Source organism: Garra rufa, chromosome 15 (genome assembly GCF_049309525.1).
Source record: "Garra rufa chromosome 15, GarRuf1.0, whole genome shotgun sequence".
Lineage (NCBI taxonomy): Eukaryota > Metazoa > Chordata > Actinopteri > Cypriniformes > Cyprinidae > Garra > Garra rufa.
In genome coordinates this window covers 29263363-29407541 of record NC_133375.1, presented here as the reverse complement: position 1 = coordinate 29407541, position 144179 = coordinate 29263363, and the positions used below count along the sequence as shown (strand labels likewise).

Below are 144179 nucleotides of genomic sequence, written 5' to 3'. Positions count from 1 at the left end.
AAAGTCACTACCGAAACTTCAACAAATGTTTCAATAGTGAGTGTTTTGGTAGTGACAATTTTATGGGATAACACCAAAAAAACAAAATGCAGTAGTGACTTTTGATGCTAATCAGATGTTAATCAGCACATGGTTAGTTAGCACAGTTCTGAACAGTGGTACACATATAAAAACTAAATGTTATGGAATAAGTGTGCCTAATTTAAGTAAAAAGGCTTGCTAGTGACATTCCTTAAAGTTGCACACTGATTTTTCAGACACTTGAACATATTTACCTCAAAACAATGGGCCGATCTATTCACACCTTGTAGCTATGAAAAAGAGGGACGCAGGAATATTTCATCGTAAATGTAGGGGTGTAGTTAAAATCAGTCTTAGCCAATTGACTAAAACATACAGTGTTTCAGTAAAAAAAAAATTTTTATTTTATTTTATTTATTTATTTATTTATTTTTATAAAAAGCTTCCTAATTCACGAAGAAAATAAAAAACGTTTTTTTTTTTTACTTCAATTTTTAAATGAATCAAAAAGATACTTTTAAAAACAATGGAAAAATAGTTCAGGTCAGCCACCTCCAAACTGAAAGTACCCAATAAATGATGATTTTAATTATATTAAGCATACTAAAATTTTAAATATTATTGTGGGTTTCAATATATAAGGATCTTAGTAAACATCTAAGATTTGAATAGAGCAGTTTGCACCAGTTGTGTAGAATGGCCCATATATAGAAAGAAGATATTATTGGCAGACTCAGGATGGAGAACTGTAGTGTCAAAGTGTCAAAGTGATGAGCTGTCTGCGCTGCCTCACCATCTGTGCATATGTGTGCGTGTGAACCGAAGAACTCCCAACACAGGCAGAAGGCTCGAGTGTGACAAGGAATACAGCGAGACGCATTATGGTGTCCATCATTGATCGCTTCCTCCCAGGAGTCTTGGCGCCTGCTACCAGGAAACAAAAGGTTAAAATATGATACTCCCCTGTTCTCTCCCCCTCAGTGTCCCAGCAGCACCTCTGTTTACAAATTCACATCGCATTCTCTTTCACTCAGAGTATCCCGCAACCACATCCCCACAACAGAATGCAAACAATATGGTCTTAAAATCTGACATCACTGAGTGTTTTCTAAACAAGAAATGCAACTGTTCATTTTCTTTCCACGCTGAAATAATTTCCCAAGCATAGGGGTTTCTAAAACGGACAAGGACATGCAGCAAATCCTCATGTCTTTTTGGTCAAGTCCGGGCGCTCAGAGCTTAGGGGGCTGAACAGGAGTGTATGGGCTGTGAAGTGAGTAACAGTGAAAGGCAATGACAGGCTGAGACCCCCAAACCCACTGCCTCCTCCTCCCCGCCTCCCTCTGTAAGCTCTGTCTCTCCTCGCCACAGGGCTGACATTGACATGACACTCCCAAAATAATGATCAACAAACACTCCTTGCCCGAGCACAAACGGTCTTCTCCCATGCTCACAGTGTCAGCAGTGATTAACAAAGACCCCTGCGTCACTACAGACGGAAACACCTAACGATGGTCTGAGGTTGCACTGAACAAACACAACGTGACCAACTTATACTGGGCTACGGTGTTCATACTGTTACCGGAAGCGAAAATACAGACTGTATATTGCTTTATAACACAAACGTGTGGGAAAAGTCATTATCCTCACCCGTATTCATGTCTTCAGAAACCCTACAGACATAGCAGGCCACACTTCTGTTCTCTGACGTGTTACCTTTAGGACACAGAGAAGGAGAAAGAACGATATTACGTCCCTCCACAATTACCAAGCTAAGCGAATATTAAAATGTCTGGCTCCATCAGTCGAGGCTATCGTGATTGGTATTTTAACCTTTGACTACAGTACAAAGGAACCAGCTCTTGGAACCAATATTGGAAGGACGGAATCTAATTCTGGAATGATCCTTAGTAATGAGGGGGCTGCCGTGGGGGCTGGATAATGCATGTATGAGATATTATTTTGGGGCTGAAAGTGTTGGGGCAGAGGGGGCTCTCTGAGAGTTGAATAATCACAGGCAATGAGGTGTAGCTTGTGTGATAGAAACACCTTACTGTCTTGCCCGAGGACAGCACTCTTAAATCAAATACAAATGATTTTTATCACATGCAAATGCCCCTTAGGTTTTTTGTGCATGTGTCGTGGGGCTTTATGTTCAGATTTTCAGGGCTGTGTAAATTTCTGTCTGACTTGAATGGACAGTTTGTCATTGAAGAGCTAAAAAAAAAATTAAAGCTTAAAAGGTGATGTAATATTTTCAATGTTAAATACCTGGTAACAAAACATACACTGTTTGAGCATTCTGATCAGTCTAACATACAGTATAGCAACATTGGTTCAACCAACAGAGTGAGTTTGGAGAGACTTCATGTTTGTCAGACCAATGGAAGACAGGGAAAACTTGTTTGAAAACACATTATTTTTGCAATTGCATTCTGTGTCGATACTGTTAACTAAAACTATTAAAATGTGTTTTTGTTAACTGAAAGAAAGCAGAAATAAAACATAAACATTAGATAAATCAAATCAAATCAAATCAAATCAAATAAAACTCCCATTAGAAGCAAATGAAATGTAATTAGCTGAATTACTAAAATTAGGGGGAAAAAAAACTCTAAAACTGAAATTAAAAAAAATAAAGCAAAATTTAAAAACATAAAATAATAAAAATGACATTAAATTATTATTTGGAAAATTATTTGGAAATTACTTGGGGGAAAAAACTCTAAAATGGAAATAAAAAAAAATAAAGCAAAATTAAAAACAAAAACCCCCCACAAAAACTGATAAAAGTACATAAAACTACAAAAATGACTTGAAAATTACTTTTATATATTTTTACAAAGAAAGAATGATGTATGGAGTCAAAATATGCCTAAAAAGCAAATGCACATCAGATTTGAAGAAATAAATCATTAAAAAATTTAAAAAGTAAAATAAAATTCTCAAACTGAAATAAAAATAAGTTAAAGCAAAATAAAATTTGAAAAATTAAAACCACAATAACTGATAAAAAATACAAAAGTACATAATTACTTACTGCAAAAAGTGAAAGATTATTTTCACATTTAATGTTTTGACAAAGAAAAAATGATGGTTGGAGTCAAAATATGCAAATCAGGTTTAAAGAAATAAATTATAAAAAAATTAAATTAAATGAAATTAAACTGAAAAAAACAAACAAAATTAAAGCAAAATCAAAAAATTTAAAAACAAAATCAAATAAAAATAAGAAAAGTACATAACAAAAATTACACACTAATTCACTTTTAACTTTTTAACGTTAAGAATGATGTAATGGAGTCAAAATAGGCCTGATAAACAAATGCACATCAGATGTAAAGAAATAAATAATTAAAAAAATAATAAAATAAAAAATAATAAAATGCTTCCATGGCAAGCTAATGAAATAAGCTGAAGTACTAAAAGTAGAAGAAAAAAAACTCTAAAAGTGAAATAAAAATAAATTAAAGTAAAATTTAAAAACACGAAAACTAATAAAAATGACAAAAGTACATAACAAAGCTACAAAAAATGACTTTGAGATTACTTTTAACATTTTGACAAAGTAAGTATGATGCATGGAATCGAAATATGCCTGATAAGCAAATGCACATCAGATTTAAATAAATAAGTAAAAATAAAAATATACTGATATCATTTACTTACCCTCATGTCATGTAAACTTGAATAACTTGTCTTCTGTGGAACACAAAAGAGGATATTTTCAAGATAGTTGTTTTTAAGCATATTTTCTTATTTGACTTGACTAATAGCCAGTATTGTAAGTGACATGGTCATTTTGTGTGATGAAAAGACTGAAATGTACCTCTTTATTCACGCTCAGTCGAGTCAAATCAATTCAAATAATTGATTACCTCACGTATATGAATCAAATCTGGCAGCACAATCAAATTCGCTAACACAACACAAGCACCATCGGAAAGCCAAACAAATTTAGCACGACATAAGGATATGCGAACAATGACAGAATTTTCATTTTTAAGTGAACTATCTCTTTAAAACTCAAATTCGCTCTCTCTACTCTCCCACGCCCGCTGTCCCAATTAAACAATTCCGGCTGTGTGAGTGACTGGCGGGGGCAGCGGAGACAGGTCTGGCTCTGTTAAAGCCACACTCGGCTAGTCTACCGTCGCCCAGGACCTCCGCCGGCTCTATTCCCGGCCCCTAATCAGTGTGTGAGCGTAATATCAGGCTGGGTTAGGTGTCACCATGTTAGAGGCGTTAATGGAAGAGCTCCATCCACTCAGCCGGGGGGACGGCATTACCGCGGGCTGTCACAGTCGGCTGAGGATTGGGACAGTATTACTGCTGGCTTTCATACAACGTTGGTCACTAAACTAATGGGGGCCTCGGCAGAGGAGCCGGAGCTGGGAGAGATGGAGATGAGATGGAGAGGCGTGGGGGAGGGAGGAGGAGAGGAAATGAGAAGGGGAGTGGTAAAAGAGAGGGAGATGGAAAGGAGGAGAGGGTCGTCTAGCACCTTCTCCTAATTTGCAGCCTCTAATGTATAGGAGAGTGGGAAAGCTCCAGCTGCTGAGAGATTCAATCTGATGTGATTTAAGAGGGTGAATGAATAACTTTCTTGAGGGAGTCGAATCCCCGAAATGATAAATGCTAGGCCGAAGACAGTCCAGAACATCCAGCACTTGCCCTAACGCTTCGCACGCCACAATTCGGCAGCATCGTCCTCTGTGAAAGATATCTCTATGCGGGGTGCAGATATGCCAATTCATTTTGTGTCCAAAGATTTGACAAGCTAGACTGAGTCTGAACAGCGTCGGTCAAACGCTCCGCTGCTGCCAATCTCTCTCTCTTCTCCTCCTCCTCTTCCAGCCTGACTCCTCAATCTTCTTTTCTCCAGAGATCCTTAAGCCGTGCGCCGAGAAATCGAAAAGTCGAGGCGGCAACAAAGACCGTAATATCGGGAAAAAAGAGCTAATACCATTTTAAGTGTCAGGAATGAAATGAAAGCCTATATATGCAGCTTCGGAGCGAGAGATAACACCTTGAGAATGGGTGACATCAAGTGAAAAAGAACTAAGGTGGCGGGGGGATCAGTGGCCTAGGCTCAGAGTTGAGGAACTGACACTGTCTCTAATACAAGTGTTTAAATATTTGATGCACTGGGATAAAGAGGGCTCCCCTTTGAATGAAATTGAGTGTCTGCTGGAGAATCTATTACCAAGAGTCTGATGCAATTTGACAGTGGCAAAGCAGCCTGGGTGTTATTCTTCAATGGCTCCCCAATCTCCTTTCATTACTCCTCTTAAATGTTTCTCTGTCGTGCTTGACTTACTTCTGATTACAGCCTCTTTCAAGGATGGGAAAGAGAGGGGGGGGGGGGGCAGAAGGAGAAAAAGCAAGGGGGTGTTTGTGATCCCGTATACTGATTCAATCATACAGAAGGGCAGACATTTGTAGTGGTATTCTATTTTTCAGGGCAACAGATCTGCTCTGTAGTGTACTGGTGACTGTATCTATTGGACAACAGGAAAAAGAATTAAACATGAAAAGTCAGATTTTATTATACGAAACTTGAAAATCACACACTAGCATTCAAAAGTTTGAGGTCTTTTTTAAAGGAAGCAATATTTTTATTCAGTAAAGGTACATTAGATTGAACAAAAGTGGCAATAAAAACATGACAAAGGATTTTTATATTTTTTTAAAAAAATGCTGTTTTCCATCAAAGGAATAAAACATTAGAATAATATATTATAAAATACAGTTGAGGTCAAAAGTTTACACCCCCTTTCAGAATCTGCAAAATGTTATTTTACCAAAATAATAGAGATCATACAAAATACATGTTATTGTTTATTTAGTACTGACCTGAATAAGATATTTCATATTAAACGATGTTTACATACAGTCCACAAGAGAATAAATTGCCCCGTTCAAAAGTTAGCAACCCCCATGATTCTTAATACTGTGTTCTTACCTGAAGGATTTACAGCTTTGTTTTTGTTTGTTTAGTGATAGTTGTTCATGAGTCACTTGTTTGTCCTGTACAGTTAAACTGCCTGCTGTTCCTCAGATTCTCAGAAACCACAAATTCTTTGGGTTTTCAGCACTTTTGTGTATTTGAACCCTTTCCAACGAATGAGGGACTCATATGCAACTATTACAAAAGGGTTCAACGCTCAGGTTAATGCTCCAGAAGGAAAAACCGTGTATTAAAAGCTTTGAAGATCAGAGTAAATTTAACTTATTTTGTATCCTGGGAAACATGTAAGTATCTTCTATAGTACTAAATGAAAAAAAAAAAAAAAAAGTTTTCACCCCCCAGCTCTTAATGCATTGTTTTTCCCTCTGAAGAATCAGTGAGCGTTTGAACCGTCTGTAATAGTTGCATATGAGTCCCTCAGTTGTCCTCAGTGTGAAAAGATGAATCTCAAAATCATACAGACATTACTGGAAAGGGTTCAAATACACAAAAATGCTAGAAAACCAAATAATTTCTGGGTCCTGAAAGATTTTTTTGAAGGACAGCATTTTATATTATAAAATCTTATTCTACTAAAATAATAATATATAATATATTATAATATAAAATAATATATACATATAAAAAACGGTTGGGTTATATGTTTAACCTAACCTTCTGAGTAGTTTTACTCAACTATTGTTTAAAAATTGCTATATGACTGGTTTAGAATGTACCCAAAATAGGTTGTAAATTAAAAATCAGACACATAATTACTAGAGGCATCAGCAATAATCGAAAGTAGGACATTTATTAATAAGCTATTTAAAAATGTTTGTTATTTAATTTTATTTATTCAACTTATTAATAAATGTTTATTTATTGAACATACAAATACATGTTAATTTACAACCTATTTTGAGTTCATTTTAAGTCAGTCATATAGCAATTTTTAAACAATAGTTACTGGATTACTGTATTACTGAACTTTTGATCAAATAAATGCAGCCTGGGTGAACACTTAATTTATTATTATTATTATTATTTTTTGTAATTACATAATTAGTCTTATGGCTTATACCTCACCTGAAAAATATCAACACCACAGACAGAAGCTGCTTGGTGTATTTGATTTATAATACTCTTAATGGTACAGTATCTTCATACTGTGAATCTCTGGTGCTGTGAGCTGTTGTGCAGTATAACAAGCTGCTGCAATAAACATCATTTTGAATTTCTCTCTATCACCCAGCAGCACCTGCTGTGGCAGTTGGCGTGCAGTCAAGCAGTCTACCAGGTGTGCATAAAAAGACAACAGCATCCTCCAGGACTGACACTGATGTATGGCTTGTTAACACCGCCGCTTTCTTGTATCCTTCCTGATACCCATTATGGCAGGCTTCACCCAGTACTGGCGTGTGAGTTGCCTTTTCTTCAGCAGATCAATAGTTAATGGCACTTTGTTCCACAAACCAGGAAAAGCAATTAAAAGCCATTGATCATGTGCCACATGACTGTCATTAATATGCATGTCTCCTTAATCTTCCATATGGAGTTTAATCTGCCTCCTCCTCCACTTACCTTGGGGGTGCGAAGACACCCAAAAAAGATGATCCCCTTGCAAGAAACCCCTGCCTAAATATACATTTTCACATATACATACTTTACTGTTTATCAGCTTGATTTCTGTTTTGCACAGATGTGTGTCACATAAAAATGCACATCTGGGGCCAGTGCAATAAAGCAAGAATTGTACATGTGTGCACAAAAATACAATCCAATCTCACACACACACACATTCGTGAGTGCACATTAAAGAGATCATCGGATCATCACTTTATAGATTGCATCTAGTCATATGTAATCTAAACAGCACAACGGCCTGTGTTAAATTACATTCCTCTCTGCTCTGAGGAGAGAGAGTCAAAGTGGAAAAGGCCTCTGAACTGCAGCTTGCTACCTCTCAGCTTTGATTTCCTGCCTGGTGTCGCATCTGTTTTTACTGACGACACCGTTACAGGCGAGAGGTGGCAGGTAATCAGCGAATCAAGGCGAGAGGAGAGTCAATGGTGGCCGGCAGTATTGCAGGAGGCAGGAAGATCAGATGGGTCCGGCAAGGAGGAGGTGATCTAAAAGATCTGAATCCAACAGACGCTAAATATTTGAATTACATGAAAACAGACAAGGCGAATTATACGGTTCATTCAGCCATGCACAAAACAATGCGGTGTGCATTATCTCCTCAGTGTGCAAATAGCCTTGGCAGCCCACTCTGATAAGCGAATCCTTAGAATGTTTAATTCATGTATAGAAAGCTTGATGGTGCGATGCAGCGCAGCCATTTTTAACCTTTGTGTGTGACTAATGTAGCAGACATCAGTCTGCTGCTCTTTTTCAGGCTTGTGTAAAATGTTAAGTGGGAGCAGCACCACCTAAGGGGAAGCTATTCCTGCCTAATTACCGCAGTACTAAGGACATCTGCATGTTAGCACATACAAGCTGCTGTGGCGCATCACTTCACTGTCACGATGAGGCCCTCGGCCTTTGCCAAGGCCTGGCAAGGGCGGACTCATCCCACGTCACCACGAATTAGTGGAGGCAAACTCCAAGCCTTAAGGCAAAGTCACAGATGGGAGGGGGTTAAAAATGAGAACTGTCAGGAACCTTGTGGTGCACGCCTTACTGACCTGTTATACTGCTGTTCTTAAGGGAAATCATGAAAAACCTCAGTTTTGAAGTAGGTATCAAGACAACCAGGGGTTGAAAAGCACATATCCATCCATCCGTTTTCCAAACTGCTTGTCCTCTGCAAACATTAAGAAGCCAAAAATAGTAATCAAACATAGTTCTGACATGTAAATCTTTATTAATTTGGACCACAAAACCATTAATAAGGGTCTATTTTTTTATTGAGATTTATACATCATTTGAAAGCTTCATAAATAAGCTTTCCATTGACGTTGGTTAGGATAGGACAATATTTGGACAAGATACAACTATTTGAAAATCTGGAATCTGAGGGTGCAAAAAATTCTATATATTGAGAAAATCTTTGAAGTTGTCCAAATGAAGTTCTTAGCAGTGCATATTACTAATCAAAGTTTATATATATTTACAGTAGTACAATTTACAAAATATTTTTTTACTTAATTCTTTACTTAATATCCTACTGATTTTCGGCATAAAAGAAAAATGGATAATTTTGACTCATACAATGTATTTTTGGCTATTACTACAAATATACCCGTGATATTTAAGACTTTTGTGGTCCAGGGTCACATATTAGATATTAAAAAGTTAAAGAAATCTCTCTTACCAATTTTTTGTCATCTTTTTCTGCGCTATTAAAACTATGTTGTGTTTAGCTGGACCAGAGGTACTGTAATAGCTATACGGCATAGTAGTATTTAAAAATTAAAGTATATAAGTAGTATTTAAAAATTAAAGAAATAAGTAGTATATAATAATAATGTAAAATTAGATGACTTTCCTTTTTATGTGAAGACACAAAACTAATTTGACAGAATTATTTTTTTCTTTTTTTACTGTATAAAAGAGAATGGGGGATTTTTTTTATTTTAGTACAGAATTTAATTTTACTTTATTTTAATCATAGCTTATTTTAAAAGTATCTTAATATTTAAGACAAGATACGACAGCTAAATAGGTACATGTGAAAAAATTACCTCATAAATAGTATCATACTTCCCTAGTTCCCCTTTATTACATTCTTTTTGTTTCAAAAGATTGTCAACAGTGGAAAAAAATCACCATGGTTTTAGGAACAAAATCTAATATACAGTTGTGGTCAAAATTTTACATGCACTGCAAAATATTAATTATTTTACCAAAATAAAAGGGAACATATAAAATGCATGTTTTTTTAAAATTTAGTACAGACCTGAATAAGATATTTCACATAAAAGACGTTTACATATAGTCCACAAGAGAAAATAATAGCTGCATTTATTAAAATGACCCGCTTCAAAAGTTTACATACACTCATTTTTCCTTTTGGAGCATCAGTGAGCATTTGAACCTTTTGTAATAGTTGCGTATGAGTCCCTCAGTTGTCAGTGTGAAAAGATGGACCTCAAAATCATACAGTCACTGTTAGAAATGGTTCAGATACACAAAAGCTGCTGGAAAACCAAATGATTTGTGGGACCTGAAAGATTTTTCTAAAAAACAGCAGGCAGTTTAATTGTTCATGACAAACAAGGGATTCATGAACAACTATCACAAAAAAAACAACAAAAAAAAATCAGTTGTGTATCATTCAGGTAACAGCATAGTATTAAATATAAAGTGTATGTAAACTTTTGAACGAGGTCATTTTTATAAATTCAACTATTATTTTCTATTGTGGACTATATGTAAGCATCTCTATGTGAAATATCTTATTCAGGTCAGTATGATCCCTCTCATTTTAAAATAATTTACATTTTGCAGATACTAAAATTTGAACCAAATCTGTAAATCAAGTGAATGATACATGTACAAAACCCTCTGTAAAAACCTTAAAGATGGTAAAACTAAAGTTTAGTGCATATAAATGCTAGTGAAGTGGAGATCTCTGGCACAGCTCATGAGAAAACGGCCTTAAAAAATATATGTAGGCAAAAAATCTCTAAATCTCTATTGCTTTTCCTTAAAAATTTTTCAAACTAAACTAAGTAACAAATTCAGAATAAATGTGAAGTATTTAATTTAAATTAAATATGAACTTTTAGAACTTATACTTTTAAACAAAACTGTTAAATTGCAAAGCAACTGCTTTGGATGTGGCATTAATAAAACGAATGTAATACCCAATAAAGTTTAGCATATTTAAATAAATCTAATTTAAACCATTTGTTTAAATATTACATTTGACAGAAATTGTATTTAAAGCCCTCTGCACCTTTTTCCCCACTATTGTTGAAAAAGCAAAAAGAAATGACTCCTCTGCCCTGTGGGTGTAATGCAAGTCATAACGGGCAGCGAGAAATCCAGAACAGAGAGAACCACAGTACCTCCTGTTATCCTGTGTCCAAGATAGGCGGTGAGTGAGGGGGAGGTCTGTGAGAGGTAGCGAGGCATCACATCTCCTCCATTTAATTGGCAAGGGAAATGAGTAGGGATATGGTTAGTATGAATCCAGTCAGTCAGTCACATAGTCTATTACAGGCACACTGGCATTCCGAACTGGCTCTTACTGTCCTGATGGAGGTGTCAGGTCAGTGCCGAGCATGGCCCCCCTCTGGCTCTAACGCCTCTGTCCCGCTCTGTGCTGTCCAGGTGACGGTGATTGTCTCCAGGATTCTCGTGGCGGGACGACTCACCTGTCACTAACTGGTCACAAAGCATTTACCTAGTGACAGAATTCCAATTAGACTGTGATAGAGGTGACACCGGAGAAAGAAGGGCGGAGGTGAGATGCAAAGACGAGTGCAGGCACAGAATGAGGGGTGAAGAAGGAAGAGAGAGAGCTTATGTTTACAGACTGAAAATGAATATTACACATTACCCGTTTCACCAACATAAACTATCAAAGGACTACTGCAATATCATGAGCTGTATTGTAGTAATCCTGTGTCTCTCAAAACCACTGTTGACAGCGATTAAATAATCCGTCGGGACTAAAAGAGACAATGGAGACAATCCCTGAAGAATGTTACCTTCATCTTTAATAGGCCTCCAGTGGCAGATGATGTTGATCCTCACCTCTACAATGTTAAGCCATGTGTTGAGGTCTGTCAGGAAATCTCATGGCAGTGAAGTGTCAGAGGTGAGCGTGCTTCTGTCTTGCGGACAACTGCACGTTTACTCATGACACAGTTCTAATTATTGTAGACAGGATGTCATCACCTCACACAGATAGGGTCACTGGGGTGGATCATGTGTTGATATAACTGCAACACATCTACATTAGCTTGACAAGACTCTGTTGGCCCATATTCTGGAAAATGCCAAGCATGAACAAACAAGGACTAAACCAAAAGATTCTGTAATCAATTATTCACCCTCATGTCATCCCAAACCTGCAAATCTTCATTAATCTTTGAAACACAAATAAAGAGAGTTTTGATTAAATTTGAGAGCTTTCTGATCCTGCATAGAAATGGCCCAGAAAGGTAGTAAGGACATTGTTAAAATAGTCCATGTGATTTCAGAGGTTCAACCTTAATTTTATGACTCACGACTCTCATGAACGCACATCGAAGACTGACATGGAAGACAAGAAATTGTTCAATAAAGTCATTATTTTTGATTTCTTTGCACACAAAAAGTATTCTTGTAGCTTTATAAAATTGAGGTTTAACGACTGATGTCACATGGACTATTTTAATGATGTCCTTACTACCTTTTTGGGCCTTGAAAGTGTCAGTTGCAGGGTCAGAAAGCTCTTGGATTTCATCAAAAATATCTTAATTTGTGCTAAATATCAGAAAATCCAGCTATTTCAACATAGTGTAAATATAATCGATATAATCTATTTGCACTTAGAGTAAATAGAACCCATTGTTATTTGCACTTAGTGTAAATAGCATCTATCGTTAAGAAAATATGCAATTTTCATTTAGCCTCTATCTCTATTTACACTTAGTGCAAATAGCTACTGCCTTAAAAAAAATGGTTCACACAAAAAAATGTTTAATTTTGTCATTTACTCACCCTCAAGTCATTCCAAACCTGTTTTACTGTCTTTCTTCTGTGGAACATAAAAAGTGCTTTACACTACAGCAGGGAAATTTCTACACTTGAAAGAGATATTTTGAATTTAGACTGCAGTAACATTACCCATTTAAACCACTATAAACTGCTAACATTTTAAACATATCACTTAGAAGACCTATATCGTTTCATATCGTCATGTGACCACAATAATATTGAGTTTTGCTATCGCGATACCACGATCAATGTTGAGAACAGTTTTGCTGCTTAAAATCTTTGAGGAAACCATTGTATGTGATTTTTAAGATTTTTGATGAACTGCAATATATATAAAAAAAGCCTTTATTTGAAATTTCCATTTTTTAAACATTATCCCCCAGTTTCACAAACAAGGCTTAAAGGGATAGTTCACCCAAAAATTAAAATTTGATGTTTATCTGCTTACCCTCAAGGCATCCAAGATGTAGGTGTGGCGAGGGGGGGCGTGGTTTCGCGAGGTCTGCAACGGGAGAGAGAGACAGGTGAACGAGTGGTAAGTGGGTCAAGTGCAAATGACAAACACCTGTGTCTCGTTTCAGTAATCGGCGGGGAGAGACGGATAAAAGGAGCGTGCGCCAAGACAACGACGAGAGACTGACTGGGAACTTGTGCCGCAAGCCTGAAGCAGAGTGACAAAGATTTACGACCTATTATGAGTTATTGTGTGCTATAATTGTGAGCGCAGCCAGCGCTATCTACAAGTTTGTTTTGTTTAAACCAAGTTTACAAATAAAAGCACGAGTCCCAGTCTCTCTGACGCTTTCTTTTTCCTTCTGAAAAACAACGAACGTTACAGTAGGTGACTTTGTTTGTTCAGTAGAACACAAGCAAAAACCGTTGCAGTCTGTTAGGCATAAAATGGCAGTGGATGGTCACCAAACCTTTAAAAGTAAAAAAAAAAAAAAAAACATGCACAGACAAATCCAAATTACACCCTGCAGCTTGTGACGATACATTGATGTCCTAAGGCACGAAACTAATGTTTTTTTTTTTACTTTCAAAGGTTTGGTGCCCATTCACTGCCATTATATGCCTAACAGACTGCAACATTTTGAGTTAAAAATATTCGTTTGTGTTCTACTTTAGAAACAAAGTCACCTACATCTTGGATGCCCTGGGGGTAAGCAGATAAACATCAAATTTTCATTTTTGGGTGAACTATTCCTTTAAGCCTAGTCCCAGACTAAAATGCAAGTCTGAGCTGTTTGAACTGAAAAAAAAAAAAACTTGCACTGATTGATCCTAAAATATATCAATGTCTTTATTTCGTCTCAAGATGGACACATCACTTAAATGTCCTAATTGAACTATGGTCTAATCCTGTCTGTGAAACCGGGTCTATAAATGTCATTACTGTCACTTTTAATCTATTTAATGCATCCTTTCTGAATAAAACTATTAAGTTCTTTCAACAAAATGAAAAAAAAAGAACTAACCCTGAACATTTGAACGCTACTGTACATATAACTACAAGCTCAGGTGTGAACCGGAGGGTTGATTACAAAAGACACTTTGAGAGCAGGAGCTACATTGTGGAATACGACATATCTCTTTTTTCTGCCCTGGTTTGATAACTGAACCATAACGGATACTCCATAACAACTGAAGAGAGAGAAGTATCGCTCCATGTCCAGATCGATAGTGAATTAGCCAGTTCGCTCATCTCTTCAGTGGACTGTTTTGGTGGATCGATTTCTGGCTGCGTAGGGCAGCCGAGGTGACGCTGACCAAGAGCATTGTAAAACTTTTTTGAACATCCCACTGGATGCAGCCTGACCTCACAAGTGAGGGGAGTACGTTTACATCCCATTTCAGTTTGAGGAGAACGAGTTATAACGATTGCATCCGTCTCACCACACATGAATGAGAGCGTGAAAGTGAGCGAGTGTGACATTAAGCAATCCCCGCTGTTCTTCATCGGTTCCTGTGGTCTAGAACAAGCCAGGTGTGTGTGTGTTTGTGGTCGCAAGTTGGTGGTTTTTGATGGATGAGCAGGAAGGGAACTGATGGATGAGTCAGTTCTCTGTTGGGACAATATGATGAAGACTATGAGCCAACATACCCCAAGAAAGAAGTCTCATCTCTGGCCCTTCCCACAGTCCATTACACACAGGCATGCACTCTTTCTGCACACTGGTGATGGAATAATGATTCACTGAGATGTATTGACAGTATGCTGGTCGCAACTGGTAAAGAAAAAGACCCGCAACTGGAGTCTTGTATTAACAAAAACCCAAACAATAATTTGAATTAATATTAATTAGTCAGGTCATCAATAGTATAGGGTTAGGTATCCATACATATGTTTAACCCTTTATAGGGCGAGGAACCATATTTGATCACTTAATCGAACATTTTCAATAGCGTCTGCCTCCTTTGTATGAAATCATGTAAGCACATGGATTTGTCCCAGCCAATCAACGGATGTTAGTCTACGTCACGGATAGCGACACAATGGCATCTGACCAATCGGAAGTTGTCTGGGGCGTTTCAAACTTCAGTGTGCTTCCGGAATGAGAAAATGCTGATTTACACTCCTACCTTGTCCCACAAAAACGGAGAAAGCATCGAAATGCACAATGGTAAGTCAATGAAATTCACACATTATATAGCTGAATAGTTGTGTTATATGGTGATATAGACATTGTTTGTGTTGGATTTCTAGAAATTAGTGAACGATGTGGTATAAAAACGGTGTGATCATATTTGATCATACGCCCGTTTGTGGTAACACAACAGAATGTCCATTTTTAGACATACGCCCGGTTCAGGCAAAAGTAAGGCAAGTGATAGTTTGGCTGTTTTTATGCCTGTTTTTTGTCCACTGAATATTGCACAGGCTTGTATGACATGATACAGCAATCCAGTGTCAAACTTAAACCATTTATTGAAATGATCAAGAAATAAACAGTGAAAAATTATGTAATTTTGGTTTTAATACCAATAGATTGGTGTTTATAATTTCTGCTAAAATAGGTGGTACCACTAGTACTTAATGCTATTTGTTTCAGTTCTTCTTATAAATGTACTATTTATGTGAATATTATATGATTTCAGTAGATCTGCACTTTTCTTTCACAAACAAATCAACATGGGCTTGATACTGACTCAGAAACCTTTTCTTTCGCAGCTGTCTACTCAACAATTCTATGGAAAGAAGTCAGTTTTGTTGTGCCAGCTGACCCCATCGACGGTTCTGACGAGGAAGACAGCAAGATTTTTAATTTCCTAAATAAATATTCTGTCAAGTTTCTGTGTATATATATATATATGTTCTTTCTATATATATATATATATATGAACACAGAAACTTACCATAGACCGGCAAGTGACCATATATGATCACTTAATTTAACCTAATTTTCAACATAAAAACATAAAAATAAAAAAAAAGTCACAAAAGTTTAAAGGTCTTGTAATAACCTCCAATAACACTCTGGGGTTGAATTTTAGAATTTCCAAGTATTTCAATGAGTGCCCTATAAAGGGTTAAAAAAAAAAATTCTCTCTATGCAAACCCAGTTTTTGAAAAGTTCATTAAAAGAACTGACTCATTCATAACAGTCATTCTTTTTGGGAATCAGACTACATTGTTTGTTTTGTAAGTTTTTGTTTCACTACAAAGAACTAGTTCATAAGAATCAATTGTTTGCAAATCAGACTACATTGGTTGTGTTGTATATTTTTGACCTAAAGAATCAGTTATAGAATATTTTTTTTTGAAAATCAGACTACATTGTTTGTGTTCTGTTTTTGACCTCATTTTATCTCATTAGAATCATTTGTTTGCAAATTTGACTACATCGGTTGTTGTATGCTTCTGACTTAAAGAATCAGTTGATTAGAATAATTTGTTTGCGAATCTGACTACATTGATTGTGTTGTATGTTTTTGACTTACTATTAAGAATAAAAAAGTTAATTCAAATAATTAGTTTGCGAATAATACTACATTGGTCGCATTGTATGTTTTTGACTCACTACAAAGAACCAGTTCATTAGAATCATTTGTTTACAGATCTGACTACATTGATCGTGTTTTTGACTCACTACAAAGAACCAGTTCATTAGAATCATTTGTTTGTGAATCAGACTACATTGATTGTGTTGTATGTTTTTGACTCACTACAAAGAACCAGTTCATTAGAATCATTTGTTTGTGAATCAGACTACATTGATTGTGTTGTATGTTTTTGACTCACTACAAAGAACCAGTTTATTAGAATCATTTCTTTGCGAATCTGACTACACTGTAAAAAGTGTAATCACTGAATCTACTAAGAAAAGCATGTAAATATAACTCATTTTGACAAATTTGTTGATTTTACTTGAGTACACTGAGTTATTAGAACTTTTAGGTGGATGCAGTAAGGAAACTAAACAACTGTAGTAAACAGTACTTAAGAGCATCTAGTGTGTTGTACTAAAGGTCTGTTCACACTGTTGTAGTCTCGCGTAGCCAGACCTTCAGACTGACGACTGAAGGTCTGGAATTCATGGCAGCTTTAATTGACCAAGGCCCGCCCATAAGGCCGTTTGATCGACATGTCAAACAACCAATCACAGTTCGTTTCGTTCAGCGTCACGTTTCGGGGTGTAGAAATGCCCCCACAACAACAGACTGGCATGCAACAAGTCAGTCATTGAAATAACCAGCATTGAAAGTTAACGAAGAAGAGGGAGAACAAGCAGTAAGTCAGTAATTTGTACGCGAACGTCGCAAATGTGTATAACAACAACGGCGTCTGCATAAGCACCTTTTAGCAAAACGCGAGTAAATCAGTCTGCGCTTTGTTTACCGGCGGACCGAAAATAAACGCGACACTCGCGTGTTCCGGATATCCGATCAAATTCAACTAATCAGATCACGACTTCGACATTCCTGAAGTGTTTCCAGTTAAGTGTACCATATGCATCAGACGTTTAGCCAACGTTCCGTGGGCGTGACGCCTGAGGCTGAGACTAACACTGTTGTAATAACCAGACCAGCAGGGGGCGAAAGTGCACCTTAGGGTGGTTTGCCAAACCGCAAAAAAAAAAATATCACCAGAAGACGACGACTGACTGAACTTCACAGTCAGATGGTGTTTGAAATATGGCAGAAAGATTAGGTAAGTTTTTGGTGATTTAGTTAGAAACAGTATTCTTCTCACAGTGTGTGCTATTGTTTTTGAGGAACAAAAAACGAAATTTGAATGAGTTTTACTGACGAGCATAACTGTAACCTTCAGTTAGCTTACTAGCTAGCCAGTTACTTCTAACCTTAGTAATAATGTTAAATAAATGTGAGTGGACATCAGCAAGTATGTTAAGAGATACAGTACAACTTATTAAAATGTATCATGTCTCATGTAATCCATTTTCCAGTATTTAATGTTTGACCAAATGTCATGAAACATAATTATTTATTTATTTATTTTTTATGTGCATTAATGCCCAGCATTAATTATTACCATTTTATTTTCATATTGTATGTGCTCCTAAACTCATGCAGTGGAAGTGGAAGTTCTGCTTGTTTATTGAGTGAAAAACAGGTCAACTCTTGAAAAACTGATTCAACTATGTAATATGTAAGTACTCAATTTTTATGTTTTCACATATAATATGCTTATTACTATAGGGTGCACTTTGTAAAATCACACTATGTAAAATCGCACAGAATGATGCGATTATATTTTATGCCTAATGTTTGTGATATGAGTGCTATTAAATATGACTTTTTTTCATAATTGTACAGACATCAAACAATAATGGGAGATGACCAGCAGTTCTCCATGGCCTTCCACTCTTCCTTGAAGAGGATCTTGCAGATTTTTTACAAGACATGGGACAATCAGTTTGCACAGGTTTTCTAAGTAAATACAACTTATTACTTTTAACAGTGTACATTGATCGTGTTGTATGTTTTTGACTCACAAAGAACCAGTTCAATAGAATCATTTGTTTACGAATCTGACTACATCGATCGTGTTTTTGACTCACTACAAAGAACCAGTTCATTAGAATAATTTGTTTGGGAATCTGACTATTCGTCGCACTGTATGTTTTTTACTCAAAAAAACAGTTGATTAGAATAATTTGTTTGCGAATCAGACTACATTGATTGTGTTGTATGTTTTTGATTCACTACAAAGAAGTTCATTAGAATAATTTGTTTACAATTAATCAAAGATATACGTATATTTTTACCCAGACCTATTAATACTGCCTGAAATGTCAGCTCTGATGTTTTTGCTCTGAATATGTGAATTTGAATTGCTTTGACTAGTAAAACAAATCTATTTTACAGATACACGCACAGTGCAAATGGTCAGATAAGCATTTTTATCTGTAGTGGTGATAATGGCTTTTACGAAATCCTCTGCTGTCCTAGATTAAAAACCTAGACTGAGGACGTGTTTGCTATCTTCCCTTTATCTCAGTCACCTCACTGTGTCTCATGCCATCAGATTCTTCAGTGTCTTGGTGGCATCAGATTCCTCAGCCAATCTATTATGGCCTCACAAGGGGAAGTGCGGGCCATTGTCCCATGTCGTTCTATCACCGATTACTCTTTGCGGTATTGATCGAAATGCTGTCAGGTTGCTTGTCACCTTAGTGATAAATTATAAGCGTGTGTGTATTTGTGCTATGTGTGTATGTGCCCTTTATCTCTCTGAGAATTTGATTAAAAGTGATTAATCTCTCTTGAGGCTGCCAGAAGCTAAAGAGGCCCAAGGTGCAATTGTTTTATCATCTTACAATCAGATGATTCCCAAAAAGCAAATCAGGGAATCTTTTATCACTCCAGCAGAAAACTAGATTAGTTAGGAAGAACAAGAGAGGAAAACCATAGATTCAGCTATTGGTTCTCAACTCGAGGAACCAGAAAACTTCCAAGGGGGGCAAATTATGGCTTTAAGGATTAGTTCACCACCAGAATAAAGATCTCCTGATAATTTACTCACCCCTATGTCATCTAAGATGTTCATGCCTTCCTTACTTCAATCAAAAAGAAATTACGTTTTTTGAGGAAAGCATTCCAGGATTTTTCTCCATAGTGGACTTCAAAGGGAGCCAATGGGTTGAAGGTACGAACTGCAGCTCCAATCCAGCTTCAAAGGGCTCTACACGATCCCAGATGAGGAAAAGGGGTCTTATCTAGTGAAATGATTAGTTAAAAAAAAAAAAAAAAAATCTACATACTTTTCAACCACAAATGCTCATCTTGCAGTAGCTCGACTTCACGCATTACGTAGTCACATTGAAAAGGTCACACATGACGTAGGCAGAAGTACAAACCCAGTGTCTACAAAAAAAGGTACAACAACAAAGTCGGACAATTTTGAAGTTGGAGGAAAATTTAGATGGAGCTTTTTGCCCTACTCCTACCTTTTTGAACCGGAGTACACAGACGAAGAAGTAACGGTGCGTGACCTTTTCAGTGAGATTACGTAATGCGTGAAGACGTATTTTTAAATGACCGATCATTTCGCCAGATAAGACACTTATTTTTCATCTGGGATTGTGTAGAGCACTTTAAAGCTGCATTGAAACTGCAGTTTGGATCTTCAACCTGTTGGCCCCCATTGAAGTCCTCTGTGGAGAAAAATCCTGGAACCTTAATTTCTTTTTGACTGAAGAAAGAAAGACAAGAACATCTTGGATAACATGGGGGTGAGTAAATTATCAGGAAATTTGTATTCTGGAAGTGAACTAAACCTTAAGAAAAGAACAAAAATAAGACTTAGATTTAAAATAATTTAGAACAGGTACGAATCAAAATATAAACTAACAACATATTTTATTTTAATCTGTTCTCTCAACAACTGTCATTTTGATTTAAGAACCAGGATTCGTATATGCATTTTTCAAGTTATGTCAAGCTAAAATATTTTATATAGTAGAAATTGCTATTTGATATTAATATAATTTGAAAAAATGTAAAACAACGCAAATGACTGTCTTTTTTTTTAAGTCAGCTGATTTGTTATTACAGCAGAAGTACCAAAAATACAATGAGGTGATTTGGAATAAAAAACAATGAGCTGAATCTAAACTAGCTACAATTAATACTCAGTAATACTGCAGACTAGGTTGCCATAATGCAACTGTAAACCAGTCAACTTAAACAGATTCAGAGTGGCTCGGCAAAGCTAGAAAACTTCACCAAATCACAAGTCGAGAAAAACTACATAAGTTTGAGGAGATGTCCTGAGCAGAAAACATTTTGTGATGCTTCTTAGACCACTGACTACCAAAAATAAAAATAGAGCCAATTACTGCAACATCCTCTCTGAGGGATGCCATGATAGGTTGTCAATAGGCAGGCTAAGTGAATGAGTTTGCATTGTCAGTGCAATGCATTCTAATTGACTCCATCTCCTCCTAGTGGCAGTCCGATACTGAAGTGGGCAGACTCGAGTTTCTCATTATAGCGCAAGTAATTGTGGTCTGAGTGGGTCTGTGGATTCAGTCCTACAGCAGTCTGACAACCTCTGTGCACGAGAATGAGTGTGTGCGTGTTTTGTGGGACAGATTGGCTCTTCTGCGACTGATTGTGGAAGTAAATGAGTCTTCATCTACTCGAGAATGTCTGTCCCTCAGCCAGAGTGACAGAGAAACAAGAGTGGTTAACTTTCCTTTCTCTGTCTGTTAAGTTTTAGGGCTCTGCAATGCAAATCGAAGTTAAAAATAAGCCATAGGAGATGTGCAGAAACGTGTAAAAAGTTAACTTTTTCTATATTTTGTCATACTTTGCATGTTTCAGGGTATAAGCATGCATCCGTGTGACAAACAAGCACTGAAAATGTTTATAAATGAAACAGACTTTAACCTAAAATGGCCATACTGCAATATCCCCCTCCTGAGAAGACAGAGACATTTTTTAACAGTCCTAAATCATAAAAATCCAGCTCAAATCCAGCTATATTTCAATAAAGCACAAGCCGGTTTCACAGAAACACAGGGAAAAGCCCTCCCATAAACTCACGGGATATAACAATGAAGAAATAAATCAAGTTCTCTCAAAAAGCGTGCAAATGGCATCACACCGCGGCATAACAATAAAGCCCGGGCATAGATGTTGTTCAGATGGGAGATGCTTATGGGGAGCGTCTCGCTGCTGCCTTACGGCCGTGACTGTCATTTGGCTATTATTATGAAGAGTGAGTGTAATGCCTGGCTGTATGAATAGGATTGTCGCGCTGATTGTGATGTATAGTTTTTCATTACCATTCCCTGGCCTTTGCCATCCGGCATGTAGGAAATCCTATTTATCCCCTAATTTGTAAGCCCCCCAACCTTGGCTGATAGCAATCAGAGCCTGTAATTGTGTGCGCCGCCGACGGACAACGTAAAGGGTGACAGCGCGAGAAGGCAGGGGAGGGGCGGTGAGAAAGAAATAGAAAAAGTGACAAAGAATGAGAAAAGATCTGACCTGAAAGCTCTTTTAAAGCACACAAAAACACATCACACTCTTCAAAACAGAAATACGGGTCTATTTGTAGCTCCTGTTGCCCACCAGAGAACTGTTAGAATAAATATGAGAAAAATATAACATCACTTCTGCAATATATAGAGTTTATAAATGTATTAAAAAGATAGTTTACTCAAAAATGAAAATTCTGTCATTATTTACTTACACTGGTGTCGTTCCAAAATTGAAAGTATTTTTACTGTGGAGCACAAAAGAGCATATTTTATTTCAGAAGTTTTTCAAAAACCTTTATTTATGTTCTGCTAAAGTCATACAGGGTGAATTAATTTAATTTTTAGGTGAACTATCCCTTTTAGTTTGTGCATTTAGGCAGTTTAAACCGTTTTTATTAGTAGCTTTTTAAACAGTGCAAACACTTCATGCAATTCACGCTGCACTTACAGTCTGTCTGCGCCTCTAATGAATAAGTAATTGACTCATTTCTATGCACTGTGCCAAAAGGGATCTTTGCATTAAATGTGTGATTGCGCCCTCTATTAGACATCATTAAACCGATTTCAGATCTGTCTTAATAAGACTTTATGAGCCTTTCTTAAAGCCTCTAATTCTCCTCTCTGCCCTCATTCAATGCAAGTCAAATATTCAAAAATATGAAAATTGCAAATTATATCCTTATTTTGTGATCATTTTGTAATAGCTTAATAATGGACTGTGAATGCTAAAGTAAAAAGACAGACTTGCTAATGAGGTTTCTATGGAAGGCCATTTATGCCACATAAGAAAAATTATGACATACTAAGTCAAAATATTAAGATTGGCCATTATAAAATTAAACATAATTACGACATACTGTATAAAGGCAACAATTAAGACACTAAAACAAAATCTGAATGGTGAGACATAATTAGATGTCATCCAAGAATTTTTTTATTGTCGTAATTTAGACATTTTATCTCATTATTATGACGTAGCATGTCATCATTTTGATGTTTTATCTCATAGTTATGACCTAATATGCTAAAATTGGTCATGATTTTTTTCTTATGTGGCACAAATGGCCTTCCATAGTTTTTAGATGTTATATGACAAGAATCCATCTAATACATGTATGGTTTGCCTTGTTGAAGGAGCAGTTCACTTCCAGAACAAACATTTACAGATAAACTCACACCCTTGTCATCCAAGATGTTCATGTCTTTCTTTCTTCAGTCGTAAAGAAATTGTGTTTTTTGAGGAAAACATTTCAGGATTACTCTCCATATAATGGACTTCTATGGTGCCCCCGAGTTTGAACTTCCAAAATGCAGTTTAAATGCAGCTTCAAAGGGCTATAAACGATCCCAGCCAAGGAAGAAGGGTCTTATCTAACAAAACAAAAAATGAACAATTTATATACTTTTTAACCTCAAACACTCCTCTTGTCTAGCTCTGTGTGAACTTTGTGTTTTCCGTTTCATGACAGTTAGGGTAGGTCGAAAAATTCCCATCTCCAAAATCATCCTAATTGCATCTTTACATGTTCACTTTGTAAACACTGGGTCAGTACTTCTGCAGCGATGTAGGATTATTTTAAAGTTCGAAAAGAAAATGAGACAGGAGTTTTTCAACATATCCTAACTGACATTAGCTCTGCGTGAACTCTGTGTATTCTGGTTAGACAAGGTGAGCGCTTGAGGTTAAAAAGTATATAAACTGTAATTCTTTTCAGAAAATAACTCATCATTTCTCTAGATAAGTTCAAATCTAGAGTTTGGAAGTTCAAACTCAGTGGTACCATAAAAGTCCGCTATATCAAGAGAAATCCTAAAATGTTTTCCTCAAAAAAAAAAAAAAAAAAAAAGTACATTATCTGTGAGTTTTTGTTCTGGAAGTGAACTACTCCTGTTATAAGATGCTTTAAACACAATCTTATCCTAAACATTCACACATTGAATGAATTCAACCAATCTGACATGCATTCCCAATGCATTTTGTAATTTTGTCTTTCTACAAGCACCCTGAGCTGTAATTAACCCCTCTGCTCGGGATTCCAGCTGAACGTATTGATTTTCTCACATTGGGAAGGACTGAAGATTACACTTTAGTGCCTTTAGTGAATTGATAAGTCAGGCTCACTCACCCGAGGCCACGTCAACAACAATCTGTTTGTAGTTAGAAAAGCAATTAATATTACTCAACTCAGAAGTGAAATTTAAATGACGGTTCAGAGATATGGCAAAGTCTTGACAAGAGGTACCGAAGTCTTGCATATTTTATAGTCCAAGCTTTATTCTTGGGTTTAATCTCTTGCTGAAATTGACAGCAGAGGAAGAGGCCTGTCATCCGTGATAGCTCAACAGCATGTTGGGCTTGAATCCTTTAAATCTGCCACTTTCCCTGGGCTTAGCCCTGCGATAACCTCTCTCAGAGTACACACGCAAAGCCTGTTTCAACCGCCAACTAAATTTCCTCAGGCTTTGATAGCAAGCGCAACCCAGGCTCAGGCAGTTTTGGGATTTAATATAATGGCTCCTAAAATTAGCAGCCCAGGTTAGCAACTAGCATGAGTCGTTTTTACCTTCACTTCTTCTCACCACACTTCACTGCTCCTCCACTGTGGCATCAGCTGCTGGAGCTAATGAAACGTCAGTCTGATAATTGAGGCAGTGCTGGTCAAAGGGACGGAGCAGAATAACTACTCTCTGTCTTGCTCACAGCCATCTGGTTCATTGGCTTGGCTGCTAGATGGGACAGAAACAGCTTTCTCTCAATGAACTAAACAATGTTTTACTTAACAGCGTGAGTAAAAGCTTGTCAATGTCACTTCAAAAGCATTTCCTTTATACTGTTAATACTTTCTAAATGGTAAGGATCTTGTTACATATATGTAACCCTGGACCACAAAACCAGTCTTAAGTCGCTGGGGTATATTTGTAACAATAGCCAAAAATACATTGTATGGGTCAAAATTATTGATTTTTCTTTTATGCCAAAAATCATTGGGAAATTAAGTAAAGATCATGTTCCATGAAGATTTTTAGTAAAATTCCTACTATAAATATATTCAAATGTAATTTTTGATTAGTAATATGCATTATTAAGAACTTAATTTGGAGAACTTTAAAGGTGATTTTCTCAGTATTTTGATTTTTTTGCACCCTCAGATTCCAGATATTCAAATAGATGTATCTCGGCCAAATACTGTCCTATCCTAACAAACCATATATCAATAGAAAGCTTATTTATTGAGCTTTCATGTGATGTATACATCTCTGTTTTGTAAAATTTAACCTTATGACTGGTTTTGTGGTCCTGGGTCACATATTCATTAGATGTGCCAATAATTATTTTCATGTGTAAATATTAAAAATAATAACCTAAATAAGTTTTCAATGCTATGAGTGAATTAAGGCACGACATTATAATGTAAAATAAATAAAAAATTAGGTAGAGATGTCGTGAGTGTTTTCAATCATTAGCAGTTGGCCATATCGGCAGCACTGAATGTAAACAATGCCACTGAATCGAATGAAACTAGCATATTTTGCTGATTATTGCTGCTGAAAATGGTCAATTATTGTCATGTTTGGAGCTGTATTAATCAGTCGGGCCGGAAAAAAACATTTTGAGTACTATAGACCGCCAAAAGTTATAACAAATCAAGAAGAAGAGTGTAAAAAACTGAGGAACAAAAGGCGTTTGTGGTTGGCCAAACTAAACCAGGATTTCCAGGGCAAGAATCTTGACAACATTTGTGTTTGTTCTTATTTCTGGTCAGGTAGGTGAAATATTAGGCTAATTAATACTGCTCATATGTATCTTTACCACCTATTAACTTTAGTTTGTCAAATACTGCGCCCTCTCCTGCTTACTACGTCCTTCGCTATATGATTTAGCAGCTTCCTCATTTTCCATGGTTTAGACAGCATAAATTAGCAGAACAACGTATTCAGCACACTTACTGTGCAATCCATGCTATTGTTTACATCTGAGTATCACCAATGTGGCCGCACATCTGGGTAGCTGACCAAATTGTGACATAAGTGGAAACTTTCTATACTGGTATTGACGATAATCCTTATATTTAAATAATGAAACATCATCGTGTTAATTAGGGGTGTCGCAACATACCAGTATTGGTGATATTTAAAAATAAATAGTAGGCCTACACATAGGACAGTAAAGGGCTGTTCACACCAAGCACGATAACTGTAATTATAAAGATAACATTCTAAAAATCGTTTCAAATTTAAAGGAATAGCAGTGTTCACACCACAACTATAATGATAACGATACAGAGCAATGATATCGTTGGGATCACTTTGAGAACGATTTTTTTCCAGCTGATGAACGATAAAACACTGACAGCTAATCAGACTTAATTCAAATTTAAAGGGCTTGTGCATTTGAAATAGCAGGCAACAATGTTGGGGAGCAAACAGACATTGTACAGCAAACAGAGTAACATAAAACATAAGGCCCCGATCACACCGAACGCGTTTTTGCAGTTGGAGGCGCCTCTTTTGAAAGGTTTTCTGTTGCCAGTGAGCGTTCTGCGTGCTGCTTATACACCCGGGCGCCTCGCGTTTTTGCAGGAGCGCTCCTCTGAGCGCCTGAAGTTGGAAAAAAAATCAACTCTGAGCGGAAAAACTCCCAACGTCGTTCACGTTCTTTTCCATTGTCCAATCGAATGAAGGGAGAGGCAGGACTTCTGTTGTGGTGACGAAAGTTTACCGTTACCGTTCTTGCTGTCCGGAGACTGCAAGAAATGGAGGAGAAACCTTTGGTGTCTGTCGTGGGTAACCTGGAGCTGTATTTGTTAGGGTTTCTGCTAATATGACAGTTTACTTAACAGCAAAAAACTAAGATTTTAGAGCGCTCGCGCTATAATCCTTTGATTTGACTGACAGGACATCTGTTTTGGTCGTTGCTTAGCAACATAAAAAAAACGCAGCACACTGCTCTTTTATTAAAAGTAACCAAAAAAAGGCAGTGCTGTGCGTCTCGCGTTTTTAGAACTAAAAGACGCATTCGGTGTGATCGGGCCCTAAAATTGCCTCAGGAATTCAGCTCTAGTTTGGACAACATTGTCTTGCCTCCTTTGAAGGTGCAGTAGAAAAGAGTCCGTATTGTTTTTATTCCACTACACTGACTGCGTTAGAGATCAGATAGTTATTTTATATAGAGATCAGTATTGTTTTTATTCCACTACACTGACTGCGTTAGAGATCAGATAGTTATTTTATATAGAGATCAGTATTGTTTTTATTCCACTACACTGACTGCGTTAGAGATCAGATAGTTATTTTATATAGAGATCAGATACGCTAAATTCACTGTTTAGATGCTCTCGAAACGTGCGTGCTGAGGACACCTACTGGTTTAAATTGTGTAAATGCAACACAAACAGACAGTTATCGTTCACTGATGTGGACGCAAATATAGTTATCGTTATTGTTATTGTTATCGTGCTTGGTGTGAAAGGGCCTTTAGACACGTAATAATCAACCGCTGGGGCCATTACTGAGCGTTAAAATCTCACTTATTCCATGGAATGTCTGGATACTGGATTCTGATTGGCTGGCAGGTATGCAGTAAAACGGTAATGTTTAATTCATATTCGACGGCAGAGGGCGCTCTCGCACAAAACATCTACAAGCAAAACTCATAGGAGTAATAGAATTTATGACGTTCCAGGAAATCGCTGTAGATGAGTAAAAAACACAGAAAAACAATGCTGACTAAACCAATGAAAAAAATGTGTGGAAGTGGAAAGGGCACAATATTTTGACAAACTAAAGTTATTAGGTTGTAAAGATATATACAAGCAGTAATGATTAGGCTGAGATATTACCTGACCGGAAATGATAAGAACAAACACAAATGTTGTCAAGATTTTTGCCCTGGAAATTCTGGTTTAGTTTGTTCAACTACAAATGCTTTTTGTTCCTCAGACAATTTTTTTTTGTATTCTTCTCCTTGATTTATTATAACTTTGGCAAGTCTATAGTACTCCAAATGTTTTTCCCGGTCCAAAAGATTAGTACAGCTCAAAACATGACAATAATTGACCATTTTTAGCAGCAATAATCAGCAAAATTTGCGAATTCCGTCAGCTACAGTGGCATATTGTTTACATTCAGTGCTGATATATCATGATATATCGTGATCATGATTGTCTGTGGCTACAATAATCATGTAGTGTAAAATCTGATATAGTGAAGGCTCTAAAGTGAGCCCAACTACATAACCATTAAATATTTTATATAAATATCCAAATAAATATATCTGATAAAGTTTGCATCCTTGATATATATTATACAACATTAAGACCATATATAGACTGAAAGATTTGTGTGTGTTTTTTGAAAGAGGTCTCTTATATTCACCTAGGTTGCATTTATTTGATCAAGAACACAGTAAATCCATAATATTGTGACATATTACAATTTAAAGTAACTGTTTTCTATTTCAGTATACTTTCAAATGTAATATATTCTTGTGATGGCAAAGCAAAAATAATTTTTAGGAGCCATTATCATTATTCATCTGTGAAATCATTTTAATATATTGATTAGGAATCTTTTATAACATTATAAAGGTCATGCTGTAACTTTTGACCAATTTAACACATCCTTGCTAACTTTAAGTATTAATTTCTTTCAAAAACAAAAACAAAAAACACCACACACTTGCTACAACTTGGTGTATAATTCAATTAAAAAGTTAATTTAATCAGTTGCATTCAGTAAATCAGAAATGTCAATGTTTCTGCACTATTCTAGAAAAGTGCATTATGTCTGTCCCCAGTTATGTCCCTCCCTCTTACCAAGGTGTCCTACTGAGTGAACAAGTTTTCTCCAGGGAGACAGAACGTCCCCATTTAATAACCTTCTTTTCTAACTGTATTAGGGGCATGGATATCGAAACATTGTCCGAAGCACACTGGAGTGGTTAAAACTGGCCGTGAGCATAACTACTAACAGGTGACTGGGACAGTAACCTCATCTAATAGGTAAAAGGAAGCTGAAATGAGCTACACTGACCTTTCCCTGCAGACGTCCACTTTTGATTCTCAAATCTGAAGTCAGCAAAGTCCACTGTAACTAGAATAAAGAATTTCATCGTCTTTCTCTGAGATGAATTCACCTATGTTGATATTCAAAAAAAGAAAAGAAAAAAAAGTCATCAGACAATCATCTTTTCTAGATTTTTAAATGAGTTTCACCCTTTCAGAACATTTGCCGTGGAGTTCAATGAAAGCTCATTATCATCATCTGACTGTGATGGAGATCTATGCATTTTGATAAAGTGATGAAAAGTGTATGAAGCCTCGCTCCCTCGATGACAGACCTCAAGTCGTCTTTTTCTTGACTAACTCTTCTCCATCATATCCTTACCGCATCTGCTTCTAGGCGTGCTCTCAGACAATGACGTACAGCCACAATTAGCCCTGGAAAGACTTCAATTATGATAAAAACCCTTCACCCCTCTTAGGCCATGATTAAAAAGCTCTCCTCCACTCCAGTGCCTCTGATAAAGAGCTCTCGTTTCACACCATCACTTCTTCGTCGGGATAATAAACCACTCCGCCAGGGTTCTGCCCGATGCCTTTTACCTCTCCATCCCCTTACGTCTGGTGTCCCACTGAGGAGGAATGCTCAGCCATTTACATTTTCACATGGGTAGCAATGCAATGACCCTGTTTGGGCTCCCAAAGACACATCAAGCCATTCACCCTGCCTTCAAGACAAAAATAAACACATAAGAGAAAAGACACAAGACTGCTTATATGACCTTCATCCTCATCTGAGAATGACACAAATGGCCATTCAAAATTTTAGAATGAGATTTGCTTAGTAACACGTTTGATAAATGGATTTGCTGTAATGAGAAAGAGCCATCACAAAGTCATGAAAAGAAACATAGAGGAAGAGAGAGGGGAAAAGAAGGATCGTCTTTCGGCTGTGTTCTGTCAAGGGAGAAATTACACACTTACTGATTTTTTTTTTTCCCAAGGATGGCCACCATAGATCATACGCAGGGATTTACGAGCCAATTTCCAACATGAAATATAGACACCAAGAATCAATTTTACCACTGTTTTTCACTTTCTCTCCTCTCAACAGATCACAGCTGCTAGCTTTCCTCAGGTACCACAGAAGCCGCTTTATTATCTACAGTCAAACAAGAAAGATAAAGAGGATTAATTCTTTTCCAGTGGACACTACTTACCTCATATTTAAAACAATGTCAGGGGAGCTTGTAAAATAATTAAAAACATGCTGAATTTAATTACTGTGCATAGCTTGGTAACTCGCAAAGCCTAATGCTTTGGTTTCTTTAGAAGCTGAGAAAATATCCTGACTTTTGATTGAAATGTAAGTCCATTATGACTTATGTACAATTTATGTGTTAAAAATATCACATTGCCAGTGTTGGAACGGTAACTTTGGAAATGTAATAGGTTACAGATTACAAGTTACCCCATTTAAAATGTAAGTAGTAGTGTAACTATTTCAATTACTTCATGAAAGTAATGTAACTGATTACATTTGATTTCTTTTTGATTACTGATAATCATTTTCAAACCTTTAAAGCAGACAAGGTTAACCTTACAGTAGTACTCAACACTAATTACTGTCAGATTTTCAAAATCCTTCTTCACCTGAATTGAGATCATAATTTCATTTTAAAGCACAGCCACCACAAAATCAGACTATAGCACATCTCTGAGAACATTCTGATAAAAACAGATTTAAAATCATAAGATATAGTTTAAAAGCTATGATACCGTTTTTGAAATCAAATCTTTGCATAGCTATGAAGAAAATGCATCTAACTTGTTAAAAAATAAAGCATATACATAAACTCAAATAGGAAATAAAACAGTTATCAAATAAGCATGTGTCCTATTCTGTCTTAAACTCCCAAAACATTGGTGTGTCATATTAAGGACCAGTCAATGCAATTTTTGAAATAAAACATTTAGATGTAACCCTCTTTGTAATTGTTAACATTTTAACAATTACAAGTAACTAATTTAATTACACATTTCCCTCAGTAACTGTAACAGATTACAGTTACATTTATTTTGTCATTAAATTACATAATTCCGTTAACTAGTTACTCCCCAACACTGCACATTGCTAATATTAAGTAACAGACATTATAGTTTGTGTAATATTGTGTAAATTACATTAATATGCCGCTCATGAGACATATAGACACACGGGAAAGATAAAATTGGAATCACATTCAGTACACTTTTTCCAGGTGATGACAGCCAATCAGAATGCAGACTTGCAAGAGCTTGAACATTTAAAGCAGCAAACGAAAGAATTGTAGCACACACTCACAATAAACAAAATGTCGTCATCAGTTGGTGTGGACGCTAATATCAAAGAGAACCATCCACCATGTTTTTCAACGTGGGAGCAAGCCGTTTTCTGTGAATGTGCGAGACATCCGTTTCATCCTCTGTAGGGAAATAACGAGAATAACAACGTTTACAAGTGCGGTAAACGGTAAAACTGTTAGCACTGCAAACCAGTGTATTCATAATTACGATAATACATTAAAATAATATGGTAAGACACAATTTTGCAATATCAAGCAGTAAAACAAGCTGTTTTGCACCACAAAAAATAGCTGGAAACGGATGAGACCACAGACCCATTATATTTACAAACAGCTGCTCCCACGTTTACAGAAAAATAAGGTGGATAACAATAACATTAAGGACCCTTATAGTTATATTTATAGGCTACTTACCATTGTTGGTGAGAACGGGCCTTCTGAAAGCCAAAATCATTCTCCAAGTGATTCCAACCACATCTTTCTGTGGCATAAACAGTAAAGCTGGTGTGGACTTCCATGTTCTCATAGAATTGTAACTATTATTAAAGCTTTTTAGTTAATTATCGTTATAAGCTGTGGTGGGGACTTTTTTATTTTCCTAATTAAAACAAATATTCAAACTTTATAGGTATCACTGGATATTATTGTCATTGGACTAAATGGCCGTTAAGTTATACACATACCATAAGACATTTTAATAAAATAAAAATATCAACTATCGATAATTAAACAAATTTTTACCTTCAAAATTAAAATAGATTAGTCATATACAATACATTTTAATAGCAAACCTTTCAGTTGGTCTTCTGTTGTGATTTTGCCTCAGTTGAGAGGCTCACTGCCGCTCTTTACGCTCTCGAATAAATTTATCACGGGTTACGCAGAGTTGACATGTAAATTATAAATGTTTCCTGTCATGTTCAATACTGTAATGAATTTACTGGAGATGTCTTTATCGCGGCGAATTCATGAAGTGGCGATGACGAGCGGCAGAGCTCGCGCCGTGTACGTTATTGATGCGCGTTCTTGACAGCTAATTTAAAACGTGCCGAGTGCCTCACAAACGCGGAGCGAAATACACGGAACAAATCAACGGATGGGTGTGTTCAGCTAACGCTTTCAGGTTCACTGTCAAATGAGGTTGAGAATTTTACCTTGGCTTTAAGTGTTTTACAACTACATTTTTTTGATCTAAAACAGACCCTAACCTAAATAGCAATCACATTCCAAACACTGAATCATGGACATGATATCCATGAACATTAATATTCTGCCTCCTAGATGACAACCAGTGAGAGAATACAACATCTTTCAGTTTTTTCCTTTCATTACACTTTAACAAATTTAAAGGGATCTACTTAGACAAAAAAAAAAAAAAACATTTATTAAACACAAGGACATGTAATGAGCTCAATATACAAGAGCTCTGTTTGCAGCTCTACTGTGAAAATGGGCAAATCAAAATGGCAGATGTAAAGATGCCAGTTAGACAGGGACACCTCCAAAAACTGAGACATTTTTCCAGAGCCTGCTGTTTAAGGATGCAGCCAAAAAGCAAACACTCTTGCAATAAATTCCCCGACAGGATCCAGACTCACTCATACCATCTGTCCAGCATACGTTCACATTTCAGACAGACAAGCAGACTTTTCTTTTTCTTTTTTTCTGTCTACTTGCTTCTGTCTTGTCATGTGCCGATTAGCTCTCTCTGCCAATTTACAGTTCATCTGGGTTTGGGCTGCCTGGTTAGACAGAAGAGGTGGTATAATGGAATAGGTTGTCAAGGGTGGTCTGTGTCATGGTACAGGTTCGCACTGGCGAATGGAGAGAGGAGGGAAGCAGGTGGGGATTGAGGGGCGGCGGACAGAGAGGGCAGTCATTGTGTTGAATACATTAACAGAGAGAGCCAGAGAGCGGTCATCAAAAGAGCAGATAACAGATGACCTACAACCACAACCACAACCACAACCTCACCCTCTGACCCTCAAGCAGGCAATCACTTAGGAGAGCTCCACAAACCTCCCTATCCTCTTACAAAAAATGTCCAATCGAGTTTACAAAGTCATTTATGTCACGGTTTCTTCACCTTCTTGATAGATGAAGAACTCGAGGCAGATTCTCTGCGTTTGCGCTGTGCAAATAGAAGAAACCATGTTGAAATATTAATGCCAGAGGAATTAAAATCAGATTTATGAAATCATTAAAAAAATGACATGCTTTTATAATTGTGTAAACTAAAATGTATACTTTAAATCAATACATCAGTAGACAATGTATGATTAATAATGTTTAAAAGGAGATAAAATTGCATGATGATGCTTCACTAAAGTAGTTATATTATATAAACTACCAAGTCTATAATTTATTTAGTCATGGCAATTGACAGACAGGTACTTGTACGAACTTCCCTCTAAAAACTCACCGAGTTTGGAGTGAGTGGAGCTCCAACCACATCAATAATCTGCTCTTTGGCTTCGATTTTGATGTCATCAGCGCCGGGCCAGGATTGACTGTCAGGTGCTCCACCGCTCTCGCTCTGCGGTGTGACGGCGCCCCCTGCTTTCAGCAGAGCATCATAGCGGTGCCGCAACATCTGCTGTTCGTACTCACAGTTACTGTAGGCCTGCTTCAACTCGTACACCAGGACCAGGTCGCTGCGGAGTTCATTAAACATCTGTACAATCTCCTCTGTGGGCATTGGGTTAAGGTCTATTGAAGGAAGAAATAAAGAGATTGTTCAATGCAAATTCTGTGTAGTTATCATTTTGTTTGGATAAATAAAGAACACTATTGCTGGGTAAAATGTTCTTAAATTCTTAAAATTCCATGACTGATCATTTATTTTATTTCCACACCATGGCAAAAGAAGTCATATTTTACCAGAGTAAAAGTCTGAACTGAATGGTATGAGATAAAAAGGCAATGCATTGTGAAACAATATAATAAAAATATAAGTAAAAACACAAATATATTTTATATATAAATGTACAGTGCCATTCAAAAGTTTAGGATCAGTAAGTAAAAAAAAAAAAAAAAAAAGTATTTTCTGCTCACCAAGGCCACATTTATTTGATTAAAAATACAGAAAAAAAACTGTAATATTGTAAAATATTATTGCTTTTTAAAATAGCAGTTTTCCATTTTAATATACTTTAAAATAGAATTCATTCCTGTGATGCAAAGCTGAATTTTCAGTATCATTACACCAGTCTTCAGTGTCACATGATCCTTCAGAAATCATTTTAATATGCTGTATTATTATCAGTGTTCGAAACAGTTTGAACCTGTGATACTTTTTTCAGGATTCTTTGATGAATAAAATCTTAAAAAGAACAGCATTTATTTGAAAGAAATCTAAATTAATAAAAAGAGCAAATATAATAAAAACTAATATAAACTTATATTAGTTAAATGCAGTTCTTTGTGACTTTTTATTCAAAGAATCTTGAAAGTATCAAAGGTTCCATAAAAATATTAAGCAGCAAAACTCAATGTTTCCAACATTGACGATGTGACATGTGACACTAAAGACTAGCTGATGAAAATTCTGATTTGCCTCAAATAAATAAATTATATTTTAAAGTATATTAAAATAAAAAACTGTTATTTTAAATTGCAAAAATATTTCATATTACTTATGTTTTTCTAATCAAATAAATGTAACTTTAATGAGCATCCCACACTTTTAAACTCAATAGGCTTCATGCAATAGCATACAGCATAATCATGAGTCACAAATTATTCTTTTAAAAGTTATTTTTAGTGGAACAAAGCTCAAACATTCTAACCGATTCAACAAATAAATAAGTGCTTTAAGCCTGTCCATATAATGCTCATCATTCATTAAAAAAAAAAAAAAAACATTAATAAGCCCCATTCATAAGTCTCAAAATCTATACTATTTAATGGGATTTACAGTAATTCATCATTAAAAAAAAATTTAATACAAGGTTATATTATTTTTATAAAAGAAATGGAAGTGCAAGAATCAAATCTTTCATCATATGCAATTAATCAACTTAATCAAGAGCTTGTGAATTGAAATAAATACCATTTTTAGATTGAACCTGTTTATTACCGTTTAGTAGAAATGGTTATACAATCATATGGTGAGCAGAACTCAGAAGACAGACGCAACACTTCTAAAAACGCTACTTACCCACTCCTTGCTCCGTCAGGATCTGTTCAATCGCTTTTATTTTCTTCTGTCCAACTGAGCTGGGCAGCTTCATCTAAGCACAGAAATTCATTGGTTAACCAAATCTATAATATTAAATAAACTTTCAGTAAACTCAAGTTGCGCTTGTGTGCTCATGTTTTAATCCATGAGGTGTTGGAACTAGCTGGAACATTAACACCTTTAATCTGTGGGAGCAATGGAATAAAAATGGGGTCATCTTTCATTCATAATACCCCTGAAATGCACTTCAGAGAGGGCAGATCAAAACATGTTTATGCACCCAAGTCTGACTAACAGATGACCAGCCACATCTGAGTCATACACTACCCCAGTACCATCCTTAATGCGTTTTATATAGAGCGACCTCCCTTCATTACTCTTTAAGAGGGATGCCTTCCTGGGGGTAGATTACTCTACCTATGACTGTGTGAATCAATCAACTCCTGGCTAATGAGAGAGAAGTTAAATGCCACAGGCTCCTGAGTCCTGCAGCGTAGAGGGATGTATCATAATATTCTGCATAGATCGTATATTAAGAAATGGATCAGGGGTCAGTTTTGTTGAAGCGTGTAAGTTGATCTTACTCTCTGACTCCGTAGTGAAACACCAGCAGATTTGAAGTCTGGGAATTTGATGCCTGCGGTTTCAGGAACAGCCTGCCATTGGACAAATGAGAGGGCATTAGAGAAGCAAGTGCTAGGAAGCATTAAACTTTACAGATTTTTTGTTGTTGTTGTTGTTGTTAATTTTGCAAAGAAAGCACAAAATAGATTTTTCCCCATCCAGATTGAATTTAGATAGTTTGACGGGTAAATAAAGAGATAATTACAGGTTTTTCTGTTTCTCGTTTCTGCGGCAGCTTCTTCTTGGTGGCTTTGCGTTCAGCTCTGCGCATCTCTGTCGTCGTGTCAGCGGCTGTAATGAGCTTCTGGAGGTCCTGGGCCTTCTTTTCACGCTCCTTCTTACGCGTCTCAATCTTCCTCAGCTCCTGGACCAGGTATTCCTCTTCTGCCACCTACAGGAAGGAAAAGGAAGCACATCATCTAAATGAGATCAAGCTTGTTCCCATCACTTATTACGAACTTACACCATTATCTCCAGCTTGTCCCGTTAATTAACAACACTCTGGCAGCCGCCACAGTCTCAATTTCATAATGAATGGAAAATATTTTTACATGTCTCACAATAATAAAAGGTCTTTAAAGCTAACTGTTCATCACGACTTCGAAATACAAGTTTAAACCCTCGCTATGAATTTTGCTTTAGTTTTTGTTCAAAAAATGACAGTAGCTGTAGCATTTCTATCTTAAAGAAGTGGCCAAATATTAACGATTAAGTGAACATTTGAATTAAATGTAGTTTAGGCAATATTAAACAAGAAATTGATCGCACACCAATTATGATTGCCTCAATGATATTATATATGAAAATGTATAAAGTCTGTTGCTTAGGTCTATTTTTATTCCCACAAAAAAATGATCAACATTAGTAATCATTATTGAAAGCCCTAATAACAACAGTATATTCTAATTGTTTGGCTTTCTAAAAATATTATGAATGTAATGAATACTGAGACACTCACAACTCAATTATGTTCAATGTTCAATTAGACACTCAAAGTAAACCTGACTGATATGTTTAACTTTAAAATGCACAAATACACTGCAATATATTGCATCACTGTTGCAATAATTGTTATGCAGACTGTATGGCTGTCACCAACGATTATTTTGGAAATTGAGTAATTTGTAGATTATTCTGACGATTAATCGAGTAATCGGATTATTATAAGGCCCTATGATTTAGGCGATGCGGAAAATGCAGACGAAATTGCAGAATCCAGTCATAAAAATGAAACTTACTGTATATTTTTTGATAGATAAATCAAAAGTAGGCAAGTACACTTAAATCAAAATGTGACATGGACTAGTGTGTGTGAACATTAAGCTACAAAAAAAAAAAAACTATTTAAATATGATTCCTGCATGTTCTGTGCACCTCTGTATGAATGAATGGACAGAAATGCGATTTTATTTACTACACACATACTGAAATGTGTGACGCTTGCTGTGTTTTCAGCCTCTGACGCCTCTATATATATGTACATGAAAACGGGACGTGCTTGATTTATTAATGTTTCTTTGATGTTGTGTTTTTAAAAGCGAGAAAGAGAACTTGCACTGTTGTGTGTATGCGCTCAGAGATGGAGCAGAACACAGACATGTAAAGTTATCTTTTAGCTAAAGGTGCACCCCTAAACTGTCAAATACACACAATATTTCAAAATGAGGCGCTTGGTGATTACTCATGTAAACCCTTGTCAGTTATGTCTTAAATGATCATAAAAGAGAAAAAATCATTTTCTTTCTGCCGTCTCTGTGCTTAATATTAATAAAACGTAAAAATACAAAGAGAAAAAACACTCACTGCTCTTAAATGAAGGACTTTTGTAGTTTTAATAAGAAACAAAGCATGTTTAATTCTTACGGTGAAGATGTTGTTTTATTGCATAAAAGTATCAATATATCTTTTTTCTGTTGTATTGCTATCTGTAAATTAATCACTAATATAACATTTTGGACCCAGTTATAATCGTGTTAAATAATCATGATTAAAATATTGACCAAAATAATCGTACTACTACTAAGTACTACTACTACTACTAATAATAATAATACATTTATAATCAAAACATTATTTTTAAGGAGTTTTTTACCAGAAATATTATTTACCAGAATTTATTTAGGAGAAAAATGTAAATACACCACATTTCTAAAAAAAATTTTTTTTATAAAGTCAATTAATTGGAGATGCATTTCATTATTAAATTTTAATGGAACCATTAAAACAGAGTATAGAAAAAAAAAATATGGGTTTAATATATCATGCAGCATTGGAAAACAGTCTAGTAATGCATTTCATGGATTTTCATTTGTGATTACTCCACACGGCCCAAATAAAATAGAATTTTATTAAAAATCAAATAGAAACAAGGAATTGCAACATCCAAAGCAGACTGATAAAGATCAGCCTTGGCCTGAGCATTCTCACCTGCTCTGGAGTGCGGTTGAAAAGTCTGTCAAGCTGCTCTTTCCTTCGTCTCTCATGACCAGCATCAAATATGTAGATCTTAGGTTCTGTCCCTGTTCCTGCCCGAACTTTTGTCAGTTTGCCGCAAATGTTGTAGTAACGCTCCTTAAGATCCTCTACAGAGCGCTTCTATAATAATAACAGTGAGGAAATGTGATTAGAAGGAAGTAAACTGTAACATGGTCAAGTTACTATTTTAGGCTGAATCATGAAGAGGAATTTACTCTATACTGTTGGTGATCATAGCGATCATGGATAACAATAAACCGCAGGTCGAAACGTTTGCATAAGTCGAACAGGTGATCTGTTTCAGCTTTCGTCCATCCGTCGTCATGAAGATACATTTGATACTCCTGCTCTGAGTACACAGGCACCTGCACAGTCTTGAAACAGGATAAATATTTTCAATAACATGCAATGAGAATGATTTTAATGTCAAATTTTCATCCTCTTTTCCCTACCTTGTTGAAGCGAGCAAATGGGTAGTCCTTTCCCTCTTCTGCTGCACGTCTCCAGTGATGGAAGATGGCTCCATCCTTTCTGGCTGGATTGGAAAATGGCATCCACTTCCACGGCCGCACCTTCTTACAGCCCAATTTTGCTTTCACTGTCCGGTAGCCTTGTGTAGTATCACTCGGTAACAGGGGAGGGGCATCCCGACTGAAAGAAGGGAAACCATTTGAAAATTAATAATATGTTGTCATTTTTCAATGTAACAATATCAGCATCCACAGACCGCATATGAAAAATGTCTTTTTCATATGAATGCTGTTCTTTCTACTCAAAGAATCCTGAAAAAAAAATGTATCTTGAGCATCAAATTAGCTTATTAGTATGATTTATGATGGATCATGTGACACTGAAGACTGAAGTAATGGCTGCTGAAAATTCAGATTTGCCATTACATAAATGAAATACATTTTAGATTATATTAAAATTGTAAAAAACGAGGTTATTTTAAATTGTAATAATATTTCACAATATTACTCTCTCACTGTATTTCTGATTAAACCAATGCAGCCTTGGCAACCATAGGATAAAAGCACCAAACCTAAACTTTTTAATAGCATTGTATATAAAGTGTATATGTACTTTACAAAACATATTTTCATGTACAAGAGCTGGGAATTATACAGCTATAACGAAATTTTATGAGAGCTATAAACTGATACAAACCTCTTCGCTATAAAACCAATACAACAAAACATGTCACTCTCTTTTTATTTAGCCAACAGCAAAATTATCTGTCATTAGTCATAGGAATCAATTTGATATCATTTCATAATATGGGCAATAGTGTGTTTTCACGACACGTCATCAATCGGCCATATTGGCAGCACTGAATGTAAACAATGCCACTGAACTGAATGAAACTCGCATTTGTTGCTGATTATTGCTGCTGAACATGATAAATTGTCATATTTTGGGCTGTACTAATCGGTCAGACCGGGAAAAACATTTGGAGTACTACAGACTGCCAAAAATGATAACAAATCAAGGAGAAGAGTGTGGAAAAACTGGAACAAAAGGTGTTTGTTGTTGGCCAAACTGAACCAGGATTTCCAGGGCAAGAATCTTGACAACATTCGTGTTTGTTCTTATCATTTTCGTTCAGGTAGGTGAAATATTAGGCTAATATATTCTTAAATTAATACTGCTCGTACATATCTTTACCATCTATTAACTTTAGTTTGTCAAAATATTGCACCCTTTTCTCCTTACTAAGTGCTTCTCTATATCAGCGGTTCCCAATTCCAGTCCTCGCGCCCCACCGCTCTGCACATTTTGCATGTCTCTCTTAGTTAACACACCTGATTCAGATAACCAGCTCATTAGAAGTGAGGTCCGTGCAGGAACTGCGATCCGATTGACACGGTCCCTGCAAAGTGTTCATTGCTCCCTGCTCCCTAAGCGGGGGAAATCTGTTTACTATACTTCGAAACATTCATTCACATATTTGCGCTACGCCACCGCATATAGCGTCTTCACACACAGATGAAACTTACTAGAGAAGTGTGACATAAGTGCATCTGTAAATAAATGCATTTTAAATTTACGTGTCGCACGCTTTAATGACCTTCAAATGGAACACATACGCTCGCTTCGAACTAATGAATAATGGCGGAATATCCTGTGATGTCCACTTCGAAGGGCAGTAACGTTGGAATAGAACAAACGTCGGAAGCGATGCGTGAAACACACAAAATGTGCAGAGCGGTGGGTCGCGAGGACTGGAATTGGGAACCGCTGCTCTATATGATTTAGCAGCTTCCACTTGTTTTTTCCATGGTTTAGACAGCATAAATTAGCAGAACGTATTCAGTAGTACATTAACCGTGCAATCCATGCTGTTGTTTACATCCGAGTATTGCCAGTATGGCGTGCATCCGGGTAACTGATCAAAATGTGCCATAAATGCAAACCCTCTAAAACAGTGAGCTGAAGAGTCGTGACAGCCAACTTACTTTTTGTCTGAATACAGCAAGGCATAAACTTCTCTGTGCATTCCTTCTGGTCTCTTGAAGGTTAATGTCTCTGTCACTTTCTTGGCTTTTTTCTACAACAAGCAGAATGAGAATTGTCTCAATAATACAAAGCTAAAGCGTGTCAAAGTAAAATATAAAACCCATGTTAAAGCTCCATCAATAGTCAAAAATCTAATAGTGTGGGTTCTCATCTGTGACCGGGTTACCTTGTCTGAATTAATGATGTCCTTCTTGCTGATGGGTCCTGAATCGTCTCCACCTGCCAGCTCCAGAATATCCCTCACATCAGCACCGGTCGTCATGATGAGGGACTAATAGTTCAGACAAAATGGTTAGCACAATATACATATACAATTAAGTGGTTGGTTTGCTTTTGAAAATAAGAACCGTCTTTGTTATATGAGAGATGAACCATTCGCTGCAGTATATCTGACAATCATTACTTCTTGACACAGACAATACATCAGGGTTAAATGTTCGAAATTGTGCGCTGGGTCTGTTTGAGCAAGCGGAAGATAAAGAAAAAATGATAGCTAATAAACGAAGCGCTAATAATCTCGAATCTTGGAATCAATGAGCTTGCATGTACCTCAGGCGGGAGCCGTTTTCAGCTATTATAGTGCTTCTATAACTGCATTTATGAACCATAAAGGTATTAAAAGTAACATTTGATCTTACCTGAGAAAAACACAGGTAGTCTGTGTATCTAAAATATATACGCTTGTCTTTATTTACGGGTCGGTGTTAGCCGAAATGCTACATTCAACGGCGGATGCAGCTCTCCCCTTCGATGGTAAGCTTCCATGTGCGTCTTGACACACTTGGGTAAAAGATTGCCACCTATCGGACAAAAGAAGACGTGCAGCTACAATACTGTCCTCGAATAGTGTTTATAAAATGCCTTACTTTGCGGTTTGTGTGTTTTAAAAAATATCAGCGGTCTCTGTATAGAGTCAAACTACAAAACAACACGTTTTAGAGAGTAATAAAACATTTATTGTAAGCGCATGGCAGTTTGCAGTAATGCAGATAAAAACGCATGCATTGTAAAACTATTACAGTCGCAGCAGAGAGGCAACAGTAACCCCTAAATTTGTTACCACTCTTATAAAATCTACAATCCAAAACCAATCCTTATACATTAAGTAAATTTGCATTAAAATGAGAAAAAAACATAATTGATGAATAAAATACTGCATTTAACCACATGTAAATCATACAGAAAAGTTGTCCCTGATAGAGCAGTGCCATAGAATTTTAACAACACAAGGCAAAAAAAGAAAGAAAAAGAAAAATTTATAATGCAGTGATGACCTGTTCTACATTTTACATTAACGTATCTAGATAGATAGATAGATATAGATATAGATATGCATACCAAAAGCCATATAACCAATTTATTTACACTACTTTAAAATAGTGTTTATTTAAGTAATGTGCCACTGTTCAAATGATTCCAAAGCAATAATTAAAGTCATGTCATGCAGATTGCCAGATTACACCTATTGAAAAATGTTATCGAAAGAAATATAATTGATTATCATTACGGCTTAAACTTTTCATCATAATCTTTCCTCATGTAGATGAAAGCATAGCTTTTTAAAAAACTACAAAAAGCATTTCACAGTTTCACACATCACTTTCAGCCTCCAAGTATGTTCTCTCCCTTGTATTATAGGAAGGGCAGATTAATTTTTGTGCGGACGTGGTCTCGCTTGACCTCTCGTTCCCTGAGATAGGCCTGCAGCTTGTCTGTTGAGAAACAGACCACAGAGTCTGTGTGTTTGGAGAGAGAACGGTCTCCTTGTATCCAGGGGTTTTGGAGGCACTCTGCTGCTGTCGGTCTTGCCCTGGTGAAACATGAAGCCACATCAAATAGTGTCTATGTCTACAAAATAACAGATTCAGTCAACACATCGTTTTAAACCAGGATAAAGGGACAGTTCAGCCAGAAAGAAGAAATTGTTGAATCAAGTCGTTATTTTTGTTTTCTTTGCACACAAAAAGTATTTTCGTAGCTTCATAACATTAAGGTTGAACCACTGATGTCACATGGACTATTTTAACTATTTTATGTTCTTATTACCTTTCTGGGCTTTGAACATGTCGGTTGCGCTGCTGTCTATGCAGGATCAGAAAGCTCTCGGATTTCATAAAAAATATCTTAATTTGTGTTCTGAAGATGAACAAAGGTCTAACATGAGGGTGAGTAATTAATGACAGAATTTTCATTTTTGGGTGAACTATGCCTAAATAACTATTGGTTTTCTTGGGTCTACTGGTGAAAAGTCATGAATATATTACTGATGTTTTCATCTAATTAGTCTGCCATTAAAGGTTCATCCAACTATGATGACATGAAATCTCATTGTCTGTTGTTTGGATATTAACACTCAAAGTAAGCAAACATCATCTGTGAATTTTACCAGGCTTTGTTGCTCAGGGTGTTCTTCATAAAGTTGATGGCTCCCTCGGAGAGACCTGGGTAACAACGATTAAATTGGATCTTGCCTTTTTTGATGTTTCGATCCCTCTCCCAATTTATATCAGCATTGAAGGGACTGTCTGCACTCAACCTAAAAATGACAGTTAAAGTAAATTGAGGAAATCAATATACAATGGCTGAACAATATGGATGCCCCTAATGGCTCTGCAACTATTCTTTACAGTTATAGTTTTACTGAATTAAAGTACTTACATTATAAAAGCCAAAACACCAACAGCCCAGATATCAGTTTCAGGTCCAACTCCTTGTCCTTCTAAGATTTCAGGAGCTTTAGGAAGGACAATATAACCTAACAAAGAGAACAGAAAATATTTTTCAAAAACTTAGTTTTTTTGGTGATAAGATTACATTTTAAAATATATTCAAATAGAAAGCACTTATTTTAAGTACTAAAATATTCACAATGTTACTGCATTTGTTGTATTTTGGATCAAAAAAAGGCTTGCTGAGCAGAAGAGGCTTCTTTAAAAACATCAAATCTCAATGTCCAAATACTTTTGACTGGTAGTGTTTTTTTTGATCAAATAAATGCAAGTTTGGTAAGCACTTATTACATTACACAATCTAACTAAACTGTCAACCAAACTTCGCAACAGTAATCTATAACGATTGAAACAAAACATAAAACAAAGTCTACAGTATCATTGATATACCTTTATTATCTGTCATTTCTTTTATGTGTTCAATATTTAGTGCCTGTCCTGGAACGAAGGGCTGAGCAGAGCCCAAATCCACAATCTTCACAACATTTCGGCCCGTCACAAGCATGTTGTCTGACTTGAGGTCCAGGTGTATAATGCGTCGACTGTGCAGATAATCCACAGCACTCAGAATCTGCTCAAGTAGGTCAGTCACCTGTGTTTCTGAATATAGATTCCTATAGGCCATCAAAAGTGAAAAGTCAGGTCATTTTATGGTCACTGATTTATAGATAATCTATATCTGTATCTGTGAATATATCATTTGTAATTTAACAGCTCCCTTTAAATAGTATTATTGCTTTCACCTTTCTGCAAGGTTATAAAGCAGCTCTCGTCCTGAGCACAGCTCCTCTATAAGCACCAGGCAGGTGGGGGTGAGGATGGCCGACTGCAGTTGGACAATTCGAGGATGGTTCAGTCGGCGAAGCAGTTGATATTCCCTTAAAACCAACTGCCTCTGCTCTGGTCTGTAGGGTGTTATCTTAGCGGCCAATATTTGGGAGCTGCGGCTATCCTCACACTGCATTACCACACTGAAACGGCCTCTGTCGAAAGAGACAAAGTTTTGTACTTAAATGTAGTTAATAAAAAAATTGATAAATGAACAACATAAAAAAAGAACTGTAAACAATGGTAGTAACTGTTTTGTGAGTGAGGAATTCTGCTTTCTTTTTATATTTATATGAATTCATTAAAGGGATAGAGTTAACCCAAAAATGAAAATTCTGTCATTAATTACTCACTCTAATGTCTTTCCAAACCCATAAGACCTTCGTTCATATTCTGAAGACAAATTAAGATATTTTTGATGAAATCTGAGGGCTTTCTGACCCTGCATAGACAACAATGCAACTGAAATGTTCAAACATTCAAACGGCTCGGATTTCATCAAAAATACCTTTGTGTTTCGAAGATGAATGAAGTTCTTACGGGTTTGGAAAGACATTAGAGTGAGTAATTAATGACAGAATTTTCATTTTTGGGTGAACTGTCCCTTTAAAGCTATATATAGCTGTATAGAGTTTAAATACTATAAAGGTTCATATTGTCCCAAAAAACACCAACAGGGTTGACGCTCATTGGAAACACACTCATTCAACAAAACCCAACTACTATTTTGAAAGTATTTGTTGTGGGAGTTTGAACTAGTTCTTAGACTGAGTTTACATAACTGTTATCAAAGAGGTAAATATTAAAATACATAAATATATATATATAAATGTGACCCTGGACCACAAAACCAGTCATAAGGTTAAATTTTACAAAACTGAGATGTATCCATCATATGAAAGTTCAATAAACAAGCTTTCTATTGATATATGGTTTGTTAGGATAGGACAATATTTGTCAGAGATACATCTATTTGAAAATCTGGAATCTGACGGTGCAAAAAAATCTAAATACTGAGAAAATCACCTTTAAAGTTCTCCAAATTAAGTTCTTAACAATACATATTACTAATCAAAAATTACATTTTGATATATTTATAAAAGGAATTTTACAAAAAATCTTCATGGAACATGATCTTTACTTAATTTCCTAATGATTTTTGGCATAAAAGAAAAATCTATAATTTTGACCCATACTATGTATTTTTGGCTATTGCTACAAATATACCCCAGCGACTTAAGACTGGTTTTGTGGGCCAGGGTCACAAATATGAAGTACCTGTTGATTTCAGACAGGAAGCTATAAGATTTCTCAGTGCCAAGACCTCCAGGTACAGTGACCTTTGACCCAATAGATTCCATTTTAATGAGAGGATTATGAGAGTCTGCAATAAAAAAAAATATTAAAACGAAATTAAATTTTATTAAATTACAATAAATTCACTTTCTTTAAATTTCCTTAAATTGAACTCTCTTATCCACTTTATTCTTTAACATGCAAGTAAACCTATGGACGAGACATCTGGTTTATTATCCGCTATAGGAAAATAACGAGAAGAATAACAACATGCAGTATAGAGTAAAACAGTTTAAATTACAAACCAGTGTATTCATAATTATGATAACGCAATTAAATAATATGGTAAGACAGACCAATTTGCGAAATCAAGCAGCTAAACAAGCTTTTGTACAGCTAAAAATAGCTGGACGCAGATGAGACCGGAAGTCAGACCCATAAGATTTACAAATGGCTGAGTCCGCTCTTACGGCAAAAATAAGGTGGATATGACTATATTCTGAGAATATTCCATTTATTTTAGAAAAAGAGATGATTGCATTATATATAAAGATGTAGTCTACAAACAATTTGCAGGCCCACTCCAGAGTGGAGGAAAACAGAAACAAAAAAATGACAAAGATCTGATGTAGGGTGACGTAATACATTTTAACTCGCTCTTGATAAAAAATAAGTATTTTTCCAGTATGTCTTTACCTTCATAAGGTGTGGCCATAAAGGCGGGTGGTGAAGGGTCACTAAAAGGAGCCAACCCTGTCTTGGTCTTATAGGACACTCTGAAGATATATCCCGGTCCTCTCGGAAGGGCATTTGCTGTAAAACAGCTGTCTGTGACATTCTCTGACAACATTCTCCACTCCGCACCTTTGAAAAGTACAATGAAAAGTAGCGCTCATAATACAGGATAAGGTTTATTTTAGTATCTTCTTTCTGAGCCTGAGTATAAGTTCTTACCATTTACACTATACTGAATACAATATATGACAAGTTCTTTGGACGGCACAGGTTTCCAGAACACAAGAGCACCTCCCCCTGCTAGCTGAATGACATCTGGCCTGGATAGTTTGACTGAACTTTCTGGTTGGAAATCATAAAACAATTTCATAACGTCATGACACTGAAGACTGCTGAATTTTCCTGCCGAAAATTCAGCTTTGCCATCATAGGAATAAATTACATAAACGCAGCCTTGGTGAGCATTACAGGAGAAGTTCACTTCCAGAAAAAAAAATTGCAGATAATTTACTCAACACCTTTTCATCCAAGATGTTAATGTCTTTCTTTAAGTTCTTCAATTATATTTTTTGAGGAAAACATTTCAGGATTTCTCTCCATATAGTGGACTTCTATGGTGCCCGCGAGTTTGAACTTCCAAAATGCAGTTTAAATGCAGCTTCAAATGGCTCTAAATGATCTCAGCTAAGAAAGAAGGGTCTTATCTAATGAACCAATCTGTAATTGTACAATTTGCAATTTAAAAAAATTAGCAATTTATATACTTTTTAATGTCAAATGCTCGTCTTGTCTAGCTCTGCGTTCCAGTTTATGACAGTTAGGGTATGTCGAAAAACTCCATCTCATTTTTTTCTCCAACTTCATAATTGTCCTACATCGCTGTTTTACCTTTTTTGTAAAGGGCATTTAATGTTCTTTGCACGTTTACTTTATAAACATTTGGTCGGTACTTCTGCAGTGATGTAGGACGAAGTTGGTGGAGAAAATTAGATGTTTTTCGACATACCCTAACTGTCTAGTACATGCAGAACTAGGGGGCACCATAGAAGTCCACTATATGGAGAGAAATCCCAAAATATTTTCCTAAAAAAAAAATGTTTCATTACGACTGTAAAAAGAAAGACATGATCTTGATGACAAGGGGGTGAGTAAATTATCTGTAAATTTTAGTTCTGGAAGTGCACTTCTCCTTTAAAGGCTTCTTTTAAAAACCTTAAAAAGTCTTAAAAGACCCCATGACTGAACGGTAGAGTATCTATAATAAATAGATTGCTTTTAGTTGTTTAACCTTTGGTTTTCTTAAACATCGGCACTTTCATTGAGAACAATTTGGACTTCTTCTGAGGACTTTCGGGTGAGGTGGCGGCTGTTACAGTAGAAGTAGAAGTCATTATATCTGGTATGACAATGGAGGGGTTCTTCACAATTGGTCCTGTTAGAATGAAAAAATTAAGATTTAATTATCATGCACATATCAAACGTATTTTTGAAAACTGAATAGTGCCGGGATTCTCAACTCTGGCCCTCAAAGTCCACTTTCCTGCAGTTTTTAGCTCCAACCTTGATCAAACTCACCTACCTGTAACTTTCTAGTGACCCTGAAGACCTTGATTAGCTTGTTCAGGTTTATTTGTTTAGGGTTGGAGCTAAACTGGGAATTGGACCTCGAGAGCCAGAGAACGCTAGGAATAGTGTATTTTCAACTATTCAACCATAATAGCCTACCGCCTTTCTTCTTGTCTACATCCTCCTTGCTGGACTGTCGGGTGAACAGTTTTGTAATGCTTGAGGCTGAAGCTCGCATCTTCTTCCTCAGGGTTAGAAGAGGGGTCTTGGGTTGTGAGGATGCTCCATCTGCTTGTTTCTTCTCCGAGCCTTCCAGTTGAGGAGAAGAATGGCTAGCCCACGAGTGCTTCCGGAAGATCTTCATGAATCCAGGCTTGGAAGATTTCCCACTAGGGGGTTTGTCTTGAAGAGCTGGGGCTGAGGCATGTCTTTGAAGCAACTCTTTACCGTCTCGTTCTTGCTTTGCAGCCTGGACAGGAACCGCAGAGGAGCTTCTTCTCAGAAGGATGTCACTTTTATTACGCGTCTCATTTAGTCCAGAGCTTGAACTGTTGGTGCGCCGTCTTGGTGGGGCTTGCGGGATGTCTTGGCGAAGAGAACGCAGGACCCTCTCCATGTCTTCATCCTCGGAGTCCTGTAGTAAAGAGCATGGAGATGTTTTTCCAGAGGATCTCAAGGTCTCATCTTGGTGGTGTCTGTGGGAAAGCTCTTCATGTGAGCCTATCCTGCTAGAGGCCTCTGAAGCTTGGTCAAGAGAGCATGCTAGTGAAAGCTGTGAGCCCTCAACGCTTTCCTCATCACCTAAATGTCTTGTATCTGTTTCTGTGATCTGCAATTGGTTGTCATCTTCACAAGAACTTTGTGACACTGACTGACGTCCTTCTTCGGGCTCATGAACTTGCGCTCTCACCTTTCTCACAATTACTGGGCCCTTCTTCGACAAAAACGCAGAGCGTCTGCAAAGTTTCCTTCTCACCTGGACTTCTTCGGGTTTTTCCTGTTCTTCATCAGTGACAGGTTTCTGGCTTTCTTCGACATCATGCTCATCCTCTCCTTGCACTGTTGGGTCAGTTGAAGCTGGAGAGCGTTGTGTGTATACATCTAATGACCTGCTTCTTCTCTGGGTGCGTAGGCTTGGATGGGCAGCACTCACTCCACAATCAAATGAGCTCGACTTGAGGATAGACGAATACATTGACCCTCTTCTTTGGTTAGCTTCTATTTCTGGGGAATCTTCTACATACTCAATGAGGGGCTCATTTAACCTGCCTGAGAGGCTGGCGCGGAGGGGTTTACGGCCACGCTCTTGCTTTTTAGCCTGGATTCTATCCCGAAGTGTCATGTGACGAGCAGACATGGGTGAAAGCTGCTCTGAGCTGCAATAAAAATTGCTCTTGATGAGGCTACGACGTGGTATGGGATCCAATCCTTCATCTTTCTCAGAGAGGTGAAGATAGGGGCTACTGTCTCTGCTCTCCAAACTGACCGGCTCTGTTGGTGCGGTCATGGGAATCACCAGCGGGCCGCTGTGAATGCGGCCCTCACCAATGAGCATGTCTTCTTCATCCCTTTTTACAACTGTGGGCGTCTTTGACACCTGAGTGTATGGGTCATATTCTTCCTCATCTTCCAGATCATCTTCATCCTCCTGGCTCACCTGTTGGAAGAAGTCCCAAGCATCTGCCTCATCAAACTCTGAGGAGGATCCACTACTTAGGGAGGTGCTGCTGGGCTCCTTGGTTTCCCTTGTAGCTGTAATTGAAACGTCACGCAGAGGAGCCTCCAACAACTCTGGGATTGGTCTCAGAGTCAGAACCGAGCCAAGACATGTCAAGGAACGCTGAAAGAAAAGGGAAAAAGCACAGAAAAGTGTAGGAAGACATGACAGAAGGACATTCTCTTGGACAATCAATTGCAAAGGAAATTATTTCAAATCTTACCTGCCATTTTCTTCTTGAAATAAAAGCTTTTAGATTTTTGGTATTTATGTCCTCAGGTTCTTCATCTTCATAATAACCCTAAAAAAATTACATTTCTGGTGAACGTGAATTTTAATTTACAGTTGAGGTCAAAGGTTTATATACACCATGCAGAATCTGCAAATTGTTAGAAGATATTTCATATAAAATGCATTTACATATAGTGCACAATAAAAATCATAGTTGAATTTATAATAAAAGATCTGTTCAAAAGTTGTTTAGTGATATTTGTTCATGAGTCACTTGTTTGTTCTAAACAGTTAAACTGCTTGCTGTTCTTCAGAAATATTCTTTAGGTCTCACTAATTTTTTTTGTGTGTATTTTAACCCTTTCCAAAAATGACTGTATGATTTTGAGATCCATTTTTTCACACTGAGAACAACTGAGGGACTCATGTTCAACTATTACAGAAGGTTTAAATGCTCACTGACGCTTCAGAAAGAAAAAACAATGCATTAAGATCCAGGAGTGTAAACTTTTGAACAGAATGAAGATGTGTACATTTTTCTTATTTTGCCTAAATATCTTATTTTTTCATTTAATACTGCCCTTCAGAAGCTACAGAAGACATTTTCATGTTTCCCAAATTGCAAAATAAATCAAATTTACCCTAATCTTTAAATTCAAAAAGTTTTCACCCCTCGGCTCTTAATGCATTATTTTCTTCTAGTGCATCAGTGAGTGTTTGAACCTTCTGTAATAGCTGCATATCAGTCCCTTAGTTGTCCTCAGTGTGAAAAGATGGATCTCAAAATCACACAGTCATTGTTTGAAATGTAAACTTCTGAATTGGGTCATTTTAATAAATTCAACTATTATTTTCTCTTTTGGACTTTATGTAAACGTCTTTTATGCTAAATATCTTTTTCAGGTCAGTACTAAATAAAAAAACAACATGCGTTTTGTATGATCCCTCTTATTTTGGTAAAATAATTAACATTTTGCAGTTTCTGCAAGGTGTATGTAAACTTTTGACCTCAACTGTATTTGTTCACACAGCTTATTTTATGTTTGCTTGTTGGCATAAACACAGATGAAGACCTACCTGAAACCACTCGTGACTCAAACACTCAGATGCAGATGGTCTCATTCTGTGAAGGTGAAATAAAATAACTTTATCAACTGCTGCTCACAAAAACTTCAATTACACACATGTAAGCAGATCTTACTCTGGGTCTGGCTGTAGAACCCTATGTAGAAAGTCCTGTGCCTCCACACTTCTGCTTGTGATCTCAGGGGTGTCCCAGTACAGCACGCCCTCAGCAACCTTCATCAGTGTGGCACGGTCATTCTCCCCGAAGAAAGGACAGTGGCATGTTAAGCTACCCAGAAAAAAGCAATACAGAAAGAAAACATATAAGAGTACAATTATTTTTAGAGTTTATGGCCATACAAAATTGGAGCATACAGAGAAATAAAAAGAAAAACAAAGAAAAATCAGCTTGCTCCATTTCTTCAGTGCACTCACCATAAGTAAGCAACCACACCAAGAGACCTGGAATAAATAAAAATAACATAACATTCACCAAGCATTAAAGGAAAGAATTGCCTTTCTGAACATGACAAATTTTGTTCACCACAAGTTTGTTTACCAGATATCAGTGGCTATTGTCACAGGTTCTTGGTGGACAATTTCTGGTGCAACAAATTCAGGTGTCCCAAACTTGCTGTATTGGTGCCTGGAGTTGTCGATTTCCTGACAGAAGCCAAAATCACAGATTTTGATGTCTTCTCTCACAGGGGACACCATTAGGATATTGTCTGTCTGCAGAGATAAGGTTAAAAAATAAATTTGACAAAATCAGATGATGTCTTTATTGAAGACACCAATTAGTCCTGTCTTTTAGTTACCTATCAGTGAATTTCTTGTAATACATGAGCTCCAGTGGCCACATTAGAGCCATAATACGCTGTAGATATGTGTAGAGGTTATTCAAGCATTATTATACGCCAAGTGAGTTGTAAATGTGAAAAAAACAGTTTGCATTGCAACATTGAATTTTTTTTCAAATTGCCTAAAAAACCACCTCATGCAGGCATTAAAACGTTTTTGCGATAAATGGGAGTTTTTGTGAAATTGACGTGTTTCCATTGGGCGTATTTTCAATTCGCAATTTTAATTTGCTCAATTTGAAGGGTAATGGAAACGCAGCTATTGAAGCTTAAATTAATGCCACTTATAATACTAACAATACTGTATTATAACTAATATAAAGTACAATCACTTACTTTGATATCCAGATGCAAGATGTTCATACTGTGCATGTATCCAATGCCCTCCAGAACCTGCTGAATATATAACTGGACCTAAAAAGAATAAACAGTAATTATAACATTTTTTCTTGTTTTCTGTATAAAAGTATAGCTGAAATTCAATGATTTCTCAACATTTACCTCCCTCTCTGAAACCGATCCTTTTAAAAACAAATGATCTAGTAACCCCTGTGTAGAACATCTGTGGGAGAAGAAAAAAGAAAGGTGTATATATATATATATTTAGTACATTCGATTTAATGTATAATTTCTAAAAAGCTAATGCCAATTATTCAATCATTTAAAAAAGCAAGAAATTTTTTTAGCGTACAATTCAACAACCAACACCAGAGTGCGTCTTGTGGCAAAAAAGTCCAATAGGCATGTTAGTCTGCGGTGAGCTAGACGGGACAGTAGGTCTCTCTCCTGGAACCCTCTGGTCCGTGTGCTGCTTCTGAGTGGAATGAACTTGGCAGCAAAACATTCACTACTCGCCTTGTGTGTGACTTTTTTAACCACACCAAAAGTGCCCCTGGTTATCCCAAAAAAAAAAGAGGAAAAATGTTAATAAGAACTATAATGGATGTCTTACAACAATTCAGATAAGACATTAACAATTAGGGCTGGGTTTTGACACAAATTTCACGATTTGATTTGATTCTGATTCACAAGCTTGCGATTCGATTTGATTTCTGATTTGTTTCTATATAGATTATTCTGGATATATATCAGGTACAGTACATGCCAAATTTTCTCAAGGAAAAAAATCTCTAAACTAATGCTGTAAAATATACACGGGAATCAGTTGGTATTACATTACTATAATATTAAAGGTTAAAATAAACTGATTTGTATTGAAACTCAGTGAAGTTTTTACAATTACAATTACAGAATTATATTTCTACTCCAGTTCATTTTTGGAAATATAAACATTTAAATGGTGGCTGTCATTAAAACATAAAAAATAATTTAAAAATGAAATCTTATTTATAGTTTATAAACTAAACATTGAATTACAGTAAAAGTTATAATGAATATGTTTTATGGTACAAATATTTACCAAAAAGCTCCTCTCTAGAGATTTTTCTAGCTGACTAACGAGTTTGTGGTCGCCGAATATGTTTTTTTCTGAGGTAAATGTGACATTGTTTACAAGCTGCTACAGTGGCGTCTTTGCGCGGCTGAAACACTGATTGAGCGATTACTTGAGACAGGATATGGATTTCAGCAAGTTTAAATCTTTCTTTTAACATACCTTCGGATGTTCATGCATGTTTATTTTGTGCTGTAACTGGTGTTAAAGCATAGGAGATTGTCCGTTCATGTGCTCTTCTCGCTGCCGCTTCTTTTTAACTGAGGCGCTACAGCGATCTGTCACTTCACATTAAACAGCACCAAAACAACATTTATTGTTTGAATATTGTAATAAAATGGACTACATTTGAAATCCAAGACATTGTTACATATTAAAAGTAACAAAGCACAAAGCTTATAGAGTGTTTTCACGACATGTCATCAATCTGCCATTTTGGCGGCATTGAACGTAAACAATGCCACTAAACCGAACAAATTTTTTTTTTGCTGATTAATGCTGCTGAAAATGATTAATTATTGTCATGCTTTGGGCTGTACTAATTGGTCAGACCATTTGAAATACTATAGACTGCCAAAAGTTATAACAAATCAAGGAGAAGAGCAAAAGCCGTCTGAGGAACAAAAGACATTTGTTGTTGGCCAAACTGAACCAAGATTTCCAGGGCAAGAATCTTGACAACATTCGTGTTTGTGTTTATCATTTCTGGTAAAGTTGGTGAAATATTAGGCTAATATCTTAATTAATACTGCTCATTTTCCTGCTTACTAATTCCTTGTCTACATGATTTAGCAGCTTCCACACGTTTTTTCCGTGAATAAGACAGCATAAATTAGCAGAACAACGTATTCAGTAGTACATTAACCATGGAATCAATGCTCTTGTAAGTGCAAACCCTCTATTGTGATTTATTGGATGGGAGGTGCTCTACAATGTTTTATTCATTAACTAAAAACGGGCTCAGAATCAATATAGATATTTTTACTTAGCCCTATTAACCATTATGACAAAAAAGTTGGTATTTATATATTGATATTACCTCCCTATTTCTTCATGAACATCATATACAGAATGTAATTTCCGTCTTTTCCCAAACTCTACTTCTCTCTCTTCCTCAATGTCATCAGGACCTGATAAAGAAACAGTAAAGTTACTTAAACACACTATTACTTGGCAATAAAAGAGAGGGTAATAATAAATCTCTTCAACCCACCTATGTCAACAATGAGTTTGGCATGGCAAGATGCCTGTCCTTCACTGTTACTAGCTATGCAGGTGTAGGTGCCACAATCCTCTATTTGAGTATTTAGCAAAGTGAGAGAGCAACGTGCACTACTGTGGACTATTTCTGTGTACTCATTGGATAAGATTTCATCTTCATCCTGCAGGAAACCAAATAAATGAAATTCACTTGTAACAAATCATAATAATGTTAGCAACCATTGTTACAGTTTTCCCTAATAATACCTTAAACCATAGAACCTCTGGGGTGGGCTGGCCAGTAATAATGGCAGAGAATGTTGCAGACTGACCAGGCCGGACTGTCAGGTCTTCAATGGCCACTTGCACAGCTGGAGGCTCTGATAAAATATATAATAGATTGACAAATTCCTCTGTTTTTTTCACACAAGTTGTTTAAAAACTAAAAAAATATATAGTTTTTACCTGTCAGCAACAACTCCTCGGTGTCTGAGTAAAACTGTTCCTCAGGCTCTACGGGTCCCTCTGCCTGTGCCGCCTGGACTTGCCTCTCCACATCATCCTGTTCTTCAAAAGCGTGCGTGTCTTCAACACTACCAGCTTGTCTTCAGAGCACACATTTTGCGACAGGACAATAAAATGAGATTATCAACTGACCTGAATATCACTGCTTAATAAAAAAAAAAACACATGTATACAGAATAATTAAACAATATGTAATAAAGACAATGTGTACAGCCTACAAATTACACAAAGTGTATTTAAACTCACGATTCAGGGTATCCAGGCTGAAAAAGTATATGAAACAGGTTCTTCACAAAGGAACTGGACCAACCTTCTGACTGGGGCTCTATTTGAAAACAATTAAGTTGTCAAAGTGATAAAAACTCATTCATTTTTCTTAAACATACACTAACATTTAAAAGCTTGGGGTCAATTAGATGTTCTCTCTCTATTTTGTTAATTAATACATTAATTCAGCAAACAAGATTTTCTTTTTTCTTAAGAAATGTAGGTAATTAATGTTATATTTCTACTTTAAATAAGTTATTTTGCTATTTCCATTCAATAAAAATAAATAAAAAAGTTATGGCTGCTGAAAATTCAAAAAATGTGATGCCATAATACGTTATAATAATAAATAAATGTACTTACAATACATAAATAATAGAGTTTAAAAAATTCTATGATGTAAAATATTAACATTGTTAATGTAATAACTCAATCACTAAGATCTGTGGTCGTATAATCAGCTTTAAATAAGAAATGGGGTAGGATATTTGGTGTCTTTTCTAAACTCAGTTGTGAAGTAACAGAAACACTTACTTACCCTGATAACGACAGGTATAAAAACAGCCTTTCTCGACTCTTTTAAGTCACAGATCACATGTATTCAGTCACATTTCCTCACAAGCAGTGTAAAGAGCCACTTGCAGCAAGGCTTGAGTCTTAGCACATAACCAGCTTGGAAGATGGACGTGGCATGTTAGCGGAGCATGCACTGACTGGGAAACCGTGAGAACATGTATATGAACAGATATAAGAAATGGACAAGGAGAAAAAAAGAGACAGAAAGAAAGAAAAAAGGGAGAGTACTATGCATGCAAAATGCTGAGGCATCTTTGTGAAGACACTTACATAATGATGATTTTGATCAGATCTTTAGTCTCCTGCTCTGTGACTATAAAGGAAATGGGATGGAAAGTGTGTTAAACTGAATGTGGAAATGCACATGAATGACAAGTGTTCAAATGTTTATGAACCACTTAATGAATAAATGAAAACATATAACTACATAGGTATGATATATTAAAGAATACATTATGTATGATATGATAAACTGTATGATATATGAAGTAGCATGCCGTTTTATTTAACCCCGAATGAATTTAAGACAAATAACCATACAGTACAACCATACAGTATGTTCAAAAACTGGGGGTCAGTAAGACCTAATTTAACTTAATTTTTTAATATTTAGGAATTTCATGTAGAAATATTTCTTTCAAATGAATGCCTCAAAATAATTTGAATTTCTATTTATCGAAGTGGTTTGTGGTTTATTTATTTTTGTAAGTATCCTAAAAAAAAATATATATATATAATTTTCCACGAAAATATTAAGCACTGTTCTCAACAAGATAATGTTTCTTATTATGAAATCAGCATATTAAAATAATTTCTGAAGGATCATGTGACACTAAAGCCTGAAGTAATGATGCTGAACATTCAGGTTTGCCACCATTACATTTAAAATTACATTTTAAAATATATGAAAATATTTTTATTTTAAATAAATATAGTCTTGACAAGCATAACAAACCTTTTTCAAAAACATCAAGAAATCTTACCAACCCGAAACCTTTGAACGGTATTGTATATGGACATATAAAATGTAATATTAAAACATGTTTCCAATGACATAATGCAATGGAGATGCCTCTATGAAAATGGCTGATGAAGTTTGATAGTTTGAGTGATCCCATCAGAAGTTTCTTCCAGACCAAGAAGCTCTTGAAAATGGAAAACTGTTGGTGAAATTCAGCACATTTTATTAATACATATGTGACCCTGGACCACAAAACCAGTCTTAAGTCGCTGGGGTATATTTGTAGCAATAGCCAAAAATACATTGCATGGGTCAAAATTTTAGATTTTTCTTTTATGCCAAAAATCATTAGGAAATTCAGTAAAGATCATGTTCCATGAAGATTTTTTGTAAAATTCCTACTGTGAATATATCAAAATGTAATTTTTGATTTGTAAAATGCATTGTTAAGAACCTAATTTGGACAACTTTAAAGGTGATTTTCCTCAGTATTTTGATTTTTTTGCACCCTCAGATTCCTGATTTTCAAATAGATGTATCTCGGTCAAATATTGTTCTATCCTAACAAACTATGCATCAATAGAAAGCTTATTTATTGAGCTTTCATATGATGTATACATCTCAGTTTTGTAAAATTTTACCTTATGACTGGTTTTGTGGTCCAGGGTCACATATGGTTTTGGTCTCTAGACTACAGAGCTAGATGTTAGAGGAGTGGAATGTGACGTTTCAGTGACGGAACATGAGGAATGGGGTGGAAACAGAGTCGGTTGGAGTTGGAAGTGACTGTGGTATGTGCTTCTTCAAAGCCTACTGGTGCCCACCACCACATGGCGAGACTTAGTGGGCAAATACACACCTTCTTTGCCTTAAATAGTAATTGCCGTTTACCTTCATCTTCATCCTACCTGGATCTGGGGTGGTTTGTGATTGCTTTTGGGTGCTGACTGTCACAGGTAATGATGCTGGAGGGCAGAGTTCAGCTTTACACTTGGCACTGCCCACTTCATTTTGTAGCTGCATCACAAACACAGAGAAAAAGTATATAAGGGGATCCATACATGATATGAAGTCACTGAAAAGTAGCAGAAGACTCTGATACCTCACACTGGTATTGACCCAGATCTGCCTCTTCAGCTTTCTTTATGGTGAGAGTGAGAATTCCTGTCTGAGCATCAGATTGAATCTGGTGTTTCCTGTTATTCTCAAGCTGAATGCCATCCTTAAACCAGCTGTGCATATAAAATGTGTGAGTTTTTTATGAAACGCCATGTCTTTCCAAAGACCTTCATTAATCTTCGGAACAAAGATTATGATATTTTTGATGAAAAAAGCTTTCTGACCCTGCATAGGCAGCAATGCTACTGACGCAGGAACTGGTGGTCTTTTTGCTTTTTATTTTTTGTTCATAAAATTACGGTTGAACCACTGATGTCACATGGACTATTTTAATGATGTATTTACTACCTTTTTGGGCCTTGAACGTGTCAGTTGGATTGCTGTCTATGTAGGGTCAGAAAGCTCTGGGATTTAATCAAAAATATCTTAATATGTGTTTTGAAGATAAACAAAGGTCTCACAGGTGAAATGAGGGTGAGTAATTAAAATTTTTGGGTGAGCTATCCCATTAATACGAGTGAATGATACGAGTTTTACCTTATTGATGGTAAAGGAGCAGATTGTGTGGAGCACTTGAACTGCACGTCTTGTCCCTTTACAAGGACTGTGTTCTGTAGTCTGGTTGTGAAGCTTGGAGGCACTGTGGGATATAAAAACATTTCTCAATTTTTGGTGACCACGACTTTTCTGTCACCTTTAGAATTTGCTCACTAGCATTCAAAAGTTTGAAATCAGGGATATTTAAAATGTTTTTGAAATATGCCTCTTATTCTCACCAAGGTCACAGGGTCAAAAATACAGAAAATCAGTAATATTGTGAAATTTCAAATAACTGTTCTCTATTTTAATATATTTTAAAATGTAATTTATTCCTGTGATGGCAAAACTTAATTTTCAGCAGCTATTACTCCAGTCTTTACTGTCACATGATCCTATATCCTTCTGATATTCTTATTTGGTGCTCAATAAACATTTCTTATAATTATTAAATTGTGCTGCCTAATATTTTAAGGACTTGATTAATAGAAAGGTCAAACCGACAGCATTTAAAATCTTCCTGAATAAAAATTGTTTTACTGACCCCAAACTTTTGAACAGTAATATAAATGCAAGACATGTGAATGGAAATGCATACAAAAATGATAATAAATGGCGGTAATAACCGTTTCTCAAAAACATACCATCAACCATGATGTTAGCCAAAGTGCTTGCGTTCCCTGCAGGATTGGTTGCGTAACACATGTATTGACCCGAGTCCGCCACTGTGAGACCAGTCAGTACAAGATAACAAGCACCCAACTGTCCTTCTGATGTAATGTGATGCTCATCTTCCTTAACATCATAACCATCTGAAAGCACATCAGCAGAACCCATTTATACACAATATTAAATGTAAACTTTCCATATTTATACACAAATAGATAGAATTATTTACCTTTATACCATTTTATTAGTGGTTTTGGTGTACCAGTGACTTTGCAGACCAGTTTTACAGTTTGTCCAAGTTTTGCTGGATAGTCAGTAAGATGCTGCTCAAAGCATGGTGCAGCTGTAAATATAAACAAAAAGGTGTTGCAAAATTGCAATCACTTCAAGCAGTCAAAACAGATTTATTCTTAAAGGGATAGTTCACCCAAAAATGAAAATTCTGTCATTAATTACCCATAAGATCTATGTTCATCTTCGAAACACAAAGATATTTTTTATGAAATCTGAGAGCTTTCTGACCCTGCATAGACAGCAAAGTAACTGACACATTCAAGGCCCAGAAAGGTAGTAAAGACATCACTAAAATAGTCCATGTGACATCAGTGGTTTAACCTTAATTTTATGAAGCTATGAGAATTATTTTTGTGCACAAAGAAAACAAAAATAATGACTTTATTCAATATTTTCATCTCTTCTGTGTCAGTCTTTGACACACATCCATTATGGTCGTTATTTTTGTTTTCTTTGTGCACAAAAAGTTTTCTTGTAGCTTCATAAAATTAAGGTTGAACCACTGATGTCTTTACTACTTTTCTGGACCTTGAACATGGCAGTTGCGTTGCTGTCTATGCAGGGTCTGAAAGCTCTCGGATTTCATCAAAAATATCATAATTTGTGTTCGGAAGATGAATGAAAGTCTTACGGCTCTGGAATGACATGAGGGCGACAGAATGTTCATTTTTGGGTGAATTATCCCTTTAACTTTGCTTTTCTGTGTCCTAACTTACTCCAAGTGGGCTGTTTGCTGCGCTGCTGCAGGTCTCTCAGATCTTTGAGCCAGGAGAGGCGGAAGAGGATGGATCGAGCTTGCAGAATGATTTTTCTCACCATTCCCCGGTGCTCGTGCCAAAGACCAAATGACCTGTCATCTCCCTCCACTGTATCCTTTACATCAATATCACTCAACTGTGAAAAAAGCAAATGCATTTGGAATGGATGTGAAATGGACTGCAGTGATTAGTGCTGCCATGATATACATGATATTACATGCGCAGTGTACTGTACACAAGTCTCTACAAATGTAAGGTGAACCTTTTCATCATTCATGTTTTCAGCATGATAGTATGTAGAATAGACTTTACAGTTCTGCATTACTAAAAAATGTTATACTAATAAATGCATATCTGATTAAACCTTCATCTTATTCTTGAATATGTAAGCCTCAGTGTATGTGCCAAGTTCTCTCCTCGGCTTGCAGAAGACAATACACTCTTTAAATAGAAAGATGTGGCGGTGATGTCCTCTTTGAGAGATTTTGACCTCAGGAACTTCTTCCCATACTGTAAAATGGCCCTGAAAAAAAATAACACATTGAAACTACTATTAGCAGAATGGTACCTTCCAATTCTTACACTTGCCATCTTGTCAAACTGCAAACAGAAAGGTTCAGGAAATAATGATACAGTACTTGTCTAATGGGTTCTCCAAGCCCCTTGAGAGGTGCAGGGTAATTCTCTATCATGGACAGATGATGCAAGTTCTCTGCACGCCAAGGCAAGCTGGAAACAACGGCAAAAGCGTCCTCCAGTAGGCAACAGTTCTGTCCGCTTTTTGCTTTGTTTCTGATCAGCTCCTAAAAAGACAATAATAATGTTGTGTGTGAATATATTTGCACAGATAACCCCAACTTTTGAATGGTTGTAGAATATATCTAATTCCTATTATATATTGTGTATATGTGACTCTGGACCACAAATGCAGTCATTAGGGTCATTTTTTACTGAATAAATAAGCTTTCTATTAATGTATGGCTGAGATACAACCATTTGAAAATCTAGAATCTGAGGATGCAAAAAAATCAAAATACTAAGAAAATTGCCTTTAAAGTTGTCCAAATTAAGTTCTTAGCAAAGAATATTACTAATCAAAAATTAAGTTTTGATATATTTATGGTATGGAAATGTACAAAATATCTTAATAGAACAAGATCTTTATTTAATATCCTAATGATTTTTGGCATAAAAGAAAAATCTATAATTTTGACCCATACAATGTATTTGTTGGCTACTGCTACAAATAAACCAATACGTGCTAAGACTGGTTTTGTTGTCCAGGGTCACATTTAAAAGAAAATTAATGAGCCACCACACCTTCAGTACATTTTTGTACGTTTGAATTCTCTCCATGGGTCTCTGCAAATACGTGCTAACATTGAAGACCTGGGTATCCGAATGTGCCAACTCTGTGTTTGCATATTGCTGGAACACAGTAAAAGAAGAATTTTGATTTATTTTAAGACACTTAACGCAATTTAAAAGAAGGACCACTTTCTGCCAAACTAAAAACAGACTGTGCTCTTGCCTTGAAGAAATGCTGTGTGTTTTTGTCTGAGACGCAGGCCTCGGCTTGGGGCAGGCCTGTAATGAACTGGAGGTACATCTCAAAGTCCAGTGCATAACTGACAAAACACTGGGCTAAATCATCATCTGAGAAGCACATCTCCAGCTTAGGGAGAATACAACTGTCATGGAGGGACAGAGGGACAAATAAGTTAAACCACAATGTGAATGCATATATTATATTATATCACTGTATATTATAATATAGAACAAAAGAGATGTGTTTACCATTCATGAAAATTTGCAATATCTCTGATATTGCGAAATATGTACTCTTTTTGACTTAGGATGGTAAGAGGGACTTTAGAACTTGTCTCTAAGTATTGTAAATGGTGCTCCACAAAGAAGTTCATCTCGCACACAAAATTATTCTCACCATCAAGGAGTCCCTTGATCAAGCGACTGGAATTAAAAAAAAAAAAAAAGTTAGGCAATTGAGCTTTTCACAAAGCCTGAAAATAAAATAGATAATTAAGACATTATCTGTGATTATTTGTCTTCTTTTTAAGATTTTACAAAACGTTACAGGTAAAGTTCACCCCAAAATGAAAATTCTATTAATAATTACTCACACTCATTTTGTTTCAATCTCATAAAACCTTTGTTCATCTTCAAAATACAAATTAAGATATTTTTTATGAAATCCGAGAGCTTTCTGAACCTGCATAGACATGCACCTAGAAAGCAAAAATAATTCAACAATTTCATCTCTTGCGTGTCAGTCTCATGAACACGCATCGAAGACTAACACAGAAGAGAAGAAATTGTTGAATAAAGTCATAATTTTTGTTTTCTTTGCACACAAAAGGTATTCTCGTAGCTTAATAAAATTAAGGTTGAACCACTGATGTCACATGGACTATTTTAACAATGCCCTTACTACTTTTCTGGGCCTTGAATGTGGTAGTTGCCTTGCTGTCTATGCAGGGTCAGAAAGCTCTCGGATTTCATCAAAAATATCTTAATTTGTGATAAGATAAACTAAGGTCTTACAGGTTTGAAACAACAATTTTCATTTTTGGGTGAACTTTGCCTTTAAACCTAAAAAAAATGATCAGACGCATCAGACTGAATTTCTGGTGCCAGAGGCAAGGGATATTCCATTTATCAGTCTAGATTTGAGTCTGATTTACCTTTGGATCAAACTGTGCTCATCCTTTGTGAAAACTATTTTGCCTTTCTCGACGGGTTCTTTTGTCTCTGCTTCATGGGCTAATGAAAATATTTCCTTTAGGAAAAAAATATAATATTATTAAAATAATGTAACAACATTTGATACCAAATCATTGTTATTTCAACTATATACACACATTTACTCACCCTTGTTTTCTTTTCTAGGTACGCTGGAGATACCCAGCCCTGACGGGATGGTGTGATCTTGGTTGGCTTTGTACGGACAAGCCACCTCACAGGATGTGCTGAGTCCAGGACTTCCACAAACTGGCCTTCTTTTAGTACAAAAGCTTCTTTGTTTCCTCCCAGAGGTTGACAATCACTTTTGGCCACATAAATATCAAAAGTCTGCAGAGTGACAAAGACATATACTCATATAAGCGAATTGTATTTTTGTTTGTATTTATGTTTCTAAAGCAATCTAAGCTACAATATGCACAACAAGTTATAATAATTCAAGTTTATTATTAATACTGTTTATTATAAAAAGACTGAGTTACTACCGCTCTTCTATCATCATCTCCATCTGACTCAGACAGTGACTCAGCATTTGCAGAGGACTTGTAGGAATGCATGCGTTTGGGAGAAGGTGTCTGGCCCTGTGAATCGCCACCTAAGCCAAATACAAGTGCAACAATACATAATTTCAAAGAGTACAGCATATTTAGCTTCTTAAACTGCTTTTAGGTGCATATTATTTAATTATCTCAAACATAACTTTTACTACCAAGTGAACTAACCTTTCACTTTAAGCTGGTCTGTATTTGTTGGGGATTGTACACTAACTCTTTTTTCTTCTTCAGCAGTCTGAGCAGTAGGAGCCTCAGTTTTAGACTTCTCTGCCTTGTTTCCCCTGTTTGAGAACATGAATTTAAAAACATTGCAAAGCATTATTTCAAAGAACAAATAAGGGTAAAATTCTGTTACACTGCCATTTTTCTTTATAGGTTAGAGTTCTTGAGATGTCTTTGTGATGGTATACTAACCTAGATTGGTATTCTGTCTCAACATCTGGGGCTGTATCATAATCTGAGTGACAGGATACTACAGGGGAGACAGAATAACAAAAAACAAGTTTAGCTGCTAATGATGTGCAAAATTCTAACACTATGTAAAGCAATTCTTAACGCAATTTAGCATATCTAGAACCAGATTTACTAGCCAGCGCAAACCGCCTTTTGGCATTAACAGTACTTTACGTCAAATTACTGGTATTTGCCAGTTGGTAAAAAACATGCCTTAAAGCAGGTGGTAATTTGTGCTGCTCTTGGTAGATTGTACTGGTCATTATCGAAATGATCTGGCTGCATCTGTGTTCTTCAATGTGCACCTTGTCATTAAATTACATGCAGAATTTTCCCCTCCCATAGGTGGTTTTATGGAATTTTTAGTATGTTTAGTAAATCTGGCCCCAAATTTAAATTTTCATACTGATACCGCAACTCACTAGAGCTGACTGAAATTAGACTTTTTCTTTTCTCCTGGATCTTGCTGTAGGTGTCATCTGCCGGTAGGTCATAGACGAGTCTCAATGACTCCTCTTCTGTATTTAGGGTCGGTACAACCTCCTTCTCAGAGACATTTTCTGTACCTGGTATTTGTGCAGTCTGAATTGTTTGTGATGGCTTCTGAGGTTTACCCACTGTCACATTCCCATTGTAACTAATTGCTCCAAACTTGTTTGCAACTTCACATGTGTAGATTCCAGCATCTTTGTTTGTAACACGGGAAATTTCTAGATGACACCTACCATCGGCATTATGGGTGATTTTGTGCCTTTTCCCAGGCTTGAGATCTACTCCATCTTTAAACCAACGCACAGTGCTTATTTTACCTTCCACAAAACACTCTAGGAATGCAGTGCCACCAAGATCAACATTCTGGTTCTTGAATACTTCTTTAAAGACGAGCCGCATGTCCTTTCTAGTTTTGTAGCCCTTGAAAGCCGCTTGTATTTTAATAGCAGCCTCAAGCATCTCTGGCTCATCCTCAAAATCTACCTCTACACCAGCACCACCTTGTTCTACTTTTGAACTCATCTGTTTGTCAGTATCCACATTTGTGATCTGCTCTGGCATCGTCCCGTCAGGTTGAGTGCTAGATCCTCTGGAAATACCTTTTTCAAGCACAACCTGCTTGACTTTATTATCCATGAGTGGCAAGTTTGGTTCAACTTCCTGTGATGCCTTCAAAGACATTTTTTTAGCTCTCTCCACAGGAATGATCTGTTCTTTGATCTTTTGTCCTGTAATGCTTGTTGCTTTTTCCTTAACATGCTTTGGTACATTTACATTTTTCTCATCTCCACTATCAATGTGTAGCAAGTTTAGTTCTTCCCTCTGCACATCCCTAATGGACATTGCTGTAGCTTTCTCAGCAGGAACTATTTCTTCTTTAAACTGGCTTGTAATTGCAATATGTCTTGCTTTTCCTGTAACATGCATTGGTTCTTTTCCATTATGTTCTTCCACAACTTGCTTGACTTGTACCTTCGGTTCACCTGCTTGTAATTCCTTCTGCACATCTCTAACAGGTATTGTTGTGTCCTTCTGTGCAAAAACTATTTCCTCTTTGGGTTTCTGGTTGGTAATGGCAATATTTGTTACTTTTTCTGTAATATGCTTTGGTGCTTTAATCTTATGTTCATCCACAATCTGCTTCACATTTTTCACATCTTCATTATCAGTGTGTGGTAAATTCAATTCACTTTCCTCTGAATTTGCTGTAGTTTTCTCTACAGTAATTATTTCCTCTTTAACTTTCTGGCTTGTTATTGCAATACTTGGTGCTTTTTCTGTGATATTCCTTGTCATTTTTCCATGATGTTCATCCATGGATTGAACCTTTTCAGTTTCTGGTCTCTTATCCAATGACTTCTGTTTTGGTTTATGGAGGGAGAATTCATCCAACTTGGTTTCCTTGTCCACAATTTGCACTTTTTTTGATTCCAGTTTAAAATACTGATTATTTTCTTCTAAATGACATGGTTGCTCTTGAGATGATTCAATGTGTTTTGCTGTTATCTCTTTGTTATTAAAGCCATATTCTGATATCTTCAAAGTGGTTTGTTTTATGTCGATATCTTGGTTCTTTGCTTCCAAATCATAGGTTTGCCTTTTGGTTTCAACATGCAGCTGGGAGACCTTCTCCTTGCCTTTCTTGTCAACAGTTGGCTCTATAACACTGTGCTGGTCTTGGAGTGAATCATCTGGATGTGTGGCCTTACCCTTTGACCGCGGTGGAGGCTGGGGAACATCTCTGAGTGGTTCCTTGCTCTGTTCAATTGAATCTATGCTAAGAGTTTTCTTTTGAACCTGCCCTGAAATCTCTTCATCCTGCTGATCCAGAGAAATCTTTTTAACCCATTTGGAATCTGTGTCCAACCCTTTTTTTCTTTGATCTTCAGGTACATCGGTCATGAGAGAAGTAATTTCAGGTTCTTCCATGGTGTGACTAAACTCATTCATAACCATTATGGAACTTAGATCTTTTTCCTTTTGTCTCACCAATGATTTTCTCTCGACTTTCTGGTTATCTGTTGGTTTCTCACAGAGATCCTGGAAGTGAACCTCTGATGGCTCTAAGATGTCTGATGCCTCAGTGACTGCAGCTGGTTTCTTATGGACTAGAGCACTGTATGTTTCTTCCACAATGTTTTTTCCTTTTAATCTTGGTGGGGCTTGAGGAATCTCTTTAATTCTAGGTGGCGCTTCTGGAGTGAAAATACAGGAAATGCAACACAATAATTATTTTGAATTCTAAGTAATGTTTTAAGCAAAAATTTAAATTTGGCAAAATTAAAATACACATAAATGTACCTTTTACAACAACAGAAGCTGTTGTCTCCATCCTAGCAGCACAGCATTTGTAGACACCACTGTCCTGACATTTTAAATCATGGATTTGAAGGTGCAATTCAGAGCCATTCTGTTTCATCTCATACGTATTTCCTGGTTTTAGCAACACTGTTCCTTTTTTCCACTGCACGGCAACTCCTGGCTTTGAGAGCTCACATATCAGCAATGCAGTTTCACCTTCTTCAACTTCAAGGTTTTGAAGGTTCTTGCGGAAGAATATAGGTTGCTCTGTACATTTGGAAATATAAAGTTTTGAGTATGAAAAAGTTCTACATGGACAAAAAGTTATAAACGCCTCGGGTTTCGTATGAAACCCTAGTTCCTCGAGGGAATGAGACGCTGCGTCGATATGCTTTGGGAACAAAATGCCCACGCCGCCAGAATTCCAAGGACCTGCATGTGTGAAGCAGGTAGAGAAACAAGGGCGAAAGTAGCCCAGAATAGATGTTGCTAATAATGCAGAAAGGAGCGGCCTCAGCCCACTCTTAGAAAGGACGATAGTAGTCTGAGTAATAGCTGTCAGAAGCATAGAAGGGGCGACCTCAGTCGACTTGTAAAAAGGGCGAAAGTAGCCCGAGTAAAACGAGCGGCCTCAGCCCACTCTTGGAAAGGGCGAAAGTAGCCCAGATAATAGCTGCTAACAAAGCAGAGGAAGGGGCGGCCTTGGCCGACTTGAGAAGGGGCGAAAGTAGCCCGAAGTTAAGTAGTCCTACTAGTGGTAGGAGCATCTGAGTGGAGAGCATAAGAACCCGGAGTGTTGAGGAGGTCTAACTCATAAAACTTCACAAATGTAAGAGGCGTGGACCATCCCGCAGCATTACAAATATTCTGCAGGGAAACCCCTGCCAGGAAAGCCTTGGACGCCGCAACTTTGCGGGTCGAATGGGCCTTGGCTTCCAAAGGAGAGGGAAGACCAGAGGACTTATAGGAGACAGAAATAGCATCCGAAACCCACCTACTTAGAGTTTGTTTAGAAGCTGGAAGACCTTTATTATGGGGACCGAAACACACAAATAACTGGTCCGTCTTCCTCCACAGGGCAGCTCTGTGGACATATGTGCTCGCACTGGACACATACAGTTAAGCTTCTCTTGTCCTGGTTCCGAGAAGGGAGGAGGACAGAAGGCCTGGAGCACTACAGGCCGTGGTACTACTGAGGGCACCTTGGGTACGTAACCTGGTCTAGGGTGCAGAAACGCTTTGACCATCCCAGGGGCAAAGTCCAAGTATGAGGGGGCCACTGAGAGGGCCTGTAAGTCACCAACTCTCTTCACAGAGGAAATAGCCAAAAGAAAGGCTGTTTTAAAGGACAACAGTCTGTCCGAGATTTTCTCAATGGGCTCAAAGGGAGGTTTACATAGAGCCTCTAGTACCACCGCCAAGTCCCACGTGGGGACGCGTGAGCGCACCGGGGGCCTCAGCCTCAATGCACCGCGGAGGAAGCGTGACACCAGGGGAAATCTCCCGAGGGAGGAAGCACCGAAGGGAGCATGGAAAGCATCAGTGGCTGCCACGTAGTCCTTCATCGTAGAGTGTGCGTTACCGGCCGTAAGGCAGGCTTGCAAAAAGTCCAGCACTGAACCTACTGGGCAGTGAACTGGGTCAGTCTCAACCTCGGTTGAGAGACCGGAAGCTAGGAGTTGTGCCCCCTCAGGGGCCACACCCATAACTTCCATATCTCCGGGCGGGGGTGCAAGATCGCACCCCCTGCCTGTGAGAGGAGATTTCTCCTGACGGGAATTTCCCACAGAGGGCCGTGTAGAAGAGAAATCAGGTCTGAGAACCATACTCGACCCGGCCAGAATGGCGCCACTAGCAAGAGGCGAATTCCGTCCTGGCGCACTCTCTCCAGAACTCCTGGGAGCAGAGCGATCGGGGGAAAGCGTACAGACGAAGCCTCGGCCACGTCTGCACCATAGCATCCAGTCCCGGGGAGCTGGATGACTCAGAGAGAACCAAAGGGGACATTGTGTGGTCTCCTGGCTTGCAAAACGATCCACTTGGATCAACCAAATTTGCTCCAGATGACTTCCACTACATCTGGGTGGAGTCTCCATTCCCCGGGCCTCAGCCCCTGCCTCGACAGGACATCTGCTCCCACATTGAGATGTCCAGGAATATAAACTGCTCTCAGTGAGAGAAGTTTTCCCTGGGACCGCACAAGGATCTGGTGTGCCAACTTGTTCAAGGGGCGTGACTGCAGACCTCCTTGGTGGTTGATGTAGGCGACCACCAACACATGGACCAACACATGGTGATCTCTCAGGTCTGGAAGGAAGTGTTTCAAAGCTAGAAACACAGCCCGCATCTCCAGGCAATTGATATGCCACGTGAGATGGTGTCCACTCCACAGACCCTGGGCTGAGCGGCCACTCATGACCGCTCCCCATCCGGTGAGGGAAGCGTCCGTCGTTAGTGTCACACGACGACATGGAGCTCCCAGCACCGGACCTTGAGATAAGAACCAAGGCTTCTTCCATATGTCCAGGGCACGAAGGCAGCGCCGCGTGACCCTGATCAAGCGGAATGGGTTGCCCCTCAGGGAAAACCCGTTGGTCCTGAGCCACCACTGTAAAGGTCTCATATGCAGCAGGCCAAAAGGAATCACGTTGGACGCTGCTGCCATGAGACCTAGCAGAACTTGAAACTGCTTTACAGTGAGTGAACGGCCTTCTTTGACTCTCTTGACTGCGCAGAGGATCGACTCTATCCGAGCGGGAGACATTTGTGCCCGCATCGTGGTCGAGTCCCAAACTACTCCTAGATAAGTGGTTCTCTGAGCTGGAGAAAGAACACTTTTCTTGGATTTTAGTCTTAACCCCAGAGCTTTCATATGGGCGAGAACGACATTTCGATGTCGAACAGCCACATCTCTTGACTGAGCCAGTATAAGCCAGTCGTCTATGTAGTTTAGTATGCGGATGCCCTGGTGTCGCAAAGGAGCCAGCGCAGCATCCACACACTTGTGAAAGTTCAGGGTGAGAGTGTTAGACCAAAAGGAAGAACTCTGTATTGGTAAGCTTTGCCCCCAAAAGTGAACCTGAGGAACTTCCTGTGTTGTGGAAGGATGGAGACGTGGAAGTAAGCGTCCTTGAGATCTATCGTGACAAACCAGTCCTCGGACTTGTTTTGAGACACGACCTGCTTGACAGTAAGCATTTTGAATTTGAGTCTCAGTACTGCATGATTTAGGCAGTCTGAGATCTAGAATTGGACGCAAGCCTCCATCCTTCTTTGGAACTATGAAGTAGCGGCTGTAGAACCCGCACTCCATAAGATGAGGAGGGACCACCTTGATGGCCTCCTTCCACAAGAGAGTTTCTACCTCTTGTTCCATAATCAGAGCCTGCTGAGGGGCCACGATAGTGGTGGTAACCCCTTGAAAAAATGGCGGATGAGTGCCGAACTGAATCTTGTAACCTCTTTCTACAGTCTGCAGGACCCATTGAGATACATTTGGCAGAAGTTTCCACGCTGCTAAATGATCTACTAAGGGAATCAGCCTCTCGAGGCTGATCTCTGATGGATTTTGAGATGGCGAATCCCTCTGCACCGCAACGCGAATGGGCGGATGCAGAGAAAGAGACTCGCGAGAGACCGCTGCGCCCTGAAGCACCGGGTATGGCAGGGTTAGCAGACCGGTCTCTTGAGGGTACTGGGGGATGTTATTATTTCCCCAGGGAGGTCTGCCCTCAGAAGCCCTGGGCCACTGGCGTCAGGGCTTCTTTGTCGAGGACTTCTTCGCCTGAAGGACGGCCCTCATGTCACCCTTAGGCTTAGAATCCCCCGGCTTGGTGCGCCTACGGGACTCCCGTTGCTCTCTTTGGGGAGGAGTCTGCGTGGCGACGCTCCGCTTCTGCTCATCGTGGTATGAGGAGCGAGTACTCGGGCGGGGCTGTTCCCGTCCCACAGCCCCAGAGCGGCGAGGAAGATATCTCTGGAATCCCGCCGCCTGTTGCCGTGCCTGTTGAAACCTGTCGACGACGGAGGGAACCGCGTCGCCGAACAGGCCAGATGGCACAAGCAGGGCATCTAGAAGGAAGACCCTGTCGCAGTCTTTCATTTCTGACAGGGTCAGCCAGAGATGTCTCTCTGCGACCACCATAGCTGCCATAGACCGCCCAATGGCATGGGCAGTCTCCTTGGTGGCACGCAGAGCGAGGTCAGCAGTCCGACGCAGCTCGTTGACGTCGACTGCCGCCCCGTCCTCACCCTCATCTAGCTCTTTCAGCAGATCGGCCTGGTATTCCTGCAACACCGCCATGGTGTGCAGACAAGCTCTGGCCTGACCTGCTGCCGAGTACCCTTTCCCCAGCAAAGCAGATGTCATCCTGAGCGGTTTGCTGGGGAGTGCCTCGGTGTGGAGATCGGGGAAAAACGGCAGGCCTCGGTGTGGAGGTTGGGTTTTGGGGCGCAAAAACCTTTCATCTAGTTTTGTCTTGTGTTTTTGCTCACCGGTCACCACGTCCGGCCAACTGATGTTGAGTTTGGCAACAGCACGGGTGACCACCTCCACTAACTCCTCATACTCGACCGGCTGGGAGAGCGTGGGACACCTCATCTCCTCAGAGGAAGATAAACGAAGGGACAAGTGCTCCTCCTGGTGGGAAGAAGCCACGGTGCGGGCTTCCACCCCAGAGAGGGGCAATGATCTGCCAGAGGAGGATGGAGAAAGGGGCTCGCCCGTTTCCAAACTCGATAGCAGATCCATCTGCTATCCCCACGAATGCAGGCACCGCTCTGCCTCAGCAGCAGCGGGACCTGATCCACGAGGAATGCTGGTGAGGGCTCCTTCCTCGAAAAGTGCCCTCCGGGAGCGAAGCGTGCGGAGTGGCAACCGCAAGCAATGCACACAATCAGCCTCCTCAAAGGAACACAAAATGTGTGTGTCCTCAGCCGTAATATAGCATTGGCATGGAGGAACACAACGTTTGTAATGCTTGCTATCGCCATTTTAGTTTTCTCTATCTATGTCAGCACTCAAATAAAAGTAGAGCAAACTGGCTCAGAAAAACAGTGCTGACGGACAAACATACACACAGAGCGCGACTGAAAGACAGAAGCTGCCGGCTGCATTCACCGCATGTGCTTTATAGCTTCTTGGTTCCTGACGTCACCCCATCCGTGACGTCACACGCACTTCTCTATTGGACTGATTACACACGTGATTCAGAGCGTGGTCACGCTAGAGGCGTTCCCAAAGCGTATCGACGCAGCTCGACGTTTCCGATGGGGAACTGCTATGATTCATTAAAATAAAACTACAATAGTACCTTTAACTGTAATGGAACAATTAGTCACCAGGCTTCCAGCACAACATTTATAGGTCCCACTGTCCTGAGTTGTTACTTCATTGATCTGAAGCTGTAGTTTGCGGCCATCCTGTTTAATCTCATATTTTTTACAAGCCTTAAGTATTACTGCTCCCTTATTCCACTGCACAGAAACTCCAGGTTTAGAGAGCTCACAGCACAATGTGACTGTCTTACCCTCCTCTGCTTCCTGGTTTTGGAGCTCCTCAGAGAAGAACAAGGGATGTTCTAGTGAAGGAAAACAGATGGAAAATACTTATATCTTTACATGCACACAAAAAATGGACACATGAACAGACTAATGATTTGATTACCCTGTCACAACTATAAAAAAGGTGGAAAATGGAATCAAATCACTCACCCTTTACCACAATAGAAGCAGTTGTCACCATGCTACCAGTAAAACATTTATAAGAGCCACTATCTTCACTTTTCAGGTCACGTATCTGGAGCTGTAGCACACAGCCATCTTGTTTCATCTCGTATTTGTTTCCCGGTTTTAGCAACACTGTTCCCTTTTTCCACTGTACAGCAACTCCAGGTTTTGAGAGCTCACAGCTCAGGGTGACTGTCTTACCTTCCTCAGCTTCAACGTTTTGTAGGTTCTTGCAGAAGAATATTGGTTGCTCTGGACATGGGGAAATAAAAATTCATTTCATGTTTCTACCATTTGTGGCTACATTCACAAAATCTGCTCTTAATAAATTATCATAAAGTGCTGGTTTAATAACAAGAAATGTTGTTAGAGTGCTCTACGTGGAAAGAGTAATTCATACCTTTCACTGTAACAGAGCAAGTAGTCACCAGGTTCCCAGCACAACATTTGTAGGCCCCACTGTCCTGAGCTTTTAGATCACTGATCCGAAGCTGCAGCTGACGGCCATCCTGTTTTATCTCATATTTTTTACTAGGCTTCAAAAGCACTGTCCCCTTCGTCCACTGCACTGAAACTCCAGGTTTAGAGAGCTCACAGTGCAAAACTGCTGTCTTACCCTCCTCTTCTTGTTGGTTTTGGAGCTCCTTAGAGAAGAACAATGGCTTTTCTTGATAGGGAACATAAAAACATGTTGTCATATGTTCAACAATTGAACAGATCAATAAATGAATTTGTATTTCAAAAGTCAAAATGTGAAAAAAATGGTATTTAAACAAATCACTTACCTTTTACCACAAGAGAAGCAGTTGTGACCAGTCTCCCAGCACAACATTTGTAGGCCCCACTGTCCTTCATTGTTAGCTCATGGATCTGAAGCTGTAGTTTGCTGCCATCCACTTTAATCTCATATTTTTTACTAGGCTTTAAAAGATTTGCTCCTTTCTTCCACTGCACTGAAACACCAGGTTTAGAGAGCTCACAGCACAATATGGCTGTCTTACCCTCCTCTGCTTCTTGGTTTTGGAGCTCCTCAGAGAACAACAAAGGATGTTCTGGTGAAGGAAAATCAAAAATATCTACATTGTTACATGCTCAAAAGAAAATCAACGGGACACATGAACAGTCAAAAAATGTTATACCAAACACCATCTTATAGCAATCACCTTTTACCACTAGAGAAGCAGATGTGATTAGGCTACCAGCACAACATTTGTAGGCCCCAATGTCCTGAACTGTTAGCTCATTGATCCGAAGTTGTAGTTGACGGCCATTCTCTTTAATCTCATACTTTTTACTAGGCTTCAAAAGCACTGTTCCCTTCTTCCACTGCACTGAAACTCCAGATTTAGAGAGCTCACAGCACAATATGGCTGTCTTACCCTCCTCTGCTTCCTGGTTTTGGAGCTCCTCAGAGAAAAACAATGGCTTTTCTGGTAGGCGAAAACAAAAATATATATGTCTTTACATGCTCAGCCTAAAAAAGCATAATGTCAATTGTCAAAATTTGAAAAAAAAAACTGCATTTGATAAATTTACTCACCTTTTACCAGAAGAGAAGCAGCTGTAATCAGGCTTCCAACACAACATTTGTAGGCCGCACTGTCCTGAGTTGTTAGCTCATGGATATAAAGCTGTAGTTGGCTGCCATCCTGTTTTATCTCATATTTGTTACTAGGCTTCAAAAGCACGGTTCCCTTCTTCCACTGCACAGAAACTCCAGGTTTAGAGAGCTCACAGCACAATATGGCTGTCTTACCCTCTTCTGATTCCTGGTTTTGGAGCTCCTCAGAAAAGTACAACGGCTTTTCTGGAAGGGGAAAACAAAAATATCTCTGTCTTTACACACTCAGCAGAAAAAAAGCACATATGAATACATTAATGACTTATGTCAAAGGTCAAAATATGAAAATTTGACGTTTTACCAATTTTCTCACCTTTTATCACAACAGACGCAGTTGTAGCCAGGCTCCCTACACAACATTTGTAGGCCCCACTGTCCTGAGTTGTTAGCTCATGGATATAAAGCTGTTGCTGGCGGCCATCCTGTTTTATCTCATATTTGTTACTAGGCTTCAAAAGCACTGTTCCTTTCTTCCACTGCACAGAAACTCCAGGTTTAGAGAGCTCACAGCACAATATGGCTGTCTTTCCCTCCTCTGCTTCTTGGTTTTGGAGCTCCTCAGAAAAGAACAATGGCTTTTCTGTAGAGGGAAAACAAAAGCATAAATGTCTTTAATCTGTTCATGTGTCTATTTGCTTTTTGTTGAAATTAATCAATTCTTTTGTCAAAGGTCAAAATGTGGAAAACTGGCATTTGAAAAATCCACTAACCTTTTATTACAAGAGATGCATTTGTGACCAGGCTCCCAACACAACATTTGTAGGCCCCACTATCTTGAGCTGTTAGCTCATTGATTCGAAGCTGTAGTTGATGACCATCTTCTTCAATCTCATATTTTCTACTTGGCTTCAGCAACACTGTTCCCTTCTTCCACTGCACTGAAACTCCAGGTTTAGAGAGCTCACAGCACAATATGGCTGTCTTACCCTCCTCTGCTTCTTGGTTTTGGAGCTCCTCAGAGAAGAACAATGGCTGTTCTGTAGAAGGTAAACAAAAAATATGCATCTATGCTTTATTGAAAGTCAACTGAAAAGATGAAAAAGGATTAATGATTGACTGATTTTTATGTCCAAATATTTTCATGTCCCTTACCCTTTACCACAAGAGAAGCAGTTGTCACCAGACTGCCAGCACAACATTTATACGAGCCACTATCTTCATATTTCAGGTCCCATATTTGTAGCTGCTGTAGACAGCCATCTTGTTTCATCTCATACTTGTCTCCTGGCTTTAGCAACACTGTTCCCTTCTTCCACTGCACAGCAACTCCAGGTTTAGAGAGCTCACAGGTCAAGGTGGCTGACTCACCTTCCTCTGCTTCAAGACTTTGGAGTTCCTCTTCGAAGACAATCGGTGATTCTGGAGAATACAAAATAAATTTGAACCTTACTACCTGAAAAGAAGCTAATCTTTTGCTGGATCACTCCATGCTTACTCATTTTCCTATCCAGTGTATATACACATGACCCTGGACCACAAAACCAGTCAAAAGTCACACAGGTATATTTACACAGGTATAACAGCCAACGATACACTGTATGGGTCAAAATTATCGTTTTTTCTTTTATGCCACAAATCATTAGGATATTAAGTAAAGATTATGTTCCATGAAGATATTTTGTACATTTCCTACCAAAAATATATCAAAACATAATTTTTGATTAGTAATATGCATTGCTAAGAACTTCAGTTGGACAACTTTAAAGGGGATTTTCTCAATATTTAGATTTTTTTTGCACTCTCAGATTTTTAGATTTTCAAATAGTTGTATCTCAGCCAAATATTGTCCTATCCTAACAAACCATACATCAGTGGAAACCTTATTTATTCAGTATGATGTATACATTTCAAATAATTGATGCTTATGACTGGTTTTGTGGTCCAGGGTCACATATTGTTTCATCTCTACTTTTTGTATTTTATTCAAGAGTCAGGAATTGAACAAGTTTATAGAATTCTAACATTTTATTCTAAAAATCACATACCTTTCACATCAATAGATGCGATGGTCACCAAGCTACCAGCACAACATTTGTAGATGCCACTGTCCTGACTGTTTAACTCATGTATCAGAAGCTGTAATTTACAGTCATCTTGATTCATCTCATATTTGTTTCCTGGTCGAAGCAACACCATTCCCTTCTTCCACTGCACTTCCACTCCAGGTTTAGAGAGTTCACAGCTCAGTACTGCAGTTTCACCTTCTTTTACTTCTTGCCTTTGGAGCTCCTCACAGAAATACAGAGGTTGTTCTGGATGCAGCAAATAAGTGTGTTAATGTTAACTGATGTGTAGTCTAAAAACTCATCTTGGAAGCTAAATTGAATATACTATACCTTTCACTTCCAGAGATGCTGATGTCACTAGACTACCAACACAGCATGTGTAGACACCACTGTCTTGACTTGTGAGTTCATGGATCTGAAGCTGCAGTTCACCACCATTCTGATTTATTTTATACTTCCTTCCAGGCTTTAGCAGCACAGATCCCTTCTTCCACTGTACGGCAGCCCCAGGTTTTGAAAGCTCGCAGCAAAGCAAGGCAGTTTCCCCCTCTTCTGCTTCTTGACACTCAAGCATCTTGATGAAGTACAAAGGTTGCTCTGAAAAGTAAATTGTAGTATTTCAATTATTCAGTCTTTATGAGTTAAAAAGTCTTTAATAAGTTATTTCAATTTTTTTTGAATATTTAATATTTTCTTATTGTACTTTTTGTCCATGAAGGGTCACTTTTATGTATTCCTAGGTTTCAGTCAAAAACCCAATGATGACATTCAATCCAAAAATACAGAAAATCAGACGGGGGCAAATACTTTTTCCACAACATCATATTATGGCCCTCTAATATCACGCTTCTCACCTTTGACTATAATAGATGCCGTTGTAACCAGGTTTCCAGAGTAGCACTTGTATGCGCCACTATCCTCACGTGTCAGGTCATGGATCTGTAGCTGTACTTTGCAGCCGTCTTGTTTCATCTCATATTTGTTTCCCGGTCTTAGTCGTATTGCCCCCTTCTTCCACTGCACTTCAACTCCAGATTTAGAGAGCTCACAGCAAAGGAAAGCTGTCTCACCCTCCTCTGCTTCCTGGTTATGGAGTTCCTCACAGAAGAAAAGAGGTTGCTCTGAAAAGGTAGAGCAAATTAACATTAACTACATGTAGCTTTGCATGAAAATGGTATCTTTTAGTCCTTTCCTCAAACACTATCTAGTGATAGATGAATAACCATTCCCCAATTAAAAACCTAAATAATCATTACAGTGTTATATAATTATTAGTGTTTTAAGTGATCTACAGTAAATGTAAAAATAGTGGGAATGACCACGAACAATTAAACATCCAATAACTAATACTACAGCTAATCTAAATATACACCATAATCATTATGGTATATCGTGCATTCCTACCTTTAACAATAATATTAGCTCGTGTTTCTATGTTGCCAGCACAGCATCTGTAGGTACCACTATCGTGACTTGTGAGGTCATGGATCTGAAGTTGTACTTCATTGCCCTCTTGCGTCATTTCGTACTTCTGTCCATTCTTTAGCAGCATTGCCCCCTTCTTCCACTGTACTTGCACTCCAGGTTTAGAGAGCTCACAATACAGAAAGGCTGTTTCACCTTCCTCTGCTTCTTGGTTTTGGAGTTCCTCACGGAAAAACAAAGGAGTCTCTGTGGCAAAAGAGGAGAAGAAAGTTTTTAAACAAATGTTCATAATGCAAAAAAACCAACATGCTTATATTTTATGAACACATCTTTAATGAATGTATGCATTTTATAAAGTACTACTAAATTAAAAGTTCATGCATAGATCAAATCCTCAAAATCAAATTAAATAAATAGACCAGCAATTATTTTGGTTCTTACCTTTTACAGTAATACTGGCCCTTGTCTCAATGCCATCGGCACAACACCTGTAGGCCCCACTGTCTTGACTTGTGAGGTCATTGATCTGTAGCTGGAACTCACATCCATCCTGTTTCATCTCATATTTGTCACTAGGACTAAGAAGAATTGCTCCCTTCTTCCACTCAACCACAACTCCAGGTTGAGACAATTCACAGCACAAGAAAGTAGTCTCACCCTCTTCTGCTTCTTGGTTTTGGAGCTCCAGGCAGAAAAACAAAGGACGTTCTGAGAGCAAGCAAAAAGCCATTAGGTATAAACTACTGTACAAATTAAATTTGTGTATTGATTTGTAAACAGTTCAGTTCTGATATGCCTAAGAATTACAACAGATAAATCTACCATAACAACTTCTGAAACTAAAAAATAAGCATTTAACAATTTATTAGTGAAAAAATAAAAATAAACCAAATACACTTAAAAAAGTTTAATGTATAGTATAGTATAGTTTATTAAGTTTAAAAAATGTTGAAATGGTGACAACGGTGACAAAAAACTTCAAATCTTTAAAGTTAGAGCAAATACGTTTCCAGCCGTTCCTACCTTTGACTGTAAGAGTAGCACTACTCTGCATGTCTCCTGTGTCGCACATGTAAATCCCAGCATCCTCTTTTCTGACTTTGTGAATCAAAAGAACATTACGTTTCCCATGTTTTAGAGGTTCATACTTTTCCCCGGGGAGCAGGGTTACATTATTTCGTTTCCAGGTGACAGGTGTGCAGGTGTCAGAAGTCACACAGGACAGGGTGGCAGAATCTCCCTCAAAAATGGTCATGTCCTTCAGTCTTTCTTCTATGAAAACTACAAAGAAAAAATGCACAGTTTTACATTGTGGTATACTTTTAAATATCAGTTTATCTGCTGGTTAATAGTAATTAACTGAAAGAAATTGTTTGCAATAAGGATCCTTAGACTCACCTTTAGGTTTGCTGTTCACGCGAAGACGAGCAGAAGTCTTTTCATCTCCCACCACAAAATTAACAACACCTGACTCTTCAGTTGTGGTCATAGTGAGCACCAAGTGATGTTCTCGACCACAGATACTCATCTGGTTCATCTCGTTCTCTTGAAGTACATTGGAACCAAGCCACCAAACTCCATCAAGGATGTTCTCATGCGAAAGCTCACACACAAAGTGTGCGCTCTCGCCTGCAGTAACCGTCAAGTCACGCAGTCCTTTCACAATCCTCACAAGCTCTAGAAAAAAAACCCGAATAAAGGAACACCTCTGTTGTGAATGTACAGGAGTCCTTGGAGTCTATTTATGTTTTAACTTCATTGTTAACTTTTTATGTAAGGCTTGTGTTGATTTACCTGTCACTCTGAGGGTCGCGGTAGTCTTTTTGCCTCTGACGCTGCACGTGTACACACCAGCATCCTGCACTCTTAGTTTCCTAATTTCGAGCTCCTGAGTGGAACCTTTGCGGTGGAGGGTATATCGCCCACCTTGTGTGATCTGATTTGCCTCTTTTCTCCAGGTCACTGGAGCATTATCGTTAGAGAGCAAACAACTAAACAGGACAGAATCCCCCTCCACTGCTTCTTGACTCTCAAGTTCTTTCTCAAAGAACACAGAGGCAGCAGCTGTGAGAGGTGTAAGAAGTATGATCTCAACAACAGCTCAAAAGTATTTTAAGAGAAAAATGGCAATTTAGAAATCATGTAGAAATGTTAATTGGTAGAGTTTATGATATGAAATGACACTGTGTATGACCCTGAGATTCATGAAGGGTATCATACAGGGTTCATGAAAGGATCATGAGGGCATCAATAGTGGTGGAAATGGCAGAGGTTCTGTTGAGAAACCGTAGTTAAGGAACCAGGAGAGATTTTTTCATTATTCTGGGGCAATTTATAAAGACTTGCATGGTTTAATATACTGTAAACGATGTCTCTTACTAAAATATGTAGTGGAAAACCCATTAAATATTTACGTTATTTAAAAAATCCACATTGTTTTATACATATTTTGGACTATAGGGGATGCCATTACTTTGATTACATAAAAAGGTTGCACTCAGTGAGCTACTGCTGCTACCTGTTGAAATTTTTACTGCAACCCAACTCAGATTACACCACTCAGAAAATAAAATACTGATATGATAACCACAGCTACTGAAAGAGCTTATAGATAGCGTAAGATATAAGGGTAAGCTTAAACTGAATGACGTACCATGCTTTTTTTCCCACAGGGAGTCTAAATGCACATAAATACCGAGTGAAATGCACATTGACAAACTTCTTCAGCGGCTTTGGAGTCACGACAAGCATCGGCATGTTTACATCCTGCCAGGATGGCATCTAGCGTTTCTTGTCTCTGCTGTTTGTGAGCTCTTTCAGTAGCTGTGGTTTACTAAAAGCCCCAAAGGAATCAGGGCTAAAGTGGAGAGAACAAAGACACAGGTCTTTAGGAAGTTTTATTTGTCTACAGGCATCTTCCCATTCTTTTCTCCTCTTTTTATTGCTAAGAAAGCAGTGAAAATTTACATTGATTCTCTTGTTGCCCTTTGACTGAAAATTACAAGCAAAAGACACACAATGTGGCTTTGAGGCAGTATTTTATTTTCTGAGTTGCTTATTTCGAGTTGTGTTGCGTAAAAATAGCAACAGGTAGTGCCAGTAGCTCACGAGTCCAACCACTTTACGTTATCAAAATAATATAGTCCAAAATATGTAAGAACAATGTGGATTTTTTAAATAATGGAAATCTTCAATGGGTTTTCTACTACATATTTCAGTAAGAGACATCATTTACATTATATTAAGACATACAAGTCTTAATACCCAGGCTTCTCTGTAAGATTACCAGATCCTATTCAAATGAAAATACACATATACTACAATTCAACAGTTTGGAGTTTATGCTCACGTAGAAAACATTTATTTGACCAAACATATTAAAATATAAATATTTAAAATATAAAAACTGTAATATTATGGAATACTATCACAATTTGAAATTACTTTTCTATTTTAAAACATTTTAAAATGTAATTTATTCCTGTGACGGGAAAGCTTATTTTTTAGCAGCTATTATTCCAGAAATAAGATCAATCTTCCAATTGCAAAAGTTGTTAATTTGATAACTCATACAGTTTTCATAAGGCTATTTAGTGGAAACAAAAAAAAAGTGTAACAAAACAGCATCCGCCCTCTAAATCACTATCTGGTCCCCTCATTTCCAGTCTTAGGTATCACATACAGTGTTTACAGCACTGTAATGTTGTCAAGGTATTGTGTTTGTGTATAGACACAAACATGTGTCTTTTGGCAAAATTAGTATGCAATGAGGAAATCTGATTGGGCTAAATCTGATTATTCAAATATCAGAACAGTCTTGTGTGTTCCCATTGAGAAGATCATAGAAGTGTGTGATCATTGAACCTACCCCTAACATTAACTTCAGCTGTAGTCTTCTGGTCTCCAACAATGCAGCTGTATTCCCCAACATCCATAGGAAGGACATTTTTAATGTGTAATTCTGCAACCAATCCCTCCAGCTTGATTCTGTATTTAGTGCCATCGAAGAGCTCCTCATCCCCTTTCAACCATGTTACTGGTATCCCAGCTTTGGACAGCTCACAATGCAGAATAACAACACCTCCCTCAGGGGCCTCTTGGTTCTTCAGGTTTTGTTTGAATGTCACTGGCGTGGCTGAAGAGTAGCACATTAAGATGTTAGCTCACAGTGAGCTCAAGCAACAATACAAGCTCAATTTTCTGTAAAACTTCCATCCATACCGAACACCCGGACTGTGGCTTTGGTCTTCTGCTCCCCACAAATGCAGCTGTAGACTCCACTGTCTTCAGGCATGGCATTCATAATGATCAGTTCCTTTGTGACATCATGTTCTCTGATTTGATATTTATACCCAGACCCGAGACGCTCTTCCCCCTTCCTCCATTCAACAGGACATCCAGCTTTTGAGAGCTCACAGTGCAACACAAGTTCATTTTCTTCTTCAACTTCCTGATTTTTCAACTTGACTTTAAAAGTGATAGGTGGAACTGGAAACGTCAATGAAAAGATATGCCTGATTATTTTACAACAAAGCCATGCAGGTCCTCAAAGCACAGCGAAGCTGAAAACTACAGCACAATAAGCGATATAAAGTTACAGCAGCAAGCTAAGAAAGACCAAAATGTTCCAAGCCACTCCTGCAAAAAGGCTGCATGCCTTACCCTTAACGGTTAGCTCAGCTGTAGACTCAGAATCCTTGGTTTTACATGAATAGTTCCCAGCGTCACTTGCTTCAACATTACGTATTACCAGTTTTGTGAATGTTCCCTCTTGCTTCATTTCATATTTGTCATCAGGCTTGAGAACAACTCTTCCTTTTCTCCAGTCAACTTGAGCACTGGGTTTAGAGAGCTCACAGATAAACACAGCTTGCCCACCTTCTTTGGTTACTTCGTTTTGAAGTTCTCGTTTAAAAGTGACAGGTAAAGCTATGAAAACGATGAAAAAAGTGTTGGAGAATGATCTGAAAGATGAAAGTTACTACTAATGGCACTACATAATTGCAAAATAATTTATCAGATTTTGCAGTATTACAGCGTACCCTTGACTTTGACCTCCGCTGTCGTTTTTTCCTTTCCAGTAGTGCAGCTGTAAGACCCGACATCTTCAGAGTCAACATTCTTGATGAGAAGTTCAGCAATCCGTCCCTCAGTCCTCATCTGGTATTTTTCTCCAACTTGGAGCAGCTCTTCACCCCTCCACCATTTCACTGTGGCTCCCGGTTTGGAAAGCTCACAACGCAAAGCAACAGTGTTGCTTTCTACTGCTTCTTGATTTCTCAAGTTTTGTTTGAAAGTGATTGGGAGTGCTAAGAAATTGCAAACATATTTGGGTCATCTAAGCAGAATATTATATAAAGAGTCAACATCTATTTAATAAATGGTGTTTTGTACCATTGATTTTTACTGTAGCTTTGGATGTCTGATCAGGGCATTCGCAAATGTAGACTCCACTGTCTTCAGGTACGGCTTTTCTAATAACAAGCTCCATTTTAGCTGCCATCTGTCTCATCTGGAACTTTTCTCCATGCTTCAGGACTTCCTCTCCCTTCAACCACTTCACATCAGGACTGGCCTTAGAGAGTTCACAGCGCAATGTGACGTTGTTCCCTTCTTCACCTTCTTGATTCTTAAGTTCTTGTTTGAAAGTGATGGGAAGAGCTGCACAGAGCAGTTTAACGATGAAGATGTTGCATGATTTAATAATGCTTTTTAACATGCTTAATTAGAGGAACTTGCATATGAAAACATCTTGGATCATACCATTGACTTTGATAGTGGCTTCAGTCATGTGATCTCCACATACACAGCGATACACTCCACTGTCTTCTGGTTGTGCCTTTCTTATTAATAACTCTACTGTTGCTTCCTTCTGTCTCAATTGATATTTTTCTCCAGTCTTCAGCATTTCTCCTTCTTTCCACCACTCCGCTCGGACTCCAGCCTTGGAAAGTTCACAGAGCAAAGTAACACTGTTCCCCTCCTGAGTTTCCTGGTTCTTCAGTGTTGTTTTAAATGTAGCCGGGACTCCTTTAGGAAGCCAAGAATTGAGTAAGCTTGTATGGAAGGTTATAGACTCGCCAAAAAGGTGAATGTTGTGTTTCCTTCAGCAAAGAGTTACCAAAAACATACCAGTGTGCTTTAAAGCAATGACCTTTAATAATTACATCAGGAAAATTCATCAAAAAAATGTCATCCATTGAGGTTCATTTTATTGATGTATTGCGTACACCAACTCACCACGGATTTTTATAACTAGTTCATGCTGTAATGAATGGGTCAAGATCAAAAATAAATCTACCTTTCTACTGTAGTTTTAATCAACTGGCAAGACTCTTCTGATGTCAAATAAGGAGTGTAATTAGAGGGTATGGATTTAAACATCATGTAATGAAAATCCAACAGTGATTTTTATCACTGTTGAGAGATTAATTACACCTGTGAACATGGCTTATGTAATGTCATGACAGAGTGCTATTGTAGCTGTGGAAGAAATGGACATTTTAAATGAAATGGAAAATCACTCAATTCTAGACAAAAGTCAAATGGTGATGAAAATGAAATGCATATGAAATCCATAATGTCAGACAATTCAGCAGACATCGGTTTATCTTTATAACGGATTGGATCTTACCTTGAACAGTCAATTCGGCTGTTGATTGTGAATCTTTAGTTTTGCAGGTGTAATTTCCCGCATCACCCTCAACAAGGTTATTTATCACCAGTTTGGTTAATCGCCCCTCAAGCGTCATTTGATATTTGGCTCCGCTTTTCAGCATCACTCTACCTTTCCTCCACTCCACTGGAGCACCAGGCTTTGAAAGTTCACAGATAAATACTGCACTCTCACCTTCTACAGATATCTGACTCTGAAGCTCTCGCTTGAAAGTAATCGGATGAGCTGAGAAAACATTGACAGGTCTTTTAATATGAACAGTTGAATCACAAGCTTGTAATCATATGATATACATTTGAGGTCATAAGTTTAGATATGCCTTGCAGCACCTATTTCACATAAAAGATGCTTACAGTACATATAGCCCACAAGAGAAAATAATAGTTGAATTTATAAAAATGACTCAAAATGATTTAAAGTTTACATACACTTGATTCTTAATTAATCTGTGTTGTTACCTGAATGATCCACAGCTGTATTTTTTTATTAAGTGATAGTTGTTTCCACAAATTCTTTGGTTTTTCAGCATTTTTGTGTATTTGAACCCTTTCAAACAATGACTGTATGATTTTGAGATCCATCCTTTTATACTGAGGACAGCTGAGGGACTCATATGCAACTATTACAGAAGGTTCAAACTGCTCACTGATGCTCTATAAGGAAAAACAATGCATTAAAAGCCAGGGGTTTTTAAATGTGATGATCATGGTAAATGTAACTTATTTTGTCTTCTGTAAAACATGTAAGTATCTTCTGTAGCTCCTTAAGGGCAATACTAATGAAACAATATGATGTTTAGGCAAAATAAGAAAAATTCTGTTCAAAAGGTTACACCCCTGGCTCTTAATGCATGGTTTTTCCTTCTGAAGAATCAGTGAGTGTTTGAACCTTCTGTAGCAGTTGCATATGAGTCTCTCAATTGTCTTCAGTGTGAAAAGATGGATCTTAAAATCATACAATCATTGTTGGATAGGGTTCAAAAAATGCTAAAAAATATATATAATAAAAAAATAATTTGTTGGACCTAAAGGAATTTTCTGAAGAACAGCGGGCAGTTTAACTGTTCAAGACTAACAAGGAACTTATTAACAACTATCACTAAACAAAAAAAAAACAGCCGTGGATCATTCAAGTAACAACACAGTATTAAGAAACAAGTGTATGTAAATTTTGAATGGGGTAATTTTTATAAATTCAACTATTATTTTCTCTTGTGGACTATATGTATAAACACATTTAAAGGTTGTATCAGCGATTTCTAGCCTAAAACATAAAGTGTCAATTTCAGCTGACCTTTCTTCACGATCCACTCGCTGCTTGCCCCAATAAATTGTCTGTGAAAAAAACGCGTCTCTCTGGTCAGCCTAGGGTCCGAGATATGCCAAAAAAAACAATCGGCACTACCAACCTTTCCACACATAAACAAACAGTGTTCCAACCAATCAGCGTCAGGGGTTTGGTGTTGTGGACTTTCCTACTGGTGCAGGGATGTGAGGGAGGCGGAGCGAAAGTCCACAACACCGAAAATCGCTGATACAACCTTTAAGTCCAATTTAATGGAGTCTTGCTGAATAAAATAATTAATAAAAAAAAACACTCACTCCAAACTTTTAAACGGTACTGTATATACATTTAACATGCTTTTGACATTACCTTTGACTTTCACTTCAGCTGTAGTCTTTTGGCCTCCAGTCACACAGCTGTATGTCCCAGCATCCTCAGGGAAAACATTAGTTATTTTCAACTCTGCAGTCTTTCCATCCAGCCTCATCTGGTACCGTGAACCTGGAAGGAGCGGTTTATCTCCTCTCCACCATTCCACAGGTACTCCAGCTTTGGAGAGCTCACAGTGTAGAGTTAGAGACTCCCCTTCTAGAGCTTCTTGTTTCTTAAGGGTTTGCTTAAAAGTAGCAGGAGCACCTGGGAAACCACCATTTGAATTTTATAATAACATAAGTTTTATAATAACGAAAACAAATAAATTAAACAAAACCTTACCGACAATTTTGATTGTAGCTTTAGTCTTCTGGTCTCCACAGACACATCTGTAGACTCCACTGTCCTCAGGCTCAGCCTCACAGATGATCAGCTCAACTGATGTGTCTCGTTCTCTCATCTTATACTTCTCTCCAGGCCGGAGCAGTTCGTCTCCATTCCACCATTCTACTGGGACACCGGCTTTGGAAAGCTCACAGTGCAATGTGATCGTCTTACCTTCCTCGGCTACCAGGTTTTTCAGCTTTTCTTTAAAAGTAACAGGTTGCGCTACAGAACAAAAAGAAACAAATAAGAACATTGTTATTATCATCATTTTTGTTGTAGTGCCAGTGAAAAACTGGCAATGTGTAGTAAAAAATAGAACTACTAGCCTGACTGAGCAAGCATAAAAATTCTTGGCTTACCGCTAACTGTGATGTTGGCTGATGTCTCAGCAGTTTCGCTCATGCAGCTATAGACTCCGCTATCCTCTTGAGTCAAATTAAAAATCTTCAGCTCTAGCATGCAGCCTCTCTGCCTGATTTTGTACTTCTCTCCAGACTTGAGCAGGTTGCTCTCCTTTCTCCACTGAACAGGGATGTCTGGTTTGGAGATCTCGCAGTGTAAGATTATACTGTTTCCCTCTTCAGCCATTTGATTTCTTAACTTCTGTTTGAACATGATAGGCTGAGCTAAGGAAGTACAAAAGGACATATAAGCACAGCTTTCAGGACTGGAAAAGCAAATTATATACAGTGCCTTGCAACACTAATTTTTTTCACATTTTGTTGTGTTGCAGCCTTATGTTAAAACACTTCACTTCATTCATTTGAATGAGTATGATTTGGAAAGGCACACACCTCTCAATAAAAGGTCTAACATCTAAAAATACATATCAGAGCAAAACCCAAGCCCTGAGGTCAAAAGAACTGCCTGTAGAGGTCAGAGACAGGATTGTGTCAAGGCACAGATCTGGGGAGGAGTTTAGAAAAAAATTCTGCTAAATTAAAGGTTCACAAAAGCATGTAGCCTCCATTATTCATAATGGAAGGAGCTTGGAACAACTAGGACTCTTCCTAGAGCTGGCCTCCTGGCCAAAATAAGTAACTGATGGAGAAGGGATTGGTAACCAAGAAGCTGATGATCACTCTAGTTGAGCTCCACGATCATATATGCAGACTGGAGAAACGTACAGAAGGACAAACATCACTGCAACACTCCACTATGGCCAAACTCATGGACTCATCAGAGGAAAGGGAAAGCTCAATGCACCAAAAAATTGAGAGTCCAAAGCATCCAGAACCTCAGACTGGGCAGAAAGTTCACATTCCAACAGGACAATGACCATAACTGGACAGGACAACTATGTGATTGTCCTTGAGAGGCCCAGCCATGGCCTGAGTTTGAACACAATCAAACATTTCTGGAGAAACTTAAAAAATGTCTTCCAGACCCCATGGTGATGTACAAAACTTGTCGCATCATACCCAAAAAGACTTTAGGTTGTAAAGGTGCTTTGAAAAGTACTTACTTTGTAAGTACTGAGTTAAGGGTATGAATACTTATGCAACATACTCATTTCAGTGTTTTATTTTTAATAAATTAGCAAAGTTGTCACAAATCAGTTTTTTGCTCTGTCATTATGGTGTGTGGATTGATGTTGATTGATGTGTGGATTGACAGTTTAACATAAGGCTGCAACATAACAAAATGTGAAAAAAATTATAGGGTATAAATACTTTTGCAAGGCAATGTATATATAACATCTTGTCTTACTTCGTATTGTGATAATGGCTTTGGTCCTTTGATCCTCACACACACAGATGTACATTCCACTGTCCTCGGGAACTGGATTTCTGATTACCAGCTCCAGTATGGTGACTATGTGTCTCATCTGATACTTCTCCCCAGGCAAGAGAGTTTGTTCACTTTTCAACCATTCCACTGGGATGCCAGCTTTAGAAAGCTCACAGCGTAATGTCACATTTTTACCCTCCTCTGTCTCTTGGTTCTTCAGCTCTTTAATAAATGATATAGGAACCGCTAAAATGGAGGAAATGCCATGAGTGAAGTTACAAAATTGAAGCTGAATACTATGAATTCAATTTCGTAGCAATCAATATCAATACCGTTGACTGTAAGAGTAGCCATAGTTCTTTGGTCTCTGCAAATGCATGTGTAATTCCCTGAATCTTCTGGCTTCAGATTGTGTATTGTAATAGAAATGCAAGATCTCCTCTGCTTCATATGGTACTTCTCACTAGATTTTAGCGTCTCGGCTCCTTTGCGCCACACATACTGGATGCCAGGTATAGAGTATTCACACATCAGCGTTGCACTTTCTCCCTCTTTGACCTCCTGGTTCTGAAGTGCTTTTGTAAACTCAGCAGGAATAACTTACATAAAACAAACATAGAGATTATGTTATTTCAAAAAAAGTAGTAAAACAAAAACTTCTTATGTGGTAGATGTAAAAGAGACGTCTGAAATACCTTTAACAGTCACAGTGGCTTTAGTGCTGACAGATCCTGCATCGCACTCGTACACTCCTGCGTCACTGTCTTTCACATCACGAATGGTCAGCCTGGCCTCATTTCCAGATCGACTCACTACATACTTTGAGGAGTTCCATATTAAACAGCTATCTTTGTACCAAACAATATGACATGGCTTTGAGGTCTTGCATAAGAGCACCAAACTGCCTCCTTCAATCGCTTCTGTGTCTTCCAATGCTTTAGTTATCGTGGGACGCCTCTCTGTAATTCAAATAAGAACAAAGACAAACATATTTTAATTCTATATTGTAAATTATGATCTGTATTGTATTTTGTTTCACTTTATTTTATAATAGTCAATACAATGACAAAAGGATTTACATTTTTTTAGGTTTTTGAAATCTCTTTTAAATCTCTTGAACAAGTATCAGGATTTATGACAGTTACCTCTGACTAATAGTGATGCATATGATCTTTTGCCCCCAGCCTCAAAGGAGATGGTGCCGGTGTCTTTACGTGCAAGCTGTTTGAAGGTAAGAGTGTGGTATCCACCAGGCATCATCTTGATCTCATTAAGATCATTAGTGTAGAGTAAGGTCTCATCCAGGTACCATTTGACATCCTCGTAGTCACTTGGGCAGATCCGACACTTAAAGACGATGGTATCTCCTTCTAGACACTCTTTATCTTCTAGTTCATCAACAATGACCACTTTTTGACCTGAGGGCCAGATTCATATGAAAAGTACAACAGATGCATAAAAACATGTTTTAAAATTCATAGTCTCTAAACATTACTATTCTAGTAATGTAACGTAAAAATGGCTAAAACTGTTAGAATTACTTATTCAGGTCGGTACTATCCACAGCTGTTTTTGTTTGTTTACTAATAGATGTTTATGAGTCCCTTGTTTGTCTGCCCACTGTTCTTCTGAATCCTTCAGAATTTCCCTCAAAATCATAGTCAGTGTTGGAAAGGGTTCAAATATACAAAAATGCTGAAAAACCAAAGAGTTTGTGGGAAATTCAGAATTTTTCTGAAGAACAACAGGCAGTTCATGACAAACAAGGGACAACAACTACTACTAAAAAAAAAAAGATAAAAAACATGTAGATCATTCAGGTAATAAAGTATTAGGAATCAAGTGTATGTAAACTTTTGAACAGGGTCATTTTTATAAAATCAATTATTAGACTATATGTCTTTTATACGTCTTTTATGTGAAATATCTTATTCAGGTCAGTACTAAAAAAAACGCTTTGTATAATTCCTCTTTTTTGGTAAAATAATTAACAATTTGCTGATTCTGCAAGGTATATGTAAATTTTTGACCTCAACTGTAATTCTAACAAAACTTTAAGCCATCTGCACACAGTATATTTTTATGATATTTATCGTTTTTATTGAATAAAGACAATTGACCATCTAATTTGGCTACCATGGATTGTAAGTAAAGCCCTGCTCTGCATTGTCCCAACGTCGCAGGTGTAGACAGCACTGTCACTTTTGTCCAGATTGAAGATGGTCAGAGTGAGGACAACATCTTTCTTCTTCATCATGTACTTTTGTCCTGAACTGAGCTCAATCAGGCCTTTTAACCAGTTCACGGTAGCGGCTGGCCTCCTGGTTTCACACTCCATGGTCACCATACCCTTTTCCTCTGCACGCATATCCTTCAGTTCTTTGGCAAACGCATGTTGCAAGTCTAAATTCACAGTGAGAAAAAGAGAGTTAATGACACTCAGCAGAATGAACTAAGCTTGATCGGTCGTTGCACTAAGAAAAATGTAAAAACAAGTGTATATTTACCTCTGACATCTAATCTTGCCCTGGTAGCAATCCCATCAGCCTCACAACAGTACTCCCCCGAGTCCCTTATAGCTGCATTATGGATGATGAGCTTCACCAGATAATTATTTTGGGTCATTTCAAATTTTGGGCTGACTCGAATTAGCCGTCCATTTTTCAGCCATTTGATTGTAGCGTCAGGTTTGGTGATCTCACAGCTGAGCTCTGGATCTTCACCAGGTGTTGCTTTAACATTAAGCATATCCCTAAACACTGTCACTGGCTTCTCTGAGAACAAAATAGAGAAAGAGAGTAAGCAATGCTTGTAAACTTGCAAAATGTGTGATATTTAAATAAGGAGTCTTACCTTTGACAAACAGCATAGTCCTGCAGCTGAGCTCTTTAATGGTAAAAACAACCTCGCCGGCATCAGATATCATAACTTCCTGAATGCTCATTGTGTATTTGCAGCCCTTGTTAGCGACTATGATTCGTCCATTGCTCACAATGAACTGGCCATTCAAAATCCATGATGCTTCATCAATGATATCATGGGACAGGACACATTCAAAACTGCAGCTTTCCCCTTCCAGCACAGCTGTTGTCCGTATGCGTTTGACAATGGTAATGTGCAGGTCTGAAAAAAAGTCACTCACTTTAAATAAAATTGATTTCTTTGTTAAATTATTTTAATTAGGTTCAAGCATAGATTCTGAAACCTACCACGAACTATGACTTTCGCTTTAGTTTGGCTGCAGCCAATATCACAGCTGTACTCCCCTCCATCATCCTTTCTCAGTTTGCGAATTACAAGAGTCAGTGACTTTCCAACATGGAGAATCTCATACTTCTCACTGGCAGTCAGAATTTCACCATCTTTCCTCCAGACAGGTGTCACAGATGGCTTAGAAACCTCACAGTGAAGAAGGATTTCACCACGTTCCTCACCTGCAGCGTCCTCTAGTGACCTGAGAAACACAGCTGGCCTCTCTAAGACACACAAAGCATTTAACATTATAATGTACAATAAGACAGTTCAATTAAATTTCTATACATTTCTGCTTTAGAAACTATGGGGAAAATAGTTCTCATAAAAATAAAGAAGAGGCAATGGTTGGATTAGTTCACTGCCAAAATAAAATTTTCCTAATAATTTATTCATCCCAATGTCATCCAAGATGTTCATGTCTCTCTTTCTTTCCTCAGTCAAAAAGAAATTAAGGTTTTTAGGAAAACATTCCAGGATTTTTCTCAATATAGTGGACTTTAATAGGAGCCAAAGGGTTGAATGTCCAAACTGCCATTTCAATGCAGCTTCAAAGGGCTCTACACAATCCCAGCCAAGAAATAAGGGTCTTATCTAGTGAAACGATTGTTCTTTTTTTATGAAAAAATGTATATACTTTCAACCACAATTGCTTATCTTACACTACCTCTGCAATGTGCGACTTCACACATTATGTAATAACGTTGAAAAGGTCACGCGCAGTTAGTTCCCCTTCAGTCGAATCACTTCGACGTTACATGGGAATTCGCTTAGAATCCAATCATATCTGAGCCTTATACAAAAGGCCAATGAAAATTGGCGAGTGGCATTTGCATGATGCGCCACGCCCCGTACATACGGGTATAAATAGCGACGTCATGCGCCAGTCAGACAGCTTCTTCGCTTCAGATCCGTCTGAATGTTGAGCCTGCTTTCTCTGCTAAAGAGTCTACAATCTTCAAAAGAAAAGAGTTCTTCCAGAGTTCCTGCTCTCTCTCCTGACGTGCTGCAACTAAAAGAGCTTATCCTTCTGCAGCCGTCAGCGATCTCCCGCGGGCTGCCGTTTTCACGGCCACTACAGCCGCTCTGCTTTCCAGCGAGAGAGTCCCGTTGAGTGCACAGCCGCCCCGCGGCTTTTTCCCTGGGCAGACCGGGAGCTAAAAGAGCAATTTCTCGCGGCCGTAAGACGTTCTTTTCAGAATGGCTTTTCGGCCGTGCGCTTCAGGATGCGGTAGTTTCCTCCCTCCTGCGGACGGACATGATCACTGCCTCACGTGTTTGGGGAGTGAGCACGCTGAGGCAGCGTTCATGGATGGTGAATGCATTCATTGCGAATGCATGACCATGAGCACGCTGAAGTCCCGCCGCTCGTTCGCGAGGCGGCTCCCCCCGTCTTCCTCTCGCGGTCCGTCGTTAAGCCGTCAATGCTTTTCGGCCACCGCGGCGAGACGCGGGGGGGACTTAACTGTCACCGTGCAGAACGCACCGCCGGCCCAGAAAGCCCTGCGGTCTTCTGTCACACAGCGTGGTCCCGTCGAGTTCCCGGAGCAGTACGCTTCCCCGCCCAGCGGGCTGAGCGTCTCCTTCGGTGCTCCTGCGGAGGATGAGATGTCGACCGCAGCATCAGAGGGAGAGTCGGTCGGCGAGGCGGATGCTTCGGCGGCGCGGCCCCCTCCAGAGGTGGCCGCTCCGTCTGAGGTGGACGTTGAGCTATCGACTATGCTCCTCCGGGCCGCCAGGGGGATCGGTCTGGAGGTGCCCCAGGCGCCCCCGGCCGATCCTTCTAGGCTGGATGATTGGTTCCTGGGGAGGGCCCCCGCGGCTCCACCTCGCCCCCCCTCGGTCCCATTCTTCCCGGAGGTGCACGAGGAGCTGACGAGATCCTGGCGGGCCCCCTTCTCATCACGGCCCCGCCCCAGCTCCTCTCCCCTCACCACCCTCGATGGCGGGGCGGCCAGGGGGTATGCAGCGATTCCCCCGGGTCGAGCGCGCTGTGGCGGTGCATTTGTGCCCACGCGGCGCTGCCACCTGGAGGGATCGTCCGCATCTCCCGTCCAGGGCGTGCGAGCGCTCGTCCGCCCTTGCGGGCCGCGTTTACCACGCCGCTGGACAGGCCGCCACCGCCCTGCATGCTATGGCGATCCTCCAAGTTTATCAGGCCCAGGCCCTGAAACAGCTGCACGAGGGTGGTCCCGACCAGGGGGTTATGGAAGAACTCCGCGCCGCCACCGACTTCGCCCTACGGGCGACGAAGGTCACGGCGCGTTCCCTTGGTCAGGTGATGTCCACAGCCGTGGTCCAGGAGCGACACCTATGGCTCACTCTGGCCCAGATGGCAGACGTCGACAAAGCTCGCTTTCTTGACGCTCCTATCTCCCAGAGTGGCCTATTCGGCGACACTGTCGAGGACTTTGCCCAGCAGTTCTCGGCAGTCCAGAAGCAGAGGGAGGCCATTCAACACATCCTGCCCCGCCGCGAGTCCAAACCCATCCCGCCGCCGGTGGCTCAGCCTCCCCCCGCTCGTCGCCGAGGGCGCCCCCCCGCGGCCCCCACCAAACCTGCTCCGTCGCCTGCTGAACCCAAGAAGGAGACGGCCTGACGTCGAGCCGGCCGCGGGGGCGCGGCGCCGCCCGCCTCTCAGGGACCTGCAAAGAACACCCGCAAGAGAGCCGCGAAACGTCCCTGACGCGGGCAACCCGGAGGTGGAGAAGTTTGTTCTTCAGGGGACGAGAACATCTGCGTCCCCGCTCCCGCTGGAGGGCCGGGGGTTGTTGTGCACTTTAACGCTGCCGCCGGCCCACGGGTCGGCGGTACCCACAACTTCAATAAAAGAGCAATTTCCTTCACCTCCGGGGCCTCGGCCCCGTGTTCCCGTTCCGGGCGGCACCAGGATGCCCTCTCGGAGCCGGACTCGGAGCTGTCTTTCGCCAGCGCGGGAACCTGGGAAGAAGGTAGGCCCTGCTCAGAGCAGCTTGTCTCCCCTTCCTGTTCCCCCCCTAGGCTGCCCCACCACGGTCACGTCGGTCAACGTTCCCTTGACACCCCTGTCGAGGCGCTTGGGGGCCTGGCTTCAGCTCCCCAGCCCCTCGCGGTGGTTGATACGGACGGTACGTCTCGGCTATGCGATTCAGTTTGCCAAAGCTCCGCCCAGGTACAGAGGTGTCCTTCACACTCGTGTCCACTCAGACACCCACGCCGCTGTCCTGCGTGCAGAGGTCGCAGTCCTACTGGCGAAGGATGCGATCGAGCTTGTCCCTCCAGCCGAGATGAGGTCAGGGTTTTACAGTCCCTACTTCATCGTGCCCAAAAAGAGTGGTGGGTTAAGACCCATCCTGGATCTCAGAGTCCTGAATCGGTCCCTTCTCAGGCTGCCGTTCAAGATGCTCACGACGAAGCGCATGCTCTCATGCATTCGTCCCCAGGATTGGTTTGCAGCCATCGACCTGAAGGACGCGTACTTCCATGTCTCGATTCTTCCTCGCCACAGGCCCTTTCTTCGGTTTGCGTTCGAGGGTCGAGCATACCAGTACAAAGTTCTCCCATTCGGCCTGTCCCTCTCTCCTCGCGTTTTCACCAAGGTTGCGGAAGCGGCCCTGGCCCCTCTTTGGCTGTCAGGTTTCCGCATCCTCAACTATCTCGACGACTGGCTTCTGATAGCCCACTCTCGAGAGGTGCTTTGCGACCAGAGGGACCTGGTGCTTCAGCACCTCAGCCGCCTGGGCCTTCAGGTCAACCGAGAAAAGAGCAAACTCTCCCCAGTGCAGAGGATCTCTTTTCTCGGCGTGGAGCTGGACTCGGTCTCCATGACAGCCCGTCTCACCAACGAGCGCGCTCAGTCGGTGCTGAGATGTCTAGATTTATTCAGGCACAAGACAGCGGTTCCTCTAAAAACTTTTCAGAGGCTCCTGGGGCATATGGCAGCTGCGGCCGCGGTAACGCCGCTGGGCTTGCTTCATATGAGACCGCTTCAGCACTGGCTACACGACCGAGTCCCGAGACGGGCATGGCACCGTGGCACACTCCGGATTGGCGTTTCCCCGCAGTGTCGCCGCCTGTTCAGCCCGTGGTCAGACCCTGCCTTTCTCCAGGCCGGAGTACCCCTGGGGCAGGTGTCCAGGCACATCGTGGTTTACACGGATGCCTCCACCACGGGTTGGGGTGCTGTGTGCAACGGGCAAGCAGCTTCGGGCTCCTGGACAGGACCTCGACTGCAGTGGCACATCAATTGCCTCGAGTTGTTGGCTGTGCTTCTGGCCCTTCGTCGCTTCCGACCGACGTTGCGTCAGAAGCACGTACTTGTGCGTACCGACAGCACTGCGACTGTGGCTTATATCAACCGCCAGGGCGGCCTCCGCTCCCGTCGCATGTCACAACTCGCCCGCCGTCTGCTCCTCTGGAGTCAAACGTGGCTAAAATCGCTACGTGCCATTCACATTCCGGGGGAACTCAACCGTGCAGCCGATCAGCTCTCACGGCAGTCCACCCTCCCTGGAGAATGGCGACTCCACCCCGAGACAGTCCAGCTGATTTGGAGGCATTTCGGGGAGGCCCGGATAGATCTGTTTGCCTCCCCCGAATCCTCCCACTGCCAGCAGTTCTTCTCCCTCAACGAGGTATCCCTCGGCAGGGACGCTCTGGCCCACAGCTGGCCTCCGGGGCCCAAGTACGCCTTTCCCCCAGTGAGCCTCCTTGCACAGACCCTGTGCAAGATCAGGGAGGACGAGGAGCAGGTTTTCCTGGTCGCCCCATACTGGCCTGCCAGGACCTGGTTCCCAGAACTCATTTCCCTCGCGGCAGCCCCTCCCTGGAAAATCCCCTTGAGGAAGGACCTTCTTTCTCAGGGGATGGGCACTATTTGGCACCCACGTCCCGATCTATGGAACTTGCACGTCTGGCTCCTGGACGGGACGCTTCAGACCTCGCCGGCCTTCCACAGGCCGTGGTAGAAACCATCACTCAGTCCCGAGCCCCCTCTACAAGGCAGGCGTACGCACTGAGGTGGGGTCTATTCGTCGACTGGTGTTCCTCACGAGAACAGGACCCACAGAGATGCACGATTGCAGTAGTGCTTTCCTTCCTGCAAGAGAAGTTGGAGCGCAGGCTGTCCCCTTCGACTCTCAAAGTGTATGTTGCCGCTATTGCCGCACATCACGATGCAGTGGATGGATCATCCCTAGGTAAGCACCCTCTGGTCGTGAGATTCCTCAGAGGCGCTAGGAGGATCAATCCTCCCAGACCGCGCCTCGTACCCTCTTGGGACCTCTCCGTCGCCCTCCAGGGCCTGCGGGGACCTCCCTTCGAGCCCCTCGCCTCAGTTGAGCTTAAGTTCTGTCATTGAAGACAGCGCTCCTGACTGCGTTGGCCTCCATCAAGAGGGTGGGGGATCTGCAAGCTTTCTCTGTCGACGAAGCGTGCCTGGAGTTCGGGCCCGGCGATTCTCACGTCATCCTGAGACCCCGGCCCGGCTATGTGCCCAAGGTTCCCACCACGCCTTTCCGCGATCAGGTGGTGAACCTGCAAGCTCTGCCCTTGGAGGAGGCAGACCCAGCTATAGCATCGTTGTGTCCAGTCCGTGCTCTGCGCACTTACGTAGACCGCACTCGGCACTTCAGACGCACTGAGCAGCTCTTTGTCTGCTTCGGAGGTCAGCAGAAAGGGAATGCTGTCTCCAAACAGAGGTTGGCGCATTGGGTGGTAGAAGCCATCTCCCTGTCTTACTTGTATCAGGGAGAGCCTTGCCCCTTAGGCTTGCATGCCCACTCCACACGGAGTGTTGCATCTTCCTACGCGTTGGCACATGGCGCCTCATTAGCGGACATCTGCAGAGCTGCCGGCTGGGCGACACCAAATACCTTTGCCAGGTTTTACAACCTTCGCTTAGAGGCCGTGTCCTCCCGAGTTCTGACAGGTGACCGGGAGGACGGCTAGTGTCGGCTTGCTGCGCCATTCCCACGTGGATCCGTGCGCTATCTCCCAGTCTGTTCCCTCCGGCGAACCTGGGTCCTCCATGCCCCTCAGTCCGGGCTAGACGCGGAGTAGCTCTTGACTGTGCTCCTGCCGGGTCTCCTTCGCCCCGCAGGTTGTGGCTATTTTTCTCTATATTTTTCCAGGGGTCAACCAGAAGGCCTCTGTTTCCCTCGTATATCCCTAAACCCCCTTATGGATATATTGGATTTCTTATTTTCACATGGACAGAATTCATGTCTCCGCCCCCCCAACCCCTGCTTCAGTTTCTGGCATCCCTGGGGCCCCCCCCTTCTCGGGCCCCAGGGCGTTGGGAAGGTTACGTTAACGTCCGCCTGTTGACACGTCCGCCTGCCGGCACGTGGTCGTTGCGTAACGCGGCGCAGGGACGTGGCTTGTTCCATAGGGTCAGTTCCCATGTAACGTCGAAGTGATTCGACTGAAGGGGAACGTCTAGGTTACGTAGGTAACCCTCGTTCCCTGAAGGAGGGAACGGAGACGTTACATCCCCTGCCACGTCCCTGTCGTCGCGCTGACGCCGGCTCAACCCGGCTCCTCAGCGAAGAACCTGTCTGACTGGCGCATGACGTCGCTATTTATACCCGTATGTACGGGGCGTGGCGCATCATGCAAATGCCACTCGCCAATTTTCATTGGCCTTTTGTATAAGGCTCAGATATGATTGGATTCTAAGCGAATTCCCATGTAACGTCTCCGTTCCCTCCTTCAGGGAACGAGGGTTACCTACGTAACCTAGACGTTCTTCATCTGTGTACCTCTGTTCAAAAAGGTAGCGAAGCGAAATACTCCATCTCATTTTCTCCTCCAACTTTAAAATCGTCTGACATTGTTGTTTTATCTTGATTTAAAGGGCGTTTGACTTTCTTTGCACGTTTGCCTTGTAATTATACATTAAGTGACTACATAATATATTTATAATATGTGAGGTTGAGCTAGTGCAAGACGAGCATTTGTGGTTAAAAACTATATACATTTTTCTTTTTTTTTTCTTTTTTAGAATATGACAGATTGTTTCGCTAGATAAAACTCGTATTCCTCGGCTTGGATCATGTAGAGCCCTTTGAAGTTGCACTAAAACTGCAATTTGGACCTTTAACCTGCTGGCCACCATTGAAGTCCATTATATGGAGAAAAATCCTGGAATGTTTTTCTCAAAACACTCCCATTCCGGCGTAATATCACACAGCACATGTGGAAATGCTTACTTCCGTCAACATATCCAACGTGACTTTGGTATTGCCATTCTGGTATTGCCATCGAGAGCAAGGGTCGATCTACCTGATGAGGAAGTGGCATGTGTCGCAACATCCGAGGACTTGCAATGCTGCATCTTGCAGTAGTAGATTTTTTTTCCGGTTTGATAAAAAATATACTGGAAAAACGTCACACACCAAGTGGACCTAATGGCCAGCTGTCGCAAGAGTAAGTTATTCCTGCAACCACTACAATATATAATATAAAGATTTTGAATGCATACTGTCAGTTTGCATTTTCAGGCTTATATTCATGATGTACACTTTTACTCAAAACTCACTTTAAAACACCACCGACTGTTCGCAATAACTTTCTTTTGCAATCACACGTGGAATTTGGTCATAGCAAATACTGTAAGCCAACTGTTCGCCCAAACCTAGTCGTCAGGGGTTGCATTTCACAGGTAACGTTAGCCAATAACAATAGCAATTAATCATGTTACACTTACAGCCATGGGCGATGCTCCTCGTTGTCCTGTCTGTACTCTGAAGATTGTTGGGATGGCCGTGTCCTTTAGACGCCGTGCGGTAGTACCGGTAAAACTATCCAAATAGTCATCTGGTTCAAAATGCTCGGAGCAAACACGCCATTTCTTGATCGTTTCTAACGGTGTTTTGAGATCTATGTTCAGAGCAGCCAGCCATTGACTCATTAGTCGGAATTAGTCGGCTTTTTTTTCGTGGGAATTCAATGAAACATGGTAGTAGAGTACGTCTTCGACTTACTATCACAGCCCCTTACAATGCACATAACCATAGCTAATCACACACAGGTAAATCCAGCCACTAACAATTTACCAGCTGCAACAACCGGAATTACACAAACTTAGTGCCGGTCATATTGGAAGTTACATAGCTGGGAACTAATTTCAGGCGCTGTGTGATATTGCTGCGCCTGCTTCGGCCATGTTACGGCAGCAAACTTCCTTGACTATTATGCCGGAATGGGAGTGTTCCTAATCTTATCAGCCTAGAAAACCGCAGCTTTACATTTCCGCTGGTCTTAGTACACGATATAACTACAGAAGAGTCAAGTTTTAAATAGGACAAATATCGAAACTTGTTGGTCATTTTTGAATGCGATGCTACTGGTCTAATAGTATTCAATGATTTATGCAAAGCTATGCTAAAAGTGATATCGCCAGAACAGGAGAACGACCGAATGGATTTCAAAACGGTAAAACTCAATTTATTAACTCGGGGGGAGTTGGAGAATGAGCCTATTTCCAAAAAAAGTGGAGTGTTCCTTTAAATGTAGCATAGTTAGACAGCAGTCCCATTGTAACTGAAAACCTCACCTCTGACCCTGAGGAACGCAGACTCGCTGACATCAATGGTTTTAAATGTTACACGGCTCTCTTGAGGAGCTAGTCGTTTTAGAATCAGACTGTACACTTTCCCAGAATTCTGGATTTTGTTGATGTGGTTGGTGTATAGGACTCGGTCATTGAGCAGCCACTGGACACTGGGTGACTCGTGATTCAGTTCACAGCTAAACACGGCAGTTCCATCCTCCTCAACCTCTACTTGTTCTAAGTGTCTTATGATCTTCAACCTCCTTACTGCAGGAAAAGAAAAATTATTTGTAATGTGCTCTATATGACTTATCCGTGATCTAAAGATGCATTATGCAAAGCTACTTGTGCATATTGAGGACAATTCTAGGTACCTTCCACATTGAGTCTTCCTCTTGTTTCTGAGCCACCAGCCACACAGCGATACTCTCCTGAATCTGCTGCTTTCACACCCACGATGGTCATCTCAGCCCGGTTCTTTTCCCGCTTCATTGTGTACTTATTGGAGGCAAACAGGGGGGTTCTACCCTTGAACCAGCGCACCACTCTGGGGGATGGACAGTACTCACAGCTGAGTGTAACTGACGTGTTCTCCTTTACCTCCACATCAGAAATGGGCTGATTGACAGTCAAAGGACGCTCTATTAGAAAACCAAAAGGACAAATAAATTTAAAGCACATTCACAATCCATACAAATGTTTTCCCCATACTCTGATATTACAATTCTAGCTTATAAGCCAATAATTATTTTTAATTATGTTATGACCAATCTACAATCCTACTCCGAATATGTGAGAGGACAATTACCTGTAACTGTGAGCTGAGCTTCTGACTTGCTCTTCCCTGAGGTGAACTGCACAGTTCCACTCATACTACTGTCGGTTTGAGTGAAAATAAGTTTGTTTGAGGTTCCTTGCCTCTCAATCCTGATTTCTGGACAGGGACATAGTATCCGCCCATTCAGGGTCCATTTCGGAGCCCTCTCTAATTTAATACTGGTTTCCACTTTAAAACGAGCCTCTTTCGGCTCCATGACCTCCACAGAACTGAGTCCTTTCAAAATGCTGATGGCCTGCTCTGTAAGAATGGATCCAATATTCACTGCATAAAAATCTTAGCATTTCAAAAGAACAGACTAACAGGCTAAATTAATTTAAAGCAATGAGAATGAGTCTAAATCAATGCTTATATTGAAACTGGGTAGTAAATTGAATTGTATACAAATTATGATTAAGTGCAACTTCTCACCCTCCACGAACAGTTGGCAGGAAGTCCTGTCATCGACAGCATCACAGGTAAAAGTGTCTTCATCTGAGGATCCTACATCATCAATGATGAGCTGTCTGTACACACCTTCACTGATAGTTTGGTACTTCCTGTTTGGCACAATTTCATAATTTTTTCTGTACCATTTAACTGAAGCATTGACACGGGAGACCTGGCACTCCAGCAAAGCACGGTGTTTGTACATGGCAATCTTCACTCTCAGGGGCTTCACAATATGAACGGGAAGCTCTGCAATGATCATCCTTGTTAATTTTGAACATAGTTTAGGAAAATGGATAAAACGTGATCTACTCTTTTTTTTACCTTTGACTCGTAGTGTTGCTGTTGAAGAGACCCTCTCAGCAGTGAATCTGATCTCACCAGCATCTTCTGGTTTGACTGATTTATAGGTTAGGGAGTGTATTTTACCTGTGTTTATGAGATTTGATTTAATTTGAAAGAGCTGAAGAAAATTACATTCTAAAACAAAATGTTATTATTTTCAGTGAAACAGTTTTTGGTCATTCTCAAAAATGTTCATATTGTGACTTCTTTTTAAACAATATATCACCAATGATCCATTTAAATGAACAACATGGACAATTGATTATTTAAAGGTAAATTAACTTTCTCAACATGCTTGGAAAACCACCATGCATAGGTTTAAACAGCTTCTTTTTACTTAGAGCTGTTTTTTCCACAGCTTTTTGTATTTTCAAAATACAAAGTTTGTAACATTGAAAAACATATATTATTTTTATATGTGACCCTGGAAAAAACAGTCGAATCCACTCATATGGGTCAATTTTTTTGAAAATGAGATTTATACGTCATCCGAAAGCTGAATAAATAAGCTTTCCATGGATACAACTATTTGCAAATCTGGAATCTGAGGGTGAAAAATAATCAAAATACTGAGAAAATTGCCTTTAAAGTTGTCCAAATGAAGTTCTTAGCAATGCATATAACTAATCAGAAATTATGTTTTGATATGTTTACTTTTTTGATTAAATATCTACATGGATCATGATCTTTACGTAATATCCTAATGATTTTAGGCATAAAAGAAAAATTGATAATTTTGACCCATACAATGTATTGTTGGCTATTGCTACAAATATACCCGTGCGTGCTAGTTAAAGGAGTAGTTCACTTTCAGAACAAGAATATACAGATAATGTACTCATCCCCTTGTTATCCAAGATGTTTGTGTCTTTCTTTCTTCAGTCGTAAAGAAATGGTGTTTTTTGAGGAAAACATTTCAGGATTTCTCTCCATACAATGGACTTCTATGGTGCCCCCGAGTTTGAACTTCCAAAATGCAGTCTAAATGCAGCTTCAAAGGGCTTTAAATGATCACAGCCGAGGAAGAAGTGTCTTATGTAGTGAAACAATTTGTTATTTTCTAAAAACATTTAAAACTTATATATTATTTTTAATCTCTAACGCTCGTCTTGCCGAGCTAGACAAGATGAGCTTTTGAGGGTAAAAAGTATATAAATTGTAATTTTTTTTTTTTTTAGAAAATAGCCCATCATTTTGCTAGATAAGACCCTTTTTTCCTCGGCTATGATAGTTTAGAGCCCTTTGAAGCTGCATTTTTGAAGTTCAAACTCGGGGGCACCATAAAAGTCCATTATATGGAGAGAAATCCTGAAATGTTTTACTCAAAAAAACATAATTTCCTTACAACTGAAGAAAGAAAGACATGAACATCTTGGATGACAAGGGGGTATATTATCTGTACATTTTTGTTCTGAAAGTGAACTACTCCTTTAAGAATAGTTTTGTGGTCACATATTATTATCTACTTCTTTTCTTTTCTTTTGTTTTTTTGCATGCTTGTTATTTATGTTAATGCTTTTCATTATTTTTTAATTAACAAAAAAATATACTAGGTGAAGGAGATACATGGTTTTTAGGCACTTGACAAACTCAGATATTTTTTTGTGTGTAGTATAGCATGAAACTAAACTTTAATAAACTTTAGGCAATAATTATAGAATGATGCTTTTCATACAGAGTTTGAAATCTCGTTTTCATGTTTGAAAAGTTAGCTACCATGTTTGTCACCATATTTTCAGAATGACCCTTTCATGAACATAATGATCCAACAGTCAATGTGTTACTCAAGCTCTCACACATACCCTCACATCTTATTTTAACATTGTCGCCAGCTCTCAACCGGCTGTCGTCTTTGTACCACTTCCCATCCACATCTTCCCAGTTGACCTCACAGATAAATGTCACACTCTCTCTCTCAGTCACACTGGCATTCTGAAGATCCTTAACAATCTTTATATCCCTGGCTGAGAGAAAAGAAGACATGACAGTAAAATACTGCTTTCACAGGCAACTCTGACAACATTTAAACTGACAAAGACAGATTAACGATACAGTAAAATATCCAAAACTTCTGGGATCTGAGATGTCCCATCCATTATCCAACAGAGAAATTACTTTATACTGCATTAAACGCGAAATGCATATTGGTGGTACCTGTGACTGTCAGCATAGCAGAGCTTTCAATCCCTTCAGCCTTGAAGCTGATGACACCCATGTCACCAACCGTGACTCGCGTAAGTGTGAGTGTGTGTTTTTTCGCTTGCGTGGCAATTCGACACACAGGCTTAGATTTAAATGGGACTCCATCCTTGCTCCATTGACCCTGGATGTACGCATGACTGAGGACCACCTCAAACGTACAGGCTTCTTTCTCACATAGCGTTACATCTTCTAGCCTTTTCACCAATTGAATTCTATTCACTTAAGACAAAAATAGAATCATTGTAAGTGTTTCTTTTTTGTATCAAAAACTGTCCTACTACGAAGCTCCCAAAGTGAAATTTGCGGGGGAAAAACCTAAAAACCCTCTAGCGCGAGCATAAGAAACTGTCGCGTGCTCGTGTTATCTAGTATTTACGTGCACGTACGATATTATCACGTGCTCGCGCTAAAAGGTGACGCGAGAATGTCACTTTAGGGACTTAATTTCTTGTTATCAGCAATAGTATAAAATAAAATATAATGATATAATACAATTTAGAATGCTTAATTAACAAATGATTCTTACATGCCATGTTTAAGAACGTGTCTTCTCACAAGCCTTTAGGAATGGCCAGCAACTTCATTACTACTCCAGTTGAATTCTAAAACAAAATGTAATTTGTTACTCATAGACATTGTAAAGACTGATGAAAAATAAATATGCTTGTTACTGTTGTTATTTCCACGCACCCAATTTCTGTATTATTTTACTTTTCTTAATAGAGTGTTTTTTACGACTTGTCATCAATCAGCCATGTTGACAAGACTGAACATAACCGAACAAAACTAGCACGTTTTGATGATTATTGCTGTTGAAAATGGTCAATTTTGTCATGTTTGAGCTGTACTAATTGAACCTTGAAAAACATTTGGAGTACTATAGACAGCCAAAAGTTATACCAAATCAAGGAGAAGAGCTTGAAAAGGCGTTTGTGGTTGTCCAAACTGAACCAGTATTTCCAGGAGAAGAATCCTGACAACGTTTGTTCTTATCATTTCTGGTCAGGTAAGTGAAATAAGCTAATATCTTAATACTGCTCGTACGTATCTTTACCACCTATTAACTTGAGTTTGTCAAAATATTGCACCCTTTCCTGCTCACTAAGTCATTCTCTATATGATTTAGCAGCTTCCACACAATGTTTCCATGGTTTAGACAGCATAAATTAGCAGAACAACTTATTCAGTAGAACATTAACTCATACTGTTGTTTACATCCGAGTATCGCCAATATGGTCGTGCATCTGGGTAACTGACCAAATCATGACATAAGTGCAAACCCTCTATAAACAAAATGCAGTAATAATGTCTAATTTGATCTTTAAAACACATGTCTGCAACAAGAACAGATCTTATAAGTAAATACAACATGTGGCTGCTCTTGTAATATGAAATATGAAACTGACAGAAATAATATTCCCTAACATACACACTAATTAGTTAATAACTTGGAATGCACCATGTCTCTGCCACTCTAACTTACTTTACTAAGTTCATATGTGCAGATACAAATGACATTTGTCTGTCAAACAGAGAGACAAAGACAAAGTAACTCCCTGCACACTTCTTTCTCACATTACAAACAAACATTTCTCCCAGTTGTCCTATTGGTATGTCAACAGTGTTCAATTAATAGGCGGTCTCATATAATGCTTTGAAACATTGAGATTAAAGCACAGAATATAAATATTTGCTTTGTAGCTTTTTTGTATTGATCAGGCTACGCTCAAATCAAATTAACTGGGAACGTATAAATGGTCTAAATATAAATATAAGTTTTACATCTTTTTGTGAATTATGCACCAGAAAAAAAAGTATGTAGAGATCAACCATGAGAAAAAAAAGTTTATACTGACCAGATTTTAGGAAGGAACAAATAGTTCATCTTTCCGTTCCACTCACCGATAGCTGATTGTGACATTTTCCTCACATTAAAATCCAGAAGAGACACTTCTCATAATCATATTTGAAGCTACTGACAAAAATACCAGAAGACATCAAGGTCCACCCAAGATTTTTTGTAGTTCACGTAAATTCCTTCAAGATTATCCCCCAAACTTTGACCAAAGATACCCAGGTCAGTGTGCTAACCCCCGTTTCATTTGGCAGACAAGCAGCTGAAAGTGTTTTTCTTTTTTTCCAGATTTCCCAAAGGCTAATACCGAACAGCTGACATATCTCCAAAATAGCAGTGCGTCATTATACATAAAGATAGAAACATCTTGGCTACATGGAGCAAGTCCTGCCTGCTAGCATTGTTATCATCCACCGCAGATGACTGACCACCCACCCTTCTCAAAGGAGGGTTTGGTTCACAACAAGCTATTTACTACATCTCATAATTACCTGACTATACATCCCTTTACAAATGAACCCGACCTGATTCACAGGCTTGATTTAAAGGTGATTCCAAAAAATTTCATTGATTAATGTTGTGTTGACCAAAAGCTATTCACAGTAGCATACTGTAGGTTCCTAAGTTCATGAATCATATTTCTCTGATAGTTGCCAATACAACCGAGTTGGAAAGGTCACGAGAGATTAAAAGTTCCTAGCTGTCATTCAGTGCATGAAATCATTTGTTAGATCATTCTGAATGTGCATACTGCAGGACTATCCAGTGACTAATCAAGCTGTAATGCAAAATGAGCAAGATTCATTCTGACAACCGAAGCTGCAGTGCCTCTATATGCATATGCTAATCGACAATTCAAGAATTTTCCAATTGTTCTGTTGGAACTTTGTTAGTTTCAAAAAAACTTTCATTGAATGTAAAATGAGAAAAATGAGAAAATGCTTAAAGCATTTTTGGTATTCTGTTTGATGACCAAATCAATGCACTTCATCTTTAAAACTTAACTTTTTATGTTTTCACTGAATAAACTTGCAGGAATATTGCATTTAGCAGCTGTAAAGTCTGCCTGATGAGTTGCAGACATCCACCAAGCATGTGCAGAAGAAATCTCAACTCAAAGTGACATGGATGCAATCTCACCGATGGCCCGAAGACTCCATATAAATAGCAATTTGTTAAGGAACCAGTGCCATGTGAGGATGTGTTAGGTGAAATTAGAACTTGATGAAACAGCTGAACACTTCACCTAAGCTCACAGGTCCTTGTTTGGATCCCATCTCTGCGAGTTTCACATGTCCTTTGGTTTGGTCTCTCTCTACCCTGCTGACAACAGATTTATAGACAGCCATAAATCAATTTGAATTCACCTTGTTGCTCACTGCATTATAATTGTAATGATTCATATGATTATAATTCTTAGTAGTTCAAACTGAACATCATTTCAGTTAATATAATTAGACTCAAACAATTTTATATACACATTGTCAGAATTATGCTTTAAAAATATGCACATATAAACGTAAAGCACTTTGGCTAAATTCAATCCGTAGTACCCATGACACGGTTGGAATGTAAGTGTAATTACAGGGAGAGTGAAAACAGCATGACCTTCTGGACATCAATGATGTTGATGCTTTGCAGCTTATATCTGCATCATGAGTGAAATGAGGCACCAGAACCTTAATTTTAACTTTGTGAAATCAGACTGCACTGCACAAAACTTTTACTTGAATGAAATATGCAGGACTACATGTTTACCAGCACTGAGTTGCGTTGCTTTGACAGAGTGGCTGTCCATTTGTTGATCTGAGATAATCCCTTAAACCCTAGTCTGGGGGGCTGTCTCAGTTTCAGCCCAGACCAATCACAGCTCCACATGTCTAACTGGGGCTACAAAATCCCCTTCTCCCATTAGTTGCCCTTGATCTGAAGCACATAGTGTCTTTTCACCTCTATGTATGGACCCCGACAAGTTCAACCCATAGCAGACCCGGGAAGAATTCTTATGCAGGGAGACTTCTTAGTTTGACATTAGTAAAAACACATTTTTAGCAGTCTGTTGCAATCGTGAAGATCTTGAATATCAATACAACACTCATTTCTCACATGTACACTACCGTTCAATAGTTTGGGTTCAGTTTATATATATTTTTTTATATAAAGACATTAATCCTTTTATTTAGCAAGGATGATAATGTTTTTACTTTTGATAAAACAGCTTCAAAAAATCTATTTTACAATTCCATTTTCCTCAAAAACTTTAAGCAGCATAACTGTTTTCAGTACTGTTAATATTAAACGGATAGTTTACCCAAAAAGTAAAATTCTGTCATTAATTACTCACCCTCATGTCGTTACAAACCTGTAAAACCTTTGTTCATCCTTGGAACACAAAATAAGATACTTTTGATGAAATCCGAGAGCTTTCTGACCCTCCATAGACAGCAAAGGTCCTTCCACGTTCAAGGTCTAGAAAGGTACCAAGAACATCAACAAAATATTCTATGTGACATCGGTAGTTCAACCATAATTTTATGAAGCTATGAGAAAACATTTTGTGCACAAACCCCTCTTAATTGTTGAACAAAGTTGTTTTTGTGTTTGTTTTTTTGGCACACAAAAAGTATTCTCGTAGCTTTATAAAATTACGGTTGGACCACTAATGTCACATGGACTATTTTGTCAATGTTGTTGGTACCTTTCTAGACCTTGATCATGGAAGGACCCTGCCTGTCTATTGAGTTATCGGATTTCATCAAAAGTATCTTAATTTGTGTATAGAAGATGAATGAAGATCTCACGGTTTTAATGACAAGTAATTAATTACAGAATTTTCAATTTGAAGGATCATGTGACATTGAACACTGAATTAATAGCTGTTGTATTTGTCATCTCAGGAATAAATTACATTTAAAATATATTAAAGGGGACAACCGATGCCCATTTCCCACAAGTTAGTGTGATTTTTTAGGATGTTCATAAAATGTCTGCAAAATACTTTGATTAAAATTTCTCTATGGTTGTGTAAAACAACACCCTTTTTACCTTTTCAAAAACAGCTCTGTTTACAGCGACCCATTTCGGTGCATGTCTCTTTAAAGGGGTCATCGGATGCAAGACTGACTTTTACATGTTGTTTGAACATTAATGTGTGTTGGTAGTTTGTGTACACAACCACCCTACAATGATAAAAATCCACCTAGTGGTATTTTTTAATCTTTAAAAGTAATATCCCCTTTTTAAAATCAGGTCATTCTTAGCTTTTTGTCGTTGTGACGGCACACAGTTGATTGACATGAGCGTCTTACCTTAGACCAGCCTTCACCGAGCTGAAACAGTCCAAATTCGATTGCCATTGCGTCGACTCAGGTGCAGAGGAAGACTCTAATTGAGCGATTGAGGTGTTCTGTTGTTGGATGTAATAATGAACATAGCAGAGGCAGAGGACAACGTTACTTTCGTTTTTAATGGAAATCACCGATCCCGATCTACATATGCATCTATGTTCATGTGAATCATTCGTGATGCAGCTTCACCCACAGCAGAACTGAGTATAAGGTTTTTTATGCATCTTTGCAAATGGCCTTTCTTAATAATGTGCTTGTTGGCAAGTTTCGCCGATAAATGCAGCTAAATGCGGCTAAAGTAAACATTACAGCTCGTAATCCCTCTGCAGCGAGGGGCAGGGCGTGCAGAGCTCATTTGCATTTAAAGGGCCTATGCTATAAATAAGCTGATATTTTGCAGAGCTGATCAAAAACAAAACTAATCCACTGCATCCTCAGTGGGTCTGATGTTGGAAGAAATTTAACACTCTTATGTTCACTTTTATACCCAACTACAAAACACTGCTTAGTAGACATTGTTGTTACTACAGCTGCTTGAGCGCGGAGAAAATGGTGGACAGTGTACAAGTGGCTGAGAGCGAAAATATGCTAATACGGGACAGTCTGTCAGCGGTCGTAGGCGGGCCTGAGCAGTATGACATCATACTTATCAAAAAAATCAAAAACGACTTGATAATTGAGACTGTTTCGTTTTTTGGGGGATTATAAAAAAGCAAATGGATTTTTTTTTATCATTGTAGGGTGTTTGTGACCACACACTGCTAATAATCTAAATTTAATCTTTTAGCTGCCATCATAATTTTGTCCTACAGCACTTAAGCATGTTAGCAATGACACTTTCTTGTCAGTTACAAAATTGTTTAGGCTATTTGCCAGTTTGTTGGGGGGAAGTACAGTGTGTTAGATACGATAAGCCCTGTGATCATGTTTTTCACGCTGGGTTTTACACTCTTAAATGAGTTGGGAGATACGCCTTTCCTCTTTGATGGAGATGGCATCTGTGTATTTATAGACCCACAAGCTCAGTTCCACCCTTCAATGTGGATTTTAATTTACAGCTGAACAAAAAACAGGCATACTGTCATAAGATAATGATGTCATAAGCAAACTGATACATTTATTGGTGAAGGCAGAGAAATGTGGTACCGTGGTTGTTCATGTTAATACTTATATTGTTACTTTTTTCCTTTCTTCTTGCCACCTTTGCCTCCTGTTTTTGGGGCCTCTTCATCACCCTCGTTCCCTGAGGCAGCTTTAATTCTCTTCTTTCCAAGAGGAGTCTTGGCATACCAGTTCTGTGGGGAAAAATATATATGCAAAAGATACAGACTGGAAGACTGGAAATATTTTTGAAAGAGTTTTGAGAGATTTTACTTACTTTTAGCGCCTCTTCTTCTTCCTGAAACACAGGGTCGATTCTTGCAAGTGGAGACACAAACTCTGAGGCAGTTAGTGGACGTTTAGGAAATTGCTGAATGCGCCGTTCAGTCAAGATGCCACGCACCACCTGCACCATGTGACCCTGTGTGTATCCATCCGAGATCTTTGCCAGAGAGCTGAGGTCCAGGTCGCTGGTCACTTCTCCTCCATTCTTTTTTATCAGCTCTTTCCACATTACTGTAAAAGTATGCAGATGCATATTGAACACTGTGAGTTTGCTTATTTTCATTGTGATTTTGCTTATATTTGCTTATTAGTTTACCATATCTTGATGCATAGTCTGGCCGTGGTATGAGAATGATCTTATTGTAGAATTTGCACAGGGACTTCAGGTCTGCACTGTGTGGATCACTTGTTGTTCCTACTATTAAAACACAGTCTTCTCCTTTGATGGACTTAAGGATCTTGGGTAAATCTTTCTTCAGACGCTTCGGATCTAACTGTACCAGAATTAAAAGCAAGGAAACAGCTCATTACATGTCATTTCTCCACTAGACAGATCACAAGTGGGTTAACACACTTTACCTCCTTCTGATCTTTTGGTACTTTTTTGTAAAACATCTTTTCAGCTTCTCCAATCCATATTACAGAAGGCTGCATCAGTCTGGCAACCTGCAGAGAATAAGGAGTACATCAAAATATCAGCAATTAGCAAGCCAGTATCACAGATTTAGCCCAATATCAAACTAAACAATACCTTAAACACCAGATGCAGCATCATCTGCAATCCACTCTTGCCAGGGTATTTCCCAGCCACGTTTAAAGGTGAAAGGTCAAACAGATTGGCTCCAGTCTCCTGGCAGATGGCATGGACCAACATTTTCTTACCCACCCCTGATGGCCCTACAAGCAGCATGGTCTTCACCAGGGGAGCCTTCTCATGCACTGCTTGGGAACCTACAGTATATAATATATTATTTTATCCATTTGGCTGGCCAGATTGACAACATATGAAGAAGTTGGCATTTCTAAGATACAAGTATGCAAATCCAGAGTGATTAAATTTACTCACCTAATGGTAAGACAGCATAGAGAGCTACAACTTGCCGAACATCAGATAAGGATGGCATAGGCTCAATGTCAGACTGTCGTAAAGTTGTGCCAAGGTAGCTATAGTCCCCTTTAATAACAGAGCAGGTGTGTCTGGTAAATTGTATATATACTTATAGAAATGCATGACCCCATTTTAACTTATTTTTTCAAAATATGTATATTTCAAGGAGAGTCACAAACAGATTGTAAATACCTAGATAATCTTTTAGTTTAACATTATCTGCCTTTTTCAGCAATTCCTGTTCAACCAGCTCTTCAAACAGTGACACAATGGACCTAAAAATGAAAAACAAAGTTTGATTAACATGAGTTCAATACACACATCAAAGGTTTGGGGTCAGTAAAAACCTTTTTTTTCTTTTTAATTTTGAAAGAAATCTCATGTCAACATGGCTGCATTTATGTGATCATCATTTATGTGTGTTTTTTGATGCTTGAAAGCCTTAGTCATTTATTCATTGCAACTGCATGGAAAAAGCATCTAACAAAATTATTAGAAATTTCTCCTTTTGATTTCCATAGAAGAAAGAAAGTCATACAGGTGTGAAACATAATCACAGTGAGTAATTAAAGATATGAACTATCCCTTTAACCGTTCCAAATTTCCAAAGACACGTTTAAAAAAATAATAATAATAACCTATCCGCTGTAAGGTCTTTGTCCTTCTTCTTTCTCTTTCCACTTTTTGATGCCTTCTTTTTCTGTGTAGTGAGAATCAAAATGTGCATAAATACAATGATTTCAATCTCTTCATTTACAATGTGTAAGGCATACTGTACAGTAAATGTCTCTGATATTATCCATCGATTTACTGTACTTTTGCAGCACCCTTGGTCTTTCCACTTTTTTCTTTATCCACAGCCAGCTTCCAATTAGCCAGTTCCTGTCTCATCAGTTCATCCACCTGAACAAGCAACAAAAACCAATGTCTCTGAAAGCTAGGATTATTGTTAACAAAATGACAATAATTGTGAGGGACACATGACCTTAAATGTTTGATCTCAGGGAGATTTAAAAAGAAAAATGGCATTAAATGGAAAACAGCAGATAGCAGTAGCTATAGTTTCAAAGCAATGAACCATCAGTCACCTGTTTTCTTATTTCCACCTCAATCTCTTTTCTTTTCTCCTCCTTGATCAGCTCCAGCTCATGTCTTTGACTAAAATTCTTGGACTCGTTTCTGTTTTTCCAAACGTCTGCAGGTCAGATGAGATAATCACACTTACACCCTCTCTCTTGAGACTGATATGTTGTTATTGTAACACATAAATGTTTAAATATTAAGTTTTCCTTGCCAGAAAATATCTTGTGTTCCCTCTCAAGATCTTCCAGATAGGCAGATGGTAGCATCTTCAGTCCAGGCTCTTCCTCCTGTGATATATGTTACATATTAGGAAAACCACACTCAGTGAGATATACAATAGAGAAATACTAAGAATCATATTCAGTAATGTTCTTTGCAGTGTTTGTCATTGTGGTTTTAAGTGTATGTCAGGTCCTTTCCTCAATTCTTACCTCGTCATCGACTTTCTTTTTTTTTTCTTTTGTCTCCTCTTTGCCCTTTGGCTTTTTGTTGGCATCTTCCTCCTCCTTTGCTGCCAATTCTTCTGCCAGCTTCAAAGGTAGACATGATCGTGTCAACAAAAACAAAACAAAAACTTTATACTGTATACTCCAGTTTTATTTAATAACAATCATACTGAATAGGATGGGTAAAGAACATCCCAAACAAATGTAATTCTACTGAGGCTTTTATATATATATATATATATATGTTTTGGTCAAAGATGAGTCAATACTTTTACCTCCTCAGGTGTCTTCTCTGCGAATATGAGAGCTGAACCTCCATCCTCCTCCTCTGGGTAGTCAGGAAATGAGCCTGTTGCATCACTATTCACAAGTGATACAAACGTAATTCACGCTCATGTAAAATGTAGTTAAAAGATGCTCAGCAAAACACCAAGGTAATACAAACTGTGTGCAACCATTGGCCAGAGATTCAATTTACCGGCACTCTATGAACCATTGTCGGATCTGATCTTTCATGGTCTCCTTCATTTCTGGGCCCTCCACTTCCTTAAGCTGATAAATAACAGATCCGATGGACTTTTGATAGTCATCTTCATGTTCGTCTTGCCTAATTCGCCTGTTGGCCTCGTTGTTTAAAGTATCCAACTCGGTTTGGGATGGATGGGACAGTTTTGGATCCATGGCCTGAAGATGGCACAGCCAGAGAATGAAATGAAAAGAAACAGTATTAGAGTTCCATCTACTGGTGGCAACACAGTGGTTGTACACTGTGGAAGCACAATGATCTTTAAAAAAAAATATATAGTTTACTTATGACTGTCAGTGCAAAACACATACTTTTTTTGATGTGCTTTGCATGTATTATTATAAAGTACCCAAAAAGTACCTCTTTATTCAGCAAGGATTCATGAAAAGTTACAGTAAGAAATGTTTACATTGTTATAAAAAATCTCTATCAAATAAATGCTTTTTTTTCACTTTTTATTCATCAAATAATCCAGAAAAATCCATATATATCACGTTTCCACAAAAATAATAAACACCACATCCATTTTCAACATTGATAATAAAAAGAAATGTTTCTTGATCACCAAATCAGCATATTAAGATGATTTCTAAAGGACCATGTGACACTGAAGACTGGAGTAATGGCTGATAAAAATTCATCTTTGTCAGTACAGGAATAAACTGCATTTTAAAATACATTAAATATATTTCATATTAAATATCTTAGTGTAATATTTCACAATATCCAATACATGAAGCCTTGGTCATCATAAGAGACTTCTTTCAAAAACATTTTTTAATTTGCAACCCCAAACCAACCAGTAGTGATCCATAACTCATCTTACCATTCCAAGAAATATCATTTCCTCCTCACGCAGTCTTTTTGTAATTTTTCTTTGCATGAAACCTCTCCACACCTAAATAAAGATTAGAATTAGTTCAATAAAATTACTGTGTAAACTAATAGCTACATATTAACTAACTATTTTGTGTGAACACAACAGTATATTTTACCTTCTGGATACAAACTGCAGCCTGGTCAGTGCTAACTTCCTCTTGTTCCCCAGCTTTCCTCTGCCTCTCAGAGTCTTTATGGATCTCTCTCATGAACTTTGCCCTCAGTCGGCCTTGCCGTGCTCTTTCAGCCACTTGGATGACTTTAATGGCCCTCTCCAGAGTCAACATGCGCATTACAGGAGGCTTTGCGAGTCAAGAGAAGTCATGTTAGAGCATGAAACAATCCAATTATTGTTGTTTATCATGAAACATAGACCACTGAACTCACTCCTGCCTTTTCTGTGACATCCATCTGGTTTAAAATTTCAGCAAACATTCTTTCTCTGTCCTGCAGCACTTTGTTCCGCTCCCGAATGAAATACCTGGGAATCGGAATCTCAAGGTCCTCCTTCAACAAACATGACATTGAAAACATGATTTATGGTTTAAATACATTTATGAAGTCCGTTATTAAAGACACTCACAGGGGTTAACTTCAAGTCTTGGATGATGTCATCCATGTAGTGGTACTCAGAATATTCCTTTTCCACCATTTCGTTCTTGAGCTCCAGAACACGGCCCATCACACTGTCCAGCACTTGCTTAATCACACGACGCTTTTGAGGGTGAACGCTTTGGTCGTAGGCCTCTTCCAGCTGCCTGAAGATCTGCACATAGCGGACATAGAAGGTGGCGAGCCTTTGGAAGAACACCACTCTGTCTCTCTCAGGACGAAGAGGTTCTCCTGGGAGTTCTTCGTCCAGCAAACAGCTGAGTTCATAATGAGCTTCAGACCAGAGTTTATTGTATGTGCTGCCAGAGACAAACTGTTTTACTCATTGGATTGACAACAAGCTAAACTATTTAAATCTGAATAAAACTGTCTTATATCCTAACCTTAAACAGAAAAGGACTACATGTTGTAAAATACAGAAGATTACCAACACAGACATTTGACAGTTTACATTGTTTGAGGTAATTATTTCCTTGCAAACGCATTTACTGTGACCTACAAACCTGTGCGACATCGTGTGATAAACTCTCTAAACGGTTCCTTTGTATCGCAGGAGTTACAGCATTTCCTCTGGACGTCTATCACAGATAAGAGTCTGTAGCGGTAGTTAAAACATACACTCTTTTGGAGTAAAGATGAAGTTATTAAGACAAAGTGTGACTCTTGTATTCAACACATTTCTACAGCAGAGGACAGGTGGATACATGGCTGACTAACTTGCCTGAAAGTTGTTGTCAACTTGTTTCTACGGTAACGGTTACGTAGAACGGAAGAAGATCAAATGTCGAACATAAATTAGCGCCGGTGATTGAATTACATCAACGTTTTGCCTGACAGATATCATTCCTGTACACATATATGATGTTGTTGACATGTACACTCGTTAAATAACATATTTACCGTTGACAGTCACGTAAGGCAAATGTTTGAACCATTAACTGAACTGAAACGCACATTAAGCCTTTAAATCCTTCTTCTGTTTACATTTGGAGGCTTCTTATTGGATAAAAAAGGTATTATGGGACTAAACATAACTTTGCGAAGAGTTTACTGGCGAAGTTGTCTTTAAGTGGTGCGACTAGTTGCAAACTAACTGTATTACTAGTTTATTTTTAATTATTTAGCCCCTAGTGTGAACGTGACAATTTGTGCCCCTGGACCACAAAACATAAGTCCACAAGTCATAAGGGTCGATTTTTTTGAAATTGAGATACATCTGAAAGCTGAATAAATAAGCTTTTTATTGATGTTTGGTTTGTTAGGATAGGCTGAGGTAACGTTACAGCTATTTGAAAATCTGGAATTTGAGGGTGCAAAAAATCTAAATACTGAGAAAATCGCCTTTAAAGTTGTCCAAATTAAGTTCTTAGCACGAATCAAAAAAAAAAAATTTGGGGCATATTTACAGTAGGAAATTTGCAAAGTATCTTTATGGAACATGATCTTTACTTAATATCCTAATGACTTTTGGCATGAAAGAAAAATCGATAATTTTGGCCCATACAATGTATTGTTGGCTATGGCTACAAATATACCCGTGCTACTTATGATCACATTTAAAAAAAAAAAAAAACATCTTATGAACAGCAGGTGCAATCTTACGATTTGAAGGGCAAAAAATACTGAAATTTAATTCGGCTTTTTATATAGAAGCTCACAGACTGTAATTCAAAAGTCATGTTTATTGAATTAAACAACTGTAAAATGCATTTTATGCCCATGTAGTCTACTGTGGATGTGAGGTAAGGTATTACTTGTAGTTTGAGAACACACCGCTTGATGTCGCCAAGTACAACATCTTTATTGCTTGTCCGTGACTATTTGCGTTCTTAGGGTTCGAGGCTTTAATACATCCTACAGCATTCCAATAATCATATGTCTTAGGTATTTGTTTAAAGGCTGTATCAGGACAGCAATCACTTCCTTAGTGTAGCCTATTTCTGTGCTGAGATTAAGCTTTGCAGTTGCAAAATGCAGCATTCCATTGTTATGACCATATATATTAAAAAGTTACTTCAGAAGCAAAGCACAGTGAAATGTTCTCATGCAAATGTGACATTTAAGTATCTGACGATTATTTTTTTCTGTTAATAATGTCAGTATGAACCCAGTGTGCATCTTGATGTCAGGAGGGAGCAAGGCTCTTTTCATCAAATTCCCATATGAGAAGTAGGTTCAGTGACATCCCTGGAAGAGCAACAAAAAGAAAGGGTTTCTCTATTTACATTGTACTTTTACATGGATTCAACAGAGAAGTGGTTTACAATTTTTATACACCCAGGGATCCCCTGGATGGAACATTAATGTCATCAGTTTAGGGTTAATGATGGATCACAGGTTAAAACTATTGTCACTTTCATTTTGGTCACTATAATTTCACTATATTAGAACTGTCCACCACCCAGACTTTTTAATTTCTTCCAAAAAGTGTCAAAGTGTTTATTGTTTTTGTTTTCTTAGGGCATTTCAGAATTTAAATTCATAACAATTTCTTATTATTTTTATCTTTCACAATTAAAAGGTTTGTTTAGCCTTTTCTATTTACATACAGGCTACATTTTTATTTATGTTTAATAATACATAACTGCTGTACTTATTATTATTATTATTTAGTGCTGTCAAACGATTAATCGCGATTAATCGCATCCAAAATAAAAAAAATTTGTTTACATAATATATGTGTGTGTATACTGTGTATATTTATTATGTGTATATAAATACACGCACATACAATATATATTTTGAAATATTTACATATATTTACTTGTATATATTTATTTTATATTTATATAATTGCCATTATATTTAAATATTTTTAATATATAAACAACATATTTTCTTAAATATATCCATGCATATAAGTGTGTGTGTGTGTGTGTGTGTGTGTGTGTGTGTGTGTGTGTGTGTGTGTGTGTGTGTGTGTGTGTGTGTGTGTGTGTGTGTGTGTGTGTGTGTGTGTGTGTGTGTGTGTGTGTGTGTGTGCATTTTCAAAAGTGCAAAATGTCATTACTATAACACATACAAACTCGATATCATACTTGAAGACCAGATTTCCAGGATATGACCTCTGCAGGACCTTCACAGACCCCCGGGGGGAAACTCTGTCTACAGAGAAATATTAAGAAGCTTAAAGAAATAGTAAAGATTCCAGTACTACGTAAGACATGAGAACAGGTTTAAAAAAATGTGATGCTTCTTAAAATATTTAAATGCTCAATAGCATTCCAGTCAGACCATTGATCTGTGTTTGCTTCTTATAACTTACAAAAGTTAAGAACCCAGGAATTTATGCTTTAAGCGTGTAATACCAGCACCAAGCCAAGTGCAAACTTGAGTTGGGAGGTGGAAACAAGCGGGGCTTACCAGGATAGCGCGCTTAGTGCAGTCACAAGACCCGACCATCCATGAACAAAAACATCCAGGCGTTAATTTCACAGCTCAGCCACATTTAATCAAGTATATTCGGATATATGGATACTTGAGGTTCCCCATTATTTCCCTGGGGGGACATGGCGCCATGGATATCTCCAAGAACATTTACGCGTCCAGCCCTCTGCCAGCTATGAATCTTTTAATAAACCGGAGACAGGAGTTTTGAGACACTTTTTATAGTTATCTGAACTTCTGTGATGAATCTGAAACGAAAGGAGGGGCGAATGTCAAAGGAACTGACCACGAGTTGAGGAGGAAAAAAACCTAAGGGAAAGATGTCTACATTTGCCACCCACCCGAAATCGATTGTATTACATTCAAGAAGCTTCGCACTTGACGTATAAAAACAAGACGCATGTTCTCAAGAAAGACACGAGACAACAGGAACTGTTGGAAGATATATTTTTCTCTGACAACTTTGCGTGCACATCATTAAAGGTAGAAGCACCTACCAATATATAATCGCGTAAGTTTCTATTTATGTTTGCTTATGTGAGTACATACTTTAGTGAATTGGTTATTTCTCTGATTTTTAAAAAGTGTATATATGTAGACAATGCAGAATAGTCGTATTTAAGTAATTTAATGTACATTTAGATAGCGTTTTATTATTTATTGATGTAGGTTTACTTTTATTTGAACTTGTTTAGACAGGTCCAGAGTTTTAGTTCGGACTCGAATCTGGATGTAATAAACCTGCATAAACACAGGACCACTGCGCCACTGCTCTAACATCTGCGTATTTTACGCACGGTCAGAAGTTTTAGTACAAGGATGAGTAATGACTGTGTTTGCTTGTTTTGTTCGTTTATCAGGCTGGAAAGCCATGCGGGCTGAGAAGAGATGGCACATATTGTTGAGTATGATTCTTTTGCTCATCACCTCCAGCCAGTGCATGGACAGCAAGGAGGTAACGGAGTCGGAAAGGAAAACTCTGCTTAATCTAATCCTGCAAGTGATCGAGGACAAGCCCGCGTCCAGACGCGTCACCAGTGGCCTCTACTCTGTATCTCAAGATGGGAAGTTTTCCTCTCGCGAAAAGACACATTTGCCCAAGCCGGACAACAGCAGACCAATAGGTAAGCTGATTTGAGATCAGGTGATGATACAAAAGTAATCCTGGGCATTAACTCCTTCCTGTTAGTGGGAGTTTTTTTTCTCCTGCATTTAAACTGGACTTTTAATGCTTTAATCACTTGAACAGCTGTTCATATTTTGCCTTACATACCTTGATTAAATTGCAATGACAGTAACATAATTGTATTATTTAGGTCTTTGTGAGAAATTGGATTATCAGGTGTAGATCTAAGGACTGCTCAGAGAGACGTTTAAAACCTTACTGGTAGTCCACTGTATGAAGAATTTTCGAGTCTAAAATGTCAAAGTTTACTTTATTTTGCTATCCTCAATTACATAAATGAACTATAGTGTCCTGCACTCACTAGTAAAAAATATCTAAAATTATATCTGGTGTCTGAATAATTTGTGGTTTGACTATATACAAATACATACTGTTTACATAATTTTTTATTGAACACAGTGGACATTACTTGTGCTTTTAAATTTTATGTAGCTATATGAGATTGTTCATGCTGGAATAATAATACTTGCTTTTTGGTGAAGACTTCAAACTAGATATTATGTGGTCATTTAACAGCAACTACTGAATTTTTCATGTCATATCTAGAAGCTAACAAGTGTTTTCATGTGTTCAGAGACATTTTAGCATTCCTCACGGAAAAAGTTTGTTATACTCATATACACTCTTAAATATAAAGGTTCTTTATTGGCTTTCAAATGTAAGGTTCTTTATAGTCAAAAAAGGCTCTTTAGATTTTTTTAAATGTTCTTCAAAATGGTTCTTTTAGGAACTGTTCACTGGAAGGTTCTTTGGGAAACCAAAAATGGCTCTTTAATGGCATCACTGCAAAACACCCTTTTGGAATCTTTATTTTTAAGAGTGTACAGACAAAGCTGTTTATGTGCCATTACATGTTTTTTTAACTGCTGTGACACCCCATTACTTAGACTATAACAGACTTAACAAATTGAATGAAATGTTGATTGTGGTCTGTGCCAGTAATAGTTGTCTGGTTGGGCCGATGCAGAATTTGCTATTTAAATGTTTAAGACTAAACAAAAAAAAACGGATTGACATGTTGTTACACAGAAATCGTGTGCCAAAGAACAAATAACACCCATAAACATCTGCTCTTGCTGATCTAGATGATCTTTGACTGAGTTCACTGCCTTTAAAGTTTTGCAGTGAGATTTTAATCCAGTGAAAACATGGTAGTTTTGAAAAGATTGTGGATCTTTATATAATCTAAAGAGTCAACACACTGTTCTGTACTGTACCCTTCTGAATAGAACAGCCCATCAGTAAAGGTATTTAGTCATCTTATGTAAGACTCAGGTGCGACAACACGCGTATAGACCTGGAATTATGCTGATAGATGTTTGATAATACATCATCTTCACGATTCTCTTTTTAAAAATGGGAAAAAAATAGAAGTATCAGTGCAGGCATCAAAAATGTAGAAAGTCGCTGTGTTTTGAATGAAAGAGGAGTTCATTCATAACGCAGCATTGGTTATCCTACATTCTGAGGCAGGTTAAAATTAGCTGCTGCGTGGATTTGTAGACCTGACATTGATAGGCATTAAAACTTTGCATGCAATAATCTCCTTACACCAATAGGCTGGAACCGATATGGTCTACATGTGGGGATGGTGTCCCAGGGTCGAGCGGGCTACAGATTGTACATAATTAGCAAGGACCCCAAAGCCTCCAGCAGATTTACAGAGTGCTGGATTATCAATCTGGGATTGCATTTTACGTATTGTAAATGGCTGTCTGTCTTTCTTACGTCAATCATGCAGTCACCAGACTCAAACATACGGCATTTATGAGTGTAGTAAGTTACATCACCATCTTAAGAGAGGAGAGGAAGCTTTCTGAAAGGTTGTTGCATGTTTGTACACCACAGCCATTTAGGAGTTCTGACAGCCAGTTAACAATATTTACAAGGCTATTAACAAAACTGGCAGTTATTTCATCAGTAATTGTGGGCTAATGCAAACTGAAATCGTGTTTCTAGTTTTGCAGATGTTTTGGAGAGGTCTTCAATATAAGGGTTTATGGAGAAGGTCTTTATTAAATTTACTAGCAATGGAAGTCAGTCGTAGGTCTTTATATAGATAGCTAAGTAAACAGACTTGTACAATGATTTGATGCCATGTGCTAGACAGTGTATTTAGTGACTGAGCTGGACGCAAGCCGATGACATAATCATTCCCAGACTAAATACACTGAATCATATTCATTAATTTAAATAACACAGCATTTCTATTCATGTCAGAAGGATTAATTAGAATGGGGAAAATAATTATTTGATCCCCTGCTGATTTTGTATTCTTGCCCACTGACAAAGAAATGATCAGTTTATCATTTTAATGCTAGGTTTATTTTAACAATGAGAGATAGAATAACAATAAAAAAACTGAAAAACACATTTCAAAAAAGTTATAAATTGATTTGCATTTTAATTAGTGAAATAAGTATTTGATCCCCATATGAATCAGCAAGATTTCTGGCTTCCAGGTGTCTTTTATACAGGTAACAAGCTGAGATTAGGAGCACTCTCTTAAAGGGAAGACACCTATCCACAGAAGCAGTCAGTCAATCAGATTCCAAACTCTCCACCATGGCCAAGACCAAAGAGCTGTCCAAGAATGTCAGGGACAAACAGCTTGATGAGAAGGTGACAACAGTTGGTGTGATTATTCGCAAATGGAAGAAACATAAAATAATAACTGTCAGTCTCTTTCGGTCAGGGGCTCCATGCAAGATCTCACCTTGTGGAGTTTCAATGATCATGAGAATGGCAAGGAATCAGCCCAGAACTAAATGGGAGGATCTTGTCAGCTGAGACCAAAGTCAGCAAGAAAACAATTGGTAACAACACACTACGCCGTGAAGGACTAAAATCCTGCAGCGCCTGCAACAGGCCCATCTGAAGTTTGCCAAGGAACATCTGAATTAGGGATGCTCATATTGACCGTTTAACTGTTAACCGACAGTAAGAATTTTAACCGATTATTACTATCAGTTAAACGGTTTAAAATGTTTTTTGTTTTTTTTACGTTTGCTGCATGGTGAAAATAAAAATAATGTAAGTTATCTGTTTACTCATGGGCGCGTGTCAACACGTATAGTGTGGCTGTACAGACATATTTCGCTGAGCAAGCACCTGCTTCACCTTCACTTAGTTAACTGATGTAGTGTATGCAACTCATTGGCAAGTGGTGATATTGGGTTATCAGAGCGTGAATCCATAAGTGAAAGTATTCAAATTCTGAATGGATTTTCATTATAGTCTACTCTAGAAAGTTCGCAATAGGCACTCTCCTTACAATCACTGGAAAGCTGTTACTCATCTTACTGTAGTTCATGGCAATCTCACAAAGTTAAAAAAAAAAGTAATAAAATAATCTTTAGATAAGATTTTTTTTGCTTGTATTTTATATTTATCATCACAGATACGCGTGCATTCTACTTTTATTTTAAACCAATTTATTATTCTAATTAAATCAGTTAACGGTTAATGTTCGGATAACGAGCAGCGGTTGTCGGTCAGGAAAATTAACCAAAATGAGCATCCCTAATCTGAATGATTCAGAGGAAAACTGGGTTAAAGTGTTGTGGTCCGATGAGACCAAAATTGAGCTCTTTGGCATCAACTCGCTGTGTTTGGAGGAGGAGGAATGCTGCCTATGACCCCAACACCATCCCCACCGTCAAACATGGAGGTGGAAACATTATGATTTGGGGCTGTTTTTCTGCTAAGGGGACACTGTCAAATCTTGGGTGAGAACCTCCTTCCCTCATTGAAAAACACACGACCAAGGCAATAAAGGAGAGGTTCAAGAAAAAGCACATTAAGGTCTTGGAGTGGCCTAGCTAGTCTCCAGACCTTAATCCCATAGAAAATTTGTGGCAGGAGCTGAAGGTTCGAGTTGCCAAACGTCAGCCTCGAAACCTTAATGACTTGGAAAAGATCTGCAAAGAGGGTTGGGACAAAATCCCTCCTGAGATGTGTGCAAACCTGGTGACCAACTACAAGAAACGTCTGTCCTCTGTGATTGCCGACAAGGGTTTTGCTAAGTCATGTTTTGCGAAAGTTATTCTGTCTCTCATTGCTAAAATAAACCTACCATTAAAATTATCAAAAGACTGATCATTTCTTTGTCACTGGGCAAATGTACAAAATCAGCAGGGGATCAAATAATTATTTTCCCCCACTATATCTTCTGCCTACATTTACAGAGGTTGTATTGTACCTGTCTCTTTGGAATGTTTGTTTTTGTAATATTTACAATTGACTCAAATTGGAAATCTCTATGTTGTGATGTTTTTTGAAAGATGTTTGAAAAGTTGTTTTTATTTTCTGTTGTGTTGAGATTAATATCACACATATTTTATAGTTGGCAGGTGGCAGAGGCTTAAAGAGATACTTGAGTAGTTTCAGTTTTGTTATACCTATGAAACGATTTTAAAAGGGTTAGTTCATCCAAAAATGAACATTCTGTCATTAACCACTCACCCTCATGTCGTTCTAAACCGGTAAGACCTTCGTTCATCTTCTGAACACAAATTAAGATATTTTTGAGGAAATCTGAGTGCTTTCTGACCCTGCATAGACAACAACACAACTGACACCTTTAAGGCCCAGAAAGGTAGTAAGGACATCATTATAATAGTCCATGTGACATCAGTGCTTCAAGCTGAATTTTAAGAAGATACGAGAATACTTTTTGTGCTCAAAGAAAACAAATATAACAACCTTATTCAACAGTTTCGTCTCCTCCGTGTCACTCTCGGTCTCCATTCATGAGAGTACCACAACGCATGTGTGTGGTGCTGCTGATGCAGGACTCGCCTTTCTGACATAGAACGTCCATCTCTCTTTATATTCCGCCTGGGCAAAATAGGCTTGCAAGTCAACCTCTCTGTTGAAATCTTCAGACATGTTTACTAAGACAGTTTTATGTACAGCACATCCAGGATTTATGTCAGAACACCGGCTTCTCTGTCAGCACCATCACACACTTGCGTTGTGATACTCTTGTGAACATGCGTCAAAGACTGACACGGAAAAGAAAGCATTGTTAACGCAAGTCGTTATTTTGTTTTGAGCACAATAAGTATTCTCGTAGCTTTATAACATTACGGTTGAACCACTGATATCAAATGAGCTATTTATCAAAGTCTTTAACTACCTTTCTGGGCCTTGAACGATTCAGTTCCATTGCTGTTTATGCAAGGTCAGAAAGCTCTCGGATTTCATCAAAAATATCTTAATTTGTGTTCCAAAGATGAACAAAGGTCTTACAGGTTTAGAACGACATGTGGGTGAGTAATTAATGACAGAATTTTCATTTTTGGGTAACCTATCTCTTTAAGAAAAGAAAACATGACAAATGTTGGATGACAAATCAGAGTAAAATACAATACACTTTCCTATTTTCATCCACAAAATGTCTGTAATCCAATCAACATTAAGCTAAATGCTATAACAGCTTCTATGTTTCTCAAACTGCTTCTGTCATGATCTGGGCTGTGGGGTTTCCCTCAGCCAGCTGAGGTCGCTGTTTCCCTTTCCCTTGCACTGCACTTCCTTGATTGTATATACCTGTCTTGTGATCGTTACACTCATCTCAACTCACACCTGTTCACAATTATACGGACTTTAAAGCTGCTCATGTCTCACTGCTCATTCTGGCTGCATTGTCTTCTGTGTGGTTTGTGTGATTCTGTCGTGATTCTTGTTCCTGAAGTTTATGTTCCTGATCTTGCCTTGTTTGTGTTTTGGTGTGCCGTGTTGGCCTTTTGTTTGTTCGTTTGTTTATTTGTGTTTTATTATTAAATTCATTTCTTCCCTGCATCTGGACCCAGACCCCTTCCTTCTCAAACGTGACAGAATGCAGCCAGCCAAGATGGGTCCAGCGGGGAGGAATTTTTTCAGGGAGGCGGTGTCCCCCCGTTTGGCGGTGGCGTGCGCCCGCTTGGGGGCGGCGACCACCCGCTCTGTTCCCGAGACGGCGGGGATGTCCTTCGAGGCGGCGTCGGCCGCTCGTTTCGAGTACATCTACGCCTGCCTGGCGAGGCCAGCTCACGTTCCTCTGGCGGCGGCGTCCGCTAACGTTCCTCTGGCGGCGAGGCCAGCTCACGTTCCTCTGGCGGCGGCGTCCGCTGACGCTACTCTGCCGATGAGGCCAGCCCACGTTCCTCAGGCGGCGGCGTCTGCTGACGTTCCTCTGGCGGCGAGGCCAGCTCACGTTCCTCTGGCGGCGGCATCCGCTGACGTTCCCCTGGCGGCGAGGCCAGCTCACGTTCCTCTGGCGGCGGCGTCCGCTGACGGTCCTCTGGCGACAAGGCCAGCTCACGTTCCTCTGGCGGCGAGGCCAGCTCACGTTCCTCTGGCGGCGAGGCCAGCTCACGTTCCTCTGGCGGCGGCGTCTGCTGGCGGTCCTCTGGCGGCGAGGCCAGCTCACGTTCCTCTGGCGGCGAGGCCAGCTCACGTTCCTCTGGCGGCGAGGCCAGCTCACGTTCCTCTGGCGACAAGGCCAGCTCACGTTCCTCTGGCGGCGAGGCCAGCTCACGTTCCTCTGGCGGCGAGGCCAGTTCACGTTCCTCTGGCGGCGGCGTCTGCTGGCGGTCCTCTGGCGGCGAGGCCAGCTCACGTTCCTCTGGCGGCGAGGCCAGCTCACGTTCCTCTGCCGGCGAGGCCAGCTCATGTTCCTCAGGCGGCGGCGTCCGCTGACGCTTCTCTGGTGGCGGCGTCCGCTGACGCTCCTCTGTCGGCGAGGCCAGCTCACGTTCCTCTGGCGGCGAGGCCAGCTCACGTTCCTCAGGCGGCGGCGTCCGCTGACGCTCCTCTGGCGGCGAGGCCAGCTCACTTTCCTCTGGCGGCGAGGCCAGCTCACGTTCCTCTGGTGGCGGCGTCCGCTGACGGTCCTCTGGCGGCGAGGCCAGCTCACGTTTCTCAGGCGGCGGCGTCAGCTCACGTTCCTCTGGCGGCGAGGCCAGCTCACGTTCCTCAGGCGGCGGCGTCCGCTAACGTTCCTCTGGCGGCGGCGTCCGCTGATGCTCCTCTGGCGGCGGCGTCCGCTGATGCTCCTCTGGCGGCGGCGTCCGCTGACGCTCCTCTGGCGGCGAGGCCAGCTCACGTTCCTCTGGCGGCGAGGCCAGCTCACGTTCCTCAGGCGGCGGCGTCTGCTGACGTTCCTCTGGCGGCGAGGCCAGCTCGCGTTCCTCTGGCAGCGGCGTCCGCTGACGCTCCTCTGGCAGCGAGGCCAGCTCACGTTCCTCAGACGGCGGCGTCCGCTGACGTTCCTCTGGCAGCGAGGCCAGCTCACGTTCCTCTGGCGGCGGCATCCGCTGACGCTCCTCTGGCGGCGAGGCCAGCTCACGTTCCTCAGGCGGCGGCGTCTGCTGACGTTCCTCTGGCGGCGAGGCCAGCTCACGTTCCTCTGGCGGCGGCATCCGCTGACGCTCCTCTGGCGGCAAGGCCAGCTCACGTTACTCAGGCGGCGGCGTCTGCTGACGTTCCTCTGGCGGCGAGGCCAGCTCACGTTCCTCTGGCGGCGGCGTCCGCTGACGCTCCTCTGGCAGCGAGGCCAGCTCACGTTCCTCAGGCGGCGGCGTCCGCTGACGTTCCTCTGGCGGCGAGGCCAGCTCGCGTTCCTCTGGCGGTGAGGTCCGCTCACGTGACTCTGCTGCATGGGCCTGGCCCGCCATCCCTCCCCCTGATTCGCCTTCCCCCGTTCCTCCTCCCTCCACACTTATGGAACGTCTGGGAGCCGTTCCGTAGGGAGGGGGTACTGTCATGATCTGGGCTGTGGGGTCACACCTGAGGTCGCTGTTTCCCTTTCCCTTGCACTGCACTTCCTTGATTGTATACACCTGTCTTGTGATCGTTACACTCGTCTCAACTCACACCTGTTCACAATTATACGGACTTTAAAGCTGCTCATGTCTCACTGCTCATTCTGGCTGCATTGTCTTCTGTGTGGTTTGTTTTTCGTGATTCTTGTTCCTGAAGTTTATGTTCCTGATCTTGCCTTGTTTGTGTTTTGGTGTGCCGTGTTGGCCTTTTGTTTGTTCGTTTGTTTATTTGTGTTTTATTATTAAATTCATTTCTTCCCTGCATCTGGACCCAGACCCCTTCCTTCTCAAACGTGACAGCTTCAGTTTGAGAGGAAGCTACTTGGTTGTTTTTTTACACCCACAGTGTCAATTGATTAATTCAGCTTAATTCAAAATGGTCAAATTCCAGTATTAAAAGTTAAAAGAGCACATTTCTGGTCTGGTGTCAATTAAGGGGTATACTTACTAGTCTCTTTGTCTGTCTGTTTCAGAGATTGTCCCAAGAGACATAACCATGAAAGACAAGTTTATAGAACATTTTACAGGTAAACAAAACCCATTTCAATGTTTCATCTTTCATGTAGTATTAAATATTTCAGCCCTGTAGATGAAGTCTAGATGTGTAACTATGCATCCATAGCATACTAACATACTACTTTTACTATGTACACTGTGTGTACAGTGTGTGGATTTTCTTCTTATGACATGCCACATATTTACACTCAACCTGACCTTCCATTTCCAGTGTCAGGAATGAAACAGAAGTGTTATCCCATTCTAGACTTGTTATTTGATTTGACTGCCAAAAATGAAAGCCATTTTTACAAAATTGCATTATGAAAAATCCAAGATAATAACCAGACACTATTCACTGACTTGCATCATATAACTTTATGAGGTCATGTGACAAATACAGTACTTCTGTTTAAAAAAAGAATGAATAATACCAACTGTAAAAAGTAACAAGTATATACTTTGCAGTATTCATTCGGTTTTATTAACATTACAAGCTTGTTTTTAAAATTTTCTTGTTAGAAATAAACAGTTTTCATCCTTTAAAATGCGTTTGGCTTGCAGTAAGTTGACTTAGGTAAATTGTTTTTACGGCCTCTGGGTTGTGAAATACACTTTGTACTTTAGCCAAATATTGTTAGGGAAAGCGCATTTAGGAATTATTCATTGCGGAATCTTTGTTCACCTACAATAATTAGTGTGAAAATCTGTTATCCGGAAGCTCACACAATTAAACTTTTTAAAAGCTTTGCCAGAATCAGAATCATTAAGTCTCTGCCCTTGTGATGGCAGCATGTCAAGCGTTAGCATGTGCTAATTCTCCTTCTGGGTTTCTGCACAAGTGAAAAAGTGACTCAGTTAAAGCACCTTCAGCTAACTTTGCCATCTTCTTTGTACAATTTTGTGATATTAGGCATAATGCTTGAGCAGACATTTTGAAATTAAAAGCTAATTAATCTATAAAACACTAATGACTGAAACCTTTTTTTTTTCTCAAGCAGGACCAGTCAAGTTTCCATCTGAATGCAGGACACATTTCCATAGAATTTATCACAATACAAGGGATTGCTCCAGACCGACATGTACGTATACATACATCTTTACCTAAAAATAATAATAGATATTTTGAAGACATTGTCCACAGTGAAAGTAAATATTGTTTGAACCTCAACGTTCTTTAAATATTTTTTTGTCTTTATATCTTTTGTGATAAAATGATGACAGAATCTTCATTTTGTGGTGAACTTATTTGATTTTGTATTTGGCTGCTTATATGCATGTGCTTGTTTATTTTGCAAAGACATTAGAAATGCTGTCTATGTCTTTGTCTTTCCAAAATAATAAAAAAGTACTGACTTGGTGTTACACCGCAATGAAAATGCTCCTCCACCCTTAGTCCTCATGGACTTTGTAGTGTCCAGGAGAGGTTTGGAGTTTTCCATTAAATAACACTTACCTAATGGTCCAGCTAAAGTGTTACATAAATGTCAAAATGAATCAAGTCTTCTTTTCTTCAATGTGCTATACATTACAATTCACGAAATATATATATAAAAAACTTGTTTCCCAAAAGTGATGATCAGATTTATATTTTGGGTCACAACAGATGGCTATTTCCTCTAGAGGTTGGCAGCTTAAATGTTTTGTTTTATTTTTCTTAAGTAAAAACACTTGTGTGCTAGTGGCTAGAGATGTTTTGTAAACTTGCTCCACGACCCTCCTCTGTGAGAAAGAAGAATTGTGAAATACTATGGATAGTTTCTAGGACAGGGCTATTCAATTGGCGGCCCACGAGCCCAATCCGGTCCGCCAATTATCTTCATCTAGCCCGAGGGAGAAGTACGTGCAGGTGGCCTGAATTGCTTTTGCTGTAATAAGTTTGTCCACAAGGGGCAACACTGGCCCGGGCCAGCTAATAAAAAGAAAAGCAAGAGACCCAAAAACAACAACAATCCACTGGAGACCGCAACATCAATAGACAGTAGAGTTGACAAGCCTTTGCAGGCGTCCAGACTGCGACCAAAAGGTCGTATTTTTTTCTGCCGTTGCGACAAAATTGTGAGCGGTCGCACTGGCGCGACCACCGCGTTGTTCAGCTCATAAGCGCTGACAATTCTTTTTCATAGACATCTAAATAAAATGAAACGAAAGCGAAATAAAACTGCGCTACGTTTGAGCTGCGCAGCGAGGACCGTTTATCAGCTACAGTAGGACCGCAACGCAAGCACACTTGTCTGAGCTCAGAACAGCCATAAGGTGCGGTCACACTGCACTTTTCGTTCCATTGACTTCCATTCATACGCATGCGAATGCTTTAGACCGGAAACGCAAGCCCATGCGAAATATTTTCGCATTTCGCTGCGTCTGAAAGTTCAAACGGTTGTGGCTAGAAGGGATACGTCTACGACCGGAAACTAACAATGAAATTAATTTTTCTACCTATTAGAGTGTGTTTTTTTAACGTCTACACCTACCCCAACCCTAAACTTAGCCCTTACTATAATAAAAAAACAGTATTATTGTTGTACAGTGTGATAAAAATAATGTTAGATTGATGTGCGCATGCCCAGTAGCGAATCATGTATCCCTTCTAGTCTTTACCAGTTCAAACTTGGTGAACTCTGACCAACGAATTCGTATCACATGACTCCGTGGGACCAACAGGAGATCGATACGTCACATCATGACCTCTAGCTGAATGAAAAGAACATTAAATTTAAACACTTAAAACTGCAACACTGCGGTAAAGTGTAGTAGATTGTGTGTTTTTACATTTAAAATGTATTATTAGTGTCATGTGCTGAATTTAACTTTTAAAAAGATGCAGCCGAGCATGACGTCATATCACGACCGTCTCAGCAGCATCCGAAGGAATTTCGCATGCTCAAAGTCTAGTGTGACCGCGCCTTTATTCGAGAACCAAAGTTGATTTCGCGACATTGGGCGAATTCCAAACGGCTTTTCTGTAACTGCACAGTGCTGCAAGATTCCGTAAGAAATGTTTGAATTCACCCAGAATGAATAAGGTTGCTGCCAGATTTAGTGAGAATTCAAATTCTGCTCAGAGTTCTGTTATAAACAGCGCTAACGCATGTCAGAAAACCAAAAGTAACGCCAACTTAACCGTGGTGTTGTGGCAGAAATAATCGAATGTTCATTTCAGGGTTTGTATAACCTTTTGAGAGAGAGATTCAAACACTCTTCAGTGACTTTAAAGCATTTCACACAACTATTTCTGGCACTTTAAAGCTTTTATGATCCAATTCGAATGTTATTTTGATGGATAAAATATACTTTGTGGTAAACAAACACTTATGTAAAATTAAAATACATCAAATCACAATTATAGGATATGGTAAATGGTATAGTATATGGCAATAATAATCTGTATAGTTGTTATATATTTCAGAGCCTATTAAATGTTGAAAATAATGACTTTTAATAATTTTACTGTAATGTTGAATGGATATATTAATAGGTAAAACCGAGGGAAAATGCATTTAATAGAGACACCAGTAGCAGTATTGATATCAATACTTCATTAATAATAGGCTACTTGGTAAAAAAGATGCAATTAAACATATTTAAAATATACTTTGTTGTTTCTACATTAATTTGGATTCAGATTCAGTGTGAAATTATGACAATATAAATATGCGATTAATCATGATTAATTACAGAAAATGTGTGATTTTTTTTATCGATTGACAGACAGTACTAATGTTAACCTTTTATTGATGGTGGTGTTGGTAATATTAGTTCATTTTACTGAATTTTCATTTCAATTTAATTGTATAGAACCCCTTAAAAAGAGATTGGGACGGCCCCCACCCCCTTGGCCCCCTTCAAATTTTGAATCTAATTGAATAGCCCTGTATAGGGTCTATGAGTTATTGCAAGTAGTAGTAGCAAAGAAAGTGCAGCATGTGTTCAACGAAGAGATATTACTTGGTACGGTGGGTTTTGCAAACATGCAAATCCAACCAGCTGTATTTGAGTATTTGGCAGCCATGAGGAACTCTGGGAATGGCAAATGCATAATAATTCATGCCTAAATCAGAGTTTCTGTGTTCCAGAGCATTTTTATGACTTAAACACTCCCTAAACTCCAGTAAACTTAAAACAAAATAAGTTTTCGTGTATGTTAACAGCAAATCCAAAGTTGTTTCACGCCATATTACTTTGAAGAGTTTTTGCTTTGACGGTGTGACTTTTAAATGGGAGGGAGGGAAACGTGGCAGTACCTTGAGAGAAAATGACAGCAGCGTTGCTTGGAACAGGACAGCAATGGGATGTTCAGACTTCACAAACACCATTAAGGGTGGAAGCATGTGCTTGAACCCACACAGTCATTTTAGGCCATCAAGTACATTACTGGGGCAGAGATGAAGCTATTTACAGGGATCCATCTAACCCTTAGCCATGTTCACACTCCATACGTCATCCCGTGATGGCATGAGAGCTCCACTTAAAACTGAATTTGATCAGTGGTGACGTTTGCTTCATGTCAGTGTCCGTTTAACATCCTGAAAGAGAAAATTCCTTGTTTTCATTTGTATTTCTTGTCTCCAACAGATTATAAAAGATGTGCACGATTGCTAACGAGGCTAGCTATGAGCCCGCTTTGCACACAATCATAGAAACCGCATGTAAGTACAAAGCATGGTATATATGTTATTATTTGTGTATTTATTATGTGTTTATATGTTGTTTTCTGAAACAAGGAAGCTGCAAGGTTTGCTACATGATAGCCTGCTCCCGGTTGCTGTTGGGAAAGTTTGAATGTTTCTTTAACTGAAACCTTAGAAGAAATATTGAGTAAGATATAATGTCAGTTTAATCATGGCCATCTGGTACATTCTGAGGCATGCAGTTAATGCACGGTTCAGACAGGCAGAAAAGAACTTCCAGATAGTCGCATTTTAATTCCACCTCTAAATTTGTATTGTAGGAACGAATCACTTAAGATTAATTATACACAAAGTGACGTAACACGAGTCCATGTTCTGCCAATTTAAACGAATAATGTCTTAAAGAAATGATTTTGACTTGCCGAAACGCAGTGCACAAGCTTGGATCTAGCAGACTTTTCATGTCATGTGTTATTTTTCCTTTCTTTAAAGTTGCAGTTGCTTAAAGGGGTCCTATTATGTTCTTTTACAAAGTCTTTATTTTGTTTTGGGGTGCACTAGAACATGTTCTCATGCTTGGTAGTTGAAAACACATTATTTTTAATATAATGTACATTATTACTATAGCTTTCTCCACAGCCTGGCACAAATGGCTTGATTAGTTCTGGCTTTGCCTTCCAAAAAATGAAATGTTGTGATTGGTTAGCAGTCCCACTGCGTTGCAACTGGCAAACAGCTTAGACGGTGTTTCAGTCCTGCCACTCCCCTTTCCAAAGCAGCAAGTTCCGTGTACTTAGATGGGAAGTTCGGATCATTTTACTGACTCTTTTTATGAGTTATTTCATTTATTTTAGCAAAATATAATTTAAATGCTACATGTTACCTTCCTAACATATCTACTGCTTACACAAACGTTGATCACACTACAAACAAGACAAAACTATAATGCTATAAGAAACAGAAAAGATTAATTCATTGTTTACCTGGGTCTTTAATCTATGATTAGCTCACCTCTATCTGTTTGGGTTCGAGTTGTTCATTCATCACGTGACAGCCTATAGGATGTTGTGCAAATGTCTTACCACACACTGCACGTCTATGGCGCAGCTCCAATGCGGCACCCGATGATCGTCACTCTAGTCAAGACTTGTGTTTACATCAGCCACGGCTCCGCATGTGTTTCTACCCTCTATACCGCACACGTCAACGGCGCAGCTCCAACACGGCGACCGGAGCAGTTTGTGGCCACTTGAGCCTCTGAAGCATCCCAGAAGCGGCGCTCCATGCTACATCGCAAAATTTAGGCTAATCCCTCACCTCGTTCCTCCCCACCTGACAACGATTCGAATTTCCGTAGGCAGGATTTATTTGAATGATATTCTAATGGACCGTGTTGTGACATCATAGCATCTGGAAAACAAATGCTGTAGTCCAAATGAGCTGTTCGTTGTAGTTCTTAAAAAGGGATTTTTTAAAAACGAAATATCTCCCTTTGGAGTAGACTTTGAGATTTGTAACTTTGTAGATGTTTTTCATTCCCAAATATACATACCACACACTGACTAAAATTCAAAAAGTGAAAAAGCATAATAGGACCCCTTTAAAGTATTTTTTTCTGATAGATTATACAATTGAATAACCGCATATTATTGTGTAATAAAGAGATTAATTAACAATCTTGGCAAGTCAATCAAAGCTCATTATTCATTTAATTCCTAGAAACATTTAAAATAGTTCACCACCAAACAGTGACGCTGGAATCAGACTGTGACGTGACATATCAGCTGGAATGAGACATTCAGAGAACCTGTTAGTGAAAGGTGAAAGAATCCATTACCAATCTGAATGTCAAATGATGGGGCTGGTGAATTATGGTGGTTTTATTAGGTTATGATTACTCTTGCTCAGACTGGTTTTCCTCTGAATCAATTAGAAATGGTTAAATTGCCTTTTATGCTGTGAATAAGTGATTTCCATTGAAGTGGAGAGAAACTCATTCAGGTCTGAAGTTCATTGTTTCTGTGTATGACAGGTTGAGTTGCTGGAACTTATTTTCATATGCTGTCTTCCTCGTGCCTTTTTCTCCAACTGTAACCGAATCCTAAAAGTATTGATTTAAGATATAAAGGACATTTTTTAATGTTATTAAATATTAACACAATGCTGTTCAATTCTTTATGTGTCACAGGTCCTGAGGATATAAACTCTGAAGAAACTCCAGAGATGTTGGAGTTAATTCTTTTTTCAGAGGAAGTGCCTTCAAATCACTGCAATTAATGGTCATTGTTTTCATTTATGTCATTTCCATTTCCTAAGTATAATTATTTTGCTTTTTATCATAATTTATACTTTTAGTTCATGTTTAATAGCTTTGCTTTTTATATTATGAGTTTTAAAGAAAGTATTATTTATCATTGCAGCCAATTATTTATTTAAATGATATGTAAATATTCTGCCCCAATTACATTTGAGTATCTATCTCATTAAGCCACCATTACTTTTCTGTTCCAAATATATTATTTTAAATCTGAATATTTTATTTCATTCCTTACACTTTAAAAAAAAGACTGTGTATATGAAAGTTTCTTACCATGCTGTCATTTCCATGATATCTACCATTGGCACTTATAGAAATTCAAATGATGAATTATTTCAATTATAAAAACGCATTGTTTGATAACAATGGTAATATTGCACTGATGCTTTGAAAGAATAAAAACATTCAAGCACAATTTTTGATTTCCTGTTTTTTTTTATGAATTAAAATGTTATTAAAATATTCATTATAAAACTGTTTGATCTGATGATATATGTCTCTAGAGCATTCCTGTGGCTGATAATAAATGACTCGAGCATGAAAACATCATATTCTGGGTCTCTTTTAGTTGATTATGTCGGATGATTGATTGGAATATGGGTTGTCTGCTATTATGAAATCTGCTCCATTCCGGTAATTGAGCAGATTTCATAACAACTGACAATACATTTCTTCGCTATCGGGGGAACATAAGATCATAAATCTCACAAAATTACATTTATATATCCCAATGGTGGGCACCAAGTCGCGGTGTCACCCTTAAATGTCTTGTTTGACTTAATTGCTTACATGCTTGTTTAGTACTTACTTATATGTGCTGACATGCGTTTTGATTTGCATTTTCATTATCATTTTTTTTTTGAGTCAAGATCAGTTTGGAGTCGTAGTTTTGTAATTGTTCATCAGGATTTCGAAATCAGCTTATCTTGACTTTGTCTTGGATTAAAGTAATTTATCTATTTGTTTTCGACAGTTTAGCAGATACAACATCACAACAGTGTGTCTTTTTTAGCACTGGAGTAAGATTGCGTCTGAGAAAGTCTTAAAAGAAAAGCACACAAACAAGAGTGGGAGCTAATAAACAGACTATTCATTCTTGGAGATCCTGTTCTCGTATTAGGAATGACAAACATTTTGTCTTCCCTTCTGTTGGTTTTACTAACTCAATGCAAATTAGATATTTTGAGATCAACTAAAACTGAGGCTTTATCTGCATCTCCATCGTAATCAAATATTTCCCTGATCTGATCTGGATGGTTATTAACACAAACATGAAATATAGGCCTGTGCTGTGTTTAATTGTTGTTTAGAGTGTGGCATAAACACATTAAAGCGGCCACTTAAAAGCTGTGCCAGAACTCACAGTGCTACAAGTTCTCACGCCAGAATGTCTCTGAAAACATATCAAAATAATCAGTATGGTAAATGCATGTCGGGATCTTGCTTCTCAGACATATTTGTCTTGTTTGGCTTGTTTAAAAGGGTTATATCATGCCGTTTTCTACATCCATTTATAATGTTACTTTTTAATGAGAACCCTAGAATGATGTAAATTGATAATTTTTTTGGCTGCTGTGCCTTTAAGACTTATATGTAAACACTGCTTTGCATGTGCAGTGAGTAAAAGCAGACGTCATGTAACGTAATTAGTATCAATAAATTCTTTTTCCATGTTTTTAAATCGCAGTCAAAAGATCCAGATCAAAAGATTAGTTTGATTCTTCATGATATGACCCCTTTTAAGTGTTCTTAACAAGCCAAAAACCCTCTCCACAGATTCTGATGAATGTCAACCCATGAATGTATTTTACGTCGCTGACGCCACCAGCTTTCTGTCAAAAATGGGATTCTCGCTCCAGCGCTCCAGGATGAAAATCTGGGAAAGTAATACTAAGAAATCATTTTCCTTCCCCATTCATCATTGTTATCTCGTGTGACATGGTTTGAGTGGTTTTTTAGAGCCTTCTATGAAATAGCAGTCAGCTTTACTGGTCTCGAGGGAATATAATTCCGCAGACATAGTTACTTTAAATGTCTGGCAACAAACAATTCAGCCACTATTTAAAAAAAGAACATCTTCAAATGCATCCCTCGCTAATTGGCGGCTTACGTCGTAATTAAAACTTTGTCTGAAGGCATCAATACATCACTTCAGACTGAGATTATTGCGGAGTCGAAATGGCAGGTATCTTGGGCTTTCACAAACAGTCTAATTTGATTCCGACGCTATAAATAAGGTGGATCCAGCGGGGCTGTTGCAGAGCCTTCTTCTCATCAGGTGGGCATAAACAATCTATCGTGATCGACACGGGATATCACTTATCACAAAGACAAACAGCAGAGATTAAAGGACGAGACAGAAGACACACAAGGGAGGATATGTGGGAGGGTGCTAACACAATTACACCCAAACACACAATCCTCCGGTTACCGGCAAGCTGTCCGGAGATAAGTCTAACCAAGGCAGGTCGTTCCCTTATTCAGAGTTCTTCATCACTGAACCGAAGAGCCCCGGCTCCATTCATGAAGTGATGAATTGGAGAGACTTTGTCCAATAGTTTCCCTGGTCATGATTCTTGACCGCATCCTCAGTGACTCACCAGAGAGTGATGTGGACGTGTCTATTAAAAGCAAGACCCAGACCTATTGACTTCACAGATTCGTTTGTGTGTAAGTAAATCTATACTTCGAAATCACACACGCTTTAAATGTGTGATTCACACACTGTCTAAAACAGTTATATTGTATTTAAAACATTATGCATTTACGTTTGAATGTGTTCAGTTAAAAGATTAGTTCACCTCCAGAACAAAAATTTACAGATAATGTACTCACCCCATTGTCATACAAGATGTTCATGTCTTTCCTTCTTCAGTCTTAAAAAAATTATGTTTTTTGAGGAAAACATTTCAGGATTTCCCTTATAGGCACTTTCCAGGAACACGATGTATGGCCTAAAATAGGAATGAAGTAATTTTATCTTTTCCAGCAAATGGTCAGTGAAAAATTATGCTCAATCTTCAGAAAATGTTCAGGAGGTTAAACTAAATGTCTTATTTTATATAGGTTTTGAAATTACATGAATAGGGCCTATTTCAAACAGTCAACGGTACCTGGGGCAAGCTATAGTTTGAGTTTTTGGTAAACAAATTAATATTTTTTATTCAGCAATTCAGATATATTGAACTTCTCAAAAGTGACAGTAAAGACTTGCATTGTTATTATATAGATGGATAGATAGATACATAGACAGATATAGATAAAGTAAATGCTCTTCTTTTAAATGAAGAAAAAGAATCCTGAAAAAAGGATCACAGTTTCAAATAATAAATAAATAAATACATTTCTAAAAGATAATGTGACAGTGAAGTGATTGCTAAAAATTGCTAAAATTAAGCTTTGCCATCACATAAATAAATAACATTTTATATAACACATTGTTTTTAAAAATGTAATAAAATTTTACAATACTGTTTTTACTGTATATATTTGATTACAGAATGCAGCTTTAGTGAGCATAGAGTTAAAAAAGTGTAGAGAATTTGTTAGCTCAAAGAATTTAAAATGATCAGTACGTGTGTGTACATGTATGAGACTATGTTTCTCTCATCACATGTACACTGTAAATATCCACCAGGTCTTTTGACCAATGAATAGAATGAAATGAGTTATTTAAAACATACATTTCAGTCAAGGAAAGTAGTTCAACTCACAGGAAATTGTGTATAATAATCGTCATTAAATATACGCATTTTCCAGTTTCTGATTAGTAACAGTAATGATGATATCGACTTGTTTCTTTGTCCAGCAAATTCTTCAGTGATATCGATTACTATTACGTCAGCTCGTCGTCACGGCAACGTGTTTTACTAATCAGAACGGAGTTAAAACAATTCAACAAAATAGGGCTTAAGGTAGCAATATGAGATCGAAACACAGTTTAAGTGACTATTGTAATGTAAGCATTCAGCACAGAGAATCATGAATCATGGTTGTTTATTAAACTATTCTACTTACAAACGATCGCACATAGACAACGTACATAAAACACAAATAGACAGAACGCAGGAGAGAGAGAGAGAGAGTGTGTGTGTGTGTGTGAGAGAGAGAGAGAGAGAGAGAGAGAGAGATGGTACAGGAATGAACAGTTCTGAACAACCTGAAATCGTTTTTCATAAAACGCCTTAAATGCAGCTATCTACGTTTGAAGAAAGAATGGATACTTGCAAGCTCTTGTTGTTGTGCATTGGTTCTGTATGTGTTCAGTTCAGAAAGTCCTTTTCCAGTTCCTTGAGAGTTAGGCCGCATGGCTTCGAAGAAGGGTGAGTACTTTAGGCCGCATCTCCAATGCTAGGTGAGCCGCCCCTCCCCCATGGACATGGAGAAGGGAAGAGAGAGAGGAAGGGAAGATGTGCGTGACTTTTAAACCTGTAGGTCGTTCACACCCACAGTTGGATCTTGTCCAATCCGGTTTATCTGAGTTTTGGAGGGAAGATTGAAAGCCTTTGTATTCCACCATGGTGTTTTGCATGTGGAAGCTGATTGGTTGTTTCGCCACAAAACTTCCAAAAGTTCAATAATACCAATCAAACAAAGAGTTATTAAGATGCAACAAACATTAACATTTAGGAGATCATAAATGCAGCTCATAGACACCAAACATGATCTATCATCTCGGTTGAATGAGTGATTCTAAATGTGAGAGTCTTAGCACACACAATAATTCACCTATTGCGGATTAATGTTTGAGACAGACATACATAACAGAAACAACAATATAAGAAAAGGTAACACATTGATACGTGTAGATTTCTATATAACTGTATGTGGAATATGTCTGAATAAGGAGAGTGTATCTCCCTGCATTCCTATAGGCTGTAAAGAGTCTTATCTTGATGGGGGGGGGGGGGGTCTGGCTCATAGCAAACAGGTGTTAATCGCAGATCGGGGGAGAAGTTATTTAAGGAATATAAGTTATTTCATGTCTGATGGGATCCATGCACTACAAAAGTCTTACCAACCAACCTGTCTGTCTGTCTGTCTATCTATCAATCAGTTGATCAATCTATCTATCTATCAGTTGATCAATATATCTATCTAGCTAGCTAGCTATTTATCTAGCTATATATCTATTATACAAAAAGAAAAAAAATGAACTGAACTTTTGTGGCCTAACAGCTACTGCACTCTAAATAATGATAATAGAAACCAGCTTGACATAAAAATGATTCTTCAGGAAAAGGATGAGGAAAGGAAAGGATGCTTGTACTGAAATGAAACATGACGTACTCCATAATTTTGCCTTTGAGGCAAAACTCTGCAAAGTAAACATTTTAATCCCATTAGATGATCCTGGGGGCCCTTGTTCTGTTATTTATAGCTGATTCCATATTCTTTTTAAACCCACACATCTCCTTCTGAAAGACCCTTGATCTATTTTGTGTGGTCTAACGATTTATGGTTCATACATCACTGAGAGGGGGCAGGGCCAAGCTTTTTGTTTGCCAGTTTATGACTAACACCAAATTAAGGATTAAAAAAATACAAAACATGAATATGAATTAGCTAACATTCAATTCAATACCTCCCAGACAAATACTTTGACATGTGAAGTGGAAGATCTTACAGACAGGTTGTCTTTTAATTAATTCAGCACTTAATTTGGGTTGCCATTCAGTGGCATTAGCATTTAAACTCTTTTTGATGTTCAATAGGGGCCTCAGGGGTTTATTGGTCCTAAAGTGCATGCACATGACTACAGGAAAAGAAAAAAAAAACGATTTTCTCCTTAGGACATGTGTTATTTGTCAGGCTTCCAAATCTCCCTTTCCTCCTTCCTGACACGTCACACGGGAATCTTTTACCACCTCCACTCATTTTGTGCCTGTTGGCTTGTGATACTCAGGCATGAATGAAAAGAGACAGGTGATGTCCGTATTCTTCATCCATGAAGACATAATGGCAACAAGGCAAGTTTGGGAGCAAACTCCTAACACTAAATATATCAACCTTATTTTGCAATGTGGAAGTAAGCTATTTTTTTGTTATTTTTATTTTTGGAAGTAGGCCTAAGCTATTTTCTAAGAACGTGTGCGACTTTCGATTCATTAGCTGTTATCCACATAGTTTTTCCCGTAAGAGCGGGTTCTGCCATTAATACATTTTATGGGTCTGGCTTCCAGCCTCATGCATATCCAGCTATTTTTAGCTGTACAAAACAGCTTGTTTTGCTGCTTGATATTGCAAATTGGTGAGTCTTACCATATTATTTTAATGTATTATCTGTATTATAGTAGAGGTCTGCACAGGCTTTAAACTGAAGCCCAAACCTGGCCATACTCAAGATCATTTGACCCGACCGTTAAATTTAGAGTTCGAACACGACCCACACCCAAAATTTGTTTTTCACAATGAATAGCCAAACTTTTTACTGCTGTATTTCACGATTGCATGCAAAGGTCAGTAAACAAATATACGTAAAGAAACAGATTCACCAAGGCTCACAGCCAGTTCAGCACACAAGGCAAAATAAAAAAACACTTACCAATTATTAAATTTTATGAACAACAGATGCACTGGTCACATAAATTCCATTTTTTAATGGTTTTAATGACAACATCATAATTGTTTCACTCTGCAGTTTGCCTTGTGTAACTGAATGATACCCAAAGGTCACACTAGATTCCGACGACGCCACAGCGGTTTCGTGCCCGTGGAAATAATTTAACACAGCAACACAAGTTCTATAGCCAGTAAATGAAGGAAAAACAGAGACGTGACCTTCAAGTTAAACACTTTTATTATAGATAAATAGATAGACAAGTGCCACACTCATACCTCTCTATGGCGTTGGGAGGAGATGGCAATCTACTGTGCCATTTATAGGGCAAAATAAATACATACGCCCCACCCAACACACCGCAAAATAAAACCCAACAAGCTGGGTCAAAATAACCCAGCATGTGATCTGTCCAATATTTACCCAGCGGTAGGTTGCCATTCTTTATTTGCGACTACGTTAATTTGCACTGCACTTGGTATATTGCATTCGTCGATGTAAATGAGACTCTTTAATTTGCGCATTGTTAGTAAATTTCCCCTCCCATTGGTGCTGGTTTGGAATTGCGCTCTTGGCGTAATTTGCCCTGTTTAGTAAAACTGTCCCTTGGCGCATTGCAAATATGGCCGCCGAATGAACAGACTTTACTTGAAAGAGACTTTGTCTTTGATACTGACTCAATGCATTTAGTTTCTCAGAAACTAAGGGGTAAAATTAATGTTTTTGAACTAAGCTTTATTGCTTGTACAGAGAGACACAGATGCAAGTCCTACATTAAAATCATTAAGTTGTAAACAAATGATTGTGATACAGCGATTAGGAAAACTTCTTACAGTTTACAAGAACAACTGCAGAGTGAAACAATTATGATCTTGTCCTTACACCCATTTAAAACTCTGTGGAATTTATGTGACCGTTGCACCTGTTGTTCATAAAGTTCATGGTAAGTGTTTTTTTGTTTTTTTTTTGACTTGTGTGGCCTTGAGCTTTGATGAATCTGTTTCTTTACATTTACTAGTTTACTGACCGTTGCATGCAATTGTGAAATACAGAATATTTCAAATGTTGGCTATTTGTTGTGAAAAAAGGATTTTGGGTTCGGATTAAGGTCGAGCTCGAAATGTAAGAGTGCCACTCGGGTTGGGTCAGGTCAGACAATCTTCAATTAAAGCCAGAGCCTCAGTTATAGCCAAAGCCGTTGAAAAACAGAGTTGCATCATGCTTCTTTGATCTCACCGGCGTCTCTGCCACGCACTGACGTGGTTCATGGAGCGCTCAATAGGTCCAAACAAACCAGCACTCAATAATTTGAATGAGTTTAAGCATGATAGACGACAGTTTCACCAATATTTTGACAAACTAAAGTTAATAGGTGGTAAAGATACGTACAAGCAGTATTATTTAAGATATTTGTCATGATCGGGGCTGTGGGTTTTCCCTCAGCCACCTGAGGTCGCTGTTTGCACTGCACTCCTCTGATTCTTCACGTCTGTTTTGTCATTTGCACTGATCACCCACATCTGTTCACTATTATCATCAGGACTATAATTATCCTCACTGCTCATTCTGCTTCATGTCTGCATTGTCTCTAGTTATGTGTATTTTGTGTTCTGAATTCTCTGGCCTGGATTGTGTTCTTGATTTTGTGTTCTAGTTATTAGTTTTTGTGCCGTGTTGGCCTTTTTGTTTGTTTAGTTTGTTTTCTTATCATTAAAACCCCTTTACCTGCATTTGGACCCAGACCTCCTTTATCTCCACGTGACAGAATGCAGACATCCGTGATGGGTCCAGCGGGGAGAATTTTTTTTGAGGGGGCAGCAACCACCTGCTCGGTTCCGGACACGGAGGGGATGTCCTTTGAGGCGGCGTCGGCAGCTCGGTTCGAGTTCATCTACGCCTGCCTGGCGGCGATGGACACCCGCAGTGCCGAGACGGCGCGGAAGCGCCCCTGCTTTGCGGAGGAGGTGGCGACAACCGCCATCTCTGTTCCTGACGCGGCGGTGACCGCTCTCTCTGTTCCGGACGCGGCGGTGACCGCTCTCTCTGTTCCGGACGCGGCGGTGACCGCGCTCTCTGTTCCGGACGCGGCGGTGACCGCGCTCTCTGTTCCGGACGCGGCGGTGATCGCGCTCTCTGTTCCGGACGCGGCGGTGACCGCTCTCTCTGTTCCGGACGCGGCGGTGACCGCGCTCTCTGTTCCGGACGCGGCGGTGACCGCGCTCTCTGTTCCGGACGCGGCGGTGACCGCGCTCTCTGTTCCGGACGCGGCGGTGACCGCTCTCTCTGTTCCGGACGCGGCGGTGACCGCGCTCTCTGTTCCGGACGCGGCGGTGACCGCGCTCTCTGTTTCGGACGCGGCGGTGACCGCGCTCTCTGTTCCGGACGCGGCGGTGACCGCTCTCTCTGTTCCGGACGCGGCGGTGACCGCGCTCTCTGTTTCGGACGCGGCGGTGACCGCGCTCTCTGTTCCGGACGCGGCGGTGATCGCGCTCTCTGTTCCGGACGCGGCGGTGACCGCTGACGTTCCTCTAGCGGCGAGGCCAGTTCGCGTTCCTCTGACG

General features: G+C 39.1%; 4 protein-coding genes across 5 annotated transcripts; 1 reads left to right on the top strand and 3 right to left on the bottom strand.

Annotated features, from left to right (window-relative positions):
- Positions 1-32732: 32732 nt before the first annotated feature.
- Positions 32733-41989, bottom strand: dmap1 (DNA methyltransferase 1 associated protein 1). Its single transcript, XM_073819402.1, has 11 exons — positions 41858-41989; positions 41386-41490; positions 41159-41250; positions 39155-39353; positions 38918-39076; positions 38655-38822; positions 36433-36618; positions 36188-36259; positions 35583-35655; positions 33846-34132; positions 32733-33554 (listed from the first exon to the last, which is right to left on the bottom strand). The coding sequence occupies exons 2-11, from the start codon at positions 41479-41481 to the stop codon at positions 33495-33497; spliced, it is 1392 nt and encodes a 463-aa protein (XP_073675503.1). The 5' UTR covers positions 41482-41490; positions 41858-41989; the 3' UTR covers positions 32733-33494.
- Positions 41990-42538: 549 nt separating this feature from the next.
- On the bottom strand, positions 42539-104526 carry obscna (obscurin, cytoskeletal calmodulin and titin-interacting RhoGEF a). The gene is made up of 83 exons (XM_073819850.1): positions 104520-104526; positions 103946-104212; positions 103594-103755; positions 101771-101875; positions 101429-101695; positions 100988-101257; positions 100554-100820; positions 100183-100446; positions 91604-91870; positions 91248-91517; positions 90902-91168; positions 90531-90797; positions 89540-89812; positions 89090-89353; positions 88727-88993; positions 88374-88640; positions 87023-87289; positions 86619-86885; positions 86274-86540; positions 84579-84845; positions 83708-83974; positions 83339-83605; positions 82987-83253; positions 82607-82873; positions 82166-82432; positions 81813-82079; positions 79739-80008; positions 79343-79621; positions 78968-79225; positions 78386-78652; positions 77924-78190; positions 77374-77640; positions 76850-77116; positions 76499-76765; positions 75606-75872; positions 75224-75490; positions 74827-75093; positions 74433-74699; positions 74056-74322; positions 73293-73559; positions 72878-73144; positions 72478-72744; positions 67166-67432; positions 64795-67059; positions 64334-64391; positions 64088-64200; positions 63851-63960; positions 63495-63695; positions 63308-63402; positions 62403-62576; positions 62137-62296; positions 61926-62033; positions 61244-61408; positions 60970-61128; positions 60564-60741; positions 59783-59896; positions 59529-59696; positions 58885-58987; positions 58331-58460; positions 58137-58245; positions 55671-55749; positions 55365-55504; positions 55167-55279; positions 54913-55081; positions 54739-54829; positions 52938-53138; positions 52748-52808; positions 52583-52660; positions 51946-52118; positions 51822-51848; positions 51523-51675; positions 51399-51444; positions 50314-50391; positions 48533-50213; positions 48096-48239; positions 47027-47149; positions 46769-46936; positions 46055-46160; positions 44692-44931; positions 44339-44562; positions 43878-43974; positions 43606-43755; positions 42539-43029 (listed from the first exon to the last, which is right to left on the bottom strand). Exons 1-83 carry the CDS (start codon positions 104524-104526, stop codon positions 42852-42854), a joined length of 19896 nt encoding a protein of 6631 aa, XP_073675951.1. The 3' UTR covers positions 42539-42851.
- Positions 104527-110284: 5758 nt separating this feature from the next.
- LOC141287711 (dynein regulatory complex protein 11) lies at positions 110285-115749 on the bottom strand. Its single transcript, XM_073819849.1, has 19 exons — positions 115725-115749; positions 115207-115556; positions 115011-115130; positions 114740-114925; positions 114571-114642; positions 113697-113902; positions 113494-113578; positions 113204-113302; positions 112984-113059; positions 112778-112884; positions 112506-112592; positions 112328-112389; positions 111882-111964; positions 111648-111755; positions 111333-111532; positions 111161-111247; positions 110898-111075; positions 110574-110812; positions 110285-110490 (listed from the first exon to the last, which is right to left on the bottom strand). Exons 1-19 carry the CDS (start codon positions 115747-115749, stop codon positions 110371-110373), a joined length of 2490 nt encoding a protein of 829 aa, XP_073675950.1. The 3' UTR covers positions 110285-110370.
- Positions 115750-118593: 2844 nt separating this feature from the next.
- On the top strand, positions 118594-135474 carry alkal1 (ALK and LTK ligand 1). Of its 2 annotated transcripts, none has more exons than XM_073819683.1 (6): positions 118594-119133; positions 119483-119746; positions 128090-128143; positions 129113-129193; positions 132687-132760; positions 134931-135474. In XM_073819683.1, the coding sequence occupies exons 2-5, from the start codon at positions 119494-119496 to the stop codon at positions 132749-132751; spliced, it is 453 nt and encodes a 150-aa protein (XP_073675784.1). In that variant the 5' UTR covers positions 118594-119133; positions 119483-119493; the 3' UTR covers positions 132752-132760; positions 134931-135474. The 2 variants fall into 2 exon arrangements, with proteins under 2 accessions (XP_073675784.1, XP_073675783.1); XM_073819682.1 differs by having other exon boundaries at positions 129110-129193.
- The last annotated feature ends 8705 nt before the right edge of the window (positions 135475-144179 follow it).

Excerpts from the sequence above, each read along its gene's own strand:
- alkal1 (XM_073819682.1), top strand. The coding sequence starts at position 119,494 with ATGCGGGCTGAGAAGAGATGGCACATATTGTTGAGTATGATTCTTTTG. Across the intron at positions 119,747-128,089 it reads GGACAACAGCAGACCAATAG|AGATTGTCCCAAGAGACATA; the intron begins GTAAGCTGATTT and ends TGTCTGTTTCAG. Across the intron at positions 129,194-132,686 it reads GGATTGCTCCAGACCGACAT|ATTATAAAAGATGTGCACGA; the intron begins GTACGTATACAT and ends TGTCTCCAACAG.
- obscna (XM_073819850.1), bottom strand. Across the intron at positions 82,080-82,165 it reads AGCCACAGTCCGGGTGTTCG|CCACGCCAGTGACATTCAAA; the intron begins GTATGGATGGAA and ends GCTACTCTTCAG. Across the intron at positions 72,745-72,877 it reads TGCTTCTATTGTGGTAAAGG|AACATCCCTTGTTCTTCTCT; the intron begins GTGAGTGATTTG and ends TTCCTTCACTAG.
- LOC141287711 (XM_073819849.1), bottom strand. The coding sequence starts at position 115,749 with ATGTCGCACAGGTTTGTAGGTCACA. Across the intron at positions 114,643-114,739 it reads CTGCAGTTTGTATCCAGAAG|GTGTGGAGAGGTTTCATGCA; the intron begins GTAAAATATACT and ends ATCTTTATTTAG. Across the intron at positions 112,885-112,983 it reads GGAACACAAGATATTTTCTG|ACGTTTGGAAAAACAGAAAC; the intron begins GCAAGGAAAACT and ends TCTGACCTGCAG.
- dmap1 (XM_073819402.1), bottom strand. The coding sequence starts at position 41,481 with ATGACGACCGGTGCTGATGTGAGGGATATTCTGGAGCTGGCAGGTGGA. Across the intron at positions 41,251-41,385 it reads ACATCATTAATTCAGACAAG|AAAAAAGCCAAGAAAGTGAC; the intron begins GTAACCCGGTCA and ends TGCTTGTTGTAG. Across the intron at positions 35,656-36,187 it reads TTTCACTACGGAGTCAGAGA|ATGAAGCTGCCCAGCTCAGT; the intron begins GTAAGATCAACT and ends TTCTGTGCTTAG.